This window comes from Balaenoptera musculus, chromosome 1 (genome assembly GCF_009873245.2).
Source record: "Balaenoptera musculus isolate JJ_BM4_2016_0621 chromosome 1, mBalMus1.pri.v3, whole genome shotgun sequence".
NCBI lineage: Eukaryota > Metazoa > Chordata > Mammalia > Artiodactyla > Balaenopteridae > Balaenoptera > Balaenoptera musculus.
Genome location: NC_045785.1, coordinates 161,636,850 through 161,770,958, shown reverse-complemented (window position 1 = coordinate 161,770,958; position 134,109 = coordinate 161,636,850). Strand labels below are relative to the sequence as shown.

The 134,109-nt window shown below is 48.8% G+C and overlaps 4 protein-coding genes, 2 long non-coding RNA genes and 1 pseudogene across 17 annotated transcripts; 4 read left to right on the top strand and 3 right to left on the bottom strand.

Annotated features, from left to right (window-relative positions):
- The first annotated feature begins 11,577 nt into the window (after positions 1 to 11,577).
- On the top strand, positions 11,578 to 22,244 carry SRP9 (signal recognition particle 9). The gene is made up of 3 exons (XM_036825960.1): positions 11,578 to 11,790; positions 16,315 to 16,383; positions 20,113 to 22,244. The coding sequence occupies exons 1-3, from the start codon at positions 11,719 to 11,721 to the stop codon at positions 20,230 to 20,232; spliced, it is 261 nt and encodes an 86-aa protein (XP_036681855.1). The 5' UTR covers positions 11,578 to 11,718; the 3' UTR covers positions 20,233 to 22,244.
- A 20,049-nt stretch (positions 22,245 to 42,293) lies between these two features.
- EPHX1 (epoxide hydrolase 1) lies at positions 42,294 to 82,646 on the top strand. Of its 2 annotated transcripts, XM_036847211.1 has the most exons (9): positions 42,294 to 42,428; positions 63,162 to 63,349; positions 65,679 to 65,859; positions 73,287 to 73,514; positions 74,097 to 74,226; positions 74,737 to 74,942; positions 77,384 to 77,492; positions 81,417 to 81,533; positions 82,144 to 82,644. In XM_036847211.1, the coding sequence occupies exons 2-9, from the start codon at positions 63,167 to 63,169 to the stop codon at positions 82,343 to 82,345; spliced, it is 1,356 nt and encodes a 451-aa protein (XP_036703106.1). In that variant the 5' UTR covers positions 42,294 to 42,428; positions 63,162 to 63,166; the 3' UTR covers positions 82,346 to 82,644. The 2 variants fall into 2 exon arrangements, with proteins under 2 accessions (XP_036703106.1, XP_036703116.1); XM_036847221.1 differs by lacking the exons at positions 74,097 to 74,226; positions 74,737 to 74,942 and having other exon boundaries at positions 82,144 to 82,646.
- On the bottom strand, positions 50,321 to 50,765 carry LOC118892457 (annotated as a pseudogene).
- Positions 82,647 to 83,157: 511 nt separating the features above from the next.
- Positions 83,158 to 114,309, bottom strand: TMEM63A (transmembrane protein 63A). Of its 9 annotated transcripts, none has more exons than XM_036847122.1 (24): positions 114,188 to 114,309; positions 110,861 to 111,036; positions 109,093 to 109,448; positions 106,593 to 106,672; positions 104,599 to 104,662; positions 103,608 to 103,645; positions 100,210 to 100,352; positions 99,417 to 99,468; positions 98,893 to 99,001; positions 98,033 to 98,103; positions 95,871 to 95,951; positions 95,503 to 95,626; positions 95,277 to 95,410; positions 93,843 to 93,980; positions 92,272 to 92,425; positions 90,237 to 90,343; positions 90,008 to 90,094; positions 89,484 to 89,546; positions 88,370 to 88,532; positions 87,374 to 87,479; positions 86,621 to 86,788; positions 85,782 to 85,897; positions 85,370 to 85,432; positions 83,158 to 84,116 (listed from the first exon to the last, which is right to left on the bottom strand). In XM_036847122.1, exons 3-24 carry the CDS (start codon positions 109,276 to 109,278, stop codon positions 83,949 to 83,951), a joined length of 2,415 nt encoding a protein of 804 aa, XP_036703017.1. In that variant the 5' UTR covers positions 109,279 to 109,448; positions 110,861 to 111,036; positions 114,188 to 114,309; the 3' UTR covers positions 83,158 to 83,948. The 9 variants fall into 9 exon arrangements, with proteins under 9 accessions (XP_036703017.1, XP_036703027.1, XP_036703037.1 ...); XM_036847132.1 differs by having other exon boundaries at positions 109,093 to 109,292; positions 114,188 to 114,301; XM_036847142.1 differs by lacking the exon at positions 114,188 to 114,309 and adding an exon at positions 113,739 to 113,853.
- On the top strand, positions 113,146 to 117,989 carry LOC118892474. Of its 2 annotated transcripts, none has more exons than XR_005019308.1 (3): positions 113,146 to 113,235; positions 113,326 to 113,593; positions 117,905 to 117,989. It is a non-coding gene; the product is annotated as an uncharacterized LOC118892474 (long non-coding RNA). The 2 variants fall into 2 exon arrangements; XR_005019309.1 differs by having other exon boundaries at positions 113,326 to 113,404; positions 117,905 to 117,988.
- On the bottom strand, positions 117,177 to 120,161 carry LOC118892451 (left-right determination factor 2-like). Its single transcript, XM_036847234.1, is given in 5 exon segments — positions 117,177 to 117,521; positions 117,523 to 117,580; positions 117,912 to 118,154; positions 118,362 to 118,608; positions 119,912 to 120,161. Coding segments are annotated over 5 exon segments (1,104 nt in total). The 3' UTR covers positions 117,177 to 117,215.
- LOC118892464 lies at positions 118,519 to 122,678 on the top strand. 2 transcript variants are annotated; one of them, XR_005019306.1, is made up of 4 exons: positions 118,519 to 118,625; positions 119,088 to 119,343; positions 121,804 to 121,926; positions 122,592 to 122,678. It is a non-coding gene; the product is annotated as an uncharacterized LOC118892464 (long non-coding RNA). The 2 variants fall into 2 exon arrangements; XR_005019307.1 differs by having other exon boundaries at positions 119,071 to 119,343.
- The last annotated feature ends 11,431 nt before the right edge of the window (positions 122,679 to 134,109 follow it).

Sequence of the window (134,109 nt, the reverse complement as noted above, 5' to 3'; positions counted from 1 at the left end):
CACTAGCAGCCACTTGCCCTGACTGCCCACCCACCCCAGGAAGCGAGGAGGCTTTTTAAAGGCCTGTTTGTGCTGGTAGTGGGAGCTGCCAGGTAAGGGTGAGCTTCACGGCCATTTCCGCCCAGGCTTGCTTAGAGCTGAGCCCGAGCCCCACAGCTGAGCTTAGCTGGGAGGTGGGCCAGGGGCTCTCAAGGGGACACTGGGAAGCCCTCCAGGCACCACGCCAGTGCCTGTGCGCACCTCCTTGCACTTCCAAAGTAGCTGTCCTGCCTCTGCCCAGCCTGAGACCTGTTGGTCTCCTCCTGCTTGGAGCCAGAGGTAGCTCACTCCTGAAGGATGCCCCGTGTTTCGAGGCTCTCTTTGACTCTTGCCATAGTGAGCCAGCCTCTGAAACCCCAGTCGCCTCGGGGCCCTGGCCTTGTGGGAGCCACCAGCAGGCCATCTACTCAGCCTCCAACGTTGCAGCCTCGGGGGAAGAAGGACCAGGTGCAGTTCGCGAGGGGGTTATGAAACCTGAGAAGAAGCTGGAGTGGCTTTGGGCTGGTGCTTTGAGAACAGGCAGGTATTGTGTGGTTGGGTACAGAGGGGGTATAGAATACCCATACAAACACATACAAACACCATCCCAGCCTTGAGCGGGGAGGGAGCAAGGGCCTTCCAGGAGCCTGGGTGATCTCCAACCAGAATGGAAGAAGGAAGGCTGTGTCCATGAGGAGGTTGGTGACCCACACCCAGAAGAAAGCAGGCCCAGACGCCAAGACGGACATGTTTCCCAGCCCTCACCCCAATGCACACAACAATTCCATAGATCTCAGAACATATGCCTGAGACACCTCTGGGGATACGGAAATTCCATCGGTCAGTGATCAAAGAATGTTTTCCTAAAATCCTTTGGTGGGCATTAGTTTCTCCACATGTCATCATGCTGGCTATCAGCAAATAATTACTGTCTGTGTGGTCAAAGGTCAGTGCCTGCCCTCCCAGCCCCTGCATCCTGAAGACAGACTGCAAAGGGCAGCAAAGCTTAGCTGGATCTTTTTTTTTTTTTTTTTTTTTTTTTTTTTTTTTTTTTTTTTTTTTTTTTTTTTTTTTTTTTTTTTTTTTTTTAAAGAAATTCACGTTCTTTTATTTATTTATTTATGACTGTGTTGAGTCTTCGTTTCTGTGCGAGGGCTTTCTCTAGTTGCGGCAAGTGGGGACCACTCTTCATCGCGGTGCGCGGGCCTCTCACCATCGCGGCCTCTCGTTGCGGAGCACAGGCTCCAGACGCGCAGGCTCAGTAATTGTGACTCACGGGCCCAGTTGCTCCGTGGCATGTGGGATCTTCCCAGACCAGGGCTCGAACCCGTGTCTCCTGCATTGGCAGGCAGATTCTCAACCACTGCGCCACCAGGGAAGCCCCTTAGCTGGATCTTGAGCAACCAGACACAGCTGGCTTGCAACTGGTCAAACACAGGAGACACAGGACACCTCACCTTTGTGCTGAAGTCAAAGCTTTGCATGTTTTACCATTTTTCTCTTTCACAGTGGCTGGAAGGCTGGGAAAGGTGAGAAGGGAATAAGAGCAGGAGAGAAATTGGGTGAGAGCACAATGGCGTGTGGAGAGAGTGATAACAGAGTGAGAGGTAGTGGGCCTGGGGGAGGGAGCTGCGGGAGGGCGGCTCCCAGGTCTGAGTGGGGAAGGAGATGGGCAGACACCTAATCAGTCATTGTTTCCCCTGAGGCTGGGCTTATCTTCTCCATCTGTCCTCCCACAGTCAGCCAGTGCTCCGGACTTGGTAGGTTTCCCTTTCTCCCTTTACTTACTGTGATGAAGGCTGTAGTTATCAATGTCCTGGTTCCTGCAGCCCCAGGCGGCCACACGAAGATCCCAGGTCAGTCCCTCACCCTGTGGCCTCTAAAAAAGATAAAATCCAGGCAGAGGGAGTGGGAGGACCTTCCTCACCGTGCTTCCAGTCATCAGTGGCCACTCCAATGCCCTCTTTCCCAACTGGTCATCTCTGCCGCTAAGGTCACCGTATTCTGAGTACCCCAGCCTCCCTCTGGAGAAGGGCTTCACCTCCTCCTTAAAAGTTTGTCTCTGTGCCTTCGCTTACACCTTCTCTGTAACCTAAAGCCTGCCCATTCCATCTGTCATAATCTGACCTTTATTTTTAAAATCCAGCTCCTCTGTGCAGCTTTTCCTGATTCCCATTCCCAATTAACCTGTCCCTTCTCTGCTCAGAATTTTGTGACTTGAATGTAAACACTACTTATTAAAGCCAGTAGTGCTTACAGCTGTGGCCTTCTTCATGCTGTGTCCACACCCCCCCCCCTCACAAAACTCCAGCGAGTACCAGGTAGACACTTAGGACGTGGTGATTGACTTGTTGGACTGAATGACTGAGGACATGACAGCTGTGATCAATCAAGAGTCCACAGTCACCATTTCCCAGGCCACCTGGACAGTTTCCACAGCAGAGCCTGCTGCAGAGTGGAGACGTCCTCCGATTTATTTATTTATTTATTTGTGCAGTTATTAGTGTTAATTTTATTGTTAGTATTATTGATATTCTTTTCTTGTCATTTCACAGAGCATCCTTGATCAAACATTCTGCTTTCTTTGGCAACTGCACCTCCCTTCCCTCTGCCAAACTGACTCATTTTCCTCTTCCTTAAGAAGGCACATAGGGAGGGTGGGAGGGAGGGAGATGCAAGAGGGAAAAGATATGGGGATATATGTATATGTATAACTGATTCACTTTGTTATAAAGCAGAAACTAACACACCACTGTAAAGAAATTATACTCCAATAAAAATGTTTAAAAAAAAAGGCACAATTCTCTATCTTAAGAACAAAACAAAACAAAACAAAACTTTGATCACCTGTCTTGGATTTATTTTATTGCAAAATTTCTTAAGTAATATGTATGTTAGTGTCCTGAGATTTGTTTTCATAATTTTACTGAGTTTATATACTTAAGACTATTCTCTAATTTTCTTATTATCTTTCAAATCCAAAGGGATTTTCTTTTTTTCTTATTAGTTATCCATTTTATACATATTAGTGTATATATGTCAATTTATTATTAATTATATGTTGATTTATTAATTAACACAAACACTGTTCATCCAAATGTTCTAGGGCACAGTCTAAAAAGAAATCCAGAACACTTTTTTTTTTCCTTTTAAATATTTATTTATTTGTTTATTTATTTATTTTTGGCTGTGTTGGGTCTTCGTTTCTGTGCGAGGGCTTTCTCTAGTTGCGGCAAGCGGGGGCCACTCTGCATCGCGGTGCGCGGGCCTCTCACTATCGTGGCCTCTCTTGTTGCGGAGCACAGGCTCCAGACGCGCAGGCTCAGTAGTTGTGGCTCACAGGCCCAGTTGCTCCGCGGCATGTGGGATCTTCCCAGACCAGGGCTTGAACCCATGTCCCCTGCATTAGCAGGCAGATTCTCAACCACTGCGCCACCAGGGAAGCCCCAGAACATTTTTAAAACATGATAAAAATAACATTTACCAGCCTAGGAATAACTGAAGTTTTATTTCTAGACCTTTTGTTCCAGCAGTGATCCCCGCCCTCCCCAGCCGCAGCCCCCATAACCCCCTACCAGTTGGTTGTCCCCTTTTCCCACCTTCCCCACCGTGCTTCTTTGGGGATGAACAGAATTCCTGCCAGTGATTGCTAATTGGGTTAATGGAGTGACTGCGTAATTGTCCTCTCCCTGCAGCCCAGCCAACCACACTGGCTGCTTTCTGACTACCTGCCTCTCATCTGTTCCAGGATCACTAATTTGCAACAATGACTCCCATTGTCGTCCACATCTGGGACTTTGGGGTTTTAAGTGAATCTCCCTAAGGCCGAGAACAGAAGATGCTGCTATTTTGGTTTGTCTCATCTACAATGGGGCCATTCTCTGGGGTTTCTGGGCAGTGCGGGGCTGCTCCGGTGAAGGGGAAATCTGAGCAGTGATGGGACCCAGGCCAGAGCGCAGTGTGCCGAGGAGGGAGGGGAGCAGGCAGGAGTAAAATTCTGACCTTTTTTCCCTAGTGACTTGGGTTTGCATCTCATTTTAATCAGTTTCAGAGGAAACTGACAAGGCAGGAGCCTGGGGAATCTCAGTGGCCCCTGCCATTGGCCTCCGGTCTCCAGAGCACAGCCGCCAGGGTTGGGCAGCATCTGACCTGGCCTGACCCACCTTGCCCCAGAGGAGGCAACACTGAGGGTGGCCTTTCCGATCCCCAAGGCTCAATGGGAGCCTGTTCTCTCTCAACACCCTTGGACAAAACAAGGCTTTTCCCCCCTTGTTGTTTTTTGAGGTGTGGTCATTCTGCTTGAAATCTGTTTCACCTTAAAGGGAGAATTACCTGCCCCAAGTATGGCAATGTTAGCATCCTAGGAATGGGGTTCAACTGGGGCAGCGAGAGACAGCCTCCAGGAACTCTGCCACACGCCTGGGGGATGGCTTTGTCGGTGAGGGTGGCATGACTGTGCTAGCACAACCTTTGGTCTCTAAGCCCCTTTGAGCATGGCTCTGGGAAGGGGCTTTGTTTCTTAGGGTGACTTCTATCTCGGCCTGTGTCCCTCCCTCCATCCCTCCCTTTCCCGCCCTGAGCCCCCAGCCTCAAGGTGATCCTTACTGTTCCTCTGCAGCTCCGGGGGGCTTCTGATCACAGAATCTGGGAGTGCTGGATGTGGGTCCTGGAGGTCAGCTCTGGGCTTCATACAGTCACACTCTTGTCTTTACCTCCTGACCACCCCTCCCCCCCAAACACCTGGGAGGGCAGGGGATGTTTAGACCTGCGTGAATCCCCATAAATATTTGTTTCTGCCTCCAGCTTTGATTATTTATAAACTTGCCTTATCCCTGCAGCCTGCTCTGCTCTCATTAGCGTGTAAGCTTTTCACGCATGTCTTTGTTTTCAGTGTAGAACACCTGGTAGGGTGACTGACAGGGAAGAGGTGCTCAATGAGTAATTAATGAATTAAACTGGGTTGGAAGTTCCTGGCAATTAAGTAAGAGCTGAGGCTTTTTCCGGAAAGGAAAAGTTGAGATTGAGCAAAAGGTAACAAAGCGCACCAATAACCTCCTCAGCTAAACTAGGGGTGTGTGCTGCATGGGGACCGTGAAAAGGCTGAAGTCAGCAGTCAGGGACCCGTCTCCGCATGACCGTCTGCACACCACTGCCCTCCGCCGGACACTGGACCAAAGCTGCCCCCGACCTGCAGCCGCGTCAGGATGTCCTCAGGTTTCCTTCCCTCCCCATTCTGGATCCAACTCCTGGGCAAACCGGTTTCTCAGTTGCCTTCTCTTACCAGGTTTGTCTGACTGCTCTGCCTTGAATCCATGAGACCTGGGAAGGCACAAGAGGAACAGCGGCTTCTTTGACTCCGGTGTATCGTGGGTTCCACAAATGCTTATGGCATGAAAATCAACATAGTAACACGCAGTTCCTGGCATGCCAGCAGCACTGTGGACTGTCATTATGATTGTTAAATAAGAAGCCACTTAAGAAGCTACTCCTATTCGTAGTCTACAACCACTATGGTGCTGACAGTTTTTAGAAGACAACCGAGGAGAACAAAGAAGGACAAAAAGCTCCAAGGAAAGAATTCGAAAACAATCAGTCATTTCTAACTTAAAAACAACAACAGACCTTCCTCCTCAGGGGAAAGAGAGAGGAACAGGAGAGTAAACACATGTATCGCCAAATATTGTGGAATGGACTGCTCTCTGCTGTACTGTGACACATTTTCTGTCTTTAATTGTAGGTATTTGTGAATTTGCCTTATTATCTCTGTTCCTGACCTCACTAGCTTATAAATATTTTGCCCAACACAATCACTGGCCCTTGAAAGGTCTGCAGTACATAGGTATTGAATTCCTGGCAGTCAAATATAGTATATGAGTGGCTAATAATTTGCCAAATGGCAATAATAAAATAAGTTTAAAAGGAGGCATAACATTTATGGCTTATAAATTGCTTCAATTTGCTGAAAAATTGTTTTCATCTCCCAAAATTAAACTCCGGGGTTAGCCCCGGGGCCTGGCAGGCATTTGGCTATATGAATCTGAAGCTCAGGGAAGAAGTCTGGACTAAGCAGCCTGGAGGTGGAAGTGAAAACCCAAAGAACTACAGAAAGAACTACAGAGAGTGAAATCAAAGTCTGGTATCTTGGGGCCCAGTGCTGAAGTGCTGAAGGGCCAAAAGGGCACAGGAGGCTAAGACAGAGCCAGAGTGGGAAAAGCCAGAAAGGTAGAAGGAGGAGCAAGGAAGGATGGAGTCAAAAAAGCCAAGCAGCTGGGAAATTGTAAGGATGAAGGGGTGGTCCATGGCCTCAGATGCAGCTGAATAATCTGATCAAGAAAAGATTGAGAGCTGTCTGCTGGATTGTGAAATATGAAGGTCACTAGTGACCCTGAGAGCAGTTGGTGACCTCGTGAAAGCAACTTCAGTTGAGGGGTGTGGTGGGGACAGAGTGGAAGACACTGTAGTGGGAATGGAATTGAATGGGAGGCAAGGACAAGAAAACAATCACAGGAGGCAACCAATGCAGGGGAAAGAACAAAGGCTTTTGGTTTTGACCTCGCACCCAGGCTGGGCTCCACCCATCCAGCTTCCCTACTGCCACTAGTGACATGCTCTAAAAATCAAAATTAATCATACCACTTCCTGTCGTTATTAACATCTGCTAGCTTGTCACTTGCTGAACAATGGAGAGGAAAGTCCAGTGCCAATCTGTTTAGTATAATTTATTTCTCAGACTTGTAAAGGAGAGTCGCACAGGTCCATAATCCCTTATCCAAAATCCTTGGGGCCACATATCTTTCGGAATTCACAGCTTGCTGGATTCTAGAAAGGTAATATGGTACACATGCCCTATATTACATAATACCTCCAGCAGAGACTAGGCTTCACCCTATAATCAAATACACCAACTTGGACAAATAAGACTACAAATAGCCTTATGAGAGGTCAGGTCAGGTTTTCCACCAAGATATCAAGATACTTCTGTTTTTCAGAGCTTTTCAGATTTTCAGAATTATGATAAGGGCTCGTGGGCCACCCTCACAGGGTTGTTTTAGTGCTCAAATGAGATACGTGTGTGAAGATGAAGCCAAAAGGATAACCACAGAGGGTGTGGAGGCCCTGCTCTTCCTGACTGGGAATGAAAGGAATTTTTCTTTTCTGACACGTGCAAGTGTGAGCAATTTATAAAGGACACTCTTTGATAGCCCTTCGGAAGCTATTTCTCCACAGCTGGAAAGAATAACCTACTTTAAAGAATGCACCCAAGTGTGGCTGGGAACATTTGAATGAAGAAGGGCCTCTACCTTCTTCCTCATCTTGATTTCTCTCTCTCTTTAGGGGCTGGGCTGGGCTAAGCTCGGCGGGTACTGGAACTCATCATGGGAACCCTCACAATGGAAATCACTTCTTTATTGTCACCCTACCTTCTAAGCTGTGATCTCGATGAGGCGGGGACGAGGTCTTTCTTGTTCACTGCCGGGTCTCCAGTGCCTAGCACAGCTCCTGGTGCTTGCCCAGGGTGGGCACTTGATATATGTTTTGCTGAATTGATCTCTTATGTTCCTCATTGTGATGAAGGCAAAGTTGGCATTGTCTTCACTCCCATTGTTTTCACCTTCAGGCAAAAACCCCTCCTCCCAGAGGGTCATTATTTCTGACTCTGCCCTCTCTGCCTTGTTCTTTATGGCTCCCCCAACTCTGTTCTCATTTGGGCTGCTGACATATATACACTATATACTAGAAGGCTCACAGCCTTCTCCTTCGTCTTATCCCCTTTCTTACTCATATGTGACTTTGATCCTAGTATGGACAACCCAGGAACCTTTATCCTCCAAAATGTTAAACCCCAATATCTCATCTGACCGTAACTTCAGTTCCTCTTTCCTGTTATATTACCTTCAGATTTCCTAGAGACCTGGTCCCTTAAACTCTTTCTTTTGACCCAATTAATTATCCCATGATTTATCACTTCAACTGCTCTCTTGCCTGTACCTTCAACATTTTTGTCCCCTTGTCCTTCTGCCTTGCATACCCTGCAAATCCCTACTATCTGCCTTTTCCATTCTAAGACCCAAGCTTCTGGATGGTGCTGGAGACCATCCAGATTGGGGCAGATGTGCAGATTGGGGCAATTCCCAAGGTATGATCTACAGTTTCAGCTGGGCCTTCAACTCTGTTTGACATACTTTTTTTTAAGTTTCTGGTCTGCTTCCTTACTCATTTCGCACAATGGCTTTTCTAAATCTTCTCAAGGCTCCAAACCCACTCTTGCCCTCCTATCTTAGAAGATGGCCTTGCCTCTTAGGTGGCAAAGAAAGTTTACCTTCTTGTCCTCATATCTACATACTCACCTATATCCTTACCCACCTTACCCTCCTTCCCCACCACCTCAAAGGCAATGCTGAATCTTCTCCTGTTTTCATACATCTGTGCCTTTAGTCCTCCCCTTCATGTTTCCGCTGAAATCTTGCTTTCCTCTTTCTCTTGTATTTTTTTTTTATAAATTTATTTATTTATTTATTTTTGGTTGCATTGGGTCTTCACTGCTGCGCACGGGCTTTCTCTAGTTGCGGTGAGCAGGGGCTACTCTTTGTTGCAGTGCACGGGCTTCTCATTGTGGTGGCTTCTCTTGTTGTGGAGCACGTGCTCTAGGCACGCGGGCTTCACTAGTTGTGGCTCACGGGCTCAGTAGTTGTGGCACGTGGGCTCAGTAGTTGTGGCTCATGGGCTCTAGAGCGCAGGCTCAATAGTTGTGGCGCACGGGCTTAGTTGCTCCGCAGCATGTGGGATCTTCCCGGACCAGGGCTCGAACCTACGTCCCCTGCATTGGCAGGCGGATTCTTAACCACTGCGCCACCAGGGAAGCCCTCTCTTGTACTTTTTAATCTTTCCATCTCTTACAATTCCTTCTCTGAAAGTTATAAACAGGCACAAAATCTTTCCATCTTAAACAATAACACTTTCTTTACTGGTGTCTTTGGGCCATCTTCTTACCTCCTCTTCTTTTTTTAATTTTTATTTATTTAACATCTTTATTGTAGTATAATTGCGTTACACGTTGTGTTACTTTCTGCTGTATAACAAAGTGAATCAGCTATACGTATACATATATCCCCATATCCCCTCCCTCTTGCGTCTCCCTCCCACCCTCCTTATCCCACCCCTCTAGGTGGACCCAAAGCACCGAGCTGATCTCCCTGTGCTATGCGGCTGCTTCCCACTAGCTATCTATTTTACATTTGGTAGTGTATATATGTCAGTGCCACTCTCTCACTTTGTCCCAGCTTACCCTTCCCCCTCCCCATGTCCTCAAGTCCATTCTCTACGCTGCGTCTTTATTCCTGTCCTGCCCCTAGGTTCGTCAGAACCATTGTTTTTTTTTTTAGATTCCATATATATGTGTTAGCATACGGTATTTGTTTTTCTCTTTCTGACTTACTTCACTCTGTGTGACAGACTCTAGGTCCATCCACCTCACCACAAATAACTCAATTTCGTATCTTTTTATTTACCTCCTCTCCTGTTTGTGGTTAAGCTCTTATAAAGAAGAGTATAAAGCAACTGCCTTCACTTTTCTACCTCTTCAGCCTCTTTCAGTCAGTTCTACCCGAACCCCAGCCTGACTGAGGGTTCTCTGGCTGAGGGTCGCCAATGGCCTCCCAATGACTACAATCAGTGGACTCATTTTAGTTCTCTTTGTACTTGCTCTCTACCCGCCATCTGACACCACTGACTACTCCCTCCTCAAAACCTTCTCCCCGCCACTTCCCAGACACTCCTGGTCTCCTTTTATCCCTCTGATAATTTCTGCTTCGCCTCCTTTGCGAACTCTACTCCCTCTCTCTAACCCTTTGTACATGTGGCTGTTTCGCAGGATTTGTCCTTAGTCTTCTCCTCTTATGCTGTGTCCTCTCCCCAGGAAGGCTCAACTAAGACCTATCTGCTGATGACTCCTATTTCATACCACTCCTGGAGTTACCGATGGAGATACCCAGCTAAGCTACCAGACATCTTCACCTGGATGTCCCAAAGATATTTCAAACTCATCAAGTTCACAACTGAACTCATTGTCTTCCCCAATCTCCCCCAGACCTGTTCTTCTTCCCTTTCTCCTGCATCAGTCAATGGCATCACCACCTCCACTGGCCCAGGAGTCATTCTACTTTTTCCTCTCCTGCATACCCCACATCATTCACTGAGTAAATCTCAAAACTGTTTCCTCCTCTCCATTCCTAAGCTAGTGCCTTAATTCAGATCATGGCTTTTTTTTTTTTTTTTTGTAAAATATTGGCTATATTCCTTGTGCTGTACAATATATCCTTTAAAAAAAATTTTTTTTGGAGTATAGTTGTTTTACAATGTAGTGTTAGTTTCAGGTGCACAGCAAAGTGAATCAGTTGTACATATACAATATAGCCACTCTTTTTTAGATTTCTTTTCCCATATAGGTCATTACACAGTAATGAGTAGAGTTCCCTGTGCTATACAGTAGGTCCTTTTTAGTTATCTATATGCCTGTATTACTGCATGAGCATCTTAAGAGGTCTCCCCATCTCCAGGTTTGCCACTTCACTTCAGTCCTTGTGTGAAGCTGGAGCCCTATAAAATGCAAATCAGCTTAAAGCCCTTGCATGGGCAGGAAAACTAGAGTGGCAGAAAGCAGATCAGTGATTGTCCGGGGTTAAGGGTGCAGGTGGTGGGATTGAATATAAAGAAGCATAAGGGAACTATTCTGGAGATAGAGATGTTCCTTATCTTGATTGTGGTATCTGGTATATGAGCATATACCCAATGGTTTTAATATATAAATGTGTGTGTGTGTGTCAAAATGCATCAACCTGTACGTTTAAAACTGGTGTGTTTCATTGTACAAAAAAATATACTTCAATAAACTTGATTAAAGAAAAATGCCCTTCTACATCACTCCATTGCCTGGAGAACAAAGTTCAAATGTCTTCTGGCTTAAGTGATGACATGATTTCTTCCCTTGATTCTTCTCTTCCCCCATCCCCCAAATACCTCTCACATTAAATACACTACAGATCTAAAGTGGGCCTAGATGTCCTGCCCCGCCTTGCCCACCTGTTGGACATCCACCATGTTTATCTAGATTCAGCTTGTGCCATCACTATTAGCATCCCCCCACCCACACGTGCTCACTCTTCCTTTGTGTTCTACTAACCCGACATAAATATCCATCACATAAAGGTTTCGGTTGCATTCTTGTGTTTATGTCTCCTCTCTCTTTTACTAAGCTGTAGGTGTGACAGCTGGACCCTAATGTCTCCATTCTTGTAGCTCCAGCGCTTATCACTAAGCCGCTTAACGTTTTCTGAAGAAACCTGGGCTTTACCATTGGAGTCCAGCCCGAAGAACAGCGGGACAGATCCTCCTCCAGTCCTACAGGGGGCGCTGTGGCAACCTCCATCGTTTCCCTGCTCTCCACTTCTCTGGACCAGCTCCCAGAGCCACACGCTCGGGGCTCCACCTCCTCCTTGGCAACATCCCTCCTTCCCATTGGGCGAGGGCGGTACGGGCAGTCCAATGGAACGAGGCGTTGGTGCGAAGAGGCGCCACCATCTTTGAGCGGCTGGGTCTCTGCCGCGGTAGGTGGCTGCAAGAGGTAGGGAGGTAGGTGGGCCGCGTCGCGTCGCCTCAGGTCCGTAGCTTTGCCTCCCTCTCCTGTTCTGCCGCGGGCCCACGATGCCGCAGTACCAGACCTGGGAGGAGTTCAGTCGCGCAGCGGAGAAGCTCTACCTCGCAGACCCTATGAAGGTAAATCACTGGAGGGGCCAGTGCCTCTGTCCCAGCCCCCGATCAGGATAACTTCTCTGCTGTCCGCTCGGCCTCCGAAGCTTCTCCAGCATCCTAGTAGGTGCTGTGAGTGAGGAGAGACGGACCCTGCCAAGTCCACTTGTTCCTCCCTTATTAACGGCCCGGTGAAGCCCTGAAACGGGCAAGATCGGGGTCATTTCAGGGCCCTTAGGTAGCTTTCCCCCGCCCCCAATCACTGAACATCCCTTATGGCTGTCGTTGGTTTACGTGTCTCTAAGGGCACGCTTCTCCCCCTGCAGTTTCGGCCTTCTGTCCCTCAGCTGTTTTGGTGCCCTTGTCCCGTACTACCTCGTGTAAGATAAAACGGTTATGTTTTTCTGCCACCGCAGAGAAATTTTGGAAAGACCCCAGTTTGGAGGCATCTACAGCCATTAGCTTAGTGGTTCTTAATCTTTTGGAGGTCACTGCCTTTTTGAGAACATGAGATGCTTCACCCTTTTCTCAGAAAAATCCACTTGTACGTAGAAGTTTGTAAACAATTTTAGAGGGCCCATGGATCCCTGTAATTCATTCATGGCCCCCACAAAAATTATAACAAGTGAGTGTCAGAGGTTAGCTTATTATTAAAAAGCAGAGAAGTCGCAAGGATGAGAATATAGCATTTGGGTCTTGACCTTTCTTCCTCTCAGGTTTTTATTTATTTTATTGTCATCTAAATAATATTTGAAGCAGCTCCCTGTTAATTAGAAATTTTGCTAGGGGGACTTCCCCGGTGGCGCAGTGATTAAGAATCTGCCTGCCAATGAAGGGGACACGGGTTCCATCCCTGGTCCGGGAAGATCCCACATGCCGAGGAGCAAGTAAGCCCGTGCACCACAACTACTGAGCCCACGTACTGCAACTACTGAAGCCCGCGCGCCCAGAGCCCTGCTTCGCAACATGAGAAGCCACCGCAATGAGAAGCCCGCACACCGCAACGAAGACCCCATGCAGCCAGAAAAAAAAAAAAAAAAAAATCCTGGGCTTCCCTGGTGGCGCAGTGGTTGAGAGTCTGCCTGCCGATGCAGGGGACACGGGTTCGAGCCCTGGTCTGGGAAGATCCCACATGCCGCGGAGCAACTGGGCCCGTGAGCCACAACTACTGAGCCTGCGCGTCTGGAGTCTGTGCTCCGCAACGAGAGGCCGCAACAGTGAGAGGCCCGCGCACCGCGATGAAGAGTGGTCCCCGCTTGCCGCAACTAGAGAAAGCCCTCGCACAGAAACGAAGACTCAACACAGCCAAAAATAAATAAATAAATAAATAAATTTATAAAAAAAAAAAAAAAAAAAAAATCCTGCTAGCTTTTTAGACCTAGATAAGTAACAAGAAGCTGTAAAACATTCTTAGTTTCATTCTTTGCAATACAAAGATGTAATAATAACAAATTATGAAATGAGTTAGATATTATTGAAATTGAATACTTTGTTTATGACACAATTTCTGGCTCCTCCATTTGGTAGATTTTGTTTGTAGGGCCATCTGTTTCTTTAAGCAGTACACCATGAGGACAATACAGGATTTTTGTCCAGAAGTACCCACAGTGTAAACTAAAAATATTTGAAAAGATAGTAAAGAATATACAAATTCACATCAAGAGTAATCATATTTTAAGAATGTGGTCATTCTTAGGGAAAATGAAAATAAAATGGTAATTATAGAGCATTGCTGTGAACAAGGCATGTCTAGTATAGGCAAGAGAGCGAGAATCTTTGAGCTCTTTCCCCAATCAGAAAATTCCAGTGGCCTAAAAACTTGTGCCTTTTTATGATAGCCTTGCACTAGTTAAAAACTAGTGATTTTTTTGATAGGAAGGTGAGGGGATGAGTGGGGAGAGACTGACAGTTATATTGAGTACCTTGTATGTGACAGACATTTTATATATATATTTATTTGTATAATTTATGTGAACGATTAAGACAGCCCCTTGAGGTAGATGAATAAACAATCTTAGATACATTAAATGATTTGCTTAATCTCTAAGAAATGAAGCTAAAATTTGAACTCACATCTCTAAACCCCATGTTCATGCTATCTCTACCGGTCCATACTGCTGGGACTAAAAAAGAAAAGAAATTTTGTCAGAACTCTTTGGGATCTGTTTTACAGAATTCTGTCTTCTCTCCCTGTTGATTACATCCATCACCTTTTACCATTCTCTGTTGCATCCGCTCTAACTGAAGATGGCATTATTTCTGGACCATGTAATAACCTCTTAGTCTGCCTGCTTTTAAAATCCCTTCTTCACTCTCTTACCACAGCTATCTAAAACACAAAAATTGAATTCTCAGTTTCCTGCTTTAAAACTGGTTCTTCATTGATTGCTGGTGGACATCCGGACTCCCAGTCCCCAGTCTGACCCTCTCTCCAGTCTTGCTGGCTTTGTCTTCCACCACTTCCACCATCCTCAGCCCTAGTCTCATGAAGCTACATAATGCATCACATCTTCAGACTGCCACTTCAGCTTTTCTCCTAACTTCTTCCCTAAAAGAAAAAAAAAATGCGTTTCTGAAGCCATCTCCATAAAGCCTTTTTACACTTCCCCTTCTCCCAATCTAAATTACTTGTGTTCTCTTTTTAACATTTTACCTGTATATGCCTTTATAGGGTTTAATTTATGTTGTCTTATGTTTTGATTATTTTGCTTGGTTGAATTCAATGTTCCTAAGAAAGCAAGAACCTTGATTTCTTTTTCTCTCTTAGTGGCATCTGGCATGGTAACTTAGGCGCTCCCTAAGTTACAAAATGGACTCTCTTATATTACCACAGACCTTTTAACTCTCATTTCTCCTACTCACCAGTGATTCTTTTAAGTGAGAGTTAAAACTTTATGTAGTTGTCATGCTTAGTATATTTTTTAGTTTCAGTTTCCTTTTGTTTCTGGAGGACTGAATTTTTTTAAATATGTAAAACAATTTAATAGCTCAATAAATAGAATCAGGTAGTCTAAAGATACTTAACCTAGTTTTCATTATTTATACCTACTTAAGTGCTTGGTGTGTTCCCTTTCCTCCCTCACCAAGACAAATCTCAGGGTGGTATGACTTTTTTTTTTTGCAATCCCAGGAGAGCAGAGAGCATAATGGGAAAAGCTGTAGGAAAAGCTCTAATAGCCCTTTTTATCTAGTTTCCAGAATTGTCTTGAGGGTCCTGTGCTACACTGTAACCATTTTAAAATTATGTTCCTGTTTTGGCTTATAGATACTTAGCACTTTTTAAAACAGCTAGCTAAAACTAAACAAGAGTTATTTATTTTGGTTAACAAGAAACTTGACTCTGCTGCAGTACACTTTTGAATCCATCATTTAAAGAAGTAAAAATAATGTTCATGGAAGGTGTAAACTCTATTGGGAGATGTCTTCTTTTATTGGAATATCGTAATACCTAGATCATTTCCTTGGCTTCCTAACTGTAGAATACCAAACAACAAAAAGTGCTGTGTAGCATGGCACTCAATATAGGAGTTATTCTGGATTTAGAAAGTTGTCGATGGGGACATCTTGTGCCATCATGATAAAGATGTGATTTTGCTGAGTAACTTAGCCTGAGTCCACCTCCTGAGAGCCATGGGAAAATGGAAAGTATGAACTGCGACTGCAGTGCTTTTTCCTGGGGAATGGATTTGAACTTAACTAGCCATTTCTGCTATTTTTTTCCCCTTCTTTTCCTATCATTCCTCTGTGGCTAGGTGTGTTGGTGTTGTAGGGGAGAAAAAACTTTCTCCTTTACTCTCTTAGGTTTTATAACTGGGGCTCTGCAAATTAACAGGTAGAAACATACATAGCACAGAAGTTCACAAAGAAATGTGACCTGAGGAACTTGGGACCTATATGCCATCTTAACAAAGGGTGGGAAAGAGGCTGGACAAAGGAAAAGAGGTTTGGGGCTTCTGGGAGAGGGTAAGTTGTGAGAAGGTGACTAGGAAAGGTATGGGAAAGAAGAGTTGTTTAGTAAGGTTTGTTAGGGAACAAACCTTGTTCTCTTTTCCCAGGGAGAGGGAAACACCTTTACAATTGGAAACTTATGTCACCTTTACAAAGGTTAATTTATGTCCTGCTTTTGGCCAGAAAGGGCAGAGAGCTAATCGCCTTCAGCTCAAAACATTCCTTATGCCTAAGTGGTATACTTTGAGGTGGCAAGCTGTGAATACCCTTCAGTATATTATTCTTACTGGCAAGAAATGCCAAACCACCTTAAGAGTCTCACAGGCTCTCTGAATATGGATGTGTCTTGGGAATTTTCAGTACATCTCTTCAAAGTGGCTGAAAATAAAATACCTGACTTTATTTTAAGTCTCAGAAAAATTGCAGCAATAGAAATGAACAAAATGCTGTTTTCCCGCATTTCAATAAGTTTACAGTAAAGGTGCCTTTAGATGTTTTGGCTATTAATTCTAAAAGGATCCATTTTAGCCCACCTGAAGACTAAATTATTTATGAGAAATGTCTTCTGACTTCACTGTTTCTAAATATGTATTTTTATTTCAGGCACGTGTGGTTCTCAAATATAGGCATTCTGATGGGAGTTTGTGTATTAAAGTAACAGATGATTTAGTTGTAAGTATACATTTTTACTTGTTGCATACTTTCAGATTTGTTTGAGTTAATCATTTGTTTGAAATTATTTACATAGAATTTATGCAGGTCACCCATTAGGATGCTTATTTCACATTGCATTCCCAAGTCAAGAACCTTGGTCTGGAAGCTATTGTTATAGGCACTTGGAAAGATAATTCAACTTGCTTCATTAATGCAGTATGTTAAGTGTAGTTTAATAACTGCTCTCTTCGGACCCGAAGCAAGAGGAACGTAGAGAACAAAAGTGGATATGAGGGGTAAAGGTTTCTTTATACGTGTGTGAGAAGTAAATAATGGTATTTGAACACAAGTTATAGGCTCTATAATTATATTTCTGACCTCCCCTGTCTGCTCACTCTTGTCTGTTCCTCACACCCCATTCATTCCTTACCCCTCTGCCATCTGGTTTCTGCATGAAGTCTTCCACTCAGACTGCTCTCGGTGAGAGCTCAGCAGCCGCCCCTTTATTTTCAAACCCAGTAGTCTCAGCAGTTCATATTTTATGCGACCTCCTGGCTGCTTCTGAGAAAACCACTTCTTGTAGAAATTATTATTTTGGCATCTGTGCTCCATTTTATCTTGTTTTTCTGTTTCATTCATCTTTGCTAATTATTTCACTGATGTGCCCCCATAAATATTGGTTTCTCCAGGATTCTGTTCTTGATCTTTTCATACCACTTCTGGACCAACCCATTAAGTCCAGTACTGCCTGTATCTGTCTGCTTCCAGTTTTGTACCTTTAGCTCATATTTTTCTTTTGGCTTCCTGACTAGCTCTAAGTTGAGCATCCTTCCTCCTCTCCTCGTTAACATTAGCCTGTCTAGAATGGAACTCATCATGTCTTATCAAACTGGCTCTTCCTGTTTTTTCTGTGTTAGTTGCACTGTCATCTACCTGCTCAGAAACCTGGGGATCATCTTTGGTCTCTTCCTTTCCCTCATTCTCACGTTAACTATTCCTTCATTTGAAAAACTTGTATTTTGATCCTCCGATAAGTTCCATACATTTTGCTGGGCATTTGTGAATTATTGATTCAAGCTCCCTCATCTCATTTTCTGCCATGAACTCTCCATCTTGACTGCTAACCTCGTAACTTTAAGGGCTCAACGTCACTCACCTGGACTAGTAGAATAGGCTCTAACTGTGTCCCTGCTTCCAGCTCATCCTTTAGTCGTCCTGTGCTGCCCTGCCGGAGTGGTTTCTAAAAATGCAAATTTGCTTGTTACTACCCTGCTTAAAAATCTTTAGTGGCCAAAAAAAAAAATCTTTAGTGGCTTCTCATCACTCATAATGTAAATTCCACCCTCATATCCTGTCTAATCTTCGTCTTTTCAATGTTACTTAAGGGCTCCTTTCATATGCCATGCTGTCTGAGGCCTCTGAGCTTTTGAACAGTCTGTTTCCATCTCTGCAGTATTGAATCCCACCCCTGCCCCAGTGTGACAAGCCTGCTGCTTATCTTTCAAAACCCAGCTCAAAAGGATTGCTTCATCTCTTACTTTTATTTCTGCCTCTTTTTGTGCTGTGTCACAATTGTCTTATCACATTTGACTTTTAATAGATTGTGAGCTTCAAAATAAAGATAGATCAGTAATATTCTTACCGGTATTTGTAGTGACTAGCATGGTGTCCTGACCCAGAGGGTACTTAGCAAACACTTTTTTTTTAATGGATTAATTCTTTTAAAAATTTAATAGTGACTTTAAAAATGACTTTTTGGTCATATATTTTACTATGTTTGTGTTCAGGGTTCCATTGTGAGGTTGTGTGAAGTCAGATCTTTTAATGATTACCATATCTTCCAAGAACCAGTTGAGTTTGGTGAAGTAACTGGGAAAATGTGAAAAAGGAAGAATAAATTGAGCTGTATTGTGCTAAACCTAGATTCAAGAGATCTGAATCCTAGCTTAGCCATCTACCAGCATTTCATCCTGCGGAAAGTTCAGGCCAAAAGTTTGGCTTTTGGGGCCATAATTTTCTTGTCTATGAAGTGCCACAGTGATAGTCTGCTTACCCAGTTGGGTTGTTGTGGAGTGTAAATGAAATATGTGGAAGTGCCTAGCACTAGTGCCTGCACTTAGTAGATTCAGTAAATGTATACTTGAATCTTGAGCATTCACACTGAGAAAAATTTTACTTATGATTGTCGCAGAGTGAATAGATATATCTACTGAAGAGAAATTGGTATATCCTGCTTTAAAAATAGAGGAAAATGCAGAATTGAATTCAATACAAGAGGCTTTATCTCCAGATGATGACTTTTTGCCTCTGGTAATGATTAAATATAGTTAAGGATTCATGGTAAGCAGTATTGGAAAGAACTTTATTTAAAATTGATGATTCCTATGACAAGATCTAAATATGAAAAATACTTTTTGTTCCCTTTCTTAAAACTACTGAGAACTAGTCCATGTCTAGAAGGGACCAAAGACACAATCAAACCCATCCTCCTAAACAGTAAATATATGAATCAACTCCAACATAAAAATTTGTTTTCTAATGACTCTTAAAGAAAAGTTTGTATACTTCAGTAATTCATTTTAATGGCTAATAATTCCTTCACAAAACTCGTCTTAGACTTCATTATTATCGTCATGGAGCTTTGACTTTTTTATAGTCCCATTTATGCATCATTTTTTTCCAATGCCATGACTGATTTATAATATTTTCTTCTGTGGACCTAAAATCTTTCTGTGTATTTTAGTGAGAAGGTATTTGTTCTTCTCACTAAACTGTAGTGAGAAGGTATTTGTTCTTCTACAGAACATATACTAAAATTGAAACGGTGGAGATGATTATGGCCACTTTACAAAATTGTTAGACAAATTTGTACAATGTGTGGATAAAATTTTTTTAAGTAAGTGATTTAAAGGCTGTATGAATTCAGATCAGTTGGGCGTGATGGGGTTGAACTCCAAATTACTTAAGTTGATGAATATTACTGTAGGATCATGAAGCTCCCATTGTTTAAAACTCACGTGAATCTAAGATGGGCTAAAGAAAAATGGATCAGTGTTACAAGATGAAAAAAAGACTGCCAGCTTAAATTTGATAATTTTGAAGATTCTAGAACAAATGGTTTTATGGCCAACGATAAACAGATCATAAGTATCTATCTAATGAAGAATTGAATTTATAGCAAGGAAGAATTTGGTTTGGTTTAAAAATTATAAATAATGTCAGAAAAATCAAGGTTGAATAGATTTATCTTGTTTGATTTAGGTAGTGACCAGCAGTAAGCAAGGAATTCCAGATTTTTAAAAAATTATCATTAACCCTCCCCCCCTCCCATTTCACAAATAGAGAAAGGGATCCTAAGATTTATATGCTTTTCCCACTGTAACTCAATCATTTATGACCAGATCCCAGGGAGAAAATATCTAATTCCAATCTTGAAGTCTTCTCATCAGACCATGGCAGAATTTGAATACATTATTCAACTGGTCATTTTTGAGAAGCTTCTAATAGAGTTCACTTTGTTTTTTAACCACAGCAGTGGCATTTAAAATATTATAAAATACTAAACTTAAGGAATGTAATTGTTGGGGACTTGGAAACTTGAATGTAATTCCTTTAGTATGACCTCCAGAGGAAGTAGAGCAAAACAGTGGTAGGAAAAGACTCAAAATTTTATCCAATCATATGTTTGCTACGTCATTGATAATCTAGTTTTACATAGTTAATGTGTGCTTTTAAAATTCCTGACAGTGTTTGGTATATAGAACAGACCAAGCTCAAGATGTAAAGAAGATTGAGAAATTCCACAGTCAACTAATGCGACTTATGGTGGCCAAGGAATCCCGCAGTGTTGCCATGGAAACGGACTGAATGGTTTGAAATGAAGACTGTTTGTCATGTTCTTAGGAAGTAAATATCTTTTGAATTTGAGAAAGTGTTGGGACAGAAAATACTTTATGTAACTAAGTGGGCTATTCAGAAGCCAAGAGATCATTTTTTGTACTTTGTTTTTTAATGTTTACTTTAGAGAGCTAGGACTGTAAACGCTTCCAGTTAGAAAGCCTTTATTTATTTTTGGAAATGGAACAAGAAATGGCTCTATCTTGGAAACTTTGCAGATTGTTTGATGTTAGGCAAAATAAATAATTACTCTCTGGTAAGTTTGTATCAGTAATTTGAAAATGAGATATCAAGAAAAGCCAATTCTTCCTTAAATTTAGTTAATCTGTCTTTAAAAGAAAAATTTAATGGAACCATTTTGCTGGATTGATATATTTCTTTTGGAGCATAAATTTTGTGCTGTTGATGACCAGCAAATATAAAATAATGGTAACTGGAATTAACTGCACAGCAGTATAGCTGATTATATATGGTAGTGTAGTCTCAATTATATCTAAAAATAACTATGAAAACAAGTATGCTTTACCTTAAACTTTACAAATTTAAACTATATTTTTAAATATAAGGGATTCATAGTATCATTAACTTGTTGAGCAAAGACTAACTTTGAATCTAATTTTCAGTGCTCAGAAACATCTGCTGTTACTATAAATGCATGAGCAGAATGCTCACTAATGGATTGAAACCACCATATTACAGAAATATTTGCCACATATTTGCCATCTATGTTTTCTCAGAAGGGCTAAGGATTATTTGAACTGTTAAATTTTTGCATACCTCTATGACACCCCCACCCATTTCTCTCATTACTTAACCAGGGTGTTAAGCATGACTCTCACAACTGTTCTCCATTAAACCAGAAGTATGATATTGTTTGATGTTTATCTTATATTTGTAACCTGAGTTTTACCACCTAAATATAATGTTCACATGTTGATTCCTACATTAAAATATTTTTTGTTAGGAATTTGTTGTGTTGACCAGCGTTTTAACATGGAAAGTTCCATTAGCCATATGAATTTTGGCATGTTTCAGAGAGATCAGTAAATAAAATATTACATGAATATATATTGTTTCTCTTTAAGTTTTTAACTTCTCAAGAATTACTGATTTCTTGACTGGGATATTCTATATTTATTTAGACTAAAGTGAGCTTAATGATGCTATATATACATTTTTATTTATTTTGTTTCTTGGTACTTTTATTATATGACTTTCTCTGAGCTGTATGCTATGGCATTTTGTTTTCTTGATTAAGAAAAGTAACATCAAATAGTATAGGGTTTTTTGGGTTTTGGTGTTTTCCCCCCATAGTAGGATAACCGGAGGTTTTTTTGGCCTTTTTCTTTTTCATTTACATCTTCCACTTTTTTCTTTCTTTTTTTTACTTTTTGTCTGCACTCCACGGCATGTGGGATCTTAGTGCCCCGACCAGGGATCGAACCCTCGCCCCCTGCATTGGAAGCACAGAGTGTTAACCACTGGACCGCCAGGGAAGTCCCCATCTTCCACTTTTTAACACTACTTTATGAAGATAACCGGGAATGGGAGGGACTTCTATTTGAGTTCTTTGAGTCCTTGTAGCTTGCAGCAGTGATTAAGAGCAGGGGTTCCAAGGCAGACTGCCTGCGTTGCAATCTTGGCTCCACTGTTCCCCAATTCTGTGGCTTTTGAGACAGTACTTCTCTAAGCCTCCATTTTCTTCTCTGGAAATTGGGCTGACAGTAGTATTCATAGGGCTTTGACAGTTAAATGGCATAATCCCCTTTATCCCTTAGCACAGTACCTGGAACACAGTAAAACTCAATAAATGGTAGCTATTATTACTATTATTGTTATGATTGTTATTTTTCAGGGGACTGGGTATAAGTAGCCAGCTCTTAAGTTTTCTCATAATTGTAATTGAATAGTTACTTATAAGTAACGTTTGCCTTTTCTACCGAGCTATGTCTATTATCAAATGCCATTTTTGGCAGGTGAAGTAAAACAAGATTGTCCCCGTGAGGAGTGTTCTTATGTGGTGGGGGAAACTGAAATCCTTAAATCTGAAACATGTTTATTTGTATCTACACAAAATAAAATTATTAAGAGAACTAATTGGTGGTGAAAGTATTGAATCTCTTAAAGACCATATAAATAATAAAACACCAAATTATGTATTCTGAAAATTGCAATGCTGTATACTCTGATTTTTTTCTTTTATTAGGAAGTATTTCTAGATATTATAATCACACTTTCATGGACTTTTTTTGGTTGGGGGGCTGCATGTGCGGCTTGCGAGATCTTAGTGCCCCAACCAGGGATCGAACCCCGGGCCCCGGCAGTGAGAGCCCCAAGTCCTAACCACTGGACTGCCACAGAATTCCCCATGAACTAATTTTTAGCAAACTGTTTTGTGATGTATTTGATCAAATGCTGCTGACCCTAAGGTAATCCAAATGAAGTCATCATAGTAATTAAGATTCTAGGTACAGTTAGCAGTTTTGTTCTTCTCTTGGAAAGACCCACTCTCCTTGGAGCACAGAGCCCATTAAGCGTTGTTGGCTACATATGTTCTCTGTTGAAAGGGCTGGCTTCTCCTTTCTCCCTAGCCTGCCAACTTTGTGTCTTAAAAATATAAAATCTCTTAGTCACAGCTCTAAGTCAGTGATTAGAGGCAGTGTTGGCAGCATTTTATAGTTGATATCTTCTGTTACCCTTAGAAAAATTGAACACAACAATATGATGGTAATAGTCTTGAAAGTACAGTTGACCCTTGAACAACGGGTTTGAACTGCACAGGTCCACTTATATCCAGTTTTTTTCAAAAATGCATAATACAGTAATACACAATCTGCAGTTGGTTGGAATTACAGTTCTGGAGGGCCAGCTGTAAAGTTAAATGCAGATTTTCTACTGCATAGAGCGTCAGCACTCCTAACCCCTGTGATGTTCAAGGGTCAGCTGTATTCTAAAACTAATTCAAAATGAGTGAAATGTGAAATTAATTGCCCAAGGACAGTAAGAGGTACTCCTTTCTGCCTACTAGAAATGAAACAAAACCAAATCCCTCGTTAATATTTATTGTTTCCCTTTTAGTAAAAAATACCTTGTTGTGGTAATGGTAATATCATAGTATTTAGTATTATTTCTTTTTAAAACAGAAAATATTCCTCTAGTTCTACAGTTAAAATTTATGATAGCATGAGAAGAAAGTCAAAATATTTCATTCTTCTTTCTTACATTAAAAGTAGTGATTGGGCTGGTTCCAGATAAAGATGAAGAAGCACACTCCGCCATGGCTCTTCTGCTGAATACAGCTATGAATGCACAGAGCAGCTGTCTGAGGACTCTGAAAAGAAAATAGCAGGTGGGTTGGGCAAGAAGACAAGAATTTGAAGTACCACTGAACCAGTGATGAATGAGTCTTATCATTTTCCCCCCTCTGGTATCCCCCAGCCTGAATTCAACACATTGGAAACCTAGAAGTGAGTACTGGGGTGCAGACCAGGAGTGCCAGAAGCCTTTGGGTCTGACCCAAGAAGTAGAAGGGTAACTTCTAATATTTGGAGAGAGTGCAGAAATCCTTTTTCTTCCCCCCCCCCCCCCGCCCTTTTCTGTGTTCTCTTACAGCCCACTCCCAAGCAATCCCATGGTGGTGACAGTGTCAACTACTGGCAATGGGAGCCTGCAGGAGCCAAAACTCAGGGAGATAACCCTACCTTTCCAGTACGGCTGTGTTTCCAAGAGGGTGGAACCAACTTTCATTTTTTTCTCTTTGTTCTCTATCTGCTTGGCCCTGGATGCAAAAGATGGTGGCAGAAGTGCACAGGGTAACTAAAGCCAGATTTCTTTTGGCCCGAGAACCAATAGAAGGAATCAGAAAGTACCAGGGAGATCATAGAAAGGAAGGAACTCAAAAAAGTGACCTTATAAAGCTGTTTATGTAGTTCTGAGTCTGCCCCCAATCTGCTAATGTGTATGGATCTGATTCTTTTCAGCATGTTGAAGACTTAGAAGCTGAATAGGTAGACCACCACCCAAATTCCAGACCAGCAGTTGGGAAGCATTCACATGCAGTAGGTCCAAAAAGCACTGCAAAAATTTTGAAAGCTGCACCTGTCTTCTGTAGGCTATGATTCCAATGTCAGTTCACCTTTCAAAAACTACCTGGTGTTGAACACCTGAAAGTAACCAAAAGAAACAAAAAAAGCCTTTGCCTGCAACCTAACCAGGTTGACTGCCTGCTGAAACAAACAAAAACTCTGTATTCTCCATAGGATTTAAACAAGGCCCAGAGTTGGTAACAATATTCAAAATGTCAAGGATACAATCCAAAATTTCCTGGCGTAGAAAACTCTCCAAATTTGGTGAAAAACTTAAAACCTATAGATTCAAGAAGGCCAAAGAAATCCATATCATAATGGAAATCCAATCACAGTCATAATGAAACTGGACAATGATCTTGAAAGCAGCCAGTGAAAAGCATCTATAGGGAAACAATTATTTGAATGACTGGATTTCTCATCAGAAATCATGGAGGACAGCAGGAAGTGGCACAATATTTCTAAATTGCTGAAAGGAAAGAATTGTCAACCAGAATTCTATATCCATAGAAAATATCCTTCAGGAACGAAAGTGATATAAAACCATTCTTGGATGAAGGAAAAGGAAGAGAATCCATTGCCAGCAGACTTGGTGTAAAAAAGAACTACTAAAGGAAGTTCTTCAGTTAGAAGGGAAATGATACCATAAGGGAAACTGAAACATTCAGGAATGAAGGAAGAGCAATAGAAATGGTAATTATCTAGGTTAAAAGAATATTCTGTTGAGTTCTTAAAATATGTTTGATAGTAGAAATAAAGTATATATGGTGTTCTCACTGTGTGTAGATGTAATATATAAGATACCAGTAGCATAAAGGAGGAGGATAAAGAGACCTATATGATAGTAAACTTTCTACATTCCACTCAAAGTGAAAAAATACTTATTCTAAGTAGACTGAAAAGGTAAGTATGTATATCCTCATCCCTCAAGCAATCACTAAAAGAACTATGCAAAGAAATATAATAACAGTAGATAAAATGAAATACTAAAAAACATTTTAAAAAAGTGGGGGGCAAGAAAAGGGCATCAGGAGCAAAATATAGGAAACAGACACAAACCAAATAATAAATTGGTAGGCCTAAATTCAACATATCAACACTTACATCAAATGCAAATAGGTAAAGCACACAGATTGTCAGAATCAAAATGCAAAATACTAGAACCAGTTGTACTCTCTGCAAGAAGCTTACTTCAAATATAATGGTATTTGAAGGTAACAAGTAGGTGACAAGATGATGGAAAAAACATGCAATGCAAACACTAATCAAAAGCTACCTGGACTGTGTTAATATTAAAAAGTAGACTTCAAAGGGGAAAGGTGGGATAGGGATAAATTGAGAGTTTGGGATTGACATAAACACACTACTATATTTAAAACAGATAACCACCAAGGACCTACCATATAGCACAGGGAACTCTGCTCAATATTCTGTAACAACCTAAATGGGAAAAGAATTTGAAGAAGAATAGATACAAGTATATGTATAACTGAATCACTTTGCTGTACACCTGAAATTAACACATTAATCAACTATACTCCAATATAAAATAAAAATTTTTTTAAATTAGATTTCAGAGCAAAGAATATTTCCAAGGATAAAGAGGGACAATATATTGATAAAAGGGTCAATTCACCAAGACATAATAATCCTAAATGTGATTATACATAAACAGCTTCAAAATGCATGAAGCAAAACCTGAACTGAACTGAAAGAAGAAACAAAAATCCACAATTATATTTGAAAGCTACAATGCAACTCTGACATCATATATCCAGAGTTAGCACAGACTTCACTGGTTAAAAGCAAAGTCCTCCATGAGACTCCCTCACTTCAAACACAAGCTGCAAGCTCTGGGGTTCCCAGGCCACCTGCACTTCTGACCAACTGGCTACAAATTCAGGGGTACCCTCTATCCCCTCCAGTTTCATAATTTGCTAGAGTGACTCACAGAACTCAAGAAAGCACTATACTTAGCAGTTTTATTATAAAAGGTATGTCAGGACCAGTCAAATGAAGAGACATAGGGTAAGAACTGAGAGGGTACCAACTGCAAAGCTTCCATGTTCTTAGGACAAATTACTCTCCCAGCACATACATATATGATTACCAATCAGGGAAGCTCACCTGAACTTTGGCTGTCCATTATGTTTCATCATGTAGGAATGATTGAATCATTGGCCACGTGCTAGAACTCAATCTCCAACCTCACTTCATCTCCCCAAAGGATGAGCCAGACATCTGGCCTAAGATCACCAACCCTCTAATCATATGACTGGCCCTTCTGGCATGGCCAGGCCCCATCGCAAGTTATCTCATTAGTGTAAACTCAAGACATGGTCCCAGGGACCACCATGAATAACAAAGACTCTTCTGTCACTCAGGAAATTCCTAAGATTTAGAGGTTAATTCCCAGGAACCAGGGACAAAGACTAAATAAATTCTTTATTATACAACAATTCACTCAGTAATAAAACTTGTAAATAGAAAATAAGCAAGGATGTAGAAGAACTGAACACCACCATCAACCAGCTGGATCTAATTGACACAGCACACTCAGTTCAACAGCAGAATACTTCTAGTGCACGTGAGACATTCATTAATGTCATACTGGAAACTAGCCAGTGCAACAAGGCAAGAAAAATAAAGGCATCCAAATTGGAAAGGAAGAAGTAACTATCCGTATTTATAGATAACATGATGGGACACATAGAGAATTCTATGGAATCTACAAAAAGGCTACTGAAACTAGTAAGTGAGTTTACCAAGTTTGCAGGTTACAAGATCAACATATATAATTTTATTTCTGTACACTGTATGCAACAAACAGGTATGGAAATTTAAAAGACAAATACATTTTTAATATCATCACAAAGCTCAATATCAAAAAAAATAACTCAATCAAAAAATGAGCAGAAGATCTAAATAGACATTTCTCCAGAGAAGACACACAGATGGCCAACAGGCTCATGAAAAGGTGCCCAATATTGCTAATTATTAGAGAAATATGAATCAAAACTACTATGAGGTATCACCTCACACCAGTCAGAATGGCCATCATCAAAAAGTCTACAAATAATAAATGCTGGAGACAGTGTGGAGAAAAGGGAACCCTCCTACACTGTTGGTAGTAATGTAAATTGGTACAGCCACTATGGAGAACAGTATGGAGGTTCCTTAAAAAACTAAAAACAGAGCTACCATATGATCCTGCAATCCCACTCCTAGGCATATATCCAGAGAAAACCATAATTTGAAAAGATACATGCACCCCGATGTTCATAGCAACACTATTTACAATAGCCAAGACATGGAAGCCACCTAAATGTCCATCGACAGATGAATAGTTAGAGAAGATGTGGTATATATATGCAAAATTACTCAGCCATAAAAAAGAATGAAATAGTGCCATTTGCAGCAACATGGATGGACCTAGAGATTATCATACTAAGTAAAGTAAGTCAGAGAAAGACAAATATCATATGATATCACTTATATGTGGAATCTAAAAAAAAAAATGATAAAATGAACTTATTTACAAAACAGAAACAGACTCACAGACATAGAAAACAAACTTATGGTTACCAAAGGGGAAAGGTGGGGGGAAGGGATAAACTAGGAATTTGGGAATAACATATACACACTACTACATATAAAATAGATAAATAATAAGAACCTACTTTAAAAAAAATTTTAAATCATCACAAGATATGCACTGGAAACTACAGAACATTGCTGAGAGAAATTAAGAAGAGTTAAAAAATGAGTAATACAGGGCTTCCCTGGTGGCGCAGTGGTTGAGAATCTGCCTGCTAATGCAGGGGACACGGGTTCGAGCCCTGGTCTGGGAAGATCCCACATGCCGCGGAGCAACTAGGCCCGTGAGCCACAATTACTGAGCCTGCGCGTCTGGAGCCTGTGCTCCGCAACAAGAGAGGCCGCGATAATGTGAGGCCCGCGCACCGCGATGAAGAGTGGACCCCACTTGCCGCAACTAGAGAAAGCCCTTGCACAGAAACGAAGACCCAACACAGCCTTAAAAATAAATTAATTAATTAATTTAAAAAAAAATGAGTAATATATCTTATTCATGGGTCAGAAGAATTGGTATTATTAAGATGTCATTTTTCCCTAAGTTGATTTATAGATTCAATGCAATGTCAATTAAAATACCAGCAGGCCTTTTTTTTTTTTGTAGGAATTGGTATGCTGATTCTAAAAATTTATATGGAAAGCAAAGGACCTAAAATAGCTAAAACAATTCTGCAAAAGAAGAATTAAAGTGAAAAGCTAGGTACTTCCCTGGTGGTGCTGTGGTTGAGAATCCGCCTGCCAATGCAGGGCACATGGTTTCGAGCCCTGGTCCGGGAAGATCCCACATGCCACGGAGCAACTAAGCCCGTGCGCCACAACTGCTGAGCCTGCGCTCTAGAGCCCGTGAGCCACAACTACTGAAGTCTGCACACCTAGAGCCCGTGCTCTGCAACAACAAAAGCCACTGCAATGAGAAGCCCGTGCACTGCAACAAAGAGTAGCCCCCACTTGCTGCAACTAGAGAAAGCCTTCCCGTAGCCAAATGCAGCCTAAATAAATAAATAAATAATAAATTCTTTAAAAAAAAAAAGTGAAAAGCTAAAACCGCCTTCTTTCCTGTCTGATTATAAAGCTACAGTTACGTGAGACAGCATCAAGATAAACATCTAGACCAATGGAACAGAATGGAGAGTCCAGAAACAGGCCCACACATACATGGATAACATTTTACAAAGGAACAAAGGCAAGTCAATGGAGAAAGGATAGTCTATTCAACAAATGATGCTCATATGATTAGATATCCACATGTTTTAAAAACATGAAACTGGGGGCTTCCCTGGTGGCTCAGTGGTTAGGAATCTGCCTGCCAATGCAGGGGACACGGGTTTGAGCCCCAGTCTGGGAAGATCCCACATGCCGCAGAGCAACTAAGCCCGTGCGCCACAACTACTGAGCCTGCACTCTAGAGCCCATGAGCCACAACTACTGAAGCCCACGTGCCTAGAGCCCGGGCTCCGAAACAAGAGAGGCCACCACAATGAGAAGACTGTGCACTGCAACGAAGAGTAGCCCCTGCTCGCCGCAAATAGAGAAGGCCTGTGCGTAGTGACAAAGACTGAACGCAGCCAAAAAATAAATAAATAAAATAGGAATCTTTAAAAACAAACAAACATGAAACTGGACCTCTACCTTGTACTATATACAAAAATTAACTTAAAAAAACAAATCATAGTTCTAAATATAAAACCATAAAACTTCCAGAAGAAAACAGGAGAAAATCTTTTGGGTCCTTGGCTAGGCAGATACAATTTATAAAAGAAAAAAAAAAGGACTTCAAAATTGAAATCTTATGTTCTTCCAAAGACTTAAGAGAACGAGAAGACAAGCCACATATCAGAAAAAAATTATTTGCAAGCATATATCTGATAAATGACTTGTATCCGTAATATATAAAGAACTATCAAAACTCGGTAAAACTGGGCTTCCCTGGTGGCACAGTGGTTAAGAATCCGCCTGCCAATGCAGGGCACATGGTTTCGAGCCCTGGTCCAGGAAGATCCCACATGCTGCAGAGCAGCTAAGCCCATGCACCACAACTACTGAACCTGCGCTCTAGAGCCCGTGAGCCACAACTACTGAGCCTGCGAGCCACAACTACTGAGCCCGCATACCACAACTACTGAAGCCCGCGTGCCTAGAGCCCCTGCTCCGCAACAAGGGAAGCCACCGCAATGAGAAGCCCGTGCACCGCAACTAGAGAAAGCCCGTGCACAGCAACAAAGACCCAACACAGCCAAAAATAAATAAAATTTAAAAAACAAAACAAACAAACAAAAAATGAGTAAAACTGTCAAAACTCCCCTTGCCCCGCAAAAAAAGTACACAAAAGATTTGAACAGACACTTAACTGAAAAAGATGGAAAGATGGCAAAAAAGCACAAAAAAAGATGTTCAACATCTTTAGTTTTTAAGGAAATGAAAATTAAAATCACAAAATACCACTACAGATCTATTACGATGGCTAAAATTAAAAAGACTGACCATACCAAGTGCTGCCAAGGATGTGGGACAACCAAATCTCTCATACTGCTGGTAGGAATGTAAACTGTTACAACCATTTGGAAAACAGGCAGTTTCTTTAAAAGTTATACATATGTCTAATCATCCATTCAAAGACTTGTACCTGAATGTTCATAGCAGCTATATTTATTAATAGCTAAAACACTATCAATAGACACAACTGAAAAGTCCATCAACAGGTTTTTGGATAAACAAATTGTGACACATCCATACATAGCAATACTATCCAGCAATGAAAAGGAATGAACTGTTTATATACATGACAATGCAGATGAATCTCAAAATAATTATGCTGAGTCAAAGAAGCCAGACATGAAAGAGTACATACTAAATGACTTAACTTACATGAAATTCTAAAAAGTGCAAACTAGTGTATAGTGACTGCAGATCAGTGGTTTCCTTGGGGAAGAGGGGAGATGTGGATGGAAGGGATTATAATGAGACATGAGGAACCTTTGGAGGTGATGGATATATTCACTATGTTAATTATAGTGACAGTTTCATGGGTGTACACATATATAAAAACTTGCGAAATTGTATATTCTGAATATTTGCAGTTTATCGTATGCCAATTATACCTCAATACGGTGTTTTGAAGAAAAGGAGAGAACCTCCTGAAAAAAACTGCAGTTAGCTGGCAGCCTCCAATTGCCACATCTGTGAGATTTGCTGCAGGTTCACACTGATATGTCACTCTTCCTGGGCTGTTCCCAGCCAGTAACTGACCATGGCAGGGATACTTAGCACTGGGCCAGTCCTGCCCCGTATAGCCTGGCCAAGACCGAGAGCTGCACTGCAGGCTGAGGCTCTTCCTACCCAATCTTCCTTCCTCCCTGCTCTCCCTTCACAGGTGTCAGACCTGCACTGTGGTCTGAGGCTCTTTCCCTCTCCTGCTTCCTCTCCTGTTCACAGGCATTTCTGCCAATAGACCTCTACACTTCTTATTCCACCTTGGTATGTGCTTTCCAGAGGACTTGAGTTGATAACGGTATCTTCAAACGTGTGTTGTCTGTTTGAATTTTAAATTTTTTGCTAATGTTCTGTTGGGTTGTTGTCATTTCTTTAAGGGTTCTTGGAACCTTGGACAAGTTATTTAACCTCTGTGCCTCAGTTTCCTCAGATGTAAAATGGCAGATAATAAGAACCTCATAGAGTTATTATGAAGATTAAATGAATTAGCATTTGTAAAGCACTTAGGGCCTGGTACATAGTAATTTCTATGTGTTTAATAAATTAAAAAAACAGGAATCCTCTATGTTTTCAGAATGTCTTTTGTTAAATATGTCCCAAGCATTTTGCCCATTCTGTCATTCATATTTTATCTTTGTGTATGGATACTGTTTTGATCCCTTGGAAACTAATTTGTTTGTTATTGCTGCCATAACAGATTATCACAAATTTAGTGGCTTAAAAAACCCACACATTTATTCTCTTACAGGAACAGAAGTCTGAAGTGACTCAAAAAGGGCTAAAATCAATCAGGATTCATTCCATCTGGGGGCTCCAGTGGAGAACCCATTTTTTGCCTTTCCCAGCTTCCCGAGGCTCATGGCACCACGCTGCATCTCCTTTCCTGCCTGTACTCTGTCACCACATCTCCTTCTTCCTTTGACCTTCTTGACTCCCTCTTATAAGGACCCTGGTGATTACATTTAGTTCCCACCCAGATAACCCAGGATAATCTTCACATTTTAATGACATCTGCAAAGTCCCTTTTGCCATCTAAGGTAACTGTCACAGGTTCTGGGGGTTAGCTCATTGATGTCTTTGGGGGAACCATTGTTCAGCCTACCACAGATACCTTTTGCCACGCAGAAGTTTCAGATTTTGATATACTCACTTACTCTCTTAGTCCGTTCCTTTATGGTTTCAGTCTGACACCACTTTTCTTGGCATTCATGTACATGCAACGCAGAAATGTAGGGAATTCTAAGCCTGTGAATTTCACCCTTGACCAGTGAGGGATGGCGCTAATACTCCTGCTTTTTGCTCCCTGGGTGGACAGTTCTGAGAATCATTTTATAAATCTTCTCAGAAGGTCCCATAGAATCAAGCACCAGTTACCCAGAGCAGTGGCGTAGTTGAAAACACATCCTCGTATTGTCTTTTCCTCCTTTACATTTTCACCTCCCAGCCCTCACTCCTATCCCTGGGATGACTTCCCAAATAAGCTACCATAAGTAAGCCTTTGTCTCAGGCTCTGCTTTCAGGGGAGCCTAGGTTAAAAGAACAGAAAAGACTCCTGGAAATTAAAAACATGGCAGCTGAAGTGAAAAAGTAGAAGCGGGAAAAGAAAAAATTGCAGAAATACCTCAGAAAATGGAGCCAAAAAGAAAAAAGAGGCAGAAAAAATGGTGAGAGTAGATAGGAAAAACAGTTCAAGATTTGGATATAGGAATTCCCTAAAAGAGAACATGGAGTGGAAGAAGTCATCAACAAGATTATTTAAGAAATTTTTGCAAAATTAAAGGACATGAATTTCCAGACTGAAAGGGCCTGCCTAGTGCCTTGCATGAGGGTGAAAGTAGACCAAATATCAAGACCTATGATCTCAGAATTTCAGTATAATGGTGATAAAGAGAAGCTCCTATAAGCTTCCAGAGGAAAAAGGGGGAGGGGTCATTTTTTTTTAATTAATTAATTTATTTATTTTTGGCTGCTACTCTTCGTTGCAGTGTGTGGGCTTCTCATTGTGGTGGCTTCTCTTGTTGTGGAGCACGGGCTCTAGGCGTGTGAGCTTCAGTAGTTGTGGCTCACGGGCTCAGTAGTTGTGGCTCGCCGGCTCTAGAGCGCAGGCTCAGTAGTTGTGGCACACGGGCTTAGTTGCTCCACGGCATGTGGGATCTTCCCGGACCAGGGCTTGAGCCTGTGTCCCCTGCATTGGCAGGCGGATTCTTAACCACTGTGCCACCAGGGAGGTCCTGGGGGTGGGGGGTGGTTCTTTAAAAGGATCAGGCATCAGAGTGGCCTTGGACTTCTCAAGGGCAATACTGGAAACTAGAATATCGTGGAGCAATGCCTTCAAAATTCTGAAGGAAAACTGTTTCCATCCTGGAATTTTGTATTCATCCAAAGAGTTAAAGGGAAACATTGAATAAAGACATTTCCCAGACACATTTAGATTAGGTTTTACTGAGGTAAACCCCCAATCTCAGTATCTTGAAAAAAGTTTATTTTTTGTTCAAATTACAGACAGTTGTGGCTCCTCAGCCCCTCCCCTGCTCCAGTGTCTTCATTCCAGGATCCAGGATGAAAGAGCAGAACCTGGAGACAGCTCTTAAACTTCTGCTCAGATGTCACATCATATTCTATTGGTCAAAGCAAGTGACATGCCCAAGCCTGGTATTGGTGACATGGGGAATTATATTCATCTGTAGGGAGGCACTGCAGGTCACATAGCAAAGGGCAGGAATATATATCCAGCAAATCGCCAGGGCAGTAATCTACTCCACAATGTCTCAGAAATTTACCTCCCACATACCCTTTTTCAGGAAGTCACTCAAGGAGGTGTTCCTCTAAAATGGAATGAATCAAGAAAGACGAAGACATGGGATATAGCAAGTGGATACCTAACATAGGAGACAGCAGGAAGGAATCCCCAGGATGGTGGTGAAGGGGGAACTCAGATGACAGCTGTGCCACCAGACCAGATCAGAGGCAGGTCAGAGGGCTCCTGAGGCACTTCTTTAAGAAAAGGAAAAAAATCTGATGTGAATGAATTTACTATGAAGGGATGTATATAACTGATAGAGAGGTCGGTGGTGAAGTAGTGATCGGTACACAGAAAACCAAGCAAATTTTAAAAATATTAATTCTAGGGAAAACATCATGTTACACAGGAAAAGAAAATCATAGTGATAATAGCTTGGCCCTGAGTTGCCTTCATAACAATGAAAACACTGAATATTAAAATATAACTAAAATTGGGGGGAAGGAATACGGGGCGGATGGAAGTTCCCTAGCGAAGTCAGTTGAAGAGCTGATTTCCTTATCTGTTGAAGTCTTCAACAGGTAGTGCCTAAGATGAGGTTAAAAAAGAAAAACACTTAAGTATAGAAATATAAAAAGAATCAGTTAAAAGGATTAAACCTGGTTTTTGCTCTTCAAGGAGGACGGGGGATGGGGGTGGGGGAAAAGGGCTGAAACTGCTGTTGTCTTAAAACCATGTAGAGCCAACTGAGGCTTCAAGTGATTGACTCTGATTAAAATACTGAGTTTAAATAACAGTCTCCCCATCCTGGGCAAAACAGGAACGAAATGATTCTCATACTCAAATAGGGCATCGTCATAATGCAGTGTCCAATGCAGGCCCATAGAGGGCTCAAGAGGGCCTTGACTTCTTTTGAACTTTGTGTATAAACTGTGTTTACAACTGGCTTCTTTACTAAATTCTTCTGTTGACTTTTGATCTTCATGAGATAATATTGTTGACCTTGAAGTCCTGGGAATATAGTATAGTCAGTGATCTCAAGAAACGTGGGAGAAAGCGGTCAGTGTGAAGTAATTTAAAAGAAACTTCAGGATTGTTGAGTAAGTGTGTATCCTTCTGCCTTTCTGTGGACATAGGAAAAGTGCTTTAAAAAATCCAACATTTTGCATCTTTCCTCTTCGTTTGCATCTTTTTGTAAAACTATGAAATCTATTTAAAACCTAAAATTATTTTCTATTTGTGGTGACTCAGGACATATTACTTTATTTTGTCATTCTTGATAATCTCCCAAAAGATATCTTTGTAAATTATCTTGTCTATTGTACATGAGCAAGTTTCTAGAAGCTGGGGGTTCCGTTTGTGTTTGTTTATTGGTTGTTTTGTTGTGTTGACGGAAAAAAATCAATAAACCAATCTACAATAGGAATAGAAAAGAGTTTTATTTGAGTCAAACTGAAGATTACAGCCCAGGAGACACAGATTCAAGTAGCGCTTGAACTGTGTTCTGCCAGACTACAAAATGGAGGAGGTTTATAAAGGCAAAGACTGCAAAATTACAGGAGCTGTTTGTCAAGAATTATAATTGGAGCTGGCAAGAAGCAAGGTTGCCTGCCAAGGAAGGATTGATTGTAGTCCCAAATGGTTACATAGTTACAAGGGGAGACCTTGAGACCGTGAGGTTGCAGCTGGCAGCTATCAGATATTGTTTTGAGAACGGATGGTTGTGTCCTTGAGTCTGATACAGTTCAGAAAATTTAATTCTGAGTAATCCAGGAACGTGTCTGAAACAGTGTCCAAAATGGCCACTCAGCTCCATTTTGAAGGCTTGAACCACAGTTACTCCATTTTGATTTTTTAAAATGCATTCTTTGTGTTAATGGTTAAAGCAGATGTGCAATGCATGTTTAATAGGCCACAAACAAGCTGTTCTTGTTAGCCTAAAGTTCAAGTTAAATCATGTATAAGCCAGAATAAGTTCTTATACCTCACTATGTGAACATCTCTTCCATTAGTTGGGGTAGCACCGTATGCTAACAGATGACTGTTAAATATACTTGATTATAAAAATGATGAGAAATACAGATATGAAATAATAATGTGTAATTGATTTTCTTACAAAATGCTCTCTCTTTAGGGCATTTTGTAAAATAGCCATTTGGTATCCTCACCTCCACTCTAAAGTCCCAGGGGATCTGTAATCTGTTCATTTTGAGGTAGATAACACTTTTGTGATGAGTAGCAGGTGATATGAGAATCTAACTCTAATAAAATACATACAGGGTCTGATGCAATCAATTATCTTTCAATTGGCATCTGAAAAGGAACTTACTGATAAGCATCCAGAGAGCAGAGAGTGCAAGGCAGGAGCCCCATGGTGAATAAACGTGAAGGAAAAGTTTGAGTGGAAGCAGAAGTAAACAGCAGTTTATTGGAACTGATATGAGCCTGGAATTGGGAAGAGTGCAAGTCATGCTTTAGAAATCTAGGGAGAAATGCAACGAATCTGGAGTGTCCAATGGCCTTAGAAGATAATATTTTAAAATGAATTTCTATTTTTATCTGTACATGGTTATTGAGAAATCAAATAATCAAAGCTTAGAATAAAATATAACAATCCCCTCCCCTCATTTTTCTCATTCTACTTTCAAGTCTTTTGGCATTTACCTCTGAATATCTAAATAATATGCCTATAATGCATATTTCTGGGTTTGTCAATTTTAGACATGACCTATTGATTTTTTCTTATAGTAAAGACTTAAGTATTATACACCCGCCCCTACTACTCCCACTGCATCCTCCCAAGATAGTAACAATAACTTTGTGTTAAATCAATAGTGGTTACCTAATGATGACTATGTAAATATGCTCGCTACACAGCCAAGCAGTGTACCATGATTAGATTTGCTTTCTTGAACAACTTTCTGTTTTTCCTGTTGTTAATCATTTTCCTCCTTCACTTATTTTTCTATCTTCCTTTCCTTAGCTTTTTTCCCCTAAATAAGCAATCAGATCTGACAAATATCTGTTCATGTTATTTCCCAAAAAGTTAACTCAGTTAATGTATAATTTCATTTCTTCCCTGGAGACCTGCCTCCCAGCCATTTGTCTTCCTCTTTCAACCTGGACAGGTTGCTTTCTAAGCCTGCTGCACAATTGTCAGCCTAGGACTCCTATTGCTGCTCCTTTATTAGATCCCCTGGTTCCCGATACCATGTCTTCCCCTTTCATATTTTACCCCCTTGTTTTGCTGGAGCACATCCTCTAGTAATATCCCTAGAAACGGGTGCATGAAAAGTAAAAATATATTTAGTCCTTATACGTATGAGAATGTCCTTAACTTGCCCTCACACTTTATTACGTAATTCTTCTTTGGAAATAATTTTCCCAGAACTTTTGAAGGCCTGGCTTCACTATTTTATGGCATCCAGTGTTATTGCTAAAAAGTCTGAGGATATTCTGATTATTGAGTCTTTGTGTTGACTATTTTTGTTTTTTTGGGTCCCCCCCAACCAAAGCTTTTAGGATCTTCTCTTTTTCTTTAGTGTTCTGAAATTTCACAGTGACTTGCATTGGTGTGTTCTTCTGGCTTTTTATTGTGTCTTTTTAATCTGGAGACTCCTGTGCTTTGGTTTGGGAAATATTCTTGGATTATTTATTTAATAATTTCCTTCTGTCTATATTCTCTTTTCTCTCTTATGGAGCTCTTATTAGTCTGGTGACTTCCTGGATCGATCTTCTGATTTTTCTTTTCCTTTTTTTTTTTTCTTCCACTGTCTGTCTCTTTGATTTGTGTTCTATTTTTCTGGGAGAATTCCTCAACTCTATCTTCTGACCTTTCTCTTAAATTCTTAATTTCAAAAAGTGCATTCTAATTCTCTGAATGCTTCTTTTTTAGTTGTGTCTTGTTCCTGCTTCAATTCATTTTTTATCTCTTTGAGGATATTATAGTTTCTTCTGTTACCTGTGAGCACTTTCTCTCTCAATTTTGGACTCTGCCTTTTATGTGGGAGACTTTTGCCAGTGTCTGGTGATCTTTTAATATTTAGGAGTGAGGCACTAAAACACCATTTGGAAGTTCTGTGTGCGTGGGGGGCAGTAGCCTGACTGACCTCAATGGAGGGTGGTCAGATGGGGAGCCAGCTGTTTTGAGGCCTCCAGATGTCACTATCTGCGGCTCTTTTCTCCGGGACAGCTCATTTAGTTCAGAGGCAGATCCTCTGCTTCCTGCCTCGGGATTATTACTTGGAGACAGTGTTCTGTGAACTCGAGTGGGAAGGGGCTGAGGAGGGCCTCACAGGTTAATGGGAAGACTTTCACTTGGTTCTACTGTTTTCAGTTGGGTGCCTCATCCCTGTTCTACTTGGGCCTAGTGCCCCTGGGGTGGAAGCCTTTCAGTTCAGTTTCCAGAAAATAAACCCCTGGTCAGCCACAGTGAGGGAGGACTTGTCACTGGCTTAGACTATGAACAGGGGACAGGAGATATAAATTCTCCTTATACAAACTTTAAATTAATCCTCCTAGGATTTTTTTTCCCCCAATGTGTGTGTGTGTGTGTGTGTGTGTGTTTGTGTGTGTGGTAAAATACACATAATATAAAATTTATCATCTTAACCATTTTTAAGTGTACAGTTAAGTAGCATTAAGCACATTCATTTATATTGTCATGCAACCATCACCACTACCCATTCAGAACTCTTTTCATCTTGCAGAATTGAACTTCTATACCCATTAAACAGCAATGCTCCATTACTGAGTCTTTGCCTTGCGTTCTTGGCACATCCAGCAGGAACATGCAGGGACACTCAAGGTCTGTGGCAGATGACCATATCCCACACCACCACACCCCTGCCTTCAGAGACTCCCCATACCTCTAGCTCCTAAGACTTGGCAGGGCTCTAAGGCAGGGATTGGCAAATGTTTTCTGTATAAGGGTCAGATAATAAATATTTTAGGCTTTACAGGTAATTACTCAACTCTGCTATTGTATGAAATCAGCCATAGACAATATGCAAACAAACGAGTATGACTGTACTCCAGCAAAACTTTATTTACAAAAACAATTTACAAAAACAAGTTGTGAGTCCGATGTGGCCCATGGGCTATAGCTGAATGATCTCTGCAAGACTAGGGCAAGAATCTGCTTGCTTCTGGTTGTAGAAAGGTTTTTAGCTTTATCTGTTCTGCTAAGTCAATCATCATCTGACTTTTCATCTTACAAAAATCTGTTGACATTTCTCCTCTGCTGTTATCTTTTCTCCCAATCACTTTCTCCTGGTGGAATTTATAGCTTTTCTACCCCTCTGTAGTTATTTTCACGGCGTTTTCAGTAGGGAACTGAGATAAATGTACATGTTTATTTAACTCACATTTTAAAAAACTTTTAATTTCAAAATAATTTCAAACTTACAGCAAAGTTGTTGCAAGAATAGTATAAGGAATTCCCATATATGCTTTACCCAGAGTTACTAATTGTTAACGTTTTGTTGCATTTGCTTTGTAATTCTCTCTCTCCATATATATATATATATATGTGTGTGTGTGTGTGTGTGTGTGTGTGTGTGTGTTTGTGTGTGTAGAGTATATATAGTGTATGAAATGGAAGGACATTTCAGCCATGACTCCTTAAATAATTCAGTGTGTATTTTCTGAGATCAAGGATATTCACTTAGAAAGAATTCATTCTCAAAATCAAGATATTTAACATTAATATAACACTATTATTTAATTTATAGACTTTCTTCAAATGTCCCCAGTAGTCTCAATAATATTCTTCATAGAAATGGTTTCTGGTCCAGGATCCAGTCTAGGATAGAGCATTGCGATTTGTTTTTATGACTCTTTAGTCTCCTTTCATCATGAACGTTTTTATCTGCCTTTCCTTTCCTTTCATGACATTGACTTTTCTGACATTGACATCTTTGAAAAGTACAGGCCAGTTATTTTGTAGAATGTTACTTAATCTGGGTTTTGGTTTTTTTTTTTTCCTGATGTTTCCTCATGATTAGATTCATATTATGCATTTTTGGCATAAAAGATGTTGTTTCCTTCCAGTGAATCAGGAATTGATCTACAATTTTTAGCCAAGATTGTTCCCCCCAACACATTATTCTTCATTCTCCCTGATGTACCTGGAAACTGTCCAGAAGTCTGTACAGAAGAACAGCCTTTGTTCTGACTTTTTAAAAATACATAGTTTATTCTAGAGATCACTTTATACCCATTCTTTCACTCCATAAACCTTTCAACAGCTTTTGACCAAAAGCTGAAATCTGATTGTCTAAATTTTGCCCTGCTGAGTTGGACTCAGTGTTTTATTTATTTACTGACTGTGTATATATAGACTGTACTTTGAAATATCTTGCACTGTCCTGGATTTCATAGTCTAACACTGGATGAATATCTAACCAAGGAGGAGGATATTAGGATACAGGAGTGAGGAGTGAGGTTACAACCTCAGTGCAGTTTTTTAATATAAAAATAACAGTTTTCTTGAGATATAATTCACATACCATAAAATTCATCCTTTTAAAGTGAACAGTTCAGGGCTTCCCCGGTGGCGCTGTGGTTAAGAATCTGCCTGGCAATGCAGGGGACACGGGTTGGAGCCCGGGAAGATCCCACATGCCACGGAGCAACTAAGCCCATGAGCCCGCGAGCCACAACTACTGAAGTCCGCCCACCTAGAGCCCGTGCTCCGCAACAAGAGAAGCCACCGCAAGGAGAAGCCCGCGCCCCGCAAGGAAGAGTAGCCCCCGCTCTCCGCAACTAGAAAAAGCCCGCGCGCAGCAACGAAGACCCAACGCAGCCAAAAATAAATTTTAAAATTTATATAAAAAAATAAAGTGTACAATTCAGTAGTTTTTAGTATATTAACAGAGTTATGGTGATACACCATCCTCAATATCTAATTTTAGAATGTTTTCATCATCACTGCAGTTTGAAAAGTAACAAATTTGAGTCCCTTGGTAAAATGGCCAGAGGCAGAGCAGCTTCTGTCTGAAAGATGTGGAGGAGGGATGGAGGGATCTCACAGGCTGCACGTTTTCAAGGAGCACAGAGATGCCAGAGACTGCAGGGATGAGAGAAGGCTTTTGTAGGAGGGTGTGGAATTCAAGAACAGTAGGATTTCATGTTTGGACGCAGGAGAGCATCCTTTCCAGGCATGCTGCACGAGCAAAGTTTGGAGATGTGATTGAATTGAGTGTGTTAGCCAAGAACAGCCTCTCTTCATTGAAATGGAGAGTTCTTGGGCCAGGGTGAGCAGTAAGTTTGGAGGCCAAGGGGGTGAACTTTATCCTGAAGTTGTATGCAGGGTGACAGTCAGAAGCTTAATATCCCTGTAACAGGCCCTGGTTCTGGTCTGCCGGCTGTGATCTTGAGGATCCCGGGTGTTGAAACTGCATCTGTGAGCACATAAAAGCGGTGTCGGAGGAGTTGTGAGGCGGTGACGAGGAGCGATGACAGAGGTGACAGGGTAGGTTTTCAAAGGATGAAGGTCTGGGGATTAACGGTTGTTGCAGAAGTCAAGAGCCAAGCATCCACCGGCCTGAGCGCCCAGCTTCTGCTGAACGGAAGTGGATTGATTAAGTGCTACTCTCCAGGGGTTGAACTACCCGTTGTAGACCTCATCCTCACCATGAAGACCTCTTTGGGTTTTGTTTGTTTGTTTTTGTTTTTACATCTTTATTGGAGTATAATGGCTTTACATTGTTGTGTTAGTTTCTGCTGCACAACAAAGTGAATCAGCTATACGTATACATGTATCCCCATATCCCCTCCCTCTTGAACCTCCCGCCCACCCTCCCTATCCCAACCCTCTAGGTTTTCGCAAAGCACCGAGCTGATCTCCCTGTGCTATGCGGCTCCTTCCCACTAGCTATCTATTTTACATTTGGTAGTGTATATACGTCAGTGCTACTCTCTCACTTCGTCCCAGCTTCCCCTTCGCCCCATCCGTGCCCTCACGTCCGTTCTCTACGAGTGCGATGAAGACCTCTTTGAATAGGTCGTACTTTCACCCAGACTAATGCTTCTCAGACTCTCTGTGTTGAAAGACAGATTTGTTTGTTTTTAAATTTCCCAATCTGTCCTGGACCAATACACGTGTAAAATACAATAGCAATGAACGGCTAGAAATATGAAACAAGTCATACAACGTGCAACCTTGGAGTTTGTTTGTTTTTTGATTCAGTGGACAAAGTTACTGCCTGAGTTACTAAACACTTCGGCTTCGTTTCTCTCCTCGGGTCAGCGGACAGCACTTTGAGAGCCCTCTTCCAAAGCAGAGGCGGAGCTTAGGGAGGTGCAGAGATTCGCCCGGGTCGCTCAGGTAACAGGGGCGGAGCGCGACTGAACCCGGGTCGCCCCGCCGCCCTGGGCCCGGCCCCGGCCCGCCCCTCTGGGAGGCCGAGCCGGGGCGGGGTCAGCGCGGGGTTGGTAGGGGACGCGCGGATAGGGAGCCGGGGAACCCGGGGAGCCAGAGCCGGAGGGACCGCGTACCTGCTGCCGCCGAGCCCGGGAGCCAGGAGCAGACGACCGTAAGCGCCCGGGGGCGTCGTGCGCAGTTTCCGGGGCCCGGGCGGCCGTGACCGCGCTCCCAGGGTGCAGGGGCGGATCGCGATCCCGCGGGCTGGGGGACGCTGTCGGCCGGCGCCGTCCGGCCAGGGCTCCAGGGAGACTTCCAGACAGGCCTCCGCTCCCGCCCGCTTCCCCGCAGCCCGCAGCTCCGTCCAGACCTAGGCTCCGAGCGCGCCGCTCGGTCCCCGCCCCCTCTGGCCCGCAAGCGCTCCGGACTCCGGGAGAGGCCCGCGTGAGCCCTGCGAGCCGGCTCGGGCCAGCGGGGGAGAGCAGCGGGGCCCCGTTGCCTAGTTCTCCTGGGGAGTACTGCTTCCAGGGTGCGTCTGGTTCACGCAGTGCAGCTGCACTTGTTTGTCACCGGTGTACTAAAACCGATCTCAAGTCTCTTAGCTGAGACGTGCTCTCTCGCCATCTCTGTGCGCCGCCCCAGTTTTTCTCTCCCTCCCCTTGCTCTTCTCTCGGGAAAGAAGGCCAACCTGCTCAGCTCAGCGCACAGGAGAGGAAACCTGGGCCCGGGGTTAAGAGTTCACCATGTAGCAGGAGCCCAGGGATGTGATCAGTGTAAGCGCAGCAGAGACCCGAGACTCCTTTAGCCTCCCTCCCCGCAGGAAGCTGGGGAACTTAAGCCTCCGGCCCCTCACTTGCCCGGCCCTTCTGACGCCTTCGGGGTGGAGGCGCGGTCAGAGACTCTAGCGATGTTGTGATCCTAGTTTTGACTTCTTTTAAAGCTTCGTCCCCCACCCCCTTCACTCCCCTCCACTATATAAACTTCAGGCTCCACAAAGCCTGGGTGGGCCCCTGGCGCCCGGATACGCAGACAGCCTTCTCTCTGCCCTGCCCCCCTCCCCGCGCTGCAGCTCGGTGCCGGCTCCGCCGTGGAGTAGGGGGGGGGACCTCTGCATTCGGCACCTCAGCACCCAGTACATCGGATTTACGAGCTGTTGCGGGAAATTGCTGAGAGCATTGGGATTTATGCCTGTCTCAGTGCCGCTCTGCAGACTCCTCTGAATTCAGCATTAAAAATAAACTTTGGCAAGAAGCGGTACCGCTCTGGGAAGTAGCATTGTCTTCTGGTATGGTGGTTGCTTCCTTCAGGGAGTGGGGGCTTGGGGACGTTGTAGGAGCCTTTCACTAGCCCCAGCAGGTCTGATTTAGCAAAAAGCAGTTTTTTCCTTCCCACCTAGGCGTGGGCAGTGCGAGCGGACTGACCACTGTGTGCAGGCTCTGCCCCGGCACGGGGGCTCAGCAGGGAGCATGCCTTCACGGAGTCTACGTTCTGCTGGGGGAAAGATGGACGATACGCACAATAAATTTGTAAAATATAAACTATGTTAGAAAGCGATGTGGGAGCAAAATACAGCACTGAAAAGAGAAGTGGGGGGGCGGGTAAAAGAAGGCCCCCCTGAGAGGGGATATTTGAATAATACTGAGGAGTAAGGGGGTGGCAGACTGCTATCAGGAGTGATGGTGCACAGGTCAAGCAAGTGCAAAGGCCCCATGGCAGGCATGTGGCTGGCATGGATGAACTTTATATCTGTGTTCACTGAGTGTGGGCCAAGCTGCCACCAGGGTCCTTTGGTGTGAGTGAGCTACTGGATAAACGTAACTGGCTCAGCCTGAGAACAAGAGGCTCCCCCCACATCCAGTTCCAGGAAAGGAAAGTCTGCCATGGGAAATAACTGCTCAGCAAGGCCGCCAGGGTGAACTTCAACACCACCTGCTCCAACCCACATGCTCCCTGTGTGATCCCACCTGCCTCCCGGCTATCCCTTAAGTGCATGGGCTGGTACAGACTTATGGGAGTGGGATGTCCGTGGTAAGAGACTGAATGGGGCCTCTTTGGGCAGAGGGACCTTTAGAGAAAGGGCATCGGATCACTGGAGGAAGTGGAGTGCCTCCCCCAGCCCCCTCCTGTGGTGTCCTCATTCATGTCTGAGGTCTAAATCCAGCACCAGCTGGAGGGCACAGGAGGCCCCCCTGTTATCAATACACGATGACCCTCCCATTGACATAACCCAACTCCCAGGCTTAGTCATTGCTGACTTGCACCTTGACTTTCCTTCCAGCATCCTGGCCTAGCCCAGACATGGAAAGGCAGGGGCTGCCCAGATTCCAGTTCTCCATCCTTGAGCTGAGATACTCAAAGACATGGAACCCAGCTGGGCTTACAAAATAAAGCAGGGCTCAGTGTGAGCTGCTCACTACTGCCGAAGAAGGAGCCCAGAGCATACCCACTCAGGCTGGAGTGGACACAGACAGAGCAGGCCTGTGGTGACTTGAGGGGTCTCTAGGATCCCATGCTCAAAACCCACCTCTGATAGGACCCTACATCCCATCATAATGATTCATTCCTTTGAGAGGTGATACAGTGATGTGGAAAGAGAATTGGCATAGGAAGAATATCTGGCTGGTGTCCCAGCTCTGCCAGTAAGTTCCCCTCTGGGGACCTCATCCATGAAATGAGGTTGGGCTATATAATCTGCAAGACTTCTTGCAGATCTAATATGTGATGATTCTGTGGTTAAGAGTCCAAAGGGATCTTCAGAAAAGGAAAGAGGTTAGTGGGGAGCTGCCAGCTTTGATGGGGCCTGGGTGGTCCTGCAGCCTACGCCGGGTTCGCTGCGGGGCAGCGTCAAATAGAGTGAAGGGCCTGGCCAGGGCGTAGGGGGCAAAACCCCAGGCAGAGGTCGAGGGCCCAGGGTTGAGGCAGAAGTGTCACTGCCCAGGCCAGCTGGCCCCATGGGTCACCTGTGGGCTGCTGGTGGGTGGTTCTTGGCCTGAGCCCAGTGGTTTAGGAGCAGAGGCTCCAGGGGCTGTATGGTCAGGTGGGGAGGTTGCAGCAGGGAGATGGCACCCCAGCAGTTCCCCCAAGAGGGAACCAAAGCTTTGCCAAGGATCCAGCACCCCCCCACCCCCTTCCCTGAGGAGGGAGTGCTGGACGCTGTCTTGTCAAGGAGAGAACGGTACGATCCTGCCCTTGGTTGCCTAACTGAACACGCCATTGTGCAAACCAGGTTCAAACTGAAACACAGCCTCTTCTGCCATCAAGGTTACAGCTGGCCCTCCGTATCCCTAGGCTTTGAGGCCGTGGATGTGGAACCCAGCCATGTGGAGGGCAGACTGCACTCTGCCATTTTATATAAGGGACCTGAGCATCCACCGATTTTGGTATCCGGAGGGTGCTGGGACCAATCCCCCACGGATACTGAGGAATGACTCTATGTTTACTTCCTGAGGGAGGTCATAGTTCATCCTTTGTCACCAGAGAGCAGCTGTTTTCACTGTCTAAAGTCCAGCCTGTGAACGTTCCTCTAGACAGGCTCAAGGACCTGGAGTGGAGTCTTCCTGTCCACTGGACCCCATTGTCTGTCTTGGCTTTGCTGTCAGGCAGTGGGCGCTGTTCCCATGAGGAGCCATTTGAGTGCACGGTCCAACTACTGCAAAGCCACACCTGTTAGGCTCAACTGAAAGTGCTTGCATTAGGGAAAAAAAAATGCTCTTCTATTTGGGGATTTCAAGGACTTTCTGGAGGAATCTATAGCTAACTCACAAATGGGAACCATGGGTCTTGTCCCGAGTCAGGAGCAGGAGTTTCTACTACCTTTAGCGTTTGGGAAGATTGATAGACTGAATTAAAATATCTTCTTGGCACTTGCAAGCTGGGTTAACCTGGGCAAACTGTTTAGCCTCTTGGAGCTTCATTTTTTTTTTTTTTTAATTTTTATTTTTGGCTGTGTTGGGTCTTCGTTTCTGTGCGAGGGCTTTCTCTAGTTGCGGCAAGTGGGGGCCACTCTTCATCGCGGTGCGCGGGCCTCTCATCATCACGGCCTCCCTTGGAGCACAGGCGCCAGACGTGCAGGCTCAGTAGTTGTGGCTCACGGGCCCAGTTGCTCCGCGGCATGTGGGATCTTCCCAGACCAGGGCTCGAACCCGTGTCCCCTGCATTAGCAGGCAGATTCTCAACCACTGCGCCACCAGGGAAGCCCTGGAGCTTCATGTTTAAATCTCTTTAAAACAGAAAACAACTCCGCCTTACTTCTTAGGGTTATCGTAGCACAGGAGATGATGTGCTTATGGAGTCTTCCCACCACCATGCCCCGGTCCAGGGCTTCGTTGGGCTTCCTCAGAGGAGGTGGTGCTGCCCAGACGCGTCCTCATGTTCTGGAAGGGTGCTGAGCGTCCCCGCCGTGGGCCTATCGGGCTGGCTCTAGCCAGGCTGTGGCCTGCAGTGAGCTGTGAGGGCTGCAGGAAGCCAATGACCAGGAGCGGGAGGCCAGGTGCCTCCGTGTCAGAGACCCACGTGGTGCTTCTCAGTGGCTGGGCGTGAGCCTACACCCTTCCCCGAGGACCACCACCTCAGGGTGTCCCCCCGGCGGCTCAACCTGGGACGTGGCTTTCCAGGTGGCATGAGTGACCTTTGCGATACTGGGGGCGACTTTCCGATTGTACTACCCTTCTCGTTAGAACTGGAGAGACTTGGGCCTTTTGGAAAATAAGAGAAACACTGATTCCAGCACCAAGCTCTGTGATTAACCCCTGAGTGCCAAGGGCTCAGGGAAATCTGACGCTCTTACCAACTCTTTGGGAGAAAATGGATGTATTTTCCTGCTCTCCAGGTTTTCTGCCTGTGAACCAAGTTGTCGCTGTGAGGAGGCAGGAGCCGGCAGGCTGGCCACTGGGTGGGGGAAGGCGGCCCCCTGCCCTCGGCCGGTTCTGTGCCCCCTTCCCACAGGTGGGTCTCAGGGTCACAGTGGTACTGTCAAGATGGAACACCTTAATTTCAGAGTTGCCCCCTGGACCTTTGGTTGAACTTCAGTAGTATTTTTAGCCTTTTTTGACTTTTTATTTCTTTTTGCAACCTAGACATTTCCACAAGCAAACTGACCCCACCAAGACACCAGCAACCCAGAATATTCCTCTGAACTCAGACCCTAGTCCTTAGGGCTGCAGTACGTGAAGCACAGGGACCCTTTCAGTGCGTTTCAGACAATAAAGCCAGCTCAGGTGACTGTGCTGTGGCCCAGCTCGCAGTGCTATCCTGTTACACACTATTGAGGAAGCTTCCAGACCGGGAGCACATCGCTGAGGAAAAGCAGGCTTGGGGAGGGGAGGGAGGAGAGAGAGTGTGGTTAATGGTGGAAAGGAAATCAAATAGGTGTATTATATGGCCCACGCCTATTATCTCCTGAAATAGGAGTCTTTCTCTCCTCAAATAGAGAATGCCACGTATTGAAATTCCAGGAAGGTAATGTTTTTTCCTCATAGGCAGTGAACTGTGTTCCACTTGGGTTTTTTCTCTGGTAATTTAGAACCAGTGGACAACCTGACAGAATTCGAGATGGAAAGGATTCAAGTGAAACTCCCAGAGCGTGAGTGTGTGAACCCTGCAGGGTGGAGAGAGTCTGCTCCCCGCTTGTGTTGTTTAACTAAAAGTCTGCATGGCAGCTTGTGTAAATGAGTTTGTGGTGGCCCCTGCTCCCCCAGCTCAGGGGCATTTAAAATCTGTGGAGGTCAGCAACCCCTCTCTGAAGGTGCTCTGGGCCAGCCAGCCCACCCATATGATTCCCCCCCTTCACCCATCCAGACCCTCCAGGCAGGTGCTGAGGCTGCCTTCACTCAGGCCCCAGAGCCCAGAGCCCCCTCCTTATCCTAGGCCGCGCTTCCCTCACTTTCTGCCTTCCAGCCACACTGGTCTTCAGGCATCCTATCCGCCCTGGAACCCTCTGCCCTTCCCTCTTTCAACTTTTCAACTCCTAACTTCCCTTCTTGGTTCAGGTAACACTTCCTCAGGGAAGGTTCCCTCAGCTTCAGGGTGGGCCTCTCTCCCCGACCTTTAGTGTCCTCGGGATTTAAAAACAAAACGCGAACGCCTGTGACAGCTGTTCCCTGTGCGGCCACTTTCCCTGCATTCATTCAGTAAGGGATGTACTTTACTCCACCCATTTTGCAGGTGTGGAGACTGAGGCTTGGAGAAATGAAAGCACTGGCCTAAGTTTACCTAGGCTATGGCTGGTAAGGGATAGGGCCAGGATTCAAAGCAGGCCCTGAGGGCCTGACCACCAGCCAAACTGGCTCCTGAGTCCATGAAGATTTTCATCAGATCAGATTAGCAGTCATTAATTGTATTCTTTCTGTCTGTCTATACAGTTGTGTGTGTGTATATATATATATATATATATATTGTTGGGGGCAGGGGGATGGGGGCAGGGGGCGGGGGTGAGCCTCCAGGGCACACAGCGATGTGCCTTCACTCAGGCCCCGGAACAGGGTTCCCCATAAGAAGGCTGCCCCCCACACTGTTTTTACGTTTTTACCTCCCTTTGTTTTTGCCTACAAATGACGTGTTTCTTTTCCTGCCAGGCTGCTCTCCCAGGGCTTGGTTCCAGATCTTTCAGGGAGATAAACATGGCCCTTGTCCCACGTGCGGAGCATTCTAATCTGTCCAGCCCAGCTGACCTTGCCCATGGGCCTCGCCCACCCCAGCACCGCTGGCCACTGGGGTTCCGCGAAAGGCCTGTGGGTGGAGAGGCTGGTCGCGTGCTGGGCTGTGCAGAGTTGGGGAGGCCCTTCACCCAGGGTTTTCCCCCATCCATCCTGGGCCAGAGCGGTCTCCGCTACAGTGAGCTTGCCTGGGAGTTTCGGGCATCACTGTTGGGGAGCCCCTGGGAGTCCCAGGCTTTGGCCGGCCTCCGGTGCACGTTGCTGGAGGGACGTTCCTGGTCTGGGTGGCCTTCCTTGGCATGCCCACCTGGAGCGGAAGGGAAGCCATCTGTTTTCCCCTTTCTGCTGGATATGCCTCTCCCCAGGAAGGAGCAGCAAGGCTGGGTAGGGTGGCGAGGGGCTGAGGCTGAGGAAGCACACAGACCCCCAGCCCCACCTTTCTCTGGCCTGGAGTCTGGGGGCACACAGTGTACCCCTCTGCCCCGCGGTTGTGGACCGCTGGCCGACTACTTGCCCAGAAGGAACACGAGGTTATCACGCTCCTGAGTCTGAATCCCTGTCAGGAAGACGTCAGACAACAGGGTGGAGGGAGGAATGCCCCGTGCAGGCCACAGGTGGGCCTTCTCCTCAGGCTCAGGTCTGTGTCCACCCTCTCGGCCTCTTCTCTTGAAGGACATTTGGGCATCCAGCCCAAGGCCAGGTACATGGTAAGAGTTGGAGTTAGCTAGTAGCTTTCTATGACTTGGGGAGCATTTTCAGGTTGTGAGGTCCTCACCACCTGCCTGGGTCCAAGGGAGGAGACTCTCCGAGGGCAGGCTGGCCGACCCGCCCCTCCCCCCATTGTGTTCAGCAGGATCCTGAGGCTGATCGTCATCTTTCTAGGTCCCAAACCCTGACATTTACAGTGCGCCTGGGATACCGGCCCATCTCTACAAACTAGGCTCAGCAGTAGGTCGTCTATAATTCCTCAAGGAGAATTCAGCCATCTTTCTGTTCAAAAGGTCTGATAATGTTCAACGCTGTCATTCAAAGAACTTTTAAATTCATTCATTCAACAAATTTTTTTTTATCACAAGTTGTCAACAGCACTTTATTTATTTATTTATATAAATTTATTTATTTATTTATTTATTTATGGCTGTGTTGGGTCTTCGTTTCTGTGCAAGGGCTTTCTCTAGTTGCGGCGAGCGGGGGCCACTCTTCAACGCGGTGCGCGGGCCTCTCACTATCGCGGCCTCTCTTGTTGCAGAGCACAGGCTCCAGACGCGCAGGCTCAGTAATTGTGGCTCACGGGCCTAGTTGCTCCGCGGCATGTGGGATCTTCCCAGACCAGGGCTCGAACTCGTGTCCCCTGCATTGGCAGGCAGACTTTCAACCACTGCGCCACCAGGGAAGCCCAACAGCACTTTATTTTGTTCTAATGCTTCTTGTTGGCAGCTACCACCTGTCCAGCGATTCTGTCCAGATCTCTCTGTCCCTGAGGTGTCAGTTTGTAGCCCCCATCTTGGTCCTTTCCCACCTTTTTCAGCCCCTCCAGGGCTTGGAGAACCCGACGGGCCCTGGTCTTGGAGCCTCTGCTGAAGTGGCTGGGCATGACACCGTTTCCCTGATGCCCACCATAGATCTTGGTCACGGAGCCCCCACCCCGCGCTGCCCCGGAGGTACAGGTGCCGTGCTGTGGAAGCAGCTCGTGTGTAGAACCAGTTCTTACCGTAGGGAGTGAGCTCTTTGTGCTTGGCCGGCTTGACAGTGTCCACCCATTCAGGGACTTTCAACTTCCTGGACTTTTTGAGGAAGACTGCCAGAGCTCTGATGAACTCCCGCTGGTTCACGTCTTTTACAGTAACTCCAAGCATTGTGCAGCCTCCGAGCTGCCAGCCGGGGGAAAAGGCCATTCAACAAATATTTACCGAGCATCCAATAAGTGCCAGGCACTGGGGACCCAGGGGAGCCAAAGCAGCCCTAGTCTCTATCCTCAAAGAGCTTCCTTCCAGTGGGGGAGACCCCTACCAGTCACACAACCTCATGGACAAACGTGACAGTGACAGGGGGTAGGAAGGAGAGGTGCGTGGTGCTGAAATAGGCTTGGAGGAGGGACACGATCTGAAATCGGAATGATGAACACGAGTTAAGGAGCTGAGAAGGGACGGGAAGAGCATTGCAGACAGAGGGGAACCAGCATTTCCATGAAGCCCTGCAGCAGGAGGGAGCAGGTGAGCACACAGGCCTGAAAGGACAAGGGGTTCAGGGCTGAAGCCTGGGAGGGGTGTGGGCAGGTCAGACCACACAGGCCTTGAAGGTCACCTTAACCAGTGTTGCTTTGTCCCCAGAGTAGCAGGAAGCTATTTAAGAGTTTTAGCAGGGGGCGCGACAGGGCCAGATTTGCATTGCCAAAAGATCGCTGTGGCTACAGAGTGTATTGGAGGGGCAGAGCAGGGGTGAGTGGACCGGCTGTAGTCCAGGGAGAGACGGGCACCTGGGCACCTGGGCGGGGTGGTGGTGTTGGAGGATTGGGGATATAATTTGGGAGGTAGAGCTGCCGGAACTTGCCGAGAGATTGGATGTGGATGAAATGGAGGAGGGGGGTTTCAAGGACATCGCCTGGGTTTTTGGCTTGGCAGATGGAAGGTGGCTACTGCCAGCTACAGGGAGAGGGAACCCCAGAAGAAGACAAAGCTTAGGGAGACAAGTGCAACTTCAGATGCACTGGAGGAGGTTTTGAGACATTGAGGAACTATCGAGTTGGCAGGTCGGTGCCTGGGTCTGGAGCTCAGAGGGGGTCTGGGTTAGAGATGCTCACGTCCGTCATCTGTCCAGAGGTGGCAGCGGGAGCCATGTGCACAGAAAGGACAGCCCCGTTTGGACGCCAGTTCTTCGGCAGCCAGTGTTTCTCCCGCAGCCCAGCCAGCTTTCTTCACCCTGTTTCATATGTTCGCCAGGCCCCCGGCCCTCAGATGCCCATGGGTTTCTGAGTTTCTGGATTCACCTTTGTCTCCAGGGCTTCTTGGCCACTGGGAGGTCACACCTCAGCTGCTGAGTGCGTTTGCGCAGTTCTGGTGCTACGAGGTGTCTGACTCACTGTTGGAGCCGGATCACAGGGAAGACTCACTCTTGTGGTTGTCCATATTTTTTAAATGTATAATTATTTTGTTTTGGGGTAGATAGTACATGCATTTGGTAAAAAAAAAAATTTTTTTTTTTTCAACATGCAAAAGCATATTCAGTGAAAGTTTGTTTCCTCTTTGCTGTCTTTTGAGGACATACCTTTATGTGATTGGGGCAGCAGGAAAATGTTTATTTATCATATAAATGTTCCAGAGACGGAACAGTAATAGAGCATTGAAAATTTTGAAGACTGGGCATTTGTTCTTAAGAGTGTGTGCCCTGGGGGAACTTGATATATTTTCTTTCCCCCCTGACTTTCTCAATTAGTTGGGATTATGTTAGGCTTTATATAATAGAAAACTCAAAATAACAATGGATTAAACAATATAGAAGTTTATTTTCCTGTCATACAAAGGAAGTTTGGGAGTAAGCAGTCCAGGCCTGGGCTGGTGGCTCCGTGGTGAATGCAGGATCCTTCCATCATCTCTGATTTCCATCCTCAAGATCACTTCATGGTCCAAAATGACTACCAGAGTCCAGCCATCATGTCTGTGTCCCAGGAGGCATGAAAAGAAAGGGGAAGGGCAAAAGGGTGTGCTTCCCAGCTGAGTCAGGGCTCTCTACATAGTCTTCCACACACATGCAGGACCCATGTACTCTTGTGTAGGTTGTTCACTGGACAAGGATGCCATTCATATCATCAACATGGATTTATATTTTATTTACAAGTGCTTTCTAGCATATGGCAAAGCAGTATATTAGGTTCATCTTCTGATGGTATTTTGAGGAATGGATGCCTTTTCCTAATTCACACAAAGGTTCTGTCTGGGTCACAGATGGCTCTGCCTCAAATACACTTCCAGCTCTTTGTCAGCACCTAATCACCCTGTCATACTGAGTTGCAAAGAGGGCCAAGAAATGTAGTGTTTAGCTGTGCTTCTCCAACTAAAATTAAAATTCCAGTGCTGAGAACAAAGAGGAAAACATAGCTGGCAGTCTGCCACACTATCAATCTGAGGGCATATTTGCTAGAGCAGCCCAATCACTAAGGGCAGCTGGGGTGGAATGTTGGTTTTGAGTAATCTCCTGCCCTGGCCACCTTTTTCTCATGCAACCATGAAATACTCACCTCCCAAGTATATTTCCTTTCCTCACTCTCCTTGGCATCTAATTTACAGAAGGGTCATCTGAATTGCAAACACAATTTCTAAGTTAAACTCCTGGGTCAGCTTCAACATGATGAAGTAACAATTCATAAAAGAGATAAGGTAGGGACTCCTTTCAGCTAATATAGAAAGAAATTAAATGACTGCACTCCAAAGTTTGTAATCGTCAACTCTACACTGAACATGGATGTAGATTCTTGTGTTTCTTTGCTTACACCACGCACTTTCTTACTTCCATGCCTTTGCACATGCTCTCTCTTCTCCCTAGATTTATCCCCATTCCACCATTATTTTCTGCCTGGTAAACTCCTATTCATCCTTAAAAACCCTACTCAGTGACACCCTCCTCTGTGAAACCTTTGTGGCACTTACCACTCTAACTTTGCACACTTCTCTTCCATCTGTTCAGATATATTGTATCTATCATTAGAAAGGTGTTATTTGTTCATCTGTTTATCTGTCCTACTAGAGCATGAACTTCAGCAGGTACAGGACTGTGTCTTCTTCCTTGTGCCTGCAAAGACCCCAGCTCATAGTCATGGGTAGCATCTACTAAACTGCCCTTTGATCCAAAAGCAAGTTTATACTTACTTTTCCAGCACCAATACAAATCTCTTATTTACTTTAAAAGAACAAAATGACTTCTTGATACTTTACATATTCAAATTACAAGAAAAGAGTTTTCACTTGAACTTTCAGTATCAATCTAAAAGTGAATCATGGGTTTCCCTGGTGGCGCAGTGGTTAAGAATCTGCCTGCCAATGCAGGGGACACAGGTTCGAGCCCTGGTCCAGGAAGATCCCACATGCTGCAGAGCAGCTAAGCCCGTGCACCACAACTACTGAGCCTCCGCTCTAGAGCCCACGTGCCACAGCTATTGAGCCCGTGCGCCTAGAGCCCGTGCTCTGCAACAAGAGTAGCCACCGCAGTGAGAAGCCCGCGCACCGCAACGAAGAGTAGCCCCTGCTCGCCGCAACTAGAGAAAGCCCATGCACAGCAACAAAGACCCAACACAGCCAAAAATAAAATAAGATAAATAAATTAAAGAAAAAAAAAAAAAGTGACTCGTATGTTTTTCTTTTTAATTCCATCGGTATTTTTATTTATTTATTTATTTATTATTTTTGGCTGCCTTAGGTCTTCGTTGTTGCGCACGGGCATTCTCTAATTGCGGCGAGCAGGGGCTACTCTTCGTTGAGGTGTGTGGGCTTCTCACTGTGGTGGCTTCTCTTGTTGTGGAGCATGGGCTCTAGGTGTGTGGGCTTCAGTAGTTGTGGCATGTGGGCTCGGTAGTTGTGGCGCACAGGCTTGGACCACGGCTCGAACCCATGTCCCCTGCAATGGCAGGTGGATTCTTAACCACTGTGCCACCAGGGAAGTCCCAATTGTATGCTTTAAAACTTGTGTTTTTGCCCCAAGCATAACAGAAATACTATACATTCAGTGAAATTATTAGACTGGGTTTCCTTTTAGCAATCCTAGAGAACTAAGCACCCCTTTTACTTGATCTCCTATATTTAAAATTGTCCTTTGCGAGTAAGACCCAGAAAGACAAAAGAAAAGTAAAATAATAAATTGCTCTATTTGCATCTTTTAAGGGCAAAGGTCACCGTATTGCACAACTGACTTCTTCAACTTGAACTAATTCCTAATTTTTTCCCAAGTTTCAGAAGTGCATGCTCAAAGCTTCAATACAGAATGTGGGGACTTGACTTAAACTTCATATAATCCCATTTCTTATCAGAGTAGTCAGCTGCTGCTCAGATTTACCTCTAAGCTCAACATTTTAGAACTAAATGACCACTGTCCTCCAGTTACTGTGTCTTTAAAAAACTTAGGCTAGTTTACAACAAAAACTGCATTTTCCTTACTAGACAAACTAATCATTTTTTAAGGAAGGGTACTGTGGCTCCAAGAAAAAAATGCTTTCATTCTGAAAGGCTACTCCCCGCTCTCCAATTCCCTCAGCAAAGTATTTTGCCAGTATTCTGGAAAAGTGCATTACAAACAAAACAAAACAAAACAACAACTTAATCAGATAAAATATATTTTCTGAACTTTTGGAGTAGATGAATTAACCTCCAGTTTCAGGTGCTAGCATAATAAAGCAGGCACTCTCGTTTTGCATTATATTACTTCTGAATTTTTCATGGTGTCTCCTAAATATTGATGTTTTGACGTAGATAGAGTATTTTCTACACCAGCAGGAGCAGACCACACAGAAGAGATAAATATAGCTTTCCTTGGAAACGGGAAGGCTTAGTAAACAGAATTCTGCTCTCTAACGCTGAGAATGTAACTTCTCAGAAGAGTGGGGACTACCCAGGTACACGTACTGCAGAACACTGGTAGCCAGGATGTATGTGGCCTTGTGCTTTCCTCATCCTTCAAGTCCGTCCTTGGTGAGGGCACATGGGGAGGCCAGCAGATGCCCATGCCATGCACTTTCCTGCTCCCAGCCTGCTTATACCTAAGTCATCTAATAGGGATAGGGGTCCTCTGGGGTCTCTTCCTGCATGAAGATTCTGCACAGTAATAAGGGCTTTGGGGGAAGGGGAAGGAACACACGTTGGTAGAGTACCTGTTTTGAGCCTGTGAGGTCGGCGTTATCCCCATTTTACAGAGGAGGCCACAGATGGTCAGAGCAGTTTGGTAACTTGTCCAAAGCCCCTCAGCTGGTAAATGGCAGAGCTGGGCATTTTTTTTTTTTTTTAATATTTTCTCATATCATAACTTTTTCTTTGATCCATGGCTATGTAGAGATGTGTTTCTTTTTTTTTTAAATTTATTTATTATTTATTTTTGGCTGTGTTGGGTCTTCGTTTCTGTGCGAGGGCTTTCTCTAGTTGCGGCGAGCGGGGGCCACTCTTCATCGCGGTGCGCAGGCCTCTCACTATCGCGGCCTCTCTTGTTGCGGAGCCCAGGCTCCAGACACGCAGGCTCAGTAGTTGTGGCTCACGGGCCTAGTTGCTCCGCGGCATGTGGGATCTTCCCAGACCAGGGTTCGAACCTGTGTCCCCTGCATTAGCAGGCAGATTCTCAACCACTGCGCCACCAGGGAAGCCCAGAGCTGGGCTTTGAACTACTCAAACAGGGAAGCAAGCTAGAAGATCCTTTACTGTAAACTCCAAAACGTTCCCGGTTCTTAAAATCAAAGGTAGTCCAAGTTGCTGTTGGTGGGGCGATGTCTCATGGAATGGGGGTTCTCCAGGAAAGCCAGGCTGGCTGTTCAAATGGGAACACCCAAGTGGGCCACCAGGCTTCCCCAAATTCACAGGGTGTTTGCATTTCCTTGATGTATGGCAGGACGGGGTGACACCTTGTTCCCGGGGACCCAGTGACTAGGTCTGCCCTCTAATGTCCCACCCTCCTCCAGCAATCAGGCTTACCTGCGGCTGACTTCTGAGTCAGTAGTTCTCACTGAGTAGAGAACCAGAGCCCGGGTGGGGTGCCACAGTTGAGGGGCAGCATACAGGCTTATGGGGAGGCCTGTGACCGTGGCCACCCCACACTCGTGACTGCTCAGCGCACCCCTGCATTGTTGAGGCACATGCCCAAGTCTTGCTCTTGAGGCCTCTCTTTTCTGGGCTACATACGGACCTGTCCCCTGTCTGCGCACTGTATTCACTGGGGAGTTTAAAAAATAGCGCTTGGGCTCCAGCCCCCATACCAAAGGAAAGCGCTATTCTCAAGTCTCTTACTATAGATTCGTTTTGCTTGTCTTTGTCCTTTATGTAAGTGGAGTCATGCGGTGTGTGCTCTTTTGTGTCTGGCATCTTTGGCCCAGCACTGTTTGTGGGATTGATCCCTGTCACTGTGTGTGGTTACAGATTGTCTGTTCTCATTGTATGGTGTTCCCTTGTGTCAAGAGACCATCATCTGTGGTGGAAGGACATCTGGATTGTTTCTAGTTTTTGGCTTCTACAGATCGGATTGGATCGTGCTGTTACGGACATTCTCGTTTGTGACTTTTGGTAAACACGTGGACACATCTTCGTTGGATCTATACCTAGGAATGAATTGCTGAGTCACAGCGTTTGTATCTGCCCAGTTTTAGTAGATTCTGCCAAACAGTCTTCCAGAGTGACTGTATGAAAGTCTCCTGTTACATTTTGATTCATCCTAGTTTCTCTTTAGCACTGTTACCTCAGTTCCAATTTTGAGGGGACCCTCCACATACCCTTCCATCTTAAAGGTCAACGTCTTACCTGAGTCCAGTGGTAGGACTGAGGCCCACCAGCCACCCCAGCCCTGCAGCTTCAAGTGTGTGCCTGCGCTGACACTGAGCGCCTCTGTGGGCAGAGCCCCGTGCTTGGAGCCAAGGGGAAGACCGAAGAAACAGAAGATCGCATTCTAGCTGGAGGGGGCGGAGGGGTCAGGGGAAGATAGGAAAGACACCTGCAAGGAAGGTGACTTGGACGGCACGGCAGCGTCTCCCAGCTTCCTTACAAGCTCTCAGCAGTCCCCCTGCCCCAAGCAGGCCTGAGCTAGCTCACAACCCCCGGTGACCTTGAGCAGAGCCATGTGGTCTCCCTGAGCCTCCGCCCCGCTCTCTTTGTCACAACGGGGCTTGGCTATTACAGTATTCAGTTCTGTGGTTTATTGGCCTCCTGTTACAAACAAGGCATGGTGGGGATTTGGGGCTGAAAAGGACAGTATCCCTGCCTTTGAGAAGCACACAGTTTCATCATACAGAAAAATCCTCCCCAAGTAACAAAGCATAAGGAATAGAGGTGGTCTGGGGAAGGGTGGGTTGTGGGTCTGGCTGTCTGCATTAGAATCCTGCCACATTTCCCCTCCAACCCCACCCCCTTTACTGGCTGTGATCTCAGACAAGTTACACAACCTTGGTTTTCTCATCTGTAAAGTGGGACTGTTGTGAGGATTAATGGGTCAGATGATACAAACTGCTCACAGCAGTGTCCGAGGAAGCCCTCCCTAAGATGCCTGTTACCCTCAGACCTTGAGCCCACTGGGGTGAGAGTTCAGGGGCGAGCATAAATACACTGCCATGGGGGCAAGGGCGGCTCACGGACAAGAGATTTTGCTGACTCCTGAGGAAGGAAGAGCAGGGTTCTGATGGGGGACATGGAGGGTTGTCCCAGGATTTGGAGGTCTGTTTTTGGGGGACAGAGAAACTGTATGGCTTCAGGCTCCAGAGTCGGGGTGCCTCCTGGGGCTGACTAGGAGTTTAGCCTGTAGCTTGCAGGCTGTGCGAAGGACAGATTATGGAATTTCTCCTCCCTAGGAAAAGAGAGTTGGTAAAATGTGAGAGTTGGGCTGTTGAGACTTTCACAGGCCTGGCTGGGGGGCAGCAGGCCCCTGGAACTGTAGCATTTTCTTCAAACTTCTACTGGGATCTTGGACACCATGGATGTGGAGTCATGGGTCCACCCTTCCCCCTGAGGGTTACAACCAGGAGGGCAGCTTGGGGAATCCAGCTTTCTGCACGGGACCAACTTACCAGTCTGTGCGGGGAGAGAGGCTCTGGGATTGTCTGCTCACCTGTTACCTTGGAGATGGCATTTTCTCTTTGCTTCTTGATCCTACAGAAGGGCCACAGTCCCTCCCACCTCAGTCAGGCCCAAGTGTTTATTAAACAGCTGTTGGTGAGATTCCTGCATCTGCCAGAACTGGGCTCAGTGCTCACTGGGATACCGTGGGGAGCAAGACAGATAGCCAGCCTTCTTAGAGTTTATAATTCAGTCTAGAGCAACGGTTCTCAAAGTGTGGTCCCCGGACCACCAGCAGCAGCATTACCTGGGAACTAGTTAGAAATGCAGATTCTCCGGCCTTACCCCAGATCCCTTGAATCGTTTAACAGCTTCTCAGGTGATTCTAACACATCCTGAAGTTGGAACCGCTGATCTGCAGCATGGGTTCTGCACTGAGGGCAATTTCCCTCCCAGGGAACACTCGGCCATATCTGGAGATATGTTTGGTTGTCACACGGGGGGTGGCGGGGGTGGGGGGGGTAGGGGAGGAGGTGGAGCTGGTATTACTGGGTAGAGGCCAGGGATGCTGTTAAACACCCTACAAGGCACAGGACAGGCCTCATAACAAAGAATTATCTGGTCCAAAATGTCAGTTGTGCTGAGATTGAGAAGCCCTGCCCTAGAGCAGTTACCATAGAGGGCAGGGAGGGCAGTGGTCCTTTTCTCCCTTTGTTCCAGATGTGTTGCTCCCTGGCCACATGACCTGGGGGGAGTCACGGCCACCCCCGGCCTCAGTTTCCCCAGCTATGAAGTGAGGGGGGTGAACTCACGTTGCTGAGTTCCTCTTTAGCCTGGAGGTTCAGTGGTTCCAACCTAGCAACTGGCCGACCCAGGGAGGTTGGGCTGATGCAGCCCTACTCTTCCTCGCAGGTGCCAACTGGCCTAGAGAGGCCTTGGGGGAGGGGAGGCAGGTAAGGGCTGTGTCATCTGCCTAGTGCTACCGCCTTCCCAACCCAGGCTGCGGCAGCCAGAGTCCAGTGGGCCTTGGGTTTCCCGGTGAACAGCGCTTCTCCCCATTGGGGGAGATGGGGAGCCCAGCCCCAAGGAGCCCGCCCTGGGGAGGAGAGTCACCAGCTAGCTCCACGCCCTCGCCTGCACTGTGCAGGGAGCTGGGCAGGCAGAGCGGCGCCTTCTCTCCTGAGCCTCAAACTTCCACTTTCCTCATACTCTAAGTAAACCAGCAGTCCTGGCCAGGGAGGGCCGGAGGCCTGAGAATAGCCGCGGCACCCTGGTGGCCGTCCCGCCGGCGCCCGGAACGCCCAGACTCTCCACGCCCCGGGGGTGGGCGTCTCGGCTCTCCCTCCCTACCAGGGAGCGTGGGGGCGGAGTTAAACCTAAGGACGCAGGGGGGCCCGTGAACTCTGATTGGTCGGACTCTGAGGCCCCGCCTCTTCTTGGAGCTCGCTGACCTCCTTCTTCATGGACCTGCAGCTCCTGTGCACCAGGAAGGGGAAGGTCTTGTTTATTATTATTTAATTTTTCGGAAAAAAAATGTGCAGGCCTGAGAGACCCACTCGGGTAGACGGCCGCGGCCCGCGTGCAGTCGTGGCTCGCCTGTGCTCTGAGGGTCGCAAAGAACAGGTATGAAGGCTTGAGGCTGAAAACATGCTGAAGGGAGACAAGATGGGCTGGGGGCGGGGTTGGCAGGAGCAACATGCCCAATGACAGACAGGGAATGAATGCTTTGACTACAAATTCTAATCCTCATAAGTGAGATGCGATTTGGGGCAAGTCCCTTGCCTGCTCTGATTCTTACCTTAAGTGAAAAGGAAAGTCAAGTTCAATGAATTTTGACTCCTTAGTGGGTGGATTTGCATGGGCCATGGTTTATCATATCCCTGGAAAACCCACCTGCAGACAGTCAATGCCTGTTACACCTGGCTAACCTAGAGCGCCCTACTTCGTGTGCATTTAGGACCCGCTATTAAATAAAGGGCGGTTAATAGGTGGCAGATTAACACACTGCAGTAAAGCTTGCTTTGTAATCTGAGATCAGTGGCTCTAAAGCGCCCGCCTTGAACCAAGGACTAATATTCTTATTATCTTAATTAGGATGCAAGAGAAAGGACTTTAAACTTTCTCCTTGAATCTGTTATTTTGCCCTGGGCCGTGGCCCATCATGGTGCCCCTTGTCCTGGTTCCCTGAGTTTAGATGCAGTGCTTGAACACTGATCATTTCAACATTCTCTCTCGTGGTTCTATTTGCTGTCCAAGTCCGGGGACATAACTACGCTGCACACACATCGGATCTGCTAAGTTGGTAGAACCCAGCAATTGTTAAAAGGCAGTGGGGGGGCTTCCCTGGTGGTGCAGTGGTTAAGAATCCGCCTGCCAATGCAGGGAACACGGGTTCGATCCCTGGTCCGGGAAGATCCCACATGCCGCGGAGCAACTAAGCCTGTGCGCCACAGCTACTGAGCCCACATGCCACAACTACTGAAGCCCGTGTGCCTAGAGCCCGTGCTCCGCAGCAAGAGAAGCCACCTCAATGAGAAGCCCGCTCACTGCAACAAAGTGTAGCCCCCGCTCGCCGCAACTAGATAAAGCCCGTGCGCAGCAACGAAGATTCAATGCAAACAAAAATAAATAACTAAAAAACAAACAAAAAAAGGCAGTGGGGAGTAAGGGTGGCGCCTGTAGCGCCCCTAGCATGTGTCTGGGTGCAGAACTCCACCGCTCTGCTTCCCTGGCTGCTTCCCAAGGAGCTGATCAAAGGGTGAGAACTCAGAGCTCATGTGGACAAGTGAAAGCACTGGGATAATTCTATGCAGAAAAGGGAAAGTTGGTCATTTATATCCCAGCAGGAAGTGACAGCCGTGCTCTTGGCCTCTCTGTGCTTGACAACATCCTGCACAATTTATCTTATTTGCTTCTACCGCGTATGCTGATTTCACAAATATTGGCAAAGTGCCTTTCTGGGCAGGCATTATACTGGGCACTGGGGTCAGGGCAGGGACCAGGATAGACACGGTCCTTGCCTTCCCAGCTCCAGACTATTGTGTTGTGACCCTCCCACCGGGTGAACTGTGTCCATCTGCTCCTGCTGCTGGGGGCAGCTCTGCTCTCTGCCTTCTGCCTTTTCCCACATGCTCCCCAGTGCCCCACAATCCCTAAGCCTAGTCCTGCCTTCCAATACCACAGAGACTAGCAGCTGGCTTTTCTCCATCTTCTCAAGGGGTAGGATTTCCTGGCAGAGACAGAGCGTCTCTCTGTGGGAGGCGGGAGAAGCCTGTGCATGTTTTCTTTTCTTGGCAGGAGCAAACCTCAGAGCCTCAGCAAGCCCCCAGCAGAGCCCTGTGGCAGATAGAGGGCACCCTAGGGTGGGTTTGCTAGCAGCGTCCTCCTCCTGCCCCAGCTTTCCAAGAGAGAGTCTGGATGGGCCTGGGAAGCGGGTCTGCTGAGGCCTCACCTGAGATCCATGCTTTCTCCTCCGGTTGGGTCCTTACTGGCCTGCGTCCAGCAGACCCTCTGCTGGCTCAGGCCCGAGGACGGTGCCCGTATTCACGCACATTTCTCTGAATGTGAACCTCCGGGGGGTTACTTCCCTGGGAATGTGCAAGATGAGGAGCTAGATAATAATGCTGGGCCAGCCTGGTACTGGTTTGCAGGAACTAAGTTCTTCTTTCTTGCCCTTCTGAGAAAAAAGCAGGGGAATCAGACAAATGAGGGTTAAAAGAGCTGAGCTGATATGAAATGTAATAGGCAAGTCTATAGAGACAGAAGGTAGGTTAGTGGTTGCTTGGGGCCTGGGGTGGTGTGAGGGACAAAGCGGGGTGATAGCTAAAGGGTACAGGGTTCCTCTTTGTGGTGATGAAAATGTTCTAAAATTGTGGTCATGGTTGCACATATCTGTGAATATACTAAAAACCACCGGGTTGTACACGTTAAACAAGTGAATTACATGGTATATGAATTATATCTCAATAAAGCTGTTGACAGCCAGCTGAGGTATGTGGCCATGTTTGGGCCACTGAACACTCCCCCACCCCGAATGAACTTAGCCTCCCAGCTCTTCAGACCTCCCCTCGTACCCCTTATGTGTACCCTGAGGACAGGCCCCCCTCAGAGAGGGCCAGCAAGGGGCAAGCATGGCCCCATCTCCTCTCCTGAGCCCACCACTCAGAGAAGCCCCTGCGCCTCCCGTGGCGGAGGGTGTCACGAGGGCGGAGAGAAGCTTCTCCGAAGCGTCTGGAGCCAGAGGCCCCTCAGAGAACCATGAGGCCTCAGAAACGCAGCCCCACCACCCAGGGCTGTGCGGAAGCCAACGCAGCTTCATCTTTTCCAAATCTGATTCATGAATTTCATAGCTCAGTAGGATCATGGGTGATTTTTGTGTCTTTTTCTGTTGTTTTCCAGTTTTTCCATACTATGCTTATATTATTTTTTTCAGGTCAAAAGTACCTAAAGTCGAGGGTTGGGTGGGAAAGAAGTCGGGGATCTGGTGTTTCTGGCCACAGGTCAAGGTGGATTCTTTCCCCCTTGCAGGAGTCATGTGGCTGGAAATACTCCTCGCCTCAGTGCTGGGCTTTGTCATCTACTGGTTCGTCTCCAAGGACAAGGAGGAAACTTTGCCACTTGAAGATGGATGGTGGGGGCCCGGGGTGAGGCCCACAACTGGGGAGGACGAGAGCATCCGCCCATTCAAGGTGGAAACGTCAGACGAGGAGATCAATGTAAGGCACCTCTTTCCAGGCGAGGGAACAGAGGGGAGGGCGGGGAGGCCCCTTCTGGGGCTGGGACTCAGGCTGGGGCTGGGATGCGGAGGGGCTTGGGAAGTGGTTCCTCTTGGTGGGGGGGTATTTTTCGCCTGCTCTTCTCCCACTGGGCTCGCCCACTCTGCCCACCCATCCCTTCTGCTCCTTCCCTCCCGTTTCCGCCTTCCCCTTCCCAAGGCCCAGCAGTACCCAGGCCGGCGAGTGGGTGCCAGCCGGACCCAAGGGTCACAGAAAGCAGCTGTTTTTGCCTCCTTGGTGCCCCACCTGAAGCCCTGGGAGTGAGCTTGTCGGCTCAGGGCCTGGGTGGAGATCGTGAGTGAAAAGCAAGGCCGTGGTGACATAAATGCTGCTGCACAGAGAACCTGGCACAGGGCCAGCCGTGGCCAGGCACCTACTGTGTGCCAGCCCCCTTGTAGTCACATGCAGTCCCTGCGGTCATGCAGAAACTGAAGCTCAGAGAGGCAAAGCAACTGACCCAAGGTGACTGAGATAATAAGCAGAGGGTTTAAACGCAGATCTGTCTAACTCCAAAGCCTATGCCCGTCCTCTGCACGGGGCTGGAATCGGGATGGATGGACATGATCGTGGGGTGGGCTGATCTGAGAGCGAGGCTTGAGCAGGGCCAGGAGGGTGGGTGGGACCTGGGATGTCCCTACTCATCCTTTTTTCATTTTGTGGGTGTGGGAGCACCTACTGTGTGCAGGCCCTGTGCTGGGTGCTTGGAAGAAGAGGGAGAGCCTTCCCTCAAAGAGCTCCTAGTCAGCAGTTGAGAAATGTGGACAGAGAAACGTTAATGATTAATAGAGATAAATGCGGTAAGAAGTGCCGATAAAAAGTCATGGGAGCGCTGAGGAGGACGGGATAAAAGAGCAGAGACAGCTGTACCCAAGAGAAACCAGACTGAGGCTCCCTTGGTAGCACTTGACGAGGTGTCGCTATTGAGGACAGAGGCTGAGCCCTGTCGATACCTCCTTTAGTGGGTTCCTAGGCTCAGCGTCTGACATTCCTAAAATCTGTGTGGAGGTTACTGCAGTGCTTGGGAGGACACTCTGGGAAGGGTAACACTTGAGAGGCTCCGTGGACCAACTTGAACTTCCCCAGCTGGGGCTGCTCTTTCAGCTTGATGCACGCCTGCCCGTGAGACTTGTACCTTCTCTCCGGGTCTGTCATTTTTATCCTAAGTGAGTTAGGATATACTGTATCGTTCAGTGCTGCGTATCAGAGTCAGCAAATCCATCCTGCCACCTGTTTTTTTTTTTTTAATTTAATTTTTATTTTATATCGGAGTATAGTTGATTTACAAGGTTGTGTTAGTTTCAGGTGTACAGCAAAGTGATTCAGTTATACATAGACATATATCCATTTTTTTTTTCAGATTTTTTTCCCATATAGGTTATTGCAGAATATTGAGTAGAGTTCCCTGTGCTATACAGTAGGTCCTTGTTGATTATCTGTTTTATCTGTAGTCTGCCACCTGCTTTTGTACGTCTCCCATGCTAAGAATAGTTTTTACATCTTTAAATGGTTGGAAAAAAGTCAAAAGAAGAATAATACTTTGTGACATGTGGAAATCACATGACATCAAATTTCAGTGTCCATAAATAAAGTTTTTCTGGAACACAGCCATGCCCATTTGCCCGTGTACCATCCACGGCTGTTTCCACACTACAAGGGCAGAGTGGAGTAGCTGCAGCTCAAAAAGCCTAAGATATTTATGATCTGGCCCTTTACAAAAAAGTTTGCCAACCCTTGCTGTATATAAGCCTCGATAAATTAAAGATCCGTATTGTTCATACATTTAAAAACTGAAAGATGAGAAGTAAACCTGAAGTCGAAAGTGAAGAACATATGTTTGGGGAACAGCCACTGCTGTGGGAAGCCCGGAGGTTTCTTCTGGGATAAACCTAACAACCCAGAGCGCGAGTGTGCAGACCAGGAGTCTCCTCACCTTGTCTGGTGAAACTTTGCTTTGCCTCTGCTATACATATTATATATAATGTATATTAATATAATTATAATATATAATACATATTAGATATCATATATTATCATATATATTAACTATACTAATATATATGATTAATATATAATATATATTACATATAATATATAGGATATAATAATATAAAATATATAATATACATTTTATGTAATATAATAATGTTATAAAATATATAATATTTGGGTCTTGTGGCTGCAGGGTTTGGAACTGTCTTCTGGAAGCAAACTTTCTCTTGTGCTCTGCCTCATTCACCTTCTCTACTTGGGGTCCTGCATTTTGCTCCAGGATTTACACCAGAGGATTGACAAGGTCCGTTTAACCCCACCTTTGGAGGACAGCCGCTTCCACTACGGTTTCAACTCCAACTATCTGAAGAAAATCATCTCCTACTGGCGGAATGAATTTGACTGGAGGAAGCAGGTGGAGATTCTCAACGGATACCCTCACTTCAAGACTAAGATTGAAGGTATGTTTCCAGAACACCACCTGGAGGGGGATGTATATCACAGGAAGGGCCTTCTTAGGTACTGGACGTGACTTAGGGACTTCCCTGGTGGTCTAGTGGTTAAGACTCTGTGCTTCCACAGAAGGGGCATGGGTTCGATCCGTAGTCAGGGAACTAAGATCCCACATGCCTCCCAGTGCGGCAGAAAAAAAAAAAAAACAACCTTCCTTAGATACTGGACATGACTTAGATAAAGCCAGGAGACCCAGAATTCAATTATTGGTCACTGAGATGTATTTGGAAGGTATAACGCCACGAGGATGCAAAAATAATGCAGAATCCCAACATATCCAATGGTCTAGAGCTAAACAGGAAAACATATAAATAAATTAAAAACCAAAGAAATGCACAATCCACTTCAGTGATGGAACAGTCTCTGAGAGGATGGAGATAAGATTTAGATCTGGACGTGGCCTTGGTCAATCAGCCCCTCCTTGAAGCTTTGGAGTCCACGATGCTGTGACTGTTCAAGGGTGCTCAGCCTGTCAGTCAAGGTCCGAATAAAAACTGTCCTGTCTCTGCAGCTCTAGACCTCCTGTCCCAACAGTATCACAGGTTGTCACCCAACTTCATCTGGAAGGGAAGGTATCTCTCAAAATGTTCTTGGGAAAGTAACCTAAGATCATTTGGGATGAGATAATAGTTTCCTAAGTGGAAAAGCATTTTTTTAGCCCCAGAAAGATTTAGAATCAAATATAGAAATGCTTAAGAAAATCAAACTCATGCTGTTAATTTTTACAAATTTATCTGTTTTTAATTATAGTAAGATACACATAACATAAAGTTGACCATTTAAACCATTAAGTGTACATTGTTACGTGTAACGCCACAGTGGATTAAGTACTTTTATATTGTTACCCAGCCAGCACAGCCATCTATCTTCAGAACTTTTTTTATTTTGCAAAACTGAAACTCTGGGGACTTCCCTGGTGACGCAGTGGTTAAGGATCTGCCTGCCAGTGCAGGGGACACGGGTTCGAGCCCTGGTCCGGGAAGATCCCACATGCCGCGGAGCAACTAAGCCCGGGTGCCACAACTACTGAAGCCCGTGCGCCACAAATACTGAAGCCCGCGTGCCACAACTACTGCGCTCTAGAGCCCGTGAGCCTCAACTACTGAGCCTGCGTGCCACAACTACTGAGGCCCACGTGCCTAGAGCCCGTGCTCCACGACAAGAGAAGCCTCTGCAGTGAGAAGCCTGTGCGCCGCAACGAAGAGTAGCCCTCGCTCGCCGCAACTAGAGAAAGCCCGAGCGCAGCAATGAAGGCCCAACGCAGCCAAAAGTAAATAAATAAATAATAAGTAAATAAATAAACTGAAACTCTGTACTCATTAAGCAATAACTCCTCATTCCCTCCCTCTCCCTAGCCTCTGGAAACCACCATTCTGCTTTCTGTCTCTATGAATTTAAATATGATTCTGAATCTAAGTATCTCATATGAATGAAATCATACAGTATTTGTCCTTTTGACTGGCTTATTGCGCTTAGCATAATGTCCTCAAGGTTCATCCATGTTGTAACATGTGTCAGAATTTCCTTTCTAAGGCTGAATAATACCCCATGGTATAGATATGGCACATTTTGCTTATCCATTCATCCGTCAGTGGACACTTGGGTTGCTTCTGCCTTTTAGCTACTCTGAAAAATATTGCTATGATTATGAGTATACAAATATCTGTTTATGTTCCTGCTTTCTGTTCTTTGGGTATATACCCAGAAGTGAAATTGCTGAGTCAAGTAGTAACTCTATGCTTAATTTTGGGGGGAACTATAATACTGTTTTTCCTAGCAGTTGCACCATTTTAAATTCATCTTCTTAAAAAATGTTCAGAGAGGTTGTATTTACCTTCCCAAGGCTGAAAAGTGTGGGAATTGCCCAGTTTCCTAATTTTCCACAGAGGAATATGTAAGTAGAAAAGTCCTAACTGCTTACATATATTGTGTGTGAGTATATATAAAACTGCGTGTGAAAGAGCTGCATACTGATTTTCATATGAGAATGTTTTGTAATGTAAACGTAATAAATACTACATTATAGGCAAGGGCCTCCCTGCATCTGAAGAGTAGGTTTTCATTTATATGTATTTGGGGATGAAAAATAATAAAATGAGTAAATATTTTTTGAAGTGTACAAGATTCCCAGTTTCTCCATATTCTTGCCAATACTTGTTATTTTCTGTTTTTGTTTTTTTAATAGCCATCCTAATGGGTGTGAAGTGGTAGTATCTCATTGTGGTTTTGATTTACATTTCTCTAATGATTAATGACGTTGAGCACTTTTTCATGTGCTTGTTGTCCATTTGTATTTCTTCTTTGGAGAAATGTCTACTCAAGTCCTTTGTTCATTTTTGAATCGAGTTGTTTGTTTGTTGTTGTTGTTGTTGAGTTTTAGGAGTTCTCTATATATTCTGGATATTAATCCCCTATGAGATAATATGATTTGAAAATATTTTCTCCCATTCTGTGGGTTGCTCTACCAATAATTTTTCATGTTGAAGAAATTGTGCATGTTTGGAATTTTAGATATTTGTAATGTTTAAGAGAATTTTGGCCTTTGCAAGTAACAGATACGACTTTTCAGTACTAATTTAAAGTGGGTTAATTGAGTCATGGATTTAGACCTGTGATTTTATATGAAAATCTTCCTGAGTTTATATGCAATATTGGAAGATTTAAGCCTCACCATATTTATAAATTTAATTTATTAAAATTCTAAGAGTTACTTAAAGTTTGTGGAAGATATACTGGTTAGTCAAATCAAGTAAAGTTCTTATAAAGGAAATTGAAATTATACAGTGTTTAAGGAAGTGTCATAAAGCAAGTACAGACATGCAGCCCCATTAATCAAAGGTTCCTGGAGAATGACTGTCAACATTTGCTAGATTAAGAACTATACAGAATAATATTTTTAAGTTGAACTCAAATGCTTAATGAAGAGCTTTAAATTTGAAATTTGTAACTTCAGTAAGTTGAAGAATAATTTTTAAATCTGTAACTTCAATAAGTAGGAGAATAATTCTAAATATAAACCAGTTGTTGCTGTGCACTTTAGAGGACTTTGATACCTTCTGTCATGAGCCTAACAAGAGGATCTAAACCATTTTATCTAAGCCAAAGTACCTACAGGTCCTTGTATGTAATTTACAAAGGTTGCCTTTTGGATCCCTGGTGCCAGATGCCTGGCTCCCTTGGGTTTGACTCGGCTCCTTCGGTTACCCCAGCTCTTCAATGTCCATCCGGCAGATATTGACAGGGCACCTCCTGTACCCAAGCATTCTGCTTGTGACACACAGTCAGAGAAGACAAGGTCCCTGCCTTCCCAGCTCACAGGCTCTTGGGGGTGATTATAGCATGTGGTAAGGGGTGCTATGAGGGAGGAGGCTTCGGGAACTTTGTGAGCCCCACATGCCACCTGGGAGTATAAGGGAAGGCTTCCTGGAGGAGGTGGCATCTAGGCTGAAACTTAAAGGATGGATGGGAGTTTGCCAGGTGTGTGGGGAAGGTTGTCCAGAGGAGGGAACAGCATGTTCCAAAACCCAGAGGCAAGAGGCACTAAAGGGCTGTTTCCTTCCTGGAGGCTTGCAAGCTTGAGAAAGCCTTACCCCACTGGACCGTCTCAGGGTTCCTCACGACATCACAGGATATCAAGTGTTTATAGCACAAAACCTTCTCAGGGTACAAGTGCTCCAAAGGGGGTAGTTTCTTGCATGGAGTTTATCATGGAAGCAGCCCACTGTGACTGAACCCGTGTGCAGTTCAGTCACTTCCCTAGGCCTGCAGCTTGGCCTTGGCCCTGGGCCCTGCAGTGTGGGTCCTCCTGCTGGACCCGGCTTCACATGCCGTCTGCCCCCCCGCCACAGTGCTGAGCTGGCCACCTCCCAGCCCTGGGCCCAGCACGCCTTCAGCGTGTCTCTTTTCCTGGCTCCCCAGCCCAAGGAAAAGCCTTCTTGGCCCAAGAAGGCTCCCTCATCACTCTCTCTGCTGCCATCCTCCTCCCTCACTTTTGGACCTTTTCGGGGTCCTTTCTGTCTCTGCACTGACCCCTGTGCTTCAGGCTGCTCAAGGCTCAACCTCTGACCCCTCCCCGATGTTCTGTCCTCATCCCCACTAGCCTCCTTATTCGGCCTCCCTGTTCCTGCCACTTCCTTGTTCTGTGATGAGCTTCTGACTCCAGCCCATGTCCTGGGCCTCCTGCCACAGATCAGTCTCTGTTCTCAGAGAGTCTGAGACATTCAGGGGCTTCAGAGGCCTCCGGAGAATGCAGCCCATCACCTCCAGACGGGAGGGGGGAGTTGCCCGAGTCACAGGGAAGTGGAGGTTCAGGGCCAGAACCCAGCTCTCCAGCCTCCCAGCCTGTCTGTTCTTCCTTCACCTGTGGCCACGGTTTCAGCTCGGGCCCTAGGCTGTGACCACCGCCTCCCCTCACCCCATGGCCAGGCCCAGTGCTGCCCTCTGAGCCCAGTTTGGCTTCTCGATTCTGACCCAGCAGCCTGGGCACAGAGAACCTACCGGTACCATGTAGGGCAACCGAGAGAGCGTTTCCTCCCCAAAGGGAAGGGGGGCCCATAGGGCATATTTTAACATTTTTTTAATTTTAAAAGTTTACGTATTTAAAATTCAAAAAGTACAGAAGGAGACAGAGCGAAAAGGAAGTCTCCCTCTTGTCCCTCTCCAGGGACAGTGTCTGCTTCTGTTAAACATACGCTTCCAGGGGTTTCCGTGGTGGTGCAGTGGTTAAGCATCCGCCTGCCAATGCAGGGGACACGGGTTCGAGCCCTGGTCTGGGAAGAGTCCACATGCCGCGGAGCAACTAAGCCAGGGCGCCACAACTACTGAGCCTGCGTTCTAAAGCCCGTGAGCCGCAACTACAGATCCCACGTGCCACAACTACTGAATCCCACACGCCTAGAGCCCATGCTCTGCAACAAGAGAAGCCACCGCAATGAAAGCCCGTGCACCGCAATGAAGAGTAGCCCCCGCTCACCATGACTAGAGAAAGCCCGCGTGCAGCAACGAAGACCCAACGCAGCCAAAAATAAATAAATAAAAAATGAATAAATACATAAATTTATTAGAAAAAACCCAAAAACATACGCTTCCAGGGATAGCCCATGCATACACAAGAATGGATGTATATGTGTGTTTTTTCTAACTTTAAACTCAAATGATAACGTGAGTGATAGAATTCGAATCAAAAATAAATAATCTCACATCATGCTCTGTGTTCCAAAGGAGATAAAATTACCTACTAAAACAAACTTTAGGAGTAAATTTAGCAGCATAGAAGGACACCCAGGATATATTGTTAAGTGAAAAAAATGAGGTTCCAAAATAGAATGTATGTAGGGTTCTATTTCTGTTAAAAGAAAGTTATGTTCTCTCTTTTTAAAAAAAGTCTGAACTGTCACAGCCAAAGAGGAGCCTAAGGAGACATGACAGATAAATGTCATGTGGTGTCCTGGATGGGATCCTGGAATAGAAAAAGGACATTGGGTAAAAAACTAAGGAAATCTGAGTAATATTCCACTGTTTGTATGTACCAATATTATTCAGCCTTTAAAAAGAAGGAAATCCTGAAATATGTGACAACATGGATGAACTTTGAGAACATTCTACTAAGTGTTATAAGCCAATCACCGAAGGACAAATACTGCATGATTCCACTCATATGAGGTATCTAAAATTGTCAAAGAGAGTCGAATGGTGGTTGCCAGGGGCTGGGAGGTGGGGGAACTGGAGAGTTGCTAATTACTGGGTACAAAGTTTCAGGTACACGAGATGAGTAAGTTCTAAGGATGCGCCGAAGGACATTGCACCTGTAGATAACGATACTGTACTGTACACTTAAAACTTTGTGAAGACAGTAGGTCTCATGTTAGATGTTCTTACCACCATAAAATTAAAAAAATTAAAACTTAAAAAAAAAAAAAGCTAAGGAAATCTGAATACTTAAAGTATGGACTTTAGTTATCAATGTATCAGTACTGGTTCATGCATTGTAACAAATGTACCATCCTAACGTGAGATGTTAATAGTAGGGGAAACTGAGTAGTTGTATATGGGAACTTCCTGTACTAGCTTCACTATTTTTCTATAAATATAAAATTGTTCCCCAAAAAAATTTGTTGCAAAAAGTTGGACAGACAACACAATGTTCTCTTCAGATCATGGGATTACAATGTGATTTTCCCCCCCCTTTTGATTTACCTTTGTTTCCTGTTTTCTGTAGGAAACATGTATTATTTGTATAATGAATAAACAATAGACCTTGCTATCGGTGCCAGCCCTCAGGGTGGAGGGTTCCAGCTGTGCCAGCAGCCCTGGCTGTGTTTGCCGTGAACACCCAGGTGCAATCCAGGCCACTTGCCTGGGAAGAGGCTGCTATCAAAGGGACTCTAGTGGGGCCTGGAATCCATTCACCTGCCCTTGGCCAGGATGGTGTTCCAGTGCCCAGCACTCTACCTTAGAAAAATTTTCTCCACTTAAAAAAGAAAGTTATGCATATGTCCATTGTAGAAAAATTTAGAAGTTCATATAACACAAAAAAGACAATAATTTACTTGAAATTCTATTGCTCAGAGAGGACTACTTCTTATATTCTTGTAGTTTATCTCTTCAGACTTTAAAATTCCTATGCACACTGTAAACATATGCATATATATGACTGTTTACAAAAATTGGGTCATACAATGGATATGGCTTGGTAGTTTGCTTTTACCACTTAACAATGTGTAAGGAACTGATTTCCATATTCAATACACGTCGACACTGTCATTTTATTTTATTTATTTACTTTTTGGCTGCACCGCCCGGCATGTGGAATCTTAGTTCCCCGACCGGGGATTGAACTTGTGCTCCCTGCAGTGGAAGCACGGAGTCCTAAGCACTGGACCGCCCGGGGAGTCCTGACCGCCAGGGAAGTCATTTTAGATGACTGTGTCGTATTACAGTATACTGTTAAACTATAATCTATTTCATTCTCTACTGCTGGATATATAGGGCTTTTTTCCCCCGCAATTTGTAAATTATTAAACAAGTATTCATCGAGTGCTGCCACGAGCCAGGACCTATTCTGGCCTCTGGGAATCCAGCCGTGCGTGAGCAGCCTTGCCCCGGGCCTTACAGACAGAGCTCACGTTCTCACGTGAAAGGCAGGTGGCTGCAGGTGGCCGTGAGGCCGAGCGAGCTACCCGGGTATCTGGAGCTCCGTGTAAGCACTCAGCCAGCACTAGCGGTGGTGACCGTAGTCAATACCATGGGGGCGCCGAGGATGGCAGCCCTGCTCTGGCGGCGCAGAGCCTGATTGGCTACCCTGAGAGCTGGGACTGTGGCCTCCACAGCCTCAGGGCCCTCTCCCCCTGACCCTACCTGTGCTCTGTCTCCCTAGGGCTGGACATCCACTTCATCCACGTGAAGCCCCCCCAGCTGCCCTCCGGCCAGACCCCAAAGCCCTTGCTGATGGTGCATGGCTGGCCTGGCTCCTTCTACGAGTTTTATAAGGTCATCCCGCTCCTGACTGACCCCGAGAAGCATGGCCTGAGCAATGAGCTTGCTTTCGAAGTCGTCTGTCCATCCATTCCTGGCTATGGCTTCTCAGAGGCATCCTCCAAGAAGGGTACGGGCTGCTGCAGGCTGTGTCACTGCCCCAGGGGTGGGGGGTCGGCTGGGACAGCTTCCTTCAGAGCCTAAGGAGGCTGAGGAAGGAGGGGTCTGAGACCAGAGGGAAGAGAAGCAATGGGGGCGATTTTATTGCCAAAGGGCCAGTGCATCTTCTCAAGATGTGAGGGGCGTGGCAGGCGGGGGACCGGGCAGAGTCACGACTGTCCAGAGCTGGCTCAGGGCCTGGACTCTCGTGTCCTCAGGAGCTGCCCACTCAGGGCAGGTCCACGTCTGGGCCCTGCACTGTTCTGGGCCAGCAAGGCCGACTAAGCCCCACACACAGCGTGGGCCCACGGACTCTCAGCAGGACCGGTCTGAGCCCATCACACGCCCTCAGCGTCTCCTGCACCAAGGCCAGCACCAGGAGCACTGCCTTCTGGGCACTGGGCACCCCACCCTTGGGCTGCAGGAGTCCTTCTCACCCCCTGTGAGCTGCTCTCCCCTCAGCCTGGGGCGAGGGGGGATGAGGAACCTCAGAGGACCTGGGAGGACCCAAGGCGTGACCTCCGCATGGTTCTTCTTTCCCCTTTACAACCAGGCTTCAACTCAGTGGCCACTGCCAGGATCTTTTATAAGCTGATGCTGCGGCTGGGCTTCCAGCAATTCTATGTTCAAGGCGGGGACTGGGGAGCCCTGATCTGCACCAACATGGCCCAGCTGGTGCCCAGGTGAGGGGGGCTGTCAGGTGTGTGTGTACGTGTGCAGGTGTGTGTGCACAGCCCATGTGAGGTGGATGTGCAGGGAGGCGGGTTATGCACGCCAGGCCCTGCCTGGACGTAGTGTCTGAGCCTCGGAGCAGGGGCCACACAGGCAGGATATGTGTGGGCCCAGGGGAGACAAGGGAGCTTGTCATTCAGCTCTGCCTGGGGCACTTCGACGTGGATCTTCCCTCCACTTGGTGTCACACAGGATTGGTGACTCTGGGCCAGGTTCCCAGGCAGAGGGCCAGTTAGAGGAGGGGAAAGTCAGGGAGTAGACCTTTCTGATGGACCAAGTCCTGGGAGAGGCCTGACCGGGACCTGCTTCTCCACCTCATGTGGTCACCCCGGGGGGCAGATGCCGAAGAGGGCTGGCCCTGTGCTCCTCAGCCCTGTGGCCTCTTCCTCCTCCACCTCCGCCCCTGTCGCTTCCCCATCCTTGATGCCACCCAGCCTCCCCTGGCCCTTCTCTGCCCTCAGCCACGTGAAAGGCCTGCACTTGAACATGGCATTCATTTTAAGAAATTTCTACACCCTGACCCTTCTCCTGGGATGGCGTTTTGGGAGGCTTTTTGGCTACACCAAGAGGGATATGGAGCTGATGTCCCCCTTGAAGAAGATCTTCTTCAACTTAGTGAGGGAGACCGGCTACATGCACATCCAGAGCACCAAGCCGGACACCGTAGGTGAGTGAGCAGGCGGAAGAAAGCCTGGCTCAGTGGTTCGGGTGGGGTGGGCTTACATCCATTCCATTCAGCGAGGCTCCCAACCGGGAGGAAGCCTCACCCACCCCACGAACACGGTTCACGGGGTGAAAACCTCTTGTGAGAGACTCAGAGCTCCTTCCACCCTTACACGGCATTTCTCCACAGACGTGAGTGGTGCGTGGTCATAAAATTCCCAAACAACTCCACTGCGCGGCATCAGTGTTCCTGTTGGCTTTGACCCCTGGTCCCTCCACCCCTGAGCCCAAGTCCTACAGTGAGAAGCAGAGGGATGGACAGGGATGGGGGGAGGACGAAGCCTAGGGCTCATCAGGTCTGGGGCTTTGGGGGCAGGAGGGTGCCCCAGGGCCTGGGGGGAGTGTCCCCAAGACAGTGAGGAGGGCGCAGCAACCGTTTCTGCCATCAGGGCCCTGTTAAGGAATAATTTTTTTTTTTGTTTTTTGTTTTTTTTAATTAATTTATTTATTTAGTTTTGGCTGTGTTGGGTCTTTGTTTCTGTGCGAGGGCTTTCTCCAGTTGCGGCAAGCGGGGGCCACTCTTCATCGTGGTGCGCGGGCCTCTCACTATCGCGGCCCCTCCCGTTGCGGAGCACAGGCTCCAGACGCGCAGGCTCAGTAGTTGTGGCTCACGGGCCTAGTTGCTCCGTGGCATGTGGGATCTTCCCAGACCAGGGCTCGAACCCGTGTCCCCTGCATTGGCAGGCAGATTCTCAACTGCTGCGCCACCAGGGAAGCCCGGAATAATATTTTTTTAAAGATATTAATCACACAGCTATACTTTGTGTGTGGGGGGGGTATACCATATATTTTGTCAATAAAGTAATTTACAAATGTAAATAAAAACCCCCAAAATATTTAAAAAGATAAAATCATACAAATAAAAAATGAACACGTGTCAAAGATTTTATTTAACTCATTAATTAATAAAGGAACTAGTAAAATGTGAAACAGAACAGTCGAAGGCAATTGGGAACACTAAAGTAAATTTGCTAATAGATGCAAAATTTGTCAAAATCCACAGGGTAAAATTCAAGTAAATCTCCACTGGACAAATTTATTTTTCTTTTAGTTTTTTTGAGATATAACTGACATACAGCACTGTATACATTTAAGGTGTACAGCATCATGACTTGACTTACATCTGTTGCAAAATGATTAGCACGATAAGTTTAGTTAACATCCAACATCTCATAGATACAAAAAAAAGAAAAAAATAATGTTTTTTACCATGTGATGAGAACCTTTAGGATCTACTTTGCTTCTCTGTGAACAAGAATCATTTGCATTCCTATTAGTTTTCAACAATTTACAGAGCTGTAAAATATCTCTAAGACAAGGGAAGAGGGGCCCCCTTGACAATCACATGACCCCAGAAGGGTCCACTAGAAACTCCCTGAATCCCACTCAGAGGACACCCGGAAATTGTTTTGCCCATTTCCAAGTCTTTTAGAGTTTCCATGACAGTCTCATGCTCACACACGTTAGGCAGCTCATGATAATAGTAACAGTGTTTTATAAAACCAGTTTTTTTCCTCTGATTATAAAAGTAATCCATATTCATTGTCAAAAAATTGAAAGATGCAAAAAAGCACAAAACAGAAAAGACAATCGCCTGAAACCTCTCGTCCTTCCCTACCTCTCCTCTCCCAGACCTGCAGAAGAACTTGCTAACATTTTGGTTGATGAATTTTCGCAAATGGGATATGTCCATATAACCAGCACGCACTCAAGAAACAAAGCATGACCCCCCAGCCCAGAAGCCACCTGTACCCTCTTCTGGGCACTACCCACCATGCCCAGGGCAGCCACCCTCCTGAACTCTGACAGATAGATTGCTTTTGCCTGTTTTTATACTTTATATGCATGGGAATCCTCAAATAGGTGCTCTTTTGAGTCTGGCTTCTTTTGCTGAATATTTTGTTTGTGAGATCCATCCATGCCATTTTTAATGCTTGCTCAGTCTTTAAGCTTATGAGTGGATCAATACTATCTGTAACTGATTCCCTATTTTGGACTTGTAGGTTGTTTCTAATTCTTCACTAATCATAGAATAGAAACCAAAAAAACCCCACTTTTAAAAAACAGCATTCATATGTATTTCTCATTTGGATCCTACAAAACCTGGAGTCGTAGCCTCTTCAGTTTGAAGGAAGCTGCCCATGTAGCGTATGGATCCCTAGGAGGTAGTGGGAGAGGTGTTACCCCTTTTGTCATTAAGGATTCCAAGGCCAAGGGTCAAGGAAGTGAGGTGCAGGAGCACCCCGAGAGTTAGGGCAGAGCTGTGCTCTGACGCGGGCTTCCTGCCCACGGTGCCGCTCTGTGGGCCCTGCACCACACCTCTGTCCTGCTGGCCAGCTCCCTGGCCCCAGGCCTGAGTCGCTCGCTTGCTTCTTTCCATGTCAGGCTGTGCTCTGAATGACTCTCCCGTGGGACTGGCTGCCTATATTCTGGAGAAGTTTTCTACCTGGACCAATCCAGAGTTCCGAGACCTGGAGGATGGAGGCCTGGAGAGGTGAGACCCCATCCACCCCTGCTGCTGGCACCACCTTCCTCACCCACCTCCCTCCTCGCCATCTTCACCTCTGCTTGCTTTATCTGGGCGGGATGGTCAGCAAGTTCCATCTGCTGCTGGATGTCCCACAAATCCTCACCCTGTGGCCAGCCTAACCCTGATCTTTGGAGGAGGAAGCTGAGGCCCAGAAAGGTCTAGCCTCACAGTGGAGGGGTCAAGAATAGGATGCAGGGCTCAAGACTGTTCCGCTTGCTAAGCAGCCTCCTCCTGGGACCGGGGCGTCCAGAGGGCGGCAAGAGCCTCTTTTTGGCCAAGACGTGGGAGCAGCTCACGGCCCCTCCCCCCTGAACCCCGGAAGAGCCGGGCCTCATGCCCGAAGGAATGCATGCTCTGTGGAAGCCGGTCCTGCAGGGTGGCTGCAGAAAGAGTGGGGAGGCCGTCCTGTCTCCCGAAGCCTTGGAGGCTGCAGCCTCAACAGCACAAGACTCCTGGGTCCCTGGTCTGACTTAAGCTTCATCAAGGTTGGTCTTGACCCACCTTCTCCAGGGCCCATCCCTTTTGTTATTCCTTCAGAGACACAGAGAATGCCAGATACAGTGCTGAGATGTGGAAAAGAGTGAATGGATCTGGCCCTGGAAGTAGGGTCTTTGTCTAAGCCATGCCCTAGCCCCAGCACCTGGAACAGCACTGGGCATATAGTTGGTGCTCAATAAATATTTGTCTGATGAAATGAGCTCTAAAGATAACATGCCGAGGACTGTGGGGCACAGAGAAAGGAGGATTCACTTTGTTTAAGGGACAGGGAGGGGAAATGACTGGGAGAATCTATTTGATCTGGGCCGTAAAGGATGAATAGGAGTTTGCCAGGTGGAAAGGGAGAAGAAGGGAATTTAGGCAAAGAGAAAAGAGCAGAAGCAAAGGTTGGAGTGATTAAAATGCCTGGTTTACTTGGAAGGGGTAACTTGTCCCGAGGCTGGAGCAGGTACAGTGGAGCCAGACCACAAACTCATTCCTATAGGCGGGTCCTCCAAGAGCCTCACCCTGGGATCTGTCTCCCCCGCCCCACACTGGTCAGCACCCAGAGGTCAATGGAGTGCCACCGGGAGCACCTTGGTGAGGGGTCCGGCCCTGCTCCTTGCACACAAGTACCTGGAGCCAGATGTGAGGCCGGCCAGACCGCCCGTGGGCCTCCCCCTTCAGCTCCTGCTCGGCTGCATACCAGGAGCACCAAAGCTTTGAGCAGGGGACACACGTGATCAGATCTGTGTTCTATAAGGGACACAGATCTTTTTGCAGGAGGGTGGAACTGGTTGCTGTGGTAGTTTTCAAGCTGTGGTCAGAGCTGTAGGGGAGATGGAAGCACTTGGCCAACTTGCCAAAAGCCAGTTCACCAGTTTATTTATTTATTTTTTTAAATTTATATATTTATTTTTGGCTGCGCTGGGTCTTCGTTGCTGCACACAGGCTTTCTCTAGTTGTGGCGAGCGGGGGCTACTCTTCGTTGCGGTGCACAGGCTTCTCATTGAGGTGGCTTCTCTTGTTGTGGAGCACGTGCTCTAGGCGCGCCGGCTTCAGTAGTTGTGGCACGTGGGCTCAGTAGTTGTGGCACGCGGGCTCTAGAGCGCAGGCTCACTAGTTGTGGCGCACGGGCTTAGTTGCTCCGAGGCATGTGGGGCCTTCCCGGAGCAGGACTCGAACCCATGTCCCCTGCATTGGCAGGTGGATTCTTAACCACTGCGCCACCAGGGAAGTCCCAGTTCACAAGTTTAAATGCTTCTTTTAACTGTTCAGTTTCCATTGACTGGTTTTCATTTTGTTATCAAAATTGCATTTAAAAAGATGTTCAGGACTTCCCTGGTGGCGCAAAATGTGGCCCTAAGGATAAAAATATAATTGACCAACTGCATCTAAATAGCTGAAGCAAACAAGTAAATTAAGCAAACTGACCATTTTTGGCCAATTGGCTTCTGATGAATCAACGAAGCTAATTGCATACAGCTGAGGAGCCCGGCAGGCGGAGCAGCAAATGTTCTTTAATCCAGGCAGCGAGGATGGGGTGGGAATGCAGGAGTGAGGGCAGCAGGGCTTGGTGGGGACACAGAGAGGCTGAGCTCATTTTCGTCGCAGACACGCCGAGTGGGAGATGCTGGCAGGATGCCCGGGCGGAGGCGTCCCCTTGGTAACTGGGCTCACAGATCTGGAGCTCAGGTGAGGGGTCGGATTGGAAGGAGTTATTTCCACTGTTCTCTTGGCGAGTTAGTAGCTGGAGCCACAGGGTCGATCTCCTCAGACAGAGAGCAGCAGGCAGCATCCGGGGATGCTGGGAGGAGCCTTACTGGCTGCAGAAGGACCGGAAGCGAGAGAGTCTGGGAGGACAGACCTAGTGAGAGGGCCCTACCCGCGAGGCCTGGGCAGCAGGGACAGTTCCGGCGTGCAGGGTGAGGAGGCATGGGAGAGATGCAGGGGCGGGAGAGAGGGGACAGGGGTATGGAGGGAGGGGAAGGCCTGAGGGCATTTGGGGGTGTGGGGGGCGGGTGACTGACGTTTGGGCCTGAAGAGGCAGATGGAGGCATTTAGGGCCCAGGACAAGGGGGCGACAGCTCTCCTCAGCCCCAAATCTGGAATCAAGCAGGGAAGGGTATGGGGGGCGGGAGCTGTTGCTCCGTGAACTTGGATTTCCTCAAAGAGGAAGGCAGCGCAGGCGGGAGGCTGTGGGTGAGCACACGGCCGTCAGGACCTTCTGAGGAGGTGGCAGCTGAGGTTGGAGAGCGTGGCGTCAGTAGCGCTGGAGTCCCCTCACGCCTGTGGACTGTCGGGTGGGCTCAGGGTGGCAGAAGGCCCCCAGGGTGAGGGCACTGAAGGGGCGAGGGATGTCAGGGGAGCGAGAGGGTCTGGGGTGCGGTGGGCAGTTATTCCAGGGCCGAAGGGCAGATGCTGGGGAGTGGAAGATGAGTTGGGGAGCCGTGGGGAGATGGAGGCCCAGGAGGCACAGCCAGTGGAAAGCAGCAGCTGAAGTGGGCAGAGGGGGGGCCATGGAGGGCTCCGGGGGCTCTGGACGCAGGCCGGGCTGAGGGAGCCCAGCAGCAGGAGAGGGAGAGGACCGGGTGGGCCCAGGAGGAAGTGGGGCTTTCCAGAGTCCACAGGCCACGTGCTCCAACATTAGGTACCAAATGACTATTTCCTTCCAGTGTGTGGGGCTCTGCAGTCTGGGTGGGGTTCACCTGCTCAGCAGTTCCCAGGCTGGAGAAGAAAAGGGGTGTCCCATGCTGAGTGGGTGTGGCGGGTCTCTGCAGGACCCCATGGCTCCCTCCTGGGGTGACACAGGTTTGGCGGGAGGCAAGCTGGGGGCTAGTGAATAAAAATGCCCCAGGAGCTGCTGACCCTGCCCTGCTTCTCCTGGTGCCCGGTTAGGGCAGGATCAGGGCTTCTAAAGCCTGCCTGGAGATCAGGTTTTGCTCAGGGCCTGGCAGGGGTGGGCGCCCCTGAGGATGGTCTGAAGGTGGCCTGCACTGAGGTCCCAGGAGTGGGCACCACCTCTGAGCAGGGTTTGCAGCAGCCTACCCACAGACCTCCTGGCTACCCAGCAGTGACCAGCCAAAGCCTCTGGGTTCAGTTGACCTCACCTGCTTCATCCCTTCTGGCCTGAACCGTTAGGCAGATCAGGGAGGGGGTTGGCTGACACCACCCAAGATGACAGCCTGCCGTGTACATGGTCATCACTCTGCATTGCCTGTCGTCACGGTTCTGGTGACCCTGGGCCAGGCCTGCCTGTGGCACGGGGATAAGATCACCAAGCTGGCAGTGAGGCCTGAGGAGGGAAGCCAGGTGGGCATAGCGCCTGGCATACAGCTTGAAAGTGGCAGCTCTTATTTGTCATACAACTGCCCCTGGCACTGAGAGGGGCCTTCCGGTCTGCTTTCCCAGGAAGTTCTCCCTGGACGATCTGCTGACGGGCACTATGCTCTACTGGACGACAGGCACCATCACCTCCTCCCAGCGCTTCTACAAAGAGAACCTGAGACTGGACAATACGCATGAGGGGTGAGTCCGGCTGAGCCCGGGGCGGGGCTTCTGAGGAGGGTGCCTCCGAGGCAGGGAGCAGGGGGACGGCCTGGCCTTGGACTCAAGGGAGGACGTTTGATGCGGAAAAGTACAGCCTAGCCTTGGGTGCGCGCCAGGAGTGTAAGGTGAGAACACAATTTAAAGGTCAGGGGTGTTGGGAGAAATTCCTGTCATTAGAAGTAGCTCACGGAGGGAACACCAGGCCTGGCCCCCAGACATCCCGAGGGGCTCCCCCAGGGCCAGGAGGCTGTCCTAGGGTGGCAGTGATGGCTCTGGGACTTCCCTGGAGCCCTTTCCAGATCTCACAGGGAGACTCTCAGGCAGCAGCAAAGGGAAGGGGGAACAAAGGTGGGAGTTAGAGGCTGTCCCATCCCACCTCGGTGACACTGTCCAGCTGGGGCAGCCGTTCCAGAAAAGAGGGCCCCAGAGAGGGCTGGAATTGAGGTGGGTGGTTAAAACCCTGGGTCTGTCCTTCTATGGCTCCACGTGGGTGAGCGAACTGAACCCCCAGCCCCCTGAACCCCTGCTTTGGAGGAGAGGGGGGGCCAGGCCACAGCTTGCCCCTCAGTGGGATCTCTGTCTCTTCCAGGATAAAGGTCCACGTGCCCACGGGCTTTGCTGCCTTCCCTTGTGAGTTAGTACACGTCCCAGAAAAGTGGGTGAAGTCCAAGTACCCGAAACTCATCTCTTATTCCTACATGCCCCATGGGGGCCACTTCGCTGCCTTTGAGGAGCCAGAGCTGCTCGCCCAGGACATCCGCAAGTTCGTGGGGCTGCTGGAGCGGCAGTGACCCTGGCAGCGACCGGCTGTCACCTCGCAGGCAGCCCCTGCCCTGGCATGGCGGGCTTCCTCCTGACACCCGCCCTTTTCCCCGGAAGCCTCCAGTCTCCCAGCCCAGCTCCCAGTAGAAGTGAGGCTGGCAGGGAGGCCCCTTCCCAGTCCTCTGTTGGTGGAGTTGCCCCTTTTCCCAAGAATGTGCTTGCTTCCGTCCCCTGCCCGTGCTGGGACCCCATGCTCACCCCTCCACACGCACTCCCCACACACTTTGTTAAGCAACATGGCTTTGATGATAAATGATTTTCCTTCTAAGAGCGGCTGGAACAAGTGACATGTCGAGCCCCAACCCCACGTGGGGTGCCCCTTCCAGCAGAGCTGCCAGGTCTGCACTGGGGCTCCGGCTGGGAGAGGCAGGACGGGCCGCTGGGGCCAGCGGGAGGCCACTCTGTCCTCCCAGGTGCCCGCCCGAGGCAGCTCTGAGCAGAGGCAGTGAGGCCGAGTGACTGCCGGGGACCTGCCCGCCTCGCCTCAGCGGGGATGGAAGCGACCTCCCAGCTCTGCCCGCCAGCACCCATCACGCCGGCGTGTGCCCCTGGCAGTAGGGAGGCAGCTTCTCCGGCAAGCGCCCAAAGGTGCGTCCCAGCCGCGGGATCCCGTGGGGAGAGAAAAAGCAAGAGGCTGCGCCCCTCCTTCTGTGGCCATAGTTCTCCCTTGGCTTCAAGGAGGCCCCGAGCACTGCTCCCTTTGGAGGGAACAGACAGATGGAATCAAGGGCTGGAGGCTGAGCCCCACGCACGGGGCCCCGAAGAGGCTGCATCTCACCAGTCTGGCTGAATGGGCATTTTATTAGTGGTCCTCATCGTCCCTGCCAGCTGCAGGTGACCCTGACCCAGCCACGGTGTCACTGGCAACGTGACAGAAAAACACAGAACCATGGCAGGGATGTGGAGGAGCCTGGGGCGGCCCAGCACTGGCCCGCTCCCGTCCTGCTCCCTGCAGCTCACTCCTGGGGGGCGGGGGCAGGGGCGCGAAGGGCCTGATATCCAGAAGGGGAAGCTGGGATGGACCCGGACCATCATCTGGCACCCATCTCAGGCCTGCGGTTGCTGCAGACTCTTTGGTTATCAGTTGCGTGTGTGCCCGGAGGAGGGGGGCAGTGTCTGCACGCTCAGAGGGAGAAGGTCTTCCACACGGTACCTCCCTCTCTTACTTGATACAGTCACCACACTAACGGGTTGGAGGAACACAGCGCCAGCACGCGATCCTGCTGAAAATCATCAGGGGCGTCATCCCGGCCACAGAGCCGGGCACTTATGCAGAAGGGGGACTTGGAGATAAACAGAGCCTCGGGCAAGCAAGGGAGAGTCCAGAGCCGCACATCCTCCCCTTACCACTGCTAGGACTAGAAAAGACCACCACCTGATGGCAGTCCCGCACTTCCGCCTCAGCCAAGGGCCAGAGCCCCTTTCTGCTCCCATCGTTTTAGAGCTGTTGTGCTTAAAGCAGGTGGAAAGAAGTCCTGACTTGGTTGAGGTTGGAGTCAAGCCACTTCTCCACCTGTGTCTCTTCCCCTCCCAACTCCCCGGGTCTGGACCAGCCCGGCAGCTCCCCGGCCCTCAGGCCTCCTGGCAGGCGGCCGCCACGCTGTCCACGGGGCTCTGATCCAGGCACTGCCCTGGGACGGTCCCACTGATGTTGTGGATGGCACCGTAGGTCTGCTGCTGCTGTGGGGACAGGGCTGTTTTCTCTGAGGACAAGCTGTTCAGAATCCGGGGCACGTAGGACTGCCAACAAATGGGGGTGTTAGTGCTTGGCGGGGTGGGCATGAGAATCCCTATCCCGTTCCTCCCCTACCGCCCCGCCTCCCTCCAGTCGGAAGACACACAGAATGCTCATGACGGACACATAAAGAAGTAACATCAACCTAGGACATCAGGACCTAAAATATGCCAACTGCAGATTTTCCTAACAGCCAGAGCAAATCAGAACACACAGTCACAGAGTTCTCGTGGTCACAGAGAAGAAAGCACACACACCAATTTCTCAGAGGAAACAAAACTCTTCCTGGCCCTGGATTCTAGAAGAATTTCTCACTTTATGTAGGAAACAGGTCTGTCTACACAGGGCAGGCTTAGAATGCTGTCAGTGGGACTTCTGAGCAGCTGACCGACGCTGTGTAGGTTCTGTTTCCTCTCAATCCCAGACTCCAGCTGCCGACCCTGAACCAGGCTGAGAATGAGGGATCTGCGTCATCCACCTGCCCTGCCTGGCAGGCATAGTCACAGGTGTGCCTCTGGGTAATGAATCTTCCTGAGACCTTCTCTGGGGCTGGTCCAAAGACAGACACTGATAAGAGTGCCTGAAACCTGATAGAGGGAGCCACTGGAAAGAATGCTGCTGCTGATCTAGATCGGCGCTGTCCTGGCCCCGTCCGTCAGGCCGGCGGTCACAGCTCCGGGAGCCTGTGGCTACCTTCCTTTCCCAACCCCACCCTAGGAGCAGGACCCTGGAGGCCGGGAGCAGGGAGAACCAGGAAGGAAAGGAGTCCTGGTGTCTTTCTAACACTGTGCCCCGCTCCATAGCAGGTAAAATGTTCATTTGTTGAATTCAGACGGGAGTTAGTGTGACACCCTCTTGGTGCCTAGCAAAGGACCTCACACAGGCAGGTGCTGGCGAAATGCTCTGATAAAGCTTCATCAAACCGCAGGGCCTTGCGATATGGCTTCACTAAAGGCCCAAGCTCACCAAGCATTAAATATGCAGAGAAGGAAAGTGAGCAGGCAACTGAAACCAAGGGAGGTGGGTATACATCATGGCAAAACCAGTTATCTTCTGGTGCCGGATGTGGCTTCGCACATGCAAGAGAAAACATCCAGAGGGACCAGGGATTCCTTCTCAAATGACGTTAATTCAGAAACCCGCCTGGCACGTGATCAAGGGACTTCTGTCTTAACAAGAGAGGATCAAAGCAGGTTTGCAGGGCCCATCTGGTCGGGGCCGTTGCAGGTGCTCATGCACGGCTGAGAACCGCACTTACTGTGAACGGTGAAGGCACGTGGGCCCCTGCCTCACTTCCTTTGTCACTTGCCGATTCTTCCGTCTGCAGACAACAGCAAAAACTTGCGATGATAAACAAAACCGATCTTCCTGAACTAACACCCTCTAAACAAACAGACTATTAACACCCAGAATAATAGTACCAGCTGGCACAAAGCTCCCAGCGCAGCCCAAGAGAGGATGGTGTGGGCAGGGCAAGGAGCAGGGAAGGGGGCAGGGAGGGAAGCTACACATCACACCCAACTACCCACGCCTTCCCCGTGGATAAATAAAATCTGGAGAGGGCTGTTGATCTGTTGATATGGGAAGAGGTGGAGGAGGGATGCAGAAGGAAGCCACCATCTTCTCCTCCCAGACCCTGGCTGGGCAGCAGTGGGGGAGGGGCCCTTTACCTTGTAGTTCAGAGGGCTGAGGTGCTTGAAGCATCCAAAGCAGGTGTAGGCCAGGCAGACCAGGATGGTGAGCAGAAGCGCCAGGAAGGTGAACAGGGTGAGGGGAGCCTTCAGACCTGGGGACAAAGGGATGCCAGCCTTGGCGGGGGGAGGTCACCCCTGGTGCAGGAACTGTGTGTGGCTTCTCTCTCAGGCCGAAAATGAAGAGAAGGCATCACCGCCCCCCCCCCCCACCATCTCCAGCAGCTGGGATGGTATCTTCACAGGCAGGAGCACAGAGAGTGACCCACTGAACAGCTGGCATTATCCCTGGTCAGATTTCAGGTACTGGGGCACCGAGTCAAAGGCAAGTTGCCAGCCTCCTTGCTGGGTCGGTTCCCTCCAGTCTCCAGTGCCCTCGGCAGAGTCACACATCTCTTCTGCCTCTTCCTTTTTCTCAAGAGTGGCAGTTTTCCCTCCGGCATGTCCCCACTGCCTCCACACTGTGAAGCGTGAGGACCTGGGCCCATCCACACCCGCAAAGAGCATCGCGGACTAGCTTCCCCCTCTCTGGTTCAGCCCCTTCATAGCTGGTAAAGGGACCATCTTCTCTGTAAGGCTGTCTGGGGCAATCGACCTGGCCTTCCCCAGGTTACACTTGACCTCAGGATAGCTTGGAACTGGGCTGTCAGTGCTGCACCCAATCAGCCCTCGCCCTTGGGGTACCACCTTCTGATTGGACACCGAGTTGATGCTCTTAAAACAGGAAGGGATTTGACGGGCTGGTGTGGATGCGGGAATAGGAGGCTGGGTGTTGCCTCCTGCCCTCCACCCCCGCCCTAGTCAGAAGGGCCACTCACCCAGGCGCAGGAAGGAAAAGAAGTAGAGCCAGAAGAGGCACAGGATGGGAGCAGCCAAGGCCTGGTTCACGGCTGCGAAGTGGATTCTCTTCTCCAGCTTTGCCGGGAGGTAGGCGAAGTAGAGGTTGTGCCGGTCGACCATGTGCTTGAGCAGGATGTAGATGAGGCCTGCAGAGCCAGGGCTGTGAGCTGGACAGCGGCTGGGCCGCAGGGGCCACTCTACCCCCTTCCTCCCGGAGGTGGCTGTTTGTGCCGGGAGCTGGGCTGGGGCTGCGGCTGGTCTACGTGCACACGTGCATGTCCTGGCTCCTACTGTTTTTCCTCCTTCTCCTTCTCTCCCCCCGCCTCCCTGTCCACCTCTCCCCCTCTCTCCTCTCCCCACCTCCCCTTCCTCCCTCCCAGCCTCTTTCTGACCCAGGAAGTAGAGGCGTCCGTGCTGCTGTCCCCACGGAACATTGAAATTCTAGGACCATTTTGGGGGAAGAAGCGATTTTACACCCAGAGGCCTGGCCTCAACTTCCTCCCACGCTGAGCCCCCCTCCCCTTATCCCTCAAGGAAGGCCCGTGGAAGGAATCCATGAGAAGTGAGATTACATTTGGTGTCCCCTGTGGCTCCTTGGCAGCTTACGGTTCCTGTGGCTACAAGAGGCCCTCTGTTTGTGGGGCTCCATGACGCCCTGCTGATGGCTGTCCTGGGGTGCTCGGCCGAATCAGCCACCCACCTACCCTGGGACCGGCCCCAGGGCCACTCACCGAACGGCACGATGATGGGGCAGGTGATGCTGTAGGCCATGATGACGGTGAAGACGCACAGCATCCACGCGTACATGGCTCCAAACTCGTACTCGAAGGCCTGGTTCTGGGAGCGGGAGGTGGTGAGGGGCTTAGGGGTTTGGTCCACCCCAACCCGCCTCCGTGCACTCCAAGTGGTCGAGGAGAACACAGTGCGGGAGGACTTCGGAAGTGGGAGCCTCACCGCCCCCCTCACCTCTCAAGGCCCCTTCTGTCCCTCCACAAGCCTCCTCCAGCTTCACCTGGCTCACACCCAGACCTCGAAAGGCACAATGACTCGTGTTTTCGTAGTGTTTCTCTTGTTCTAATCCTGTCTACACAGCAGGCCTGTGAGCCCCCAAAGGGCAGAGGGGGGACATCTCACTGTAGAATGACCCTCCACAGACTCTGTCAGACCCAACATCACTCCGCCCCTTCTAGCCGTGTGTCCTGGGCCAAGCACTTGACCTCCCGGTGGCTTAGTCTGTGCGTCTGCAAAGCAAGCTCCAGTAGCGCCCATCTCACAGCGGGCTCTGAGGATTAAATGACAGGATGCAGGGCTTCTCCTCTTATGGTTCCCACAGTGGCAAAGGAGAATAAAAGAGAACCCCACACACCCAATCTAGAGAGTCATGGAACAAATGCCACCAGCCCAAAATGCTTTGACCTCTGTAGTAATCTAAGAACTTATGCAAATGAAGGTCCATGGGAAAGAAATGTATGTGTATGTGTGTGTGTGTGTGATCAGCCCGGTTAAAATGCAAAAAGCCCCACTCTCTCCTCCAGCCCGAGAGTCAGCGTGGAGGATGACGTAGCCAGGCCACCCTCACCCAGGCTCCTTACACCTCCTCTCCCCACAGCCCTGGGCCCAGGTGAGAGGCCCTGCACAGAGTGCCCGGCACTCAGCAGGCGGCTGGGTAAACGCGGGCGGCGGGGAGGCTCTGGGACGAAGGCGGCGCCCACCCCCACCCTCTGTACCTGCTTGATGTTCCTGCGGTCGGCGGCAGTCTTGGCCATGACCATGCGGAAGGTGTAGAGGATGAGGCCGGGCAGCCGCAGCAGCTCCATGCCGTTGCCAATGAAGGCCGAGGCGATGACATAGTTCACAAAGAAGGCACCCTGGTCGGGCAGGAAGACGCACCTGGGGAACCACCGGGTGTGTGAGCTGAGTGCCCCGAGAGGGAGAGGGGCCCGTGACTGAGCAGAGACGGGACTCAGAACTGACCACGGATTTGGCCATCTGGAAGTCACTGTCAACCTAGACCCCAGCTGGTTGGGTATGGGTGTGTCTGTCTGTGGCTGCCAGCTCCCAAGTCCTCAGTTTACCCAGCGAGAACCCATTTAAGAAAATTCACTCTATCCTTTCAGATAGGCACGGCCAGGCTTCCCCGTGAACAGTCCTTTGGAAAAGTCTATCTTGAACATCCAGGCCTACATTAGGACTTAAAGTATAGTACAGTAGGGGCTGGGGATGAATCCCAGCTCTGTCTCTTAACTAGCTGGGTAGCCTTTTTTTCTTCAGCATGTCTGGGCCTCAGTCTCCTCATCTGTAAAATGGAAATAGTCAAATTTCTGACTCATGGCTTGTTTAAAGATTAAATGAAAAAAAGAATCAAGCATTTAGCATAGCATCTTCTTAAATAACAGCTATTACTGTTAAGTGGGTTCGGTACAAGTTGAAAATACTAACAAGGACACACATTAGAAATAAGTTCAACTCCTCTCTCCTAGCGAAAATAATCCTGGACCAGACAGTCATTCTGGTTGCAGTGTTAATTATTATTCTCCTTCCCCCTTCCCTGGCACCACTGAGACCCAGCAGTTCCTTCTCCCCAGGCGGTTCTGTTCTCAGTAAGTAAGTTTCAAAGAATGAATGAGATTGCCACTAATTGAGTTTCAACCTAAAAGATTAACCACATTTCTGCACTTGTAGCACAAAGTGGGTCAGTTCCCCCGGTGCAGCCCCGCCAGGAACCTGTAGTGGTGCGGGGAGTCCACAGGCCCTGAAGGACAGACAACCCTCCCCCCACTGCAGCCCCAGCCCCAGCCCCTGGGGGACGTGGCTCCAAAACTCAGCGTGGCTGATACTTACTCCAATCTGATAGAGGCCTCCGAGGAAGTTTTATCAAAGAGCCACCGGAAGAAAAAATCCAAACTGAAAGAAAAATGAATCCCGTAAGAACTCGTTTCCAACAGTCCATGTGATCACTGCATATGTTTTCATTTTTTTCTGCTTTCTGCTTTTTTTTTAAAAAAAGGCCAAATCTCAAGATCTACCCTGGTTCTCTAAGATGCTACTTATTATACCATAACTCATCAGGGCCTGCTTTAACAGAAACTTCCTTCCTCAAAATAACCAAAGCCATGATCAGACCCTCTCCCTAAGTGGAAGGTCCATGGTAAGTTTCATTTTCAAGCTTTTTTTTTTTTAAGGCAGAAAGATCATATCTCTGGAAGAATCAGTGGGCCAGCACAATTGCACGCCAAGTGAGTGTGACAGGTTTAAATGTTGTCAGGAATTTGCAACGACTCCCAAACCATCTGCATTTTCTTGCGGACAGTGTTCTCTGTCGTGACCCTGGTTCTGAATTTAGAGCAGGAGGTGGTAATATGTACCTGGTGAGGCCCAGGGAGGGCAGAATCAGCACCATGAAGATCAAGAATATGTAGACCTTGGTCATCATGATTCGGTTTTCGCCTGACCTGCAGGAAGTCAGAGGTGAGCCCTCACAGTCCCTCAGATGCACCGGGCGTCCCCAGTAAGGGCCCTGCTGTATGCCCATCGCGCTGGCGGGGAGGGGGCATCAGAGACACCCACCTCAGGGGCGAGCCCCAGGGAACTCACTTGGTCCAGTGACGCTCCAGCAGCGTAGAGTAGTAAACGACGGTGGGCAGCAGGGCTGAGAAGGACCACAGGAGGAGGGTTGGGAAGAACTGGCTGATGATGGGGTCCTAGAAAACAGTCCATAGCAGAGAGAGCTGTGAGCCCTGGGGGGCCTTGGGCCATGACCTGTTGGCATGGTGACTCAGTGACCTCTGGGATTTTGGTCACTTTTGTCCCCTAGAACCAACGTTGTACCTGGTACAGGGTAGATAATGTTGGCTGAACAGACAATAACAGCACCTGACATTTGTACAGTGCTTTATTTTTCTTATTTTTATTTTTAAAAATTTTTTGGCCACGCTACGTGACAGGTGGGATCTTAGTTCCCCCACCAGGGATCGAACCTGTGCCCCCTGCAGTGGAAGCATGGAGTCTTAACCACTGGACCGCCAGGGAAGTCCCTGTATAGCTCTTCAGAGCGAAGAATGCAACTTCACATACAACTGAACTCCACTTGTCTTACTGACCAGAGAGATAACCTCCTCCATTCCCTATAGAAAGCCAACGACGGACACCAAAGGAAGACAGAACACTGACGGCCAGGGCCCTTCCCCAGTTGCCTGCCCACTCAGCTCCCACTGGCCCAGTCGTAGCTTCCCAGAACTGCTTTGTGTTTGTTCCCAATCTCATCTATGCCTGTTGTACCTGTTACTGCAATTACATGGTTCGATTAGCTTATTACCTTCTCTGATAAAATGAGCATAGCAATAGGGAGATTTCTTTGAAAACTAAGTTGGATACATTGGAAAGACTTGATAAAGGCCAATTTCTCAAAAATGCTGCTGAATTAGATGAGAGTGAATTAACTGTAAAAGACCAAGGGAAATGAAATCTAGGAGGGTTCTATACTTTGAATGGCTTTGCAAGTATCTCTAAGTTCTTGCTTGACTGTAAGAAACCAAAACTAGAATCACAAACAATGAAATAAGCGTGTGTTTTATATAAAATACACAAAGGAGAAATCTAATCAGCAGATCCTTCCTCAAAAGAACAGGCCTTGACCATACATCAAAAGACTGGCAAAGGAATACACATTTAGATGCTTTAAATCTAAACAAAACTTACGTATTTTTTATTGTCTATTGAGTCATTTGATCATCACAACGGCCCCATGAGTATAACATAGCAGAGTGTTATAGAGGACAAAGCCAGTTTTTAGAGGAAAAACCAAGGCTCAGAATTCATCAGCTAGGGAATGGCTGAGCGAAGACCAGGCCCTCAGGGCCTCCAGCCCCCTGTGCTTTCCCAGAGTGTGATTAACCGAATGCCAAGTGGAACTGAAAAAAAGAAAAGGATGTGGAGTGACATTTCAGCAAAGCCAATTATGGGAAACCAAGTAGATGCCATTTTAGGGAGTGTTCAGCTGTTACCAATTCATCTAAGATCCTTAAAAATCATTCATTACCTATCTAGAATAAGTAACTTTACAACAGGATGATCAGAAACTGAAATATAAAAAGAAAAATTGATTCATGATCCCGCCACCCCCATCAGAGAAGCGCTTTGCATTCTTTGCTACCCATTCCCCGTAGCAGCCATCCTGCACACACATCACTGGTACATCACTGTAACCATCGCCGAGAGAGAATTTTATATTCTGCTTTTATCGTAAAACCCCATGTCTGCCACAAAGTCTATACAATTTTTTAATGGATGCTTAACAGTCTGTCAGACTGAATATACCTCATTCAACTCAAATTACCCCTACTGTTGAACATTTAGATTGATTCCACTGTATCTATGTCTCTATAGTAACACATATACACACACATATACATACACATACATGTATACATAAAGTATATACACATATGTATATCTACATAACATTACTATAAAGACATTGTAATAAACGTGGCCATGCCTGCTCAGGGCTTAAAAGCACATGAGCCGAGTGACACGGCCTCCTGGTTCAGTGGCCCCCACGGCTCTTGGTCTCATTCCTCCCCCACCCTCCATGCCCTCTTGTGAGAGGCCCTACAGGATGGTCACTCACGTTTAGCGCATGGATGGGTTTGGTGACGTTGAACTTGTCCATGGTGGACAGGATGATGGAGGGTGTGGTCAGGAAAAACAGCCCCAAGGAGAGAGTGAAGTTGATGCCCAGCCACTGGAACCACCAGCGGAGGCCCTGGATAGAGAGGTTCTTCCTGCAGAGGGGAGGACACAGGCCCTGGAGGTTTATCTCTCAGGCTCTGGCCACCTATGACACCTACAGTGCCCACGGCTTGGGTGAGTCAGAGGGTCAAATTTACGCAAGGCAAGAGACTAGACTGAGGGCTCTGGCTGAGGGCCCATCTTGACCTTGGGAGCACAGGCAAGTGTCCTGCACTGACCTTCAGCTACAGGAAGGTCGAATTTGGGGTCCCTATGAGCTCAGAAGGAAAACAGGTTATTTGCAGCTAGAGTCTGGGAGCCAGACCCTACTCGAAGAGATGCCATGAGCCCCCCAGCAGGCCAAACAAGGCTCCAACATGGCATTTTTCAGACACGCTAAAGATACGTGACTCCCCACGGGGCCGTGAGCTGGGGTGTGAGTTGGAGGGGGGTGGGGGACAAAAGCAAAAGGCCCAGCTGGAACCCGCCCTGGCTTCTCACCCCACCAAGAGCAGACCGGCAAACCAGTCCCAAGTTTAGAAAGCTCAGTGAACCAAAGAGCAGAACTGCCAGGGGCTGAAATACAGCCCAGTGGAGATGAGCGCCCAAACCCTGCTCTGGATCAGGAACTGAGGCCAGGCTGGATGGCGAGCCATGCTGGGGCCTCTGCCGGGCTGTCCTCACCCTCGGCATTGTGCTTAAGGCTCCTGGGGACACAGCTCAGCTCACCAGCTTGTGCCCCAGGCTAGAGAGGCGGCTGGCACCTAACCCAGGGCCGCATTGTCTGGTACAGTAGCCTCGAGCCACAGCAGGCTACTGTGTGTTGAAATGTGGCTGGTCCAAACAGAGATGGGCCAGAAGTGGCACATACACGCTGGATCTCAAAGACACTACGTATGAAAAGGAGACTGTAAAACATCTCAATTTAAAACAATTGACTACATGTTGAAATGATAATATTTTAGATATAGAGGGAGAACTCTTATTAAAATTAATTTTAACAGTTTCTTTTACTTTTTTTCTTTTTTTTTAAGACCTGTTTTTTTGTTGTGGTTTTTTTGGTGTTTTTTGGCCTCGCCGTGCAGCTTGCAGGATCTCAGTTCCCTGACCAGGGACTGAACCTGGGCCATGGCCGTGAAAGCCTGAAATCCTAACCACTAGGCCACCAGGGAACTCCCCAGTTTCTTTTACTTTTTTTAATGTGGCTAAAAGGAAACTTAAAATTGCATACATTGCTCCCATTATAATCCTACCAGACACTGCTGATGCCGGGGAGAGACACTGGAGTGAAGTCCTGGGTGTGGACACACCACCCACCCCCATCACGCCTCCCGCCCCCGGCCCAGAGGGGTGCAGGAGAGTATGAGTGTTTCTCTGAGTGCCAGGTCACACCTGCGCTTCCAGGTGACTTGGGCAGCCCTGCAGCGCTCCCAGGCCCCATTCCCGCCCCTTGCCGGCCTGGGGGCTCACCAGCAGATGTCTTCGGGGTAAGCGGCGAAGCTGACCGTCCACTTGGGGACGCAGAGCTCTCTGCTGTGGGAGGATGGCTGCGGGTCACTTTTGCACTGAAGGCCCTGACACTTGCAGGCGTTGAAGTCCTTCAGGATGCTGCCAGGAAATGTAGAAATGGCCAGGGTCCAGACCCCTCGGGGTACCATGTACCCACACAGCAAACAGGACCGTGTGAGAGTGGGAGCCCCATGGCACAGGACCTTTGCTTTATTATTAGTTTATTATACTTATGCTATAATTAGTGCTATGAAAGAGATGCCATTCTTAGCACATTATGTGCAGAATTTTGCTTAATCCTCAGGACAACCCTCTAAGCCGGGGATTACCATTCCTATTTTACAGATGAGGAAACTGAGGCTCTCAGAGTTAGGTTTTGTACCCTGTCTGTCTGACCCCAGCTCCCATGTTGTTGGCATTGCCCCAACATAGGGCTCCTCCTTGCGGCCCCCCTCTGCCCTGCCCATGAAGCCGGACATCCCGCTGCCAGGCCCAGGGCCTCACTTTTCCACTCCCTCGCCTCTTCCCAGGCCCCATAGCAGCATTAGACTGCATCACCTATGACTCCAAGATGCCCCTCCCTAGGACTCCCACCCCCACACTCTCCACTCCTTCCCCCTTTAGTCTCCCACAAAGAACCCACCAGCCCCCCTACTCCTGTCTCAGAACACTCTTCCTCTTTCCACTGGCCTCGTCCCCACCCCAGCCTCACTTGAGAGTCTGCAAGGCACAGCCAGGAGTCTGTTCCCAGGGTTCACGATGCCCGAAGCAGGGAAGGCAGGGGAAGGAGCATTTGCTGGGCCAACTCCTTTCCGCCTCCCTCTACCGACCCCATCCCCTGCTGCTCCCAAGGCGAGACGACATGGAGATCCCAGGCATGAGAGCGTTTTAGGAGCTAGAGCTCACGCCAAGGTGCACTATGAAAACCCACTCCCTTGGGCCAGGCTCTCAGCAGCAGTGAGCATCCTGGAGTGCCCGGTGGTATTTCCCCACGGCAGTGCATTGGTAGGGAGATGGGAAGGCCACGCACAGAAGGAAGATCTGTGGTTCCAGAGTGGGTACGTGAAAGAGGGTGGCATCCACCCCACCTGGCGAAATGCTGGGTCATAGAGGCAATGGGACCCCTGGGGCAGCTGGTGAGAGCCCGGCAGTGGGGTAAGGCCATATCAACCCAAGAGGGGCTCAGCTGGAATCACGCATGCTCAGCTGTCACACAAACATCGGCCGGGCTCACCAAGGGAGTGGGTGTGGATGTCTGCCCCCAATCCCAGCCACACCCGCAGGAGATGGAAATGCTACAAACAAATCCCAGCAATGGCGGTTCAGCAGTACCGTCTCTAACCAAGAGGGACAGCAAGTTATCTGGAGGCAGACAAGGGACATGCCCACACTCACTAGGTGGCCATGGACTTTTCCTGGAAGGTGACGAAGGCCATTCCCAGGGACTGGTCCTGGACCCTGCATTCCTCCTCTGTGATCCTCTCCATCAGCCTGTCCTTCATGTGCGTGTAGTAGGAGATGGCGTCCTCCTACCAGAGGACACATCCCCTTGTGATGACGTGGTCCTGTGCAGGTCTCGGGGGACCCAGCGCCCACGTTCCCGGGGGGTGTGGGCCCTCACCCACTCACACCCCTGCACTTCACAGCAGCAGAACTGGCCACAGGGCTTGGGGTTGATGAGGGTCCGCTGGCCTGTCTTCACCTGCAGGTTTGTGTAATAGGTCAGGCTCTTCTCTGTCTTTTTTCTGCAGTGGGAGGGACAAACTTCAGACTCGAAATCCTGTGGTGTGACTCACGGTCCCCACACCCATCATCAACCACTGGTCACACCAGCTTTCTAAACAAGAAAGCGGCAGAGCCGCTCCCCTCCTTTCCTCGCTAGGGGATCCGAGGCCAGCAAGGAACGAGGATGGCATCTCAGAGGGAAGGAGTCAGAAAGATGCAGGCCATCTCAGCCCACGCCCGCCCGCCCTGCCAGCCCTCCCTTACCTCTCCCTGCACAGGTAAATCAGCTTGGCCACGTTGTAGCACAGCTGGACCTCCACCACTTCACACGTGGGATACGCGTCCCTGTGCCCAGGGCAGATCAAAAGCAAAAGATAGCCATTGGAAAAGAGAACCCCCCAGGCAGGAGAGACCCCCAAGACTCCAGGGGTGGCAGAGTAATTACACTGCTCATTTCTGTGCCAGGGGAGACCTCTTTCCTCTTTGTCTTTTACCAAAGGGGGAAATTTTGAAATGTAATACAAAGAGGTCCTTTTAAATAGCATGAAAGTAACTGCCTGAAACTGACAAGTTTATACCCACTTGGCTTTAAATCAGTCAGTACTTCTCCTGAAGAAAAAAAATAACACTATTCATTACCTCCTCTACCCATGCAAAGGAGTAAATTTATTGTTTGCTCTAGGTCATTTCTACTCTGGACCATCACTGAAATCCTATTCAGTCTGTGACCCTTTTGAAGATCACAGACCTTTTCGGTCTCATGAAAGCAAAGGACCCTCAGCCCAGTAAGTGTCTACACATGCGTTAACAATCATAGTAAAATACTGAAAGTATGCTGTTTGTATACTTATTCTTGGCCAGGTACTGTTAGAGCATTAACTTATTTGATCCTCACCATAACCTGTGAGGTTTTTGTCCCCATTTTACAGATGAGGAAAATAAGCATCAGAGAGGTAAAATGACTGGTGCCCAAGATCACACAGCTAGTGAGTGTCTGAGCCAGGAAGTAAATCCAGGCGGCCCAGCTCCAGGGCCCATGCCTGTACCCAGCGTATGATCCTCTCTCACCATTTACGCAAAATCCTATGTACAACTCCTGGGCGTTCCTGAACCGTGTAAATCCCCACCTACTACTTGCTGGGCACTGGGATGGAGCCTGGATAAGTTTACATTTTGGTGAGAGAGAGAGACACAGCCCATAGACATGTCAGGTAGACAATTTCAGGTCCCATTACGAGCTCTGCGGAAGAGAACAATGGTGTAAGCGTCCCTGCTACAAGGCAAATTCACACATCAGTCCCCATGGATTGCAGCAGTGTTCACTAAAAGGGCTTCCTGAAATAGGAGAAAGTGTGATTCAGTGTTTGTAATGGGAATGAGAGGACTTTTTTTTCTCTTTAAGGTAATATATTAAGTGGAGCTACTGTTTCCAAATGTTGCCTAACAGGCAACTTTGGGGAGCTGTTTCAAGGAATAGAGAAAAATGATTCTAGTACCCAGTGTTTACATATAGAAAAATATTTCTAAAATACTTGGAGTTTCTAAAAGAGAGGTTAGTCGATAAATTTTAAACATTCATTTTACAATTCTGTTTACACTAATAATTTGCTTAGCAAGTGTTCTTCATAAATAGTGCAAAGCCAAGCCATAGCCAACCCCTAATCCATACTACAAATTAATGACTGTTGATGAGGAATGAATACAGACTGAAACCTCAGCTCCCTAGCCTAGGTTCAAGCCCTCCAGCCCAGGGTCCTGGGAGCCTTCCCGGCCTGCTCTCCCCGGACCATCCCCTTTCCTGAAGCTCCATGAGATGCCCTGCATTCATCGCACCGTACACACAACTTCCTTCTCACAGGAAAGCCCTTCCTCTAGCCCCCACCTGCAGGTATCCCTGGTGCAGGCGCTCAGAGGAGGCTGCTGGAAAGGAGGTTCTGCTGGGAGAGCCGTGAGTGAGCTCTGTGAGGACAGGGCCCCGGACCCGGAGTGCTCACTCAGGAGACACGTGCTGAGCAGAAGAATGAACCACCACGAAATGCAAAGCGGGGCCCAGGTCCCTCCCCGCCTCCAACACTGCTGTCTCTCGGGTATCTCTTACTCTGCAAAGCTGACGCTGAGAAGCCCAGGGTGAATCCTTTTCTTTTTTTTTTTTTTTTTGCGGGGAGTGTGTGGGCGTGTTGTTTCTATAAATCTTTTTCTCTGCCCCTGAGCTCTCAAGATGTTTATCTGCCCCACACCCTGGCCTGTATTCTGGCTACTGTGGTCACGTGGGCAGCCGTGGCTGCTGGCAGAGGACGTGCCGCCCCAGCCAGGCCCTCACTGCCCCAGCAGAGCCTGCCCAGAGCAGCATCTGCAGCTCAGTGGCTGGGCCAGGTCCTCCTAGGGTCTCTCTCCCCTTCCCTCCCAGCAGAAGCGGCCCTGCTCACTGGAAGTGGCTCTCCACAGTCTCCTTCTTCGCGTCTCTGGGGAGTCCTGTGATGAACAGGGTCCGCCTCACCTGCCGGAGAAACACACCAGGGAGAAAAGTCACCAGGGCAAGCCAGTCGGCCAGGGGGACACCCTGTTCAAGCCTCTCCAAGGAAAACGATGGGGACTCAGACAGAGGCTCAGGTGCTCGCCTTCCTGGCCTGACAGAGCCTTGGAGTCTCTTCTTTACATAGCATCTTCTTCTAGGCAGTCAAGAATACGTTTCCAGGGAATTCCCTGGCGGTCCAGTGGTTAGGGCTCTGCGCTTCCACTGCAGGGGGCATGGGTTCGATCCCTGGTCAGGGAACTAAGATCCCACATGCCACGTAGAGTGGCCAAAAAAAAAATACATTTCCAAAGCAATTTCGATGAGCCTCCTTTGCATGACAAGAGACTGAGAAAGAACTCAGAAAGGGGAAGTGACTCAAATGAGGTCACACAGCAGATCAGAGGAGGACCCAGGCTTGGAACCAAGTAATAGAAACTCCCTCTCCCTCCATCAAGTTATGGGTTGCAATGAGAGAGGGAGCTGCTCTCAATTCAAACTTCTTGGAAGTTACTTAGAATCAGTAACTACAAGCCCAAACCCCACAAATCTAAAGGCTAGTTGGCAAAATGGGGGGAAATAGCCAAATCCTAAAACAATCTACCAGAAAAAAATGTTTAATGCCGATTCTGAGCACACATTTGCAAGCCTGAGGCCCCTCCTTACACTCACTGCCATCGTGGTGCTGGGGAATAAGCCTGGTGCCACTCCTCCCCAGCTCCCACCTGAGCCCCTCCCCAGCACACGCCCAGCCCCCCACCACTCCTCACTCACCAGGTTCTCCTCTTTGTACTTGATGGACTGGGTGTGGTGCCGCATGAAGCCCACAGTGAGGATGAGGTAAAGGATAGAGAAGACGGTGTGCAGCCAAAGCAGGTCGTTGCTGGAGGGGAGGGGAGGGACACCACCTGCCATCAGGGCTGGGCTCCCAGGCAGGGAGTGAGGGTGCAGGGCTGGGCTTGGTTACCCTCCTGGCACTGAGCTGAGGGCCGAAGGCTTCCTCACAACAGATCCTCCAACAGAGGCTGAGTGGCCAGTGCCCTTTAGAGAAGGCACTGTCCTGACAAATGAACCCCAGCTCCACGGGGCCCTCTGTGTTTCCTAAAACCCACTGCAGAACAACAGCGGCCTGGGGCGTGTCCATGCCCATAGCCCAGCAGCAGGCACTAGCGGCAAAGAGGCTTTCAGACATTAACTCGCTCACTTTGGACGACCTCTGGCCCATCCCGGGCTCCAGAATCTGCCCTCTCCTTGGTCTCACCCATCAGCACCCTCATGCCCTCCCACCTCGAACTCACTCAGTCTGTAGGTTTGCGACTGTCGTCCTCCCAAAGCTGTAAGGGTCTTTGTCTGCAGGGAAGCACAGATACTCAGTTGCAGGGTCACACTAGGGAAGTGGGAGGGGGGCAACACAGCCTTGGTTTGTGGAGCTCTCAGGAGGAGGAGCATTAAGATGTCCGAGAAGTCGGAGGACTGTGACGACCGTCCACTTTCAGAGTTACACCAACCAAGGCCTCTGCTTTACTCCAAGACGCTCCTGACAACTTCTTCTCAACCTCCCATGTGGGTAAAGTCAAAATCTGAATTCATCTTGCTTTGAGATTCTTGTGGCATTCCTTGAGAAATCTAGAAACACCCTAAGCTGTTCCCAAAACCAAGGCTGGGAATCACTGGGCATAAGAAGTGGATTCGTGATGGTGACGCTGGATTCCCGTGGGTGTTTGGAAATAGAATTCCACACTCCGATTTTCACGTAGAGCATCACAAACATCTTCTGGATCCACTACTTGTGGCCTCCTGATTTGGGTGGGGGCAGGAAACTATAAAACACACTCTGAAAGCCCCTGATCTTATCAGTCTTGGGGTCTTCCTCCTACTTAGATATTAGGGGCCCCAGCTCTTGGCCCAGGTTTGGGGTGGATTCTTCTCCAGATCTTTAAGCAAATGGAAAAGTTCAGAAAGTCACCCTGAGACCTTCTCACATCTGAATGTGAGCATGAATCCTGGGGTTCTGATCCACCACAATGAGGCCCTTTCCCCAGGGCTGCTGCTCTGCCTGGGCCCAACTCAGGCAAGATGAGGAGTCCTTACCCAGCAAGCTCCCCGAGAGGTTGACGGGCAGGATGACACACAGAGACAAGAAGCTGACCACCACCAGCAGGAAGATGATGTGTCTCTGGAACGACAGGTAGTGGGTGGCGTCCTCCCCACACCACTCCATGATCTGGTCATCTCTGCGCAAGACACACATGCAATCCTAATGAGCAGTGGTAACAGGCTGGGCCCTTTGGGCCTTGCATGGATGATCTCATTTAACCCTCGTGACCGTCCGTGAGGTAGGTCCCAATTTGATCTCCATTTTTTTAAATATGAGGAAACAGGTACAGAAAAAGCACATTAACTTTTACAATCATCCAGCCTGTAATGGCAGAGCTATGATCTCCAGAGGCTGCCTCTCAGCCCTCGCCCCGTACTCCTGGACGAAGGAACCTGCCACTGCTCCACTTTAGGTCTCTAGGAACATTTGTGCCCACGTTTGTGTGTAAGTGCAATTATCCCTCAGCCCTCTCCTGCATCTATGGACACGCAAAGCCACTGACAAGAGGGCTGCTGAGAATCTCCTGAGCAAAGCTGTGTGTGTCCAGGCTCACGGTTCCCACCCTTTCCCCCATCTCCTCCTCAGGGAAACTGGGAGACAGAGGTGGAGCCACTGCTTTATTTTATTTCTCTTTTAATATTTATTTATTTATTTGGCTGTGCTGGTCTTAGTTGAGGCGTGTGGGATCTTCATTACCGCGTGCGGCTCTTCATTGTGGCACGCGGGATCTTTAGTTGCCGCGTGTGGGATCTTTTAGTTGTGGCACGCGGGATCTAGTTCCCTGACCAGGGATTGAAACCGGGCCCCCTGCATTGGGAGCACAGAGTTTTAACCACTGGGCCACCAGGGAAGTCCCTGGAGCTACTGCTTTAAACATTCTAAGGCTCAGTCCATCCTGCTGGCCCCGCCTCTTCCCTGTGTCCCTGCTGTGGCCCCAGAGGTGGGGGGCGACCTGCTCCACCCTTTCCCACCCTCAGTGCTGTATTTGGAGGCTCCAGGTCATTTGGCGACCCAGAAAATTCTGGGTTCTGACAGCCAGACTTCCGTGCTGCAGAGGGATAAGGGGAGGGGGGTGTCTCCTGCTTTCCCACTCTCCTGACAGGGAGCTACCCTGAGGATCCTGCTTCCAGAAGGCAGGGAAAGCCCTGCACTGGGAAGAAAGAGCTCAGGGAAGCAAGGGCCACAGCATAAAAAGGCAGCTGTGAAAGGTGTGGCGTGTGGGCTCTGCAGCCAGACAGACAGACCACAGTGGAATCCAGCTCAGCCGCCTCCAGAGAGGGTCACAGCACCCACCTGAGGCTGGGACCTAAAGCAGGGAGGCTACTACCCGCTAGCTAGCTGGTCACTCAGCAGGCGCACAGGAGGCAATGAGGATCCGGGCCCAACGCCGTGCCTGGTGCCGGGTGGATGCTCGCAGTGCGCTTGCTAATGTTACTCCTTTTTACTGCTTACCTGGAGGACAAAGCTCTGCCGCTGACCACACTGTTTTCACTTCTAAATAAACTACCAAAATGCATATACTTTGCCACAGTACGTGCTTACTAAACAAACATGGGTGAAGATTAAAACCAGTAAGTGGGACTTCCCTGGTGGGCCAGTGGGTAAGACTCCACACTCCCAATGCAGGGGGCCCGGGTTCGATCCCTGGTCGGGGAACTAGATCCCACGTGCACGCCGCAACTAAAAAGATCCCGCATGCCGCAACGAAGAGCCCGCATGCCGCAACTAAGACCCGGTGCAGCCGAAATAAATAAATAAATATTTTTTAAAAAATAAAACAAATAAGTGAGCAATTTTCATCAACAATTTTTTCTTGAGATACACCTCTAATTTCCGTATCTTGCTGGGAAAGGCAATTTGGATGGAAACTGAGAGGCCTCTTTAAATGTCAGTTGTAACGCTGGGCGTGAGCAGCTGTTAAAATTTAATTGCAGCCTTAAAAAAAGTCAAAGGGTAGTCCTTTCTGTGGCAGGAACAGAAGAGAAAAAACAGTGGGAGTTGAAATGGAAAAATATGTCTGATACAGCATTAAAATGACAAAGCAGAATACGCAGCTGTATGGGGATGGCCTCACTCAATGAGAAGTGAGGTCCACGCGGAGAGGGCAGGAAGGGGACATGGAGTGACAGAAACAGTGGGTATTGACTCCAGTGCAAACCGTCAGCAGCCTTTGCTAGTTAACATGAAGATGACGAGTCAAGGTTTCTGGCTTTGCCCCACCCGATCCAGGGAGAGAGTGGGGGGCACAGCCCAGGGTAGGGGAATGGCCTGAGTCCCAGCCAGCGGTGTCATGGGGAGTGGCTGAGCAGAGGAAAACACGCCAAGGGCATCTTTCAGAGGTAGGGGTAAGGGTGACTTAAAATTTCTTCCTATTAATTCTGTTCTGTACGTGATGGATTTTTGCACAGAATATGCATGACTTCCAACACCCGGAGGAAACGCTGACATGATTTTGGAGTGGGCAGGGAAGGGCGAGGCTGGCAAATCCACCTCTCCCACCTCTGTCCCCTCTTCCCTCCCAGAAACCTCCCCTCCTGCTCCAAACCAGAGTTCACTGGTTTCTTCTGCACAAACTGCCTCCTGCCAGTTCCCCTGGGAACAACTCTCACCAGCCTGGACTGTTTATAACATGCTCACACGTGTGAACGCATTTGAACTAGACAGAGCAGGTGCTATTCTCAGCCTGCTTTTATAGTTGGGGAAACTGAGGCCCAGAGAGAGGGACTTACCCAATGTCCTAGAACTATCACATTTCATCACTTCTAAGATGTCATTTTCATATTTCAACACCTCTAAAATGGGGGGCACCCTGGGATCACAGCCAATCACAGCATAATAGGAAGCATTTTCTCATTCCTGGGGCTGTGCGTCTTACAACGGTGGTTTCTCAGATAGGATGCAATACGGCCGCAGGCAGCAGAGCGGAGACTCGCAGCTTAGCTCTGCCACCACGTGCAAGGGGAATAACTGGCTTATAATCACCAAGCACCTCTTTCAGGATTTCTCTCCAAAGGGCCCAAGTTTTAAGAAAAAAAAGAAAACTTTTAACCAAATGAGCTGAATATATTAAGCAATCATTATGTCTCCACTTTCCACTAATTCAAAGACATGACGCTGCCTAGAAGAGCTTCCATCCAAATATATCCGTGTTACACAGTACGTAGATATAATTCCTGCCTAAAGCAAAAAATTAGCTTTAATTAGCTTGCACAGGGGCTCCCTGGGCCACCTTTATTCTCAGCCCCCAAGTACAGCTTTGGGTCTGAACTGAAAAGTATCTGAGAGACTCCAGCTCAGGATCAGGCATCTTGGCTCTCTCCTCCTCATTGGCCGAACACCCAAACAAACCCACCGAAACAAAGACACCTCCAGCCACCCGCACTGTACTCACTGCAGGCGGAAGATTGCAGTCAGCCATGGGCAGCATCCCTGGAAACGGAGAACAGGGATTAGCTTCCAACAATCTCTGTTTTTCGGAGGCAGATATCATCATCATCTTTGACTTTAAACAACCATCTAACCTCCCGTTTTATAAAAAGCAGTGCTTTTGTCCCAAATTCAGCAAGCAACCCTCTTGTCCAAACACGACAGAGTCGGTGTGCCCCCAGTCCTTTGTAACATGCATCCTGTGCCTGGAAATCTTGTGAAAGCCTCTCAAGTTTTGACAATTTGTGGAATTAATACAGGCTCCTGGGTCAAATGGTGCAACTTGAATGGAGAGTTGATGAAAGTTCAAGGCTGCTCTGGAGAAGCTGATGGGGGCTTCTGTTTGTTTCAAGATGACTGAATGAGATGCAAGACAAAAGCAAGGAACCAAGCCCACTCAACTGGACAGTTCCCTGGGGCGGGGTTTAGAGAGGGAAAGGGTTTCATGGGTTTTAGTGTCCATCGTATCTCTTAAACTCGATACCCCTTAAAGCTGGACTCTCACCCAGCTGGGAAAGACAAATATTTGCTCGTCATTCATTTGACAGTTACTTAGCACCTACTGGGTGTCAGGAGGTGGGGAACAGGGCTGGATAAGATTTGGTTCCTGCCCACAGCTGGCTCATAAGCTAGCAAGCAAGTCAATAATTAACTGTCACACAAAGCCGCTAAGTATGATAACACAGACAAGAGCTGTAGCCAGGTGCCTGAGAATTAATCAAGTCTCACAATCCTGGATCACCCAGCTGCCATCTTTGCTGTGGTATTTCCCAAGTTCAGGTGTCTTTGTCAAAGCAGAGAAGAGCTCTCACCAGCAATGTGCCACTCAAGGTCAAGGGTATTGAGTTAGCGGCTCAGCAGGAGTACAACTGCCCTCTCCCTGCCAATTCGTTACTGCCCATCCTTGCAAGCCCCCATCCCGCAGCCACAACCATACCTGCCCCTTAAATACCAACCAGCTCGCTTTCAAAGTCCTGCTGCCCTGAGGAGGAAGATGACAGTCTCTGGAATCTGGACTCACTAGAAACACAAAAGGGAAAAATGGCAGATAATTCTTTTAAAAGGTCTAAAAACTTATGCCTAGTATCTCGCTGCCTCTTAGAGCTCAGGACCAAAGCTACTAGCGCTCAGTGGCTGGGACAAAATATAACTCACCCTGTGAAAAATATAGGCAAGGGCATCGACCATTCCAAGGTTTGGTGAGACATCAAACTCTATGTTACGTGGGATGAAAAACAGGGGGTCAGGGCATCAGTGCACCATCCTGTGCTCCACACCCTTGAACCTCAGCCCTGTGACTGGTCTACATAAAATGACTTCAAAGTGTTGCCTGTTTACAATATATTTCCCAATATAGCAAATAAAACTTGGAATACTGTATTTTATCAAATCTAAGACACCACTGGTTGTAAAGGGCACAATTATTTTTTGAACCACTAAGAAGTAAAGGATGCTGTCAATTAACTATAATCACCATTGATAATAAGTTGCACCCAGTTTCATAGATGAGAAGATGCCAAAAATGCGCATTTTAGACTTGATGAACTGGAGCATTTTACATTGCTAATTTGGGCAGATCCTTTCTTCTGAGTAACCCATAAAAACACCCTGTGCACTGTGAATTTGAGGTGTTTGCAGTATGCTAAGTTTTGCTTTTCTCTCTGTTTTCCTACTCCTGGCTTCACCATCCCACTTCTAATGGCATAAGGCCTGGTGAAGCTCAAGTTTCAAAGCCTTTCCAGAGAACTGCCTCATTTGACCTTCATGGTAACCCTACAGGCAAGAAAAGGCCAGAGGAAACAACCCAACGAGCTCAGGGTCCTGACCAAGATGACACAGCCATGGAAGTGTGGAGGCTCCGGATTTCCAGGTGCTCTAGTCTGTTGTAGTACTCAGCCCTCCTAGGAGTGAATGTGCCAAAAATGCACCAGGTGTTTCAGAAGTTTCCCCCCAAACAGTCCAAGGCTGGCACATAGCTGAAGCAGAGGCCCCAGCACCTTACCCCAAGGTTAATACCCTTGGGCTTCCGCAAACACCAGGATGGAGACTGTGGGGAAAGAAGGTGCATTTACAGACACCCCCATCGCCCCTCCCGCACAGACCGCATTTCAACACGGGAGCCCCCTGTGGAGCAAGAGTGGGGGTCTGCCTGCGGAACCCCCGGGGAGGCTTGGGTGGGGCAGCCCGGGCCAGTCTCTGTTTCCCCAGTCGCTTCCTATTGCTGCATCTGACACAAGATCCTGGGGTGAGGGACAGCTAGCTGGAGCTGGAAATTCCAGTTGTGCAGACGTGGAACTCATTCTCCCCCTTCAGGTGACATGCGTAGAGAGCCCAGGGTGGAGGCAGAAGGACGTGAGTCCTGGCCAAGGCAGTCTGTGCTCTGTGACAGAGCGTCCGAAGCTGGCGGATTAGGGCCACTGGCTGACCCTGACCCAGAGGAAAGGAGCAGCTCACCTACGGCCCTGCTGCCCTTCTCAATCCAGCTCGCCTCATCCCCAGCCCCAAACTAATTAATCTCAAAGAAGATACACTTGAAAATGTCCAAGGCGAGAAAGAAAGCTGGCATCCTCCTCAGCTGATGATGAAAGCCTTAAGTATCTAAGGCAACTAGATTTCTTCCGTAGCCTGAAGCAGCTGGTTCACAGTCACGCCAGCTCCAAGCCCCAGGGGAAAGCTGGGTGTGTGGGCAATGGTTTTCTTACCACCACAAGGAAGGCACCAAGGCTAATCTCACAGGTCTGTGGTGAAGAGGAGAGGGAACAGTTTCTGGTACAGGCCTGGCAGACACACTAATGAACACAATCTAATATGAGCATCATGTGTGGGCTGTGCCTGGTGGGCTTCACAAGCCCCCAGCCCCATCCCAGCCTCTGTCTCTGTCTCTCTCTCTCACACACACACACACACACACACACACACACACACACTTGACGTAATGAGTCTTTTTTACCTGTCTGCTTCTGACACCAGGGCAATGCGGCCATAATCCCAGAATTTTCTTCTTATGATGGAAAATACCAATATTAAAAACTAAAAGTAGAAAAGAAATCAAGTCTTGTAAATGCATATTGGATGGCTTCTAATTAGGGGCAATTGTCTTAGGGGCAAAGCCCACCCCTCCCCAACCCCCGCCCCCCAGACTCAGGAGGGCTAAAAGGGCCAGAGAAGGCACGGAGCTGCCCAAGGCCACACAGCTCAAGGGCTCAACACTCACCCCCTTCACCAGCTCCTGTCCCCTGTGCCCAAGCCACAAAGGCTGTCAACGCTGACACGGAGCTCGCCCTGGCAGCCCCCCAGTCAAGCACGCAGGCCCTGCTCTTCACTCCCAAGGCAGCCCTGACAGCCACGGCCGTCCTCGGCCCTGGTGTGCCTGCAGGGTCTCCTGAGCAGGAAGGGTCCTCACAGCAGCCCTGGGGACCAGCTCCCTCCTTCGCTTTACATAGAGCTGCATTTTTAATTATAGAACAGAGGTAGCAGAGCTCCCAGAAGCTGAGCCAGAGGTGGTCAGACCTTTATCTTGAGTTTGGTTCTCCTGGAGGCAAGCCCTGGGGACGGATGCCTGGCGCAGAGCACGCAGGGGCAGCGCCCACTGAGGGCCTGGGGCTCCGTGTGGCTCCGCCTCCACAAGCAGGGGCGCTCGGGCGGCAGGCCCGTGCGCCCAACAGCAACGCGAGGGGCTGCACTCAGGTCTAACCCCCTTCCCGCTCTAAAAGTCTGTCGCTTCTAGGCTGTCTCCTCGCTCCCTCCGCGCCCACCTTTGCAGGTCCTCTGCCTTGCTCCTGTCTCCCCCCCCTGGGCAGGCTCCCTCCCTTCAGGGCTCAGCGTTTTAATCAGTATATCCCTGCCTGCCCTCGTCAGGAACTGTGGTTATAAATGTGGGTTCTGGACCCCAGAGGGGCTGAGTTCCAGCAGAATTTTCTCAAGGTGAATCTGGAAGTTGGTGATATATTTTCAAAGGCAGGTGAGTCCTGCTGTCGGATAAACGTGAAGGCGGCTGGGCAAGTGCCTGCGCTCTGCCCTGGCTGCTGCCCCCTTGGCCCGAGCGGTGTGGACATTTCCCGTGCATCTCTCTCCTCCAGGCCCCTCTGGCTCTTCAGTGGGCCCCTTCCTCCACCCCGCCCCCAATCCCCGTAACTTCCCGCAATACAAATCCACCCCCACCAGCACACTCCACTGGAGAGCTACTCTCTCTTCTCAACCAAGACATACCCACCCCAGCCTGCCTCTCAGGACTTCTCTCCTTGGCCCAGACCCTCCCCTCCCTGGAGACGCTGGATCACAGCTCTAGGGCCACCCTCCTCCACGAATCCCACCAACCCTCAAATCCGTCACCACGCTCCTGCCTACTCTCTCCTCCCAACCAAGGCTGGTAGATATGACTGTTCTCAACCTACAAATGGGTTTTGGCTCCAAGACGTGGGTTATTCGGCACTTAAAGAGCCCTTTTTCGTAAAAGCAACATGAGTAGCATGCGGGTTCTGCCCCTAGAGGACCAACAATGTAGCAAAAGTCTAAGGCAACAATTTAGACTTTAATCCTAGGGAGGAAAACGCAAAGAGGAGTTAGGACTCCCTTTCCCTCTTCCTATGAACATTTTCCCCACAAGCAAACTTGGGTTGGATACCCGCCTCCTTCAGGGACAGGGGCCCTAACCCCCCTCCCCCAGGCCCCCACCTAACCTCTGGCACAAAGCAGTCCAAGGGGTCTACTCCCTCCGCCCACTCTTACGCTGTTTAATCAGATGGTCTCCCCTACATGGGAGGAGAAGGTGACAAGAGGGACCAACCATCCCATGGGCACTTGTCAAAAGAAGGTGCCCCTGAGCCCCAGTAAATCTCACCTAGCAAGTCTGAGTCAGTCTAGGGGAGAATACGGCGTATTTCAAATTGGGCTGGGGGGGCGGTCTGTGGGAACAAGGAGGTCTGAACTAAAGAAAGGCCACCTGTGAGGGTCGGCACTGATAAGGTATACTCGCCTTTCCCCAGTTTTCTCCTTCTCTCGTCTGATCCTCTAAAGGCCCAGGGACCCCAGTGGGGAACAGGGGGGTGACATTTATAAATTGGGAATTGCAGCTGCTCTAATTCTCATTCACATCTCTCATCCCTGTGGACTGACCCTTCCCAAGGGCCTTAGACACATGACGTGCTGATAACTCGGTAACAATGGTAATAATCAAAAGAATCGTAATGTGTATTCTTTACATCCATCGCCTTATTTAATCTTGTCCCAGAATCTTCGAGGTAAAAATTATTACCTCCATTTACAGAGCAAACACCTGAGGCCTAAACAAGCTATGTAACACGCCCAAGGTTACAGAGCTGCGAAGTAGCAGAGCTAGGACTTAAACCCAGGGATGTCTGCTGGCTCCTCACCTGAGTTTCCCAGAAAGGGGAGTGGGGGGGTGGAGGTTAAACAAACAAATAACTGACACGATTCCCAAGGAGTCTCACCAGGAAGCAGGTGACGTCTATGAACAGGACAGTGGGGATGCCACCGAAGGTGACCCCCTGGAGCACGGTGCTGTTTTTGGCCGAGTTGTAGCAGTAGGAGTCATTGGGCTGGTCCCCGATGCCCAGCCGCTCACGGATGGCCACCGCCCTGGATTGCCACAGCTCCAGGAATGGGGAGTCGGTCATCGTGCTGGTCCTCCCTGGAGAATGGGGCCCGGCGGAGGGTCAGGGCTCCAAGTCTCCCGTGGTTTCCCCAGCCAGCGCTGGCAGAGCCAAGGGCGGGTGTCTCCTCCAGGGGCTGGTGGGGCACAGGGATCGGGGAGAGGCGGACACTGGCCCCGAGTGCCCGGCAGAGCCTACAGAGAATAGCTCCATTGTGGGAACAGCCCGGAGGGTCAGATGGACCGGGCGGATGGCTCACCCAGGACACAGCTGGCCGCCTCCCCAGCGGGGGGGTGAACAGGAGGACAGGGAAGGACAGGAGCTGCTGTGGTGCCTGCCTAAGGGGTGCCAAGTTCCTCCAGCCTCAGGAGAGACTCCTGCCGGGAAGTCATTCCTGCAGGGGAGACCCTGGGAGGTCCGGAGGGCAGGCAGGGGAGACCAGGCAGGGCACAGGAATCAACAGAGGAGGAGGAAGAGCGTCCAAGTGCAACAACTCTTGATCATCTGAGCCACAGACGAGAGTTCATGGGATGTCAGGCCGGGGCCTCAGAGACAGGCCCACTCCATACACTTGGAAACCGAGGCTCAGAGGCTTGAGATTTCCATTAAGATTAAGGAGCTGGTCGGGGCAGAACTGGGTCTCAGACCCAGCCTCCCGGGTCCCAGATGCCAGCTCTCTTTCTACTACGCCACACTCCCTCTGCAGCCGTCTACACACATGCGTTAGTTTAGTGAGAGAGTAAAAGCCAGGAAAGGGGCAGTGGAGAGGAGACAGAGAAGGCAAAAGGGGGTGGTCTAGGGTGAGGAGGATGGGGTCCCAGGCCTCCTCAGGGAGCCCTGAGTCACCCACCGTGCAGCGCTGGAGCACTCCCCAGGCTGGGCCCTCTCATTCCTACACCCCTAGCCTTACTGGAAGGTCCAGCATTTCCAAAGCAAATATCGCTCCAGGCTGGTTGTTGACTTTTCCTTTGAGGCTCCTGGTAACCCAGGTGAAACTAATGGAAATCTCCAAACACCAAAGGCCCCAGTGTTAGTGGCCAAGTTCTGGCCTGCTTTTCACACTGTCTGTGGCTGAAGAGCCTGGAGAAATGCTCCGCAACACCTTCTCTCAAGGTCCCACCTCCTTAAATCTGGTTAACCTAGATTCCCAGGGGACTTCGGCTAAGTCTGGTCTTTCTACCTGTTAGAGGGACAAAAATCTTGGGGACAAGAAGAGGAGGTACAGAGAACAGACAGATATTTGGACTACCTGGTAATACTGGCAGGATGTGTGCTGGGGGAAGGTGATTCCCAATTCTGGCCCCTGGGACGGCTGGGTTGGGGACAGTCTCACACACACATGACAGGAAGTGCAGGGTGGGTGGGGGGAGGTGGCAGGTCGAGGGCATGGGAGGACTCTCCAGAAGGCCAAGTCACTCTCTCATCCCTATAAGAGACTGGGCAATGGCCGGAGGGTGTGATGGCAGAGCCACAAAAGCTGCCTCTGGCAGACAGATGGTCTTAGCTTCCCTCCTTTAAACCCCACCCCCTGGCACCACCCCAGCAGAACGCCCAGCCTGACACTGATTGGCAAAGGCCTGCCCCTCCTTCCTGTCCCCGCACTTACCAGATGCCAGGGGAAGGAAGTGTGGGTGAATGCCTTGGAGAGGACCTCAGTTGATGCAGGCTCTAGCAAAGGCAGTGGCAGCCCTGGCCACCTCCCAAGCTGCCTCAGGTCCGCCACTCATTTCCTGCAGGGCTTTCCTGACTGGGGTCATGGGGCACCAGCCTTTACAGACCTCCCTGAAGGAACACAGACAGTCAGAGTCACGAGGGAGGAGCTGCCCTCTTCCAGTTCAGGGCTTCTGGCCTGAAACCCTGCAGCACACTTCCCCTGCACTCACACGTGCCCCAATGTGTCGGAACTCAAACGCTCATACGGAGCCTGTGGTTCTTCCCAATGCGCTCCCTCCTGCCCTGGCTCTCTCTCCCCAGACTCCTAGCACTATGGAGGGTCCACACTCCTCTGTGCTGCCCTGCTCCTCTCTCCTCTCTCTTCCCCAGCATCACCTGAGGGTCCAGCCTCTCCCCTCTTGTCCAGCGGCTCAAGGCCCTACTGAAGCCAGGGCAGTGGACCTCCCCCCACAGAAGCGCTGGCAGCTGTAGGCTCCAGGAAGACTGAGTCCAGGACCTCATGCGGGCCCCAAGAGGCTTCCCCAGGGCCCCCAAAGACTAGAATCAGGAAAAAGGAATGCAGCAGAACAAACAAGGAAGGCTTGAAAAGTGAAGTGGAAAGAAAAAAACATCCCCATAAAATGGTCACAGAGGGAGCATTGTCCCTGGAAAGGGGCGGCTGGTGCAGTGGTGCTGGGGCAGGATGAGCCTCACCAATGCTGCTTTGTGCTGAGCTTTGGGAGAGCAGAGGCCCCGTGGGAAGCAGGTACCTATGCTCCTCTTCCCCCTTCAGCCCGTCACGCCTCTAAGTCAAACAGGCTCCCCTGGGTGGTTTTACAAAGTTTGATAAGAAGGACTCAGTGAGGTCAGTCATCAAATCCCACCAGCCTGGGATGGAACCTCAGGGCTCCCCAGAGGTGGCCTGTCTTGTCTGCCCCCTCCAGGTGAGGGCACAGCTTTGGGGGCCCGCATTCTCTCTCAGAACTTTCTGCTTAGTTGTAGTCTGTTACACATGGACAGTCCAGATTCTGCTGAACCATCACGGTCCCTCCAGGGCCAGCCCCCTGCATCTTCCCGAACGGGCACACTCTGAGAGGGCAGCTGGAAACACACGCACCACAGGGTAGCCCCGCCAGGCTCAGAAGGAACGGGAGGGGGAGAGAAGGGAACTCAGCTGGTGGTGACCGGGAGAGAGTTGGCTCAGTGGGCAAAAGACTGGTAGTGCTGGGCAGGGGCCAAACCAGCAAGTAGGCCCTGTGGCCAAAGGCGCCCTGCCTGGCAATGTCCACTCATCCCATATTTGTCAGATATGCATGTGTGAATGCCTAGTCTTATCCATGCCTTCCAGAGAGCTCTCTGCTCATCGTCTCATTCAGGAAAGGCAAGATATACTGCTGAGGCCCAGGTGCCAGGTGAGCAGCATGTGACTCAGGCCCCAACGCAAAGTTCAGCCCACATACACCCTACAGCCTGGTTGTGGCCAGTGAGACTGAGAGCTCAATGCCATGGCTGGTCCCAAAACTGCCAAAGAAGTCAGCCACCAATGCTAACCCCCTGCCCACCTGAGCTGGTAGCTGCTGGCCCCCACAGCACACCTGAAGATCTCTACGCCTCCCCTGCCAGGAGTGGCAACAGAACGCTGCAGGAAGTGTGTGAGAGTCGTCAGCTCTTGCAAATTCAGGGTATTTTTATCATCACCAAATTTTCTGACTTTGTTAGGACGACAAGCAGCTCCAGGCCTTCTGCCACAGGAGGTGACTCTGATGTTGTAGATGGCAGGTTGCAAACTTCTCCTTAAAGCCCCACCAAACAGGGCCCAGGAACCTGGACAACCATTTACCTCCACAGACACAAGCCCTGGAGCGCCAAGGAAACGGCACAGAGTATGGCTGCACGGGGAGGCAGGGCAGCCGGCAGTCACCTGAGCAGGCTCTGGAGTTAGGGTCTCAGCACCACATGCCTTTAGACACGTGGCTTAACCACTCGGTGCTTTGGCTTCCTTCTCCATAAAATGGGCACAATGATGTCTCTCCTGCAGGGCTGGTGAGAGGCAATGCCCATAAAGCACTGAGCCCTCGTGGGCACTCAAAATCTGCTCTCATTTTGTCACCTCTCCAGACAATGGGAAAGACAATATTAGGCATAGCAGGACCCCATCTGATATTTTTCCTGTTACAGCCCAGTGAACAGCCAAGGGAGACCTTTGCCCCCAAACTAAACAAACAAGAGGCGTATGAAGGCGAAAGGAGGCCTCTGCTTCTGTACACATCCACCTCAATGCAGAAGCAGACTCAGGACTACCTGACAGGTGTCAGAGGAGGGGAGAAGGTAAAAAGACAATGGGCATGCAGAAGGGAGAAGGGAAATATGAGTCGTTTCTCCAATAAGCGGTGACCTGGAGTCTTTCCTTCTCCCCAGCAACTGTCCACAGCCCTGCAGGAGCCAGGGCCTGAGAAAGACCCCAGGATGCCGCCTTGTACGCACTGGGCCTGAACTGGTGAGCACAACCCACCGGCTTAACCTCACACCCTGCACGCTGTGCGGCTGGGCCACAGCCACGCGACTTCAGCGTGGAGGGAAGCCGGCGGGTCATTCTGGGTACCGCGGTGGCCTCCTGCCCTTCAGGACACCGCCTGAGCTGAAAGACAGAGCTCACCCCCGAGTCTCAGGTGGCCGGGCTTATCAGGTACTGGCACCTCTGCGTTTTGGGTTTCCTAGCAGAGCTCTCCTCACCCTCCCCACCCCTCCCCAAAGCCCCAGCTTCCCTCCTCAGGACTCCAGCAGGGCTGCAGGGAGTGGTCACTGAGGAGCAGCCCCAAGGTGGTCTCTACCTTCCCAGCAGCAGGTGACTCAGATGCCTGGCCCCTTCCCAGGCCCACCTCGCAGAGTCGGAGAAGGAAGGGCCCCCAGGCTGCGCTCCGGGTTAGGCTGGGAGGTCGACTCCAGCTGACAAATCCCCGAAGAGAGGGGTGGGAAGAGAAGGGATCAGCCATAAAAGCGAAAAGCTGGCGCCTTGGAGGGGAAGTCCCGAAAAGCCGCTAGGAAAGCTGGAGAGGCGCGGCGCTGGAAGAGGGGCGCGGGGTGTGCGCGGCCCAGGGACGGACCTTCTCCTCCCACCCACCCGGTCACCCCTGCTCCGGAGTCGGGTCTGCGGAGGCCGGAGGGCCGCACCCCGGAACCGGACACTAGACATGGCACCCTGACGTAGACCCCAGGTCCTGCACGCCCCGGGAAAGGCGGAGGGCGACATTCCCCCCTCCCAACGCTTCTTCCCCTTTACCTGCGGCGGCGTCGCTGCAGCCCGGCGCGGCCCGGGGAGGTTGTCTGGCTCCACCTGGCCGGGCGGGGCGGTGTCCTGACTACTTAAAAGTTACAAAGTGAAACTCCGGCGCTCGTGCACATGCGCAGAGCCGCATCCACTGCTTGCTCAATTTGCAGCTTCGGCGGGGCAGGCGTCCGCGCTGCCGCCGGCTCCCGGGCCCTGGACCGTACGCCCCTCGGCGATCCTCCGCCCTGGCCTGGCCCCGGGGCGGCTGCTCACGCGCAGCTCCTCCTGAAGTTCTGCAGGCCCTGGCCGGGCCGGCTCGCGTCCTGGGACAGAGGAGGGCGCCGCCACGGCTAATTCCTCTCCCCAGCCCCCGGCGCGTCCCCCTCCCCCCGGCACCTCGGGGAGCCCCGGGCCTAGCACAGGGTGGTCGCGTCCGGGGGATGCGCGGGGAGAGCATCGGCAAACGTTCTTGATTGTCCTGTATTGCACTGAATTTCCGCGACCGGCTCTTAGGCCCGCCCGGGGGAGTGGGAGGATGGGGAGCTCGGCTGGGCTCAGCCCGCACCTCGGCTCCACGCAGTACGCGGTCACCCGGCTCCCAGGGTGAAAGGCCGCGGCTCCCCTACCGCTCTGGGCAGCCGGACAGGGAACACCCTGTGGAGGGTGGGTGGGTGCGTCCTACGTTTGGCCCCAAACGGAGGTCGCAGTATTTTCAGCGGTCCCCTGGAGCCAAAGCGGGTACTGCCAGGACCAGGCCGCCGGGAGCACCCATCTAGCTCAGCTCCCTAAGCGTGGCTTGTTTCCCCGGGCTGGGTCCCAGGGTGTTTCCTATGAGCCAGCGGCCTCCGCAACTGGACTGTAAGCTCCCCGGGGGGCGCCAGGGTGTGTCTGGGCCACACGCAGGACGGGGTTCAGTGAGGACTGCGCCCCCTGTGAAACCGAAGACCACCGCCTGCCTGCGGCACCAAACTGCCCTCTTCCGAAGGCCTCGGTTTCCGTCCGAGTCTGCAACACGAGGGGGTGGGACCGAAGCTTCCCCTCAGGTCCCTTCCCGCACTAGAAATTAGTAAATCCTGAACAGGCCTTCACTCCGCACGTGTACAGCTTTGCAGGGCCTCTGACCTGTCTTCCATTTCTGGGCTTTCTTCTTTCCTGGAAATGGTCAAAGTGTTCTCCTTCCCTCCCTCCCCACGCCTCCAGCACCAGCCTGGGGCTCTCTGGAGTGGGGTGGGGTGGGGGATGTCTCCTGCTTCTCTAACAGCTCCTTTTGTCCCATCTGGCTTCCTCCCTCTCCTCCACCCCCAGCCGCTAGTTATTCCCCAGTTTGCCCTTGGCCCCTGCGCTCAGGCCGGCCCTTGTCCTTCTGCGCAGGTGCCTGACCATCTCTCCTGCTCTTACCTCCGACTGCCAAGGGCCCACGCCTGACCTCCAGCAGGTTCCTGGGTGTGGCCGCCGGACTTGCCCCTGGCTTCTCAGACTGCCTCTGTCCACTCTCTGCCCCCCCATACGCCCCACCTGCGTGTCCCTATTCCTCCCCTGCCTCAGTTAATGGAGCCACCCCCTGCCTGGTCTGTGCCCTGGGCCCCAGGGGAGTGCAAAGTTCTAACCCCTACTCTGCTGGAGCCACTGACAAAGAGAAAATTTAGGATCCTTGATTTCAGAGAGGGAAGGGATTTCTAAACTTGACTTTCAGTAGGTTATTTCAAAATCAAGAGAAGGCCAAGATAGATCAAAATGTGAGTTGAGATAACCATAGCCCCCATTATGTGTCAGGCAGTATGTAGAGTGCTTGTAAAAACACTATTTCTGGGACTTCCCTGGTGGCGCAGTGGTTAAGACTCTGTGCTCCCAATGTAGGAGGCCCGGGTTCGATCCCTGTTCAGGGAACTAGATCCCACAAGCATGCCACAACTAAGGAGCCCACTGCTGCAACTAAGACCTGGCACAACCAAATAAATAAATATTTAAAAAACAGACAAAACAAAACACTATTTCCTTAAATCTCCAGTAAAAGTACAGGAGTCAGGGATTGTTCCTATCTGATAGAGAAGAAAATGAAAATTTAGAGGATATAGAATTTATAGCTAATAAGAGCTGTGCAGCCTGGCTGGCAAGGAATCCAAGACATCCACGCCCCAGGCCCAGATCCTACATCAAACTCAGTTTAAAAGCCAGTGTAATCTTGGCATTCGAAAATCTTATGTTCACCATTTTATCATTTGCTCCCTTTATCTGCTCCCAAATCTAAAGGAGTGACCCACATTCTTGTAATATTGATGATTATTTTGATCACAGATTTTTAAAAATTTTGTATCAAGTAGAATTGAAATAAAGCCCACTCCCTGTGCCCAGAAAAGTAAAAATGTCAACAACAATGATCAAAAAAAATTCTGCCTTAATCCTAAGAGGACAGGCACCTTAGAATCAATGCATTTTGATCCTAGCACCCTGTATCACTTAACTGAGACCTTGAACAAGTCTTTTTAAGCTTTTCCCTTAGTCTTCTAATCTAGTTGACCTAATCCCTATAGAACTTTCTGTTCCCTCACAATTTGCAGGATTCTGGGTAAAACATAGCAATACAGAATAAAATCTGTTTTATTTGTTTCTTGCAGAATGCCCTTATTATCTGAGTTGGGAATGCGCAACCCATACTTGACCCTAGGGTTTAAGCCCAGAGTGGCAGCTGCATCTCCCACCCATACCACAGAGCTCAGCCCAGATCCAGTGACAGGACAAGGAAACAATGACAAATTGGGGTTTCTCCTCTTAGGTTACAAAATCTACACAGATAAGTGCTTAGGATACAGTGCAGTGAATAATGTCAAGAAAAGAGTAGACTGGGCAGGGGTTACCCAGTGGCCAGGGAGTCTTGTTCCTGGGAAACAAAAATCAGAAGGTGAGCTGACTGGTCAGAAGAACTCAGGAGAGAGCACAGAGCATGTGCCATCCACGGTTCAGTAATCCCCATCTCTCCTGGTGCCCTGGAACACTTCTGACACACACACAAGCCAAGTCCCTCCATGGCTGCACCCCGTGCCTACGGCTCCAGCTTCCTTGGTACAGGCGCCCCATCCGAGGCACAGCTGCACTTCTGCACCCTCATGTTGGGCAAGCTGACCACCTGGGTCCTGGGCTTGCCTCCCTCCGGGATGCTGACAATCATGGGCAGCGAGGTCGTCTCTGAGGCGATGCACTGTCTCGGCCCCAGAAATGGCCACTTGAAGGTCAGGGGCTCTGGGGGCTGCTGGCAGGTGCCCACACACTCATAGGCCAGGAAGCCTGGGGGCTCCAGGACCCAGTTCTCAGCCCACTTCATCCCCTGCAGGTCAATGTACACCTCCCGGCCGGCAGCAGCGGGTGCCCTCGGTCACTGGTGCCTTAGGATCACAGTTTCCCTGAGCTCTGTGGGGGGCAAGGAGAGGCAGAGTCAGAGGTCAGCTGGGAGGGCAGAGGTCAGGGGGCTCAGGGCGGGGCTTAGTGGGGCATCTGGAGGGAGATTTATGGTCCATCTCTTGTTATGTTCAAAATGCTGGATATCTGTGATAAGGATGGATAACTAGAAATAACCCCCAAATAAATAATTATACTTGATATTACTCCTAAGAGCGTTAGGAGAAATTTTATATATTCATCCATTCCCATAGCACCCTGTAAAGTTGCCCATTTCAAAATAAGTTTAATTCCGCCATTTGCCTCATTATTCGGGTTCACCCATCTGACCCACAGCACCTACCCGTAATCCCTGAGGTCCAGGGTGTGCAGCTCCAGCTGAGGCTCCCGCTGCCCGGCGCCCGACGGCCCCTGCGAGGCGAAGCGGACCAGCCTGTGGGCGCTGGAGGCCAGCGGGCCCAGATGCTCCCGCTGCACCGACACCTGCAGCAGCAGCGGCTGCCGGGGCCGGCGCAGCTGCTGCCAGAAGTTCACGGCATCCGTCACGTCCAAGGCCTTCCAGCCGCTCTCATGGACGGACACCAGCCTGCGACACCACACGGAGACACAGGCCCGCGCTGAGAGGTGGGACTGGGACGGCTGGGGTGGCCCAGGGGGCGGGGGCTCTCTCCCCCCGCCCCCCGGGCCCGGCCGGGACCGCGCCGCCCCTCCTCCCCCAGGCCACCCCTCCTCCCGCGCCGGGCCCAGCCCCCCTCCTCATCCCCGCCCCGCACCCCAGCCGCCACCTCCCCACCTGGAGTCGATGAGGGAGGTGCGGTTGGAACCGTCGTCGCGGACGTGCAGCCACTGGACGGTGACCCGGGCGCGGTCGCTGCGCGGGAAGAGCCGCTCGTGGCTGCGGAGTGCGGCCTTGGGGACCGGCTCCTGGAAGAGGCGCAGCACGGCCTGCACCAGCTCGCTGTGGGGCGGCAGCCGCTGCTCCATGTCGAACACCAGCAGGTGCGAGGAGACCTCGGACACCAGGAACCTGCCGGCCACCTCTGGGGACACGAGCGGGGTCAGCGGGGCCCCTCCGGGCACCAGGGGAGCTCTGAGGGCGGCAGGGCCCAGGGCCAGTGAACAGGGTTTCCCCAGTAATCCCTAGGGAGAGATTGGGGGCTGGGAAACTGATGGGCCAGGCCAGAAAGAGAGCACCTCCACTCCTAGAAAAACTGCTAGGGCCAAGCAGGCTCTCCCCCATCATCTGAGGCTGGGGCTCGTTTCCTAGTGGCATCTGCCCTCACCTGGTAGGGGCAGCTTTGAGACGCCCTGCAAGGACTGGGGCTTCCAGTGAGGGCTACAAACCCACAGCCTTCTTTAGGCAAAGGGGCAGGAGGGGGAATGGAGGGCGGGAGGCAAAAGACCCAGCTAGTGAAAATCTATGGTCACCAGCTGAAACTGGCTTTTCCTAAGAGCCAGAGGAAGAGCCCTGAATTTACTTTCATTTCCCTGCTCATGCCCAGTGAAATGTCCCCCAAAGGAGGAAGAGGAGCCAGGGGCCTGTAAACCACTTTTGTGGGACTACTGAACCCTGAGGGAAATGGTGAGGATGGGTACAGCAGCCTCTTCGGAGGCACCAGCGACATGTCCCCAACAGCTGAGGCTCCGGGTGGGCAGCATGATCACCGGACCACCCAGCCACGTGGCCACAAGCAGCCACCCCTGCTGAGGTGTCCAGGACCGGTCTCCTCATCTCCCCAGACACCTGGCCTCATCTATCTCTGGGCACTGAGGAGGTGAGCCCCAGCCCCAGGGAGGTGACAGGCTGCAACAGGATTCAGACCTGGTACCTCCCATCTCATATAACGCCCACAACTCTGGGAAGTAGTCAGAGCTACTTTAATCTCATTTCCAGAAACGCAAATAGGCTAGAGTTGTTCGGTGACTTGTCCAAAGTAAAACAAATATCAGAACTGAGAACTGAACTCTGAGGTCCTTTCTCTCTGAGGCAACAGTCTCTGCTGAGGCCAGCCTTTTTGTCCACCAGCACAAAGTCCTCTTGACAGTCTGTCTTCTCTTCTCTATTCTCCCCTCTTTCCACTTTGCTTCCCTACCCCATGATATCTGTTCTTGCCTTGGCCTTGGCAGCGGGTCCAGCCTGGCCCAGCTCCTCCTGGCCCCGAGGGGTGGGGTGGGGCCCTCAGTGCAGACAGAGACCAGGGGCCTGGGCCCAGCCTTCCTCACAGTCCGTGGTCCCTCCCCATCGCCCTGTGGACCCTGCGCCCCCAGACCGCCTCCCCAGAGCAGGCCCTCCCTCCCCCACCACCGCAAGGACCAGGCTGCAGCAGGGAGGGAGGGCCTCACCTCGGAAGTTCTGGCTGAACCTCTTCCCCCGGGAGCGGGCCCCGTGGCTGCGCTGCAGCAGGGCCACGTACTGGGCCCTCACGTGGGCGGGGATGACCAGCCTCTCCACATCGGCCTCGTCCAGGACGGGAGCCTCACTGAGGCGCAGCTGCTGCAGCAGGCTGCCCAGGACCCGCTCCTCGGTCAGGGCCGCCCCGGGGCCGGCCAGGGGCAGCGCCCAGAGCGCCCAGCAGAGCCAGAGGGGCCGCATGGTGCTGCTCGGGAGAGGGAGGGGCAGAGAGGACGTGTCCCCGGAGGAGGCTCCGGGAGGGTCCCAGCTGGGTGTGCTGAGGGCCAGGCTGGGCCAGCTTTATAGCCAGGCCTGGGCTGGGCCTGGGGGGTGGGAGGGAGGGAGCCCGGGAGGGAGGGAGGTCACACCCCTCGGACCTCCTGGGAGTTCGGCGGCCAGACAGGTCCCTGAGCCCCGAGGAGGGGGCTGTCTGGACTGTGGACAGATGGCTATTGTTGGGGGTCAGAAGCCTCTACCTTGGCTTGGGGTCCCTGACCAGTTAAATTTAAAAGCTTGTTTCCTGAAGAAGAGGCAGGGATCTCATTCTGTGCTAGATCCCCTGTCCCCCAAGTCAAAGAACAAACTCCCGTCCCTGGAGTGTGGACATAGAGTCCTGTTCCTTGCTGCAGCTAAACTGCCAATTCAACACCAGGGCTCTCTGCCTAAGGACCGATCCTGCCTGCCGGGATGAGCGTCTGAGCCTGGGGCTCAGAGGGCTCCTGGGAGCTGTTGAGCTCCTGGGCTGTCCACGGTTGGAAAACCCATTATTTTCCCCGGTGTTCTGGGGGTCTTCCTAGGCAAGGGAGCCTGAGATAATTTAGTTCCAATGGGGTTTTGTCCAATAAGGAACCCCATCCTCTCCCTCTTCCTGGCTGTTCATGGATTCAGAGGTCAGAGTCGAAAAGACCATCCAGGCCATCCCCTCCTCCAGTTTTTGAGCCAAGAAAACCAAGGCTCAGAGAGGCAAAACATCCCCAGGCTCACAACCGTTCACGATGGACGCCTGCGTAAAGTCAGGTCTTCTGATTCCCAGCCCAGAGTTCTTTCCACAGCCTCAGCTATTTCCAGCCAGAGTCCTGCTCAACCCCCTGAAGCTAGCCAAGTGGACCCAATCCAGGTGATCAGGGCTGGGCAGGGGCAGGGGGCATGTCCCCCAATTTCCTGAGACTTCCCCACGTGAACGTGGATTTGCCTGGTTGACGAGTTTCACTGGGGAAATAAAACAGTTGGGCAATCAGCCAGGGATCGGGCTGCCAGATGAAATACCCAACACAATCTGGGATGTACTTTAACAAATTATTTGTTGTTTATCTGAAATTGAAATTTCACCTTTCACCGGGAGTCCTATATTTTCAGTTGCTAAATCTGGCAACCTTAGCCAGAGGCCAAAAGAAGAAATCGAATGTGGATTGGGAGACTTTTGACAATGGGCTGATTAGCGGGCGGGCGGGAGGGCAGCCCCCATCCTTTGTCATGCAGAAGAAGGAGCCAGGCCTCCCCCACTTCCACCCCAACCTGTGTCTGGCCTAACACCCTGCCAGGTCAGGTCGGCTGGAGATGGTTAAGTGGCCCCTGAGCCAGATCTTCCGTCTTGAAGGGAGGAGAGAAGCCAAGGGAACAGGGCGTCACTACCCCTGATACGGGCCAATCTGGACCTGGCCCACAGCCGAGGGTACCCCGGAGGGCAGTGGGCCGGCCGTCTTGGGGTGTGGGCAGCAGACCTGGCCCCCAGAGGGTCCAGGAGAGATGGATGATAGGGACTGAGGCAGGAGGGCAGGTGAGGAGCGGGGCCAGGTGCCCACTACCACCCTCCTGCCCCTAATAGGCTGGGATTTGACCCCAGCCAGAGTCCAGACTGCCAGCTGAGGGCCGTGGGAAAATGTGAGGTCAGAGGTCATCCTGCGGACTCTGCGGATGGGGACAAACTGGACCAGAGCCTGGGCTTGGAACCAAAGTGAGCTGTGAGGTTGGTGAAGACTGGAGGCCAGGAGCCAGTTCACCTCTGGATTAGAGCATCTGGGGGTCTTTGGGGGGATAGAGGCTCCTGTCCCCTTCCTGATCAGGGCAGGCACTGCTGTGGTGCTCCCGAAATTCCCAGAGGCCCAGCCCTGCACTCATTATCCTCCCCGACCCCAGACCTGGGGGCCCATGTGGCTCCTTGGGGTCTCCAGACACGCCTCTGGGTGGGCAGTGGGCCCTCCCTGTCCTCCCACAGCAACTTGGCCTCCGCGTTAGCAGGGCCAACCCTTCCCTGGGGCTCCCTGGGCTGAGAAGGGTGGGGAACAGGAGAGGACTAAGGACCCATGTTTCCGTTTACCCACACCCTTCCGGCAAGGGTGAGCCCTGGGTTCAGTCCTTGCTGTGCCACTAATCGGCTGTGTGGCCTTAGATGGGTTTTCTATCCCCTTCAATGTAAGTCTCCTCCTACAAAATGGGGATAATGTACTTTTTTTTGCAAAGAACTTGTCAGTATTAGTGGGGATGTCAGCAAAGTGCCTCTCACAAACCACCCCCCCCTACACACACACAATAGGTGCTCAATAAATGGTAGGGGTCTTTCAACTGATACTAACTTACCATGTTTAACTTTTTAAATTTTTAAGTTAACAATGTTTCTTAATTATTTTCTAGTTAATACACATAGTACAAGAGTCAAAAGGTGCAAAAGGCGTTCATGAAAAATATCAGCCTCGGGAGTTCCCGGGTGGTCCAGTGGGTAAGATTCCACGCTCCCAATGCAGAGGGCCCAGGTTTGAGCCCCGGTCCGGGAACTAGATCCCGCATGCATGCCACAACTAAGAGTTACCATGCCACAACTAAGAAGTCCACATGCTGTAACTAAAAGATCCCACATGCCGCAACTAAGACCCGGTGCAGCCTAAATAAATAAATAAATATTTTTTTTAAAAAAGTCAGCCTCCCTGCCTTTGCTGCTCATCTCCCACTTCTCCTCCCCAGAGACAGTCTGCTTACAAAGAAACTCAGATATTTTTCCCACCATACGAATCTTACTACCCCCTTTTCAAAATTATAATTTTATGCTGTAAATGGTACAGTAAAAAGTCTCTCCCATCCCTGGCCCCAGTCTCTCTATCCACCACCACCCCCCCACCCCAGAGGCACCAGTGTTGTTAGTTCAATTGATTCAAAGGGGTTTATTGTTCTCTCTGACATGTTGCCTCTTTGAAATCAGAATTTGTCTCATAATCACTGACAGCCAGGTGGCAGTTGGGACACTGTTGTGCAACAACCTTCTGATGACATTTGGTGTCTCAGACTGCTCTGGCGGCCATACAAAATGTTAGTGGGGAGAGGGGAGGGGGCGGTCTTAAACAGCAGAAATTTATTTCCTCACAGTGTGGAGGCTGGAAGTCCAAGATCAAGGTGCCAGCAAATTTGGTTTCTTCTAAGGCCTCTCTCCTTGGCTTGCAGACGGCCACCTTCTTGCTGTGTCCTCACATGGTCTTTCCTCTGTGCACACACATCCCTGGTGTCTCTCCAAGTGTCTAAATTTCCTCCTCTTAGGACACCAGTCAGATTGGTTTAGAGCCCACCCTAAGGGCCTCATTTAATTTAATCACCCCTTAAAGCCCCCTGCACCACCATTTCCAACTACAGTCACACTCTGAGGTACTGGGAGTTAGGACTTCAACATATGAATTTGTGACACAGTTCAGCCCTGGTCAGATGAAGGAAGCTCCAGCATCAAAAGTTCTTAGGTTTGAGGAAATACCATAATTTCTTAGGTATCCTTCAGAGATATTCTATGCAAATATATGCAGATACATTTCTTTCTTTCCTTTTTTAACTCAAAGATTAGCATACTACACATATTTCCTACAGTTTTCTTCTTTCACTTAACAATATGCCTTGTAGAATCTTCTATATAGTACTGCCACATTCTTTTATTTTATTTTACTGTTACATAAATTTTTTATATAGATGTACCATAATTTATATAACCAGACTCTTCTGAGTGAATATTCAAATTCCATTTCAATCCTTTGCTATTACAAATAATGTTGGAATAAATCGCCTAGTATAAATGACACTTATACATGTAAGAATGTATCTTTTGGATAAATGTCTACAAGTTGATACACTGGGTTACAGTGTATGTGTAGTTTTCATTTTGATAGTTAAATCAGTTACTGATAGTTTATATTTTGTATAGTAGTTTATAGTAGTAGTTTATATTTTTTTGTTTTTGAAAATGGGATCTTTTATTCCACAGCACTGCCAATTATTGTTTGTATCATTGAAGAATATTGATTTCTGTGTACCAATTTTGAACCCAGCCTGCATACTGAATAGTCTTATCATTTGTAGTAGTTCTTAGTTGATTCTCTTGCATTGTCTATGTACAAAATCTTTTTTTTAAATTAATTTTTATCGGAGCATAGTTGCTTTACAATGTTGTGTTAGTTTCTGCTGTGCAGCAAAGTGAATCAGTTATACGTATATATATATATATATATATATATATATATATATATATATATATATATCTCCACTCTTTTTTAGATTTCCTTCCCATTTAGGTCACCACAGAGCACTGAGTGGAATTCCCTGTGCTATACAGTAGGTTCTCATTAGTTATCTGTTTTATACATAGTGGTGTATACATGTCAATCCCAATTTCCCAATTCATCCCACCCCACCCACCTTGGTAACCGTAAGTTTGTTCTCTGCATCTGTGACTCTATTTCTGCTTTGCAAATAAGTTCATCTGTACCATTTTTCTAGATTCCACACATAAGCAGTATTATTCGATATTTGTTTTCCTCTTTCTGACTTACTTCACTCTGTGTGACCATCTCTAGGTCCATCCACGTTTCTGCAAATGGCACTATTTCATTCCTTTTTATGGGTGAGTAATATTCCATTGTATATATGTTCTAGTACATTTTTTTTTTTTTTGTCCATGCTGCCCACAGCATGTGGGAGCTTAGTTCCCCAACCAGGGATCCAACCCACACTCCCTGCATTGGAAGCTCAGAGTCTTAACCACTGGACCGCCAGGGAAGTCCCTAGGTACAAAATCTCAATGTTCGCTCATAATGATAATTGAATTCTTCTTTTTAAAAATGTATTCCTTTGATAAATGCAAATCAAAACTACAATGAGGTATCACCTCACACCAGTCAGAATGGCCATCATCAAAAAAATCTACAAATAATAGATGCTGGAGAGGGTGTGGAGAAAAGGGAACCCTCTTGCACTGCTGGTCAGAATGTAAATTGATACAGCCACTATGGAGAACAGCATGGAGGTAACTTAAAAAACTAAAAATAGAACTACCATATGACCCACCAATCCCACTACTGGGCATAGACCCTGAGAAAACCATAATTCAAAAAGAGTCATGTACCACAATGTTCACTGCAGCTCTATTTACAATAGCCGGGACATGGAAGCAACCTAAGTGTCCATCGACAGATGAATGGATAAAGAAGATGTGGCACATATATACAATGGAATATTACTCAGCCATAAAAAGAAACGAAACTGAGTTATTTGTAGTGAGGTGGATGGACCTAGAGTCTGTCATACAGAGTGAAGTAAGTCAGAAAGAGAAAAACAAATACTGTATGCTAACACACATATATGGAATCTAGAAAAAAAATGGTTCTGATGAAACTAGGGGCAGGACAGGAATAAAGACGCAGACGTAGAGAATGGACTTGAGGACACAGGGAGGGGGAAGGGTAAGCTGGGATGAAGTAAGAGAGTAGCATTGACATATATACACTACCAAATGTAAAATAGATAGCTAGTGGGAAGCAGCTGCATGGCACAGGGAGATCAGCTCGGTGCTTTGCTACCACCTAGAGGGGTGGGATAAGGACAGTGGGAGGGAGACGCAAGAGGGAGGAGATATGGGGATATACGTATGCATATAGCTGATTCAGTTTGTTATATGGCAGAAACTAACACAACACTGTAAAGCAATTATACTCCAATAAAGCTGTTAAAAAAATGTATTCCTCTGGTTTCTTTTTATTGTGTTATTTCATTAGCTAGTATCTTCAGAACAATGCTAAATAAAATTGATGATAATAAATATCATTGTCCCTTGTTTTAACAGGACTACTTTACTATTTCCCCATTAAGTATGAGCTTTACAGTTGAGATAAACACATTTTATCATATTAAGGAAGTATCCATAGTAGGAGTTTTTTGTTTTTTTTTTTTAATTTTTATTTATTTATTTATTTATTTATTTATTTATTTATTTATTTATGGCTGTGTTGGGTCTTCGTTTCTGTGTGAGGGCTTTCTCCAGTTGTGGCAAGTGGGGGCCACTCTTCATCGCAGTGTGCGGGCCTCTCACTATCGCGGCCTCTCTTGTTGCGGAGCACAGGCTCCAGACACACAGGCTCAGTAATTGTGGCTCACGGGCCCAGCTGCTCCGCGGCATGTGGGATCTTCCGGGACCAGGGCTCGAACCCGTGTCCCCTGCATTGGCAGGCGGATTCTTAACCACTGCGCCACCAGGGAAGCCCATAGTAGGGGTTTTTAAAAATCAAGAATGGATCTTGCGGAAGATTGGTGAAGATCTGGAGAAGCAAGAACTCTCCTATGTTGCTGGTGAGAGTGTAAAGTTCTACAACCACCCTGGAGAATTCTTTCCCAGTATTTACTACAGTTCAAGATAGCACATTACCCAAAGACCTAGAAATTCCACTCAGTTGGGCAGAAATGCATGTGTATGGATAATTATAACAGCATTGCTTATAAGAGCCCAAACTGAAGCAACCCACCAAAAATATCCATCAACAGTGTAATGGATAAATAAAATGTAGTATAGTCCTGTAATGGAATATCCTGCAGCAAAGAAAATGAACCAAGCTATGTACAATATTGGTGATGATCACAAACAGAAAACTGAGCAGAAGACGCCACACCCGAAAGACATATGATTCCATTTATTTAAATTCAAACCAGGCAATACCGTAGTGTTGAGACATGTATTCCTTTGCTTTCTTAGGAAAGAGAAAAATAGTTATTTGCTAATAATGGTAATTTTGCTCCTTGTTTCTAATAGTTACCTCTGATTTCTCTCTACAGTCACTCACTTGAGTATTTGCAGTCATTGTGTACAAACTTTTTAGGAAATACCTTCAGGCTAGCAGTGATTTTGACTTATCAATTTCCTTCTTCATACTTTATACTATAATTCTATGATACACATACTGTACCACTGTTCTCTTACCCTCTACCCACCAGTGGCCTGAAGAGAAGAGGGGAGTCAGCCCTATGAAAGCCCTGAACCCCACACCCATCTTCTGTCCATGGTCTACTAAGAGCCAAGCTGTCAGCAGTTGTGGTGGGGCCCCATTCCTCGTACACCACTGTCCTCCTGGGGCCTGGCTGAGGACAGGCCTGGCTCCTGGATGGTGAGTGACACTGGTTCTGCCCTGGTGGAGAGGCTTTATCCTAAGCTCTCCCTCTGAGCCCCCAGACACAGAGGGTTTTACCCTGGCACTTGGGAAGAGGGGTGGTGAGCGCCCTTCACATGGCACCCAAGACCTTCTGAAAACCCCAGGCCGCCCTCCCTCTTCGCTCCACATCTCCAATATGCTCCCGCAATTCCCCATGGAAAGCAAGCTCTTGAAGGAACAACCTTGAATTGTTCACTGATAGATCCCCAGGACCTAGCATGGCGGCAGGCAGCAGTAGGGGCTCCATCAATATTGAGTGAAAACATGTCCTGCCCTCTCCCGCCTCCAAACATTTGCTACCATTCTCTGTGAGTCATGCTACCATGGACTGTGTGAGTCATCTGGGCCTGCAATTTAAAAACTGTACATCTTCCAACTGAAATCTCACTGTCCTGCATGGAGCAGGACATGCTTCTACCAGGGGACACATCAATGGTTCCACTGAATCCTCGGATGTGACATCTACCTGGCCATTTTAGGCTCCTTATCACTGAACCACCAGGTCAAAAAAGGAGCTACTGCCCTGGCTGGCATGACTGATCCTGACTACCAAGGGGAATAGGGGACTGTCACACAGTGATGGCAAAGAAGACTATGTCTGAGGGCTTCCCTGGTGGCACAGTGGTTAAGAATCCGCCTGCCAATGCAGGGGACACGGGTTCGATCCCTGGTCCAGGAAGATCCCACATGCCGCGGAGCAACTAAGCCCCTGTGCCCCAACTACTGAGCCTGCACTCTAGAGCCCGTGAGCCACAACTACTGAGCCTGCGTGCCACAACTGCTGAAGCCTGCGCGCCTAGAGCCCATGCTCCGCAACAAGAGCAGCCCCCGCAATGAGAAGCCTGTGCACCGCAACAAAGAGTAGCCCCCGCTCGCCGCAACTAGAGAAAGCCCGCGTGCAGCAACGAAGACCCAACGCAGCCAAAAATAAATAAATAAAATTAAAAAAAAAAGAAATGTGACATTTAAAAATAAAAAAGAAGACTATGTCTGAGATCCAGGGAATTCTCTGGGGACCCACTTGGTACTTGCTTCCCCAACAGTAGAGGTGAGTTGAAAACTACAGCAACCCCAAAAAGGCAGGATAACTGAGGACTCAGACCTTTGGGGAATGAAGGTTTGGGTCACTCCAGAACCCAAAGCAGCTGAAGTTCTGGCTGAGGGCTAGGGAGACACGGCATGAGTCGGTGAAGACGCAAACCACAGATACCGACTATGACCTGGTGACTATTGCAGGAATGAGCGTGGTGGTAGCTTTGTCTCTCTATGCTTGTTTCGTGCATGTACTGATCTGTAAAAAGTAATCATTCTCCTCTCTTCTGCTTCCCTTTTCAAAAAATTTTATACATGAGTTATTGAAGGTCCATTTTACAATTTAGTAGGAAACAGAATATTTAGTGAGACCATCACCAAATTTGAGGAGGAACTAATATAGCCCGTGATGGATGCAATAACTATTGGGATGGTGGGTCTTCTCATTTTGGAGCCGAGAGAGAATTGCTTCACGGGTAGGAAGGACAGGTGGATCCTGTCAGGGGGAAACATACCGTCGTGTTCCTGTTGTTAGGCAGTTCCCATGTGTAGAAGGGAGCACGTGGAAGCTGAGTTACAGGCGGCGGGCTGTGTGAGTCACCAGTGTATCGCCTCAGCTCTGGGTGCAACAGACGCTCTGTGATGAACAAAGGAATTTCGTTATGCATTTCCTTGAAAGTGAGCCTGATACTCAGCTTACTGAGAGAGGGCGCTGGAGGGACCCGGCTGGAAGAGGCTCTCCTGCAGTTTCCAGTGCAGGCCGAGGTCAGCGGCGTGGGAGTCCACCCGGTGGAACACTGCTCCAGCCACAGGCCCAGAACGAAGCCCCTCTGTGGCCTTGTGGCCTTGGCCTGGCGACCCCCTTTCCGCAGCCCTCTCACCAGAAGGCAGCCACGGCGGCCTGGAGGGAGAGCATCCAGCCAACAGGACCCAGGCCCTCGCTGAGTCAGATGCTGTGCCCTGACCTTGGGAGTCTCAACGGCTACAGGGCAGTGGGTGGAAGGTCACTCCAGCCGCAAGGCGGGACCCACGTCAGACTAAGCGGGTCAGGGGCACCATGGAGACGCGGTTGTGTGGGCATCCGGGCACCCATTTTCCAGGGCCAGGTCTTCCAGTAGGGCTGGGCAGGCTGGGCAGCTGGAGGGGGTGGGTGACCGTGTCACAGGGAGATGTCCATACCCAGATTAAAGCGACGGCATCGCCTTCACTGCCTGCTGTTGCTCCCACGTGCAGGGAGCACTTGTGATTGATTATTTATTTATTTATTTATTTTTGGCTGTGTTGGGTCTTCGTTTCTGTGCGAGGGCTTTCTCTAGTTGTGGCAAGCGGGGGCCACTCTTCATCGCGGTGCGCGGGCCTCTCACTATCGCGGCCTCTCTTGTTGCGGAGCACAGGCTCCAGACGCGCAGGCTCAGTAGTTGTGGCTCACGGGCCCAGTTGCTCCGCAGCATGTGGGATCTTCCCAGACCAGGGCTCGAACCCGTGTCCCCTGCATTGGCAGGCAGATTCTCAACCACTGCGCTACCAGGGAAGTCCCTGACTTGTGTTGTTTTTCCCCAGCACGAAACGTGTCTCTCAAGAGTTCATCTTTTCCTTTCTTTCTTGTGGGCGTTACTGGGAGAGCTCTCACTCTACCCGGAACAAGAGTACAGAAGACCTGGGAGGCACTGGAAACAGGTATGCGTGCAGAAGAGTCATGTTTACCTGCACAGAGGAGCCTCCAGACAGACATCCCTACAGGCTTGGTTTGGTTTGGTTTTGTGTGTTGGTTTGTTTTTTCTTTTCAGGGCTTAAAGCTCCATCTGCCGATGAACATTTTTCCGTTGGAGAAAACACCTCGAAAGTGCATGGTGAGGGTGAGCGTTTGATTCCCTCCCATCTCCCGTGTCTGTGGTCGGCCACGCCGCACACACAGGCTTTGTCCCCAGAACAAAAGTGAGTCCACTGATGGCGGGGCTGTCGCCTGCCGTCCTCTGTCAACAGCAACAAATTCAGCTCCAACTCCTCCTCATCCTGCACCTGCAAACACGCCTCTCCATTTTTAAAGACAAGAAGTTCCCGGATTCAGAAAATCACAACTGTGATTGTAATACAGGTTGTTTCCTCCCTACCCCTCTCCCTCTCCCTCTCTTTTCTTTTCTTTTCTCCCCTCCCCCCTCCACCAACCTGCCCTGAGGGAGTCGTTAGCAGTATCAGTCTCTGATTTGCCCCCCAAATAAAAAACGTCCGAAAAGAAAAACACCCACGTAGACTATCCTCAAATCTTGCCCTGAGGAAGGACCTTCTAGAAGCCCTGTGTCTCCATATGCTCCTCTTCCTGCCTCTCTTTCTCTTCAGTTAATTAAGCAAATGTATATTGATGATTGTGCCTCTTCTCTGTAACCTGGGGGCAGCTGAGAAGACGAAGGGGCAGCTGATACAAGAGGAAGCTTGAGTTCAGCGGGGCTGGAGGCCGGGCGCCAGGGGCACCCTCAATGCCATGCTTTGGGTGGTTCCACAGCCTCACCCCTGCCCCGGCTGGGCTCTCCCTTTGCCTCACTCACCTCCCACTTCTCCCTCACTCCCCCTCACACCCTTGGGAGGAAGACATTGTTGACACTGCAGGAAGGAGGCTCAGAGCAGTTAAGACCCTGGTCCAAGGTCATAGATCGTTAATGAGAGCACGGAAGGGGGCCAGTCCTGGCCAGTGACCTTGGACAAGTTCATCACCTTGCCTGCGCCTTGGTTTCCTTATCTGTGAGGTGGGAACACTAATAATATGTATTCCACGAGCTCACGGTGGGAGTTCATTGAGGTACAGGCCCAGAGTAAACACTCAATCCAGGCCAGCTATTGTTACCTGGATGCAAAGGTGTCCTTCCTGGCCCTCCTTCCAGAAGCCAGGCCTCTCCTTGCCTCACCCAGCTGACCAGCAGACAGCTGTCAGAGGGAGGCTCAAGGATCCTCCTGAGGCCACACAGCCGCCCAGCAAGGACTGAACCCAGGACCCAGCCTCGCTGGGGAGGTGTGGATGAAGGGAAACACGGGTCCTCCTCCACCCCCCCACCCTCTTCAGCCCAGGGATCCCCGGGGAAGGGCCGGTCCTGCTGATGCTGAGACCAAGCTGCTCTGGGAGGACAGGGAGGGCCCACTGCCCACCCTGTGGGTAGGGGTGTATCTGGAGACCCCAAGAAGCCACATGGGCCCCCATGTCTGGGGTCGGGGAGGCTGAAGGGTGCAGGGTTGTGGCAGCACAGGGCACCTGGGGCTGGGCCTCGGGGTGTCTCGGGTTCCCAGAGTGGTGTCTGCCCCCGGCTGGAAAGGGAACTGGACCCCCCCTGGAGCTCCCAGATGCTGGGCTCTAATCTAGAAGGGAACCTGTTCCTGGGCTCCAGCCTTCACTGACCTGAGTCCTCTTTGGTTCTGAGCCCAGGCCCAGGTCCAGCTCATCCCCACCGATGGAGCCCATGGGATGACCTCTGACCCTCATATTTTCTCATGAGGCCTCAGCTGGCAGCCGGGACTCTAGTTGGAGTCAAATCCTGGCCTCCAGGGGCAGGAGGGTGGTCATGGCTCCCACCATCCAACGCTCCCCACAGTGTTCTCAACCTCAGGCCCACGGCCAGGCCCGCACTCAGGGGTGGTGAGCTTTCCCCCTTCCTCCCAACTCCGCTCCCACCTCCTGTCCTCTGGGACAGCAGATCTGGCTTTGGGATGAGTTCACCACCTCTGGGCCTTTTAGGACAAAGCCAGTCTGCAGAGGGCCAGACTCTCCCCCAGACCCACAGCCGGAAGCCAGTCTCCTTCCTCTGCATGACAAAGATTGCCCCAGAGGGCTAATCAGTCCATTGTAAGAAGCCTCCCAATCCACACTGACCTTCTTCTGGCTCATTGCCCAACTATTTTACTTCCCCAGCAAAACTCTTGAACCCGGGTGGAATCCACATTCAGGAAAGGGGCCTGTGTTTGCAGAGGGATAACAGGTCTGGGGGATTTGCTCATTGTCTGCTTCTACTGATCCGCTTGCCAGGTCTGCACTCGGTCAGTCCCCTGGATTAATGGTGTCTCACCGTCTCTCTGACCTCAGGCCAGAAGGGCCCCGGGGCTGACCTGCTATTACAAACAGCCTGAGGTCATGGAAAGAACCTGCTGCTCTTTCTTCCGCAGTGCTGTGGTCCAGTCTCCTGGCTTCCCTCGCCATCCAATCGCTGATGGCTCTAGGCTCACACCTTCAGCCTGCCCACTTCACTGGGTACCAGAACCACATATCCAGCTGCCCTTCCACCCTGACCTGTTCCCATCTCAGTAACTGGCTCCACCCTACACCCAGCTAGACCTCCAGACCTAGGGGTCATTCTTGATCCCTATCCCACATCCTTCAGAGTCAATTCCCAGGAAGCCCCGTTGGTCTCACCTGCAAAATAAATCTTGTATTTGTTTGTGACCTTCCATCACTTACCTGAGCAACTGTCACTGCCATCTCCCTGCTCCCATTCCCCACCCCTTAGTCAATAGTAATCTTAGGCAAACTTTAACCAGATGAACTCTATCCATTAAAATCCTCCAAAAATTAACTCAAAATGCATCATAGGCCTAAATATAAAACCCTAAACTATAAAACTACTAGAGGATAACATAAAAGAAAATCTAGATGAACTTGGGTTCAGCAATGATGTTTTGGACACAACAACAAAGGCAAGATTCATAAAAGAAAGAATTGATAAGCTGGACTTCATTAAAATTAAAAACTTTGGCTCTGCAAAAGACACTGTCAAGAGAACAGTAACATGGGACTTCCCTGGTGGTCCTGTGGGTAAGACTCCATGCTCCCAATGCAGGGGGCCCAGGTTCGATCCCTGGCCAGGGAACTAGATCCGGCATGCGTGCCGCAACTAAGAGTCCACATGCTGCAACCAACACCCGGCGCAGCCAAAATAAATAAATAAATAAATAAATATTGTTTTTTAAAAAGAGAGAGAAAGAACAGCAACACAAACCACAGACTAGGAGAAAACATTTGCAAAGACACATCTAATTAAAGACTATTATTCAGGGACTTCCCTGGTGGCGCAGTGGTTAAGAATCCACCTGCCAGTGGAATCCAGTACAGGGGACACAGGTTCGAGCCCTGGTCTGGGAAGGTCCCACATGCCGCAGAGCAACTAAGCCTGTGTGCCACAACTACTGAGCCTGCATGCCACAACTACTGAAGCCTGCGAGCCTAGAGCCTGTGCTCCGCAACAAGAGAAGCCACCACAGCGAGAAGCCCGCGCACCGCCACGAAGAGTAGCCCCCGCTCGCTGCAACTAGAGAAAGCCCGCATGCAGCTACGAAGACCCAACACAGCCAAAAATAAATAAATAAATATTTTTTAAAAACTATTATTCAAACTATACAAAAATCCCTTAGGGGCTTCCCTGGTGGCGCAGTGTTTGAGAATCTGCCTGCCAATGAAGGGGACACGGGTTCCAGCCCTGGCCTGGGAAGATCCCACATGCCGCGGAGCAACTGGGCCCGTGAGCCACAATTGCTGAGCCTGCGCGTCTGGAGCCTGTGCTCCGCAACAAGAGAGGCCGCGATAGTGAGAGGCCTGCGCACCGCGATGCAGAGTGGCCCCCGCTTGCCGCAACTAGAGAAATCCCTCGCACAGAAACGAAGACCCAACACAGCCATAAATAAATAAATAAATAAAT

Excerpts from the sequence above, each read along its gene's own strand:
- SRP9 (XM_036825960.1), top strand. The coding sequence starts at position 11,719 with ATGCCGCAGTACCAGACCTGGGAGGAGTTCAGTCGCGCAGCGGAGAAG. Across the intron at positions 11,791-16,314 it reads ACCTCGCAGACCCTATGAAG|GCACGTGTGGTTCTCAAATA; the intron begins GTAAATCACTGG and ends TTTTTATTTCAG. Across the intron at positions 16,384-20,112 it reads AAGTAACAGATGATTTAGTT|TGTTTGGTATATAGAACAGA; the intron begins GTAAGTATACAT and ends AATTCCTGACAG.
- EPHX1 (XM_036847211.1), top strand. The coding sequence starts at position 63,167 with ATGTGGCTGGAAATACTCCTCGCCTCAGTGCTGGGCTTTGTCATCTAC. Across the intron at positions 63,350-65,678 it reads CGTCAGACGAGGAGATCAAT|GATTTACACCAGAGGATTGA; the intron begins GTAAGGCACCTC and ends ATTTTGCTCCAG. Across the intron at positions 73,515-74,096 it reads AGAGGCATCCTCCAAGAAGG|GCTTCAACTCAGTGGCCACT; the intron begins GTACGGGCTGCT and ends CTTTACAACCAG.
- TMEM63A (XM_036847122.1), bottom strand. The coding sequence starts at position 109,278 with ATGACCGACTCCCCATTCCTGGAGCTGTGGCAATCCAGGGCGGTGGCC. Across the intron at positions 88,533-89,483 it reads GAGGCCTCTATCAGATTGGA|GTGCGTCTTCCTGCCCGACC; the intron begins GTAAGTATCAGC and ends GTGGTTCCCCAG. Across the intron at positions 87,480-88,369 it reads ACCGCAGGAACATCAAGCAG|AACCAGGCCTTCGAGTACGA; the intron begins GTACAGAGGGTG and ends TCCCGCTCCCAG.